Source organism: Arvicanthis niloticus, chromosome 6 (genome assembly GCF_011762505.2).
Source record: "Arvicanthis niloticus isolate mArvNil1 chromosome 6, mArvNil1.pat.X, whole genome shotgun sequence".
In the NCBI taxonomy this organism is placed as follows: domain Eukaryota; kingdom Metazoa; phylum Chordata; class Mammalia; order Rodentia; family Muridae; genus Arvicanthis; species Arvicanthis niloticus.
The window spans coordinates 25,112,498-25,255,575 of NC_047663.1; the positions used below are offsets into that span (position 1 = coordinate 25,112,498).

The 143,078-nt window shown below is 42.4% G+C and overlaps 3 protein-coding genes and 1 pseudogene across 8 annotated transcripts in view; all 4 read left to right on the plus strand.

The window, feature by feature from the left end:
• Nucleotides 1-3,352: 3,352 nt before the first annotated feature.
• Npepps (aminopeptidase puromycin sensitive) lies at nucleotides 3,353-81,921 on the plus strand. Of its 2 annotated transcripts, XM_034505236.2 has the most exons (23): nucleotides 3,353-3,737; nucleotides 15,418-15,502; nucleotides 31,249-31,326; nucleotides 40,476-40,597; nucleotides 44,215-44,322; nucleotides 46,351-46,551; nucleotides 47,076-47,172; nucleotides 47,284-47,317; nucleotides 48,085-48,199; nucleotides 51,619-51,783; nucleotides 53,372-53,476; nucleotides 55,268-55,328; nucleotides 58,470-58,579; nucleotides 60,738-60,801; nucleotides 62,811-62,950; nucleotides 65,144-65,278; nucleotides 66,757-66,976; nucleotides 70,120-70,262; nucleotides 70,927-70,983; nucleotides 74,578-74,685; nucleotides 75,274-75,429; nucleotides 76,112-76,159; nucleotides 80,561-81,921. In XM_034505236.2, exons 1-23 carry the CDS (start codon nucleotides 3,486-3,488, stop codon nucleotides 80,711-80,713), a joined length of 2,757 nt encoding a protein of 918 aa, XP_034361127.1. In that variant the 5' UTR covers nucleotides 3,353-3,485; the 3' UTR covers nucleotides 80,714-81,921. The 2 variants fall into 2 exon arrangements, with proteins under 2 accessions (XP_034361127.1, XP_076792000.1); XM_076935885.1 differs by lacking the exons at nucleotides 3,353-3,737; nucleotides 15,418-15,502; nucleotides 31,249-31,326 and adding an exon at nucleotides 38,423-38,511.
• On the plus strand, nucleotides 67,684-68,300 carry LOC117711784 (phosphatidylinositol N-acetylglucosaminyltransferase subunit P pseudogene; annotated as a pseudogene).
• Nucleotides 81,922-100,986: 19,065 nt separating the features above from the next.
• Kpnb1 (karyopherin subunit beta 1) lies at nucleotides 100,987-130,962 on the plus strand. The gene is made up of 22 exons (XM_034504417.2): nucleotides 100,987-101,418; nucleotides 101,512-101,570; nucleotides 103,938-104,120; nucleotides 107,773-107,973; nucleotides 108,861-109,013; nucleotides 110,735-110,794; nucleotides 111,288-111,377; nucleotides 112,248-112,358; nucleotides 113,489-113,590; nucleotides 116,015-116,239; nucleotides 117,687-117,878; nucleotides 119,891-120,021; nucleotides 120,651-120,798; nucleotides 121,055-121,126; nucleotides 122,196-122,340; nucleotides 124,163-124,245; nucleotides 124,805-124,912; nucleotides 125,204-125,347; nucleotides 125,469-125,574; nucleotides 126,281-126,395; nucleotides 127,146-127,307; nucleotides 127,987-130,962. Coding segments are annotated over exons 1-22 (2,631 nt in total). The 5' UTR covers nucleotides 100,987-101,378; the 3' UTR covers nucleotides 127,988-130,962.
• Nucleotides 130,963-137,471: 6,509 nt separating this feature from the next.
• The window catches only part of Tbkbp1 (TBK1 binding protein 1), a 14,949-nt gene continuing 9,342 nt past the window's right edge, over nucleotides 137,472-143,078 (plus strand). The window contains exons 1-7 of one of the 5 annotated variants that reach the window (XM_034507192.2): nucleotides 137,472-137,582; nucleotides 139,367-139,620; nucleotides 139,933-140,055; nucleotides 140,238-140,342; nucleotides 141,292-141,472; nucleotides 142,191-142,369; nucleotides 142,459-142,520. In XM_034507192.2, the coding sequence (XP_034363083.1) occupies nucleotides 139,396-139,620; nucleotides 139,933-140,055; nucleotides 140,238-140,342; nucleotides 141,292-141,472; nucleotides 142,191-142,369; nucleotides 142,459-142,520 (875 nt within the window). In that variant the 5' untranslated portion in view covers nucleotides 137,472-137,582; nucleotides 139,367-139,395. Of the gene's footprint in view, nucleotides 137,583-137,691; nucleotides 137,996-138,114; nucleotides 139,621-139,932; nucleotides 140,056-140,237; nucleotides 140,343-141,291; nucleotides 141,473-142,190; nucleotides 142,370-142,458; nucleotides 142,521-143,078 lie in introns of those variants that run through there. The other 4 variants (XM_034507193.2, XM_034507195.2, XM_076935887.1 and 1 more) reach the window with 4 other exon arrangements.

Genomic DNA, 143,078 nt, shown 5'->3' on the forward strand with positions numbered 1-143,078 from the left:
TTTATTGATGCTTATAGCCTAGAAGAGGATTTTTTTTAAATTTGCACATTTTCTTTCTTTCTTTCTTCTTTTTTTTTGTTTTTGTTTTTTTTGTTTTTGTTTTTTTTTCAAGACAGTTTCTCTGTGTAGCCCTGGCTGTCCTGGAACTCACTCTGTAGACCAGGCTGGCCTGGAACTCAGAAATCCACCTGCCTCTGCCTCCCAAGTGCTGGGATTAAAGGCGTGTGCCACCACTGCTGGGCTTAATTTGCACATTTTCAAGGGCTTAGTAAACAGATGCCTAGAAACCTAGTAAAGACTGATGATCTTGTGACATCACTGTGTTTTCTATCTTGTCAGAAGCACCATGGAGAATTTCTGGAGTTCTTCATTTCAGCTGTTTTAGAGAAACTGTGATAGACTATATGTGAGGGAGTATCCAGTCCCAGGTAGGAAATGCCTTGATAGACTGAAATCTCCTCTGTTATGGGATCAGGGGTGGGGCTGAATACAGTTAGTCTCTTCCTTTTCAGAAAGTTCAAAATTACTGATTGAAGTTGTTTTAAAGCATGGCAGGAAAGCCCTCTACTACTAAGCCTAGACCCCAGCCCTTGTGCATTGCCATTTTTAATCCTGTGATTTAATAAAAGAAGATTGTCTATAGTGTTAGGTTCACAGTTTCTCTGTGGGACACAGATCCTGTACAGGAAAGACAACACAGACTGAAGACATTCTCTCTTTGCCCATTGCTCAATAGCAACGGAGATGTACTTTGTTCAGGGCCTGGTACTGAAAGCAATAAAAGAACTAGAGAGTGAGCTCTGAAAAGTAAATGAATCAGAAAGAAAATGAAGAGACCAGAGACCAAGGTGTGGTGGCTCAAGTCTGTAATCCCAGCACGTTGGAGGATGAGGCCTCAGTATGAGAGAGACCCTGTCTTCAAGAGAAGAAACAACAGGAGAAGGTGGTTTATGACTTTAATTCTAGCACTTGGGAAGCACAGATAGGCAGAGCTTTGAGAGTTGAGAGCCAACCAGTTTTCAGAGTTAATTCCATGCTAGATAGGGCTACATAGTGAGCCCCTGTCTTAAAAAGATAGAAAAGAGGCGGCGACGAAAAGGAAAATAAAATAGGAAAACTAACCAACTGGTGGTGGTGCATGCCTGTGAGGTTTAGGCAGGAAAACTGCTGAAGGGTTCATGCCAGGCTGGTCTATACAGTGAGTAAAGCCAGCCAGCTCTGGCTAGTGTTCATCCTGCAAAGATCTACGGACAAAACAAAACCCCTAATATTCAATTGCAAAACATAAGCACAAGTTCACATTAATCAGCAGAGCTCTGGAGCTAATGGGAAACAGCAAGTGCTGGGTGGAGCCCTCAATAAGGCCTCTTCCTGGCAAGGTGAGGAGGGAGGGGCATACATTTCACAAAGAAGGATGAGGAGGCCACTGAAGCACTAATTCCTGAGCAAATTAGCAATCTGTGAGGGTTAGACAGTAAGCGAGTTAGACTGGAGAATTTATGTTACAGGGTAAACAGCTCATGGACAGCCTTAGATGGTTATGAAGCAATTTTGCTTTGACACAAGGAAGCCTTTTGGTTTTTTTTCATAATGCAAACATTCTGAGGAGCTGATACATAGTTGGGTTAGAATAAACCAAACTGGCAGAATTATGAAGAAGGAAGCTGTTGTAATGTTCTCGAGGAGAAAAACAGAAACCATTGGGTCCCAACTCCAGCTCCACCAGTTATCAGCTGCACACAGGTCTTGGGCAAGTCGTGAACTTTCTATGTGCCTGTTTTTGCATACATAAAACAGGTTGGGGTCCACCTCACAGAGCGTCTGAGAGATTAAATGGATGTGTAAAGGGTTAGCAAGCATTCCAGACATATTATAGGCCCATTTCTTTCAGGATTGCATCTGTGTTTCTAAAAAGCATGTGTAGGATTTTTGGAAGAAAACAGGGCAGGTTGAATACCCACAACTGTGCTGCCCAATACAATAGGCATTAGTCGTGTGTGTGTGTGTGTGTGTGTGTGTGTGTGTCTGTGAAGCATTTGAAATGGGGCTAGTGAAAATTTGACCGTAAATATACAATACATACTGAATCAGTCTATTAAGCATCTCATTAACACTTTCTTCTTTTTCTTCTTTCTTCCTTTTTTTTTGGACAGGGTTTCTCTGTGTTGCCCTGGCTGTCCTAGAACTCACTCTGTAGAGAACTCACTCTCTCTCTGCCTGTGTCTGCCTCCAGAGGCTTATATCACCACAGCCAGGCCCCTCATTAACACTTTTAAAATTCATTACATGATGAAATTATAATCTTCTGGGTATATTAGGTTAAAGAGATGAGATGTAATAATTTTTTTTTTTGTTTTAATTCTACCTAGTGGCTCACAATGTAATGTCTATGGGACAGTGCTTGTTTAGCTTAAACTTCTTCACTGAGTTTTGAAAATTAAATTTTGACTCTACCTTACAAGTTTCTGTAAATATATATGCTTTTAGGAATTTTTTTTTTTTTGCCTTGATTTAAACATAGGTCTTAATTAGAGAGATAACTACAGACTGGAGAGAGTCACAGGACAATTTTACAAAAGTCACAATTGGTAAAGGGTCTTTTCATTTTTTTTAAAAAAGCAGAAACAAACAAATGAAAGGAGCTTGGGTGTGGCTCAGTGGCCAAGCGCTCGCCTAGCCAGTCTTGAAGTGATGAGTTCAATGCTTAGCACCACAAGAAGTTAAGAATCCGGAAACATGTATTTGATTATTATTGTCATCTGTGTTTTTTGAATCAAAATCTTACTCTGTGTCCCCACTATCCTGGAACAACTCACTCTGGAGTCCAGGCTGACCCATGATGATCCTCCTGCCTCAGTCTCCATGCCCAGAAATGAAGCATCTTGTTTTAAACATTAAATTGTGGGATCCAGTCTTTCTAATGTTTGAAATCATTCTCCTAAGGGTCTAGATTTCACTGGTTGGAGCGACTTGGATAACTAAACGTTCTCTGGTAAAACTATTTTCAGGTCATCCCTTCAACTGGCTATATAATGGAAAAGAGCCTCAGGTCAGGATCACACTGCTGAGGTAGAATGGCTGTTTCCACACGTCACCCCGGCTGACTTGACCGCTGCGTAGGCTTCCATTTTCCACAGCACCTCAGGAGCTCCTCCACGCCCTTCACGGCTCTTTCCTGCCACAGACCGACAGGTGCAGCCTCAAGAGCCGCCTTGCGCTTTCCCGTCCGCTGGCCGCGCCCTCGCCGTCCTGCCCCGCCCTCGGCGCGCGCCCTCGGTGGGGGGCGCGCCCGCCCCGCGGGGCCGAGCACGCAGCCGCCGCCGCCTCCCTCCCCGCCCTCCTCCCCTGCCCTCCCCTCCGCCCCCTTCTCCGTAGGCAGCCAGCCCGCCCGCACCGCCGCCCGCCCGGCCCAGGCGCCCGCTGGGTCTGTCCCCCGCCCCAGCCTCCCCGGCGGCTCTCGGCAGGCGGTCGCCCGCGCCCGGTGGATGTGGCTGGCAGCCGCCGTCCCCTCCCTCGCTCGCCGCCTGCTCCTCCTCGGCCCTCCGCCTCCTCCCCTCCTTCTCCTCAGCCGCTCCTCTCGCCGCCGCCGCCTCCACAGCCTGGGCCTCGTCGCGATGCCGGAGAAGCGGCCCTTCGAGCGGCTGCCCGCCGAGGTGTCGCCCATCAACTACAGCCTCTGCCTCAAGCCCGATTTGCTGGACTTCACCTTCGAGGGCAAGCTGGAGGCCGCCGCCCAGGTACGGCGACCCTCGGACGCCGGGGGCGAGCAGCGGGCGGGCGAGCAGTTAGGCCGCGCCCGCGGGCTGGGCTGGAGGCCGGGGCGGGCTGGGCGCGTGGGCCGCGGGACGGAGCGGGAGGCGGGTGCGGCGCGCCCCTCGGGGCTGGCGCGCTGGGCCCCGGCCGGGCACCGCGCTGCGGGAGCCTGCGGGCGGCGGGCGGCGGGCGGTGCGCCCCTCAGGGGCCAGCACACCTGTGTGCAGCACCCCTGGTCCCCGCCTTCCGGGGGCCCGAGCTCCGGGAGAGGCTGGGTGGGGGGTGGGGAACTAAAAGGGGCTAGGACTGCATGCTCGGCGGCAGCCCTGCGTACTGCGTTCTTTCCTGGTCGCCCCTTCACTCCGCGGGGGATAGATTGTTAGGGGCGGTCATCAGGCACTTGAGAGCGAGGAGGGGAGAGTCTAGAAGGTTGGGGGTGGGGGGAGTGGAACGAGAATGTTAATCCCAGGCAGCCTCACCGAATTCTCCCGGCCTGATCCTACCCAGGGGCCGGGTTTCCAGGATGATCCGCCCCCTCCCCCTTCCCCTCAAATGACAGTGCAGCAGTGACTTTGTTCTCCCCTAACCTCCAGAGAAGCTGCGGAGGACCCCAGCTCCTCTTCTGCCTGCCTTGCTCGGGAAACCTGTGAAGCTGGTGGGTTTATTGCTTCAGTGGTGGTTGTTTAGCAGTCCCCTCTTCTGAAAGAACGCTCTCAGTCTTAGCCTGCCACTGGTGGAAATATTCCATTACTCTTTGCAGTTTTTTTGGTGAATCATACGCTCCTCCCTCCTCCCCGAAGCATTATCTGGCAGTATTGTTTGACTTTGGAGACCATCCTTATAGATGGCTCACAAAGGTCCTAAACAGTTAGGATAAATAACCATGGTGTATGATGTGTTACATGAAATCGGAAATGAAAATTGGGAGCTGTTTGATAGCTATCTGTGACAGGAATGGTGTAAATATAATTGGTTCCGTTTCTTTTCCTACCCCAACTAGGGGTTGGGGAACAGGAGTGATGGAGGAAGCCAGGCCAGTAGGCCTCAACCTAAAAGATGAGGGTGTGTGTTGCAATGAAAGGAGAGAAACGTAGGCTAGTACTTGTGTGATATGAAAACCAAGAAAGTATGATACTCAAGTTTGAAAATCGGTGTAAAAGCACAGAATTTAAAAGTATGCTGTTAGATTTGGAACATTGGCTTTGCTGGCCTTAGATGCTGTCAGCATCACTGTCAACAGTAGAGTGCCCTGTGACCTTTGGAAGAAGGACCTAGACTTGGATGAATTTGAATTACGAGAAAAGACTAATGTTAAAAAAAACCTGACCCGGCCAGGGGCAGTGTTGGCGCACGCCTTTAATCCCTGTGCTTGGGAGGCAGAGGCAGGCGGATTTCTGAGTTCCAGGCCAGCCTGGTCTACAGAGTGAGTTCCAGGACAGCCCAGGCTATACAGAGAAACCCTGTCTTGGAAAAACAAAAAACAAACAAACAAAAAACCCTGACCCGAGTTCATAAATCTGGAAGGTGTTGCACACTGAAGACTTCGAGGGAAAAGTAGTACAGATTTGTTTACTGGTTATTGAGGTTTATGGAAGTGTTAGAACAACAAGCAGCAACAGCAACGTGCTGCCTCCCCAAACTGTGTTGGTGTGTGTGTGTGTGTATGTGCACGTGGGTGGGGGTGCGTGGGAGCTATGGCATGTATGGTCAGAGGACAACTCTGTCTCAGACCCTTTCACTGTGGGATCTCAGGTTCTAACTCAGACTGCTTGGTTTCCATAGTAATCACTTTTCCCTCTCCCTACTGAAGCATGCGGGCACACCTTTAATTCCAGCACTCAGCCTGCAGAGGCAGGCAGCTCTCTTGAGTTCAAGGCTAGCCTAGTCAATAGAGTGAGTTCCAGATCAGCCAGGGCTACCTACACAGAGAAGCCTGGCTTGAAAAACAAAACAAAATGGAGATGAAAACATGTGGAAGATTGGTTTCTGCCATTGAGGAAGCACAAAGCCGCCTGCCACCTAGTAGCAGGACTTAGTGTCTTTGAACTCACTGTCTCACACCTCAGCCTCCAGAGCAGCTTGGCTGATTTGTGAATCTGATACAAGGAAATAACTGGCTCTTTTTCTTATAGGATAGACTTTACAAAGAATTAACAAAAGATTTTTCTCCTTTATTTTGTGTGTTCAGCTGTGAGTGCCTATGTCTATGTGGTTGTGCATGCATGCATGAGTGCTGTGGCATGCATGTCCATAGAGGCCACTGGACAGTTTTGGGGAGTAGGTTCTATGCTTCCACCATGTTGGCTCTGGGATTGAATTTAAGAGTATTGGCAGCAAACGCCTTTGCCCACTGAACTATCTTTCTGACCTTCAAAAACGGGGAAAAAACATTTTTTTTTTACCCAGAAATTCTTTTCAGGCTAGGTGGCAACACAAAGATCGGTAATAGCGAATCTAACAAGTTGATTAAGGGATAATTAGACTTTTTAGTTGTCCCTTTGGAAGTGTAAAAGAATTAACAGTAGTTAAAGCAACTGGATCTACGAATTGATGCTGTAGGAATTGTGGCATTAGGTGCTATCATTATGGAAATTAAAAATATTCTAAATTTTAGATTGGTTAGTGATAGTCAGCAATTGATATCATATTAAATGGAGTATTGAAAGTTGAATGGTTGTTTTAGTTGCAGAATTTTATGGCAGAGTATTTGTACAGGTTATATGTTAGAAACTTGGTGAATTTTTAACCTGGCCTCAGGTGTCAGACTCCTGAAAGGTGAATGTAAAAAGTGTCTTTTTATATAGATGATTTTTCTTTCTTCCTTTTTTTTTTTTTTTTCCCTGAGACAGCATTTCTTCTCTGTGTAGCCCTGGCTGTCCTAGCACTCACTCACTAGATCAGGCTGACCTTGAACTCAGAGATCCACCTGTCTCCTGAGTGCTGAGATTAAAGTCCTGTGCAACCATCGCTCAGCTCATAGATGACCATTCTAATTCAGCAGCTTTTTGAAATGGGGTCTTATCCTCTGGCTGACTTGGAACTCAGCTGTGTATTCCTGGCCGCCTTCAAAGGCTCATCGGTCCTTCTGCCTTTGGAGTGCAGAAATTGTAAACATGAGCCACTGTGCTCTGTCTCTGCAATCTCTGAAAATGTCTTACGGGCCTGGAGAGATTTTTAGGCTTATAGTTCATTTTGTTTTCACTTTTATATTTGATGTTTTGGATCAGTAGATGCTTGAGAGATTTCAAAATCTGATCTGCCATTATTGATGATGAAGTAAATTGTGTTCTAGGCTTTTATGCCTGTGACTACAGCCTTTGCTGGAGTAGCTAGGACAGGAGTTGGACACTCCTGTGGAAACACTCTGTCTCAGAGAAATTAATTCATCCACGAGGCCCAGAAATTGGGTTATACTAGCCAGTTTCTGGGCTCTACCAACAAAATAGTCCATGTTGCAGAGAACTGCACTGGCAGTAGAGGAGAGGAGAGTAACACAGGGTGGTTTGGCAGCTATAAGCTTACCATCTAAGAGATTGTTTTTGTTAACCCTGTGTTAAGAAAATTTATGCCCGTATTTTTCATATTTTCTCAATAATCATGGTTGACAGTTTTTAATTATTTAAAAAACAACAAAATTAATAATATGCTACAAATTGCATTATGTTAGCTTGTTATTTGATCTTAATTTTGAGGTGTTAAAGGTATAGCTTAATGGTAAGAATGTGTGTTTCTGAGACCTGTGGTCAATGCCTAGCAAATAAATTTTAGAAGATGAGTAATAAGTAATTTGCTCACATTTTTATGTTCAGCTTTTAAAAAATATATCTATATAAAATAAGAACTATTAGGCACAAAACTGTGCCTGGTTGCTTATGCTTGTAACTTTAGCCCTAAGAGGGCAGGAGGATTAATTACCACAAGTTCAAGGCCAGTTCCAAATCATCCAGTGCTGCATAGTGAGACCTTGTCTTGAAATACAGAGACAGACGGACAGATTGACACAGAAAAGAAAGATAAAGAGAGAGTTAAAGAGCGAAAGCAAGCAAACCACAGCTAAGTGGTAGAGTTCATGCTTAGCATTTAGGCTGTGCAGGAACTTAGTGTAGAGACCCAGCATCACCACTCCCTCAAAATAGAATTTTTATTAAGCTTTTGTCTGAGGCCACTTGACATTGAATTCTGTAGTGAATTTTCCATATAAATCAACTTACTGTTGAAACATTTAAACATTTGGGTGGAAATGTTTAAGCTTTATAATTCATTCTCTAGATTTCTTTTTTGAAGCACTGGATCATTCTGAATGTCTGTCATTGATGCTAGAATACTTAAAGAAGTTATGTCAAACTACACTATATAATTCAATAACTTAGTACCTGTCCTTTAAAGTTGGTTTGTGTGTTACTTGCTCTCAGGAATATTGCTTTTTGTTGTGGATTTTGTCTTGTCACACTGCCTATTTTGCACTGTCTTCTCTTCTGTTTTACTGATCCTTGGTCTGGAGAGGTTTATGTAATAAGTCAAGGAAAACAATTTCTAAGTGAGTTTGGTAGATTTGCTTCTAAATAAACAGTATCAGCTTTATTGTATGGACTTTGTATTATCTATTCTGGTGTTGTGTTCAAGTCTTTTTTTTTTTCTTTTTGTTTAACTTCCTGGTTGTAGATTATCAATGTTTAATACAGCTGGGATAAATGCAGTCTTGAGTGAGTTATCTATGAAGTTTCTTTGAACTTTGCTACACAAATGAGCCTGTTTTTATTGTAAAGTAACTCTATTCTAATCTGTATGTGAGTCAGTGGCAAGAATCGAGCCTTCTGATAGTTGTTTTGTTGTTGAGTTTAGCACCCCAGATTTTAGAGATTACTTTTGAACACCTTTTTTTTTTTTTTTTTTTTTTAAAGATTTATTTATTTTTATGTATGTGAGTACACTGTTGCTCTCTTCAGACACACCAGAAGAGGGCATCATTACAGATGGTTGTGAGCTGCCATGTGGTTGCTGGGAATTGAACTCAGGACCTCTGGAAGAGCAGTCAGTGCTCTCAACCGCTGAGCCATCTCACCAGCCCCTTGAACACCTTTTAAGCCGTAGTTTTTGGTTTATTTGGTAATTTGTAATCTGTTTTTATTTTTATTTTGAATCTGGAAATGTTTTAGAAATACAGAAAATTACTTACCTAGATTTAATATTTTGCCTCATTGCTTTAGACTGTTGATACTAGTTATTGGAAAAAGTCACAAATAGGGGCTGAGGCTGCAACTCAGTTGATGAGTGCCTTTCTAGCTTACAAAGTCCTAGTTTGTTCCCTAGCACCCGGGGTAATGAGTGCCGTCTTCCTGTAACCTCTGCTTGGAAGATAAAGGAGGAGGATCAGAAGTTTAAGGTTGTCTTTGTCGGCACAGTGAATTCAACACCTTTCTAGTCTACATGAAACCTGCCCCCCCAACACCTACACCCACAGAAAAAAAAAATACAGGCTGGGTATTGGTACACACCTTTAATCCCAGCATTTGGTAGGCAGAGGCAGGTAGATCTCTGAACTTGCTGTTATCCTGGTCCATTTGGAAAAGTTCCAGGATAGCTGGAGCTACGTAGAGAGACCCTTTCTCAAAATGAGGGAAAGGGGAGAATAATAATGAATACCACTGAAATTCATTTTCATGTTTGACCATGCTCAAAGGTTAACTCCTGTTATCCACCTAGAGATAGGTGCATAGTACAACATAATACAAGTTTTAACTTTATGGTATTTATAAGTAGTCACAAAACATAAGTGTCAGGTCTATGTATTTAAACTTTTTATGTATTTATTTTGGTTTTTTGAGGTGCCTGTCTCTGCCTCTCATGTGTTGGGAGTAAAGGTATGTTGCCATGCCCAGCAAAACTATATATATATATATATATATATATATATATATATGTGTGTGTGTGTGTGTGTGTGTGTGTGTGTGTGTGTGCGCGCCACATGCCTTCCATCCCAGCACTGAGGAGGCAGAGGCAGTCAAATCTCTGCTGAGTCCAAGGCCAGCCTAGTATGGGGGGGGGGCATGTAACAACAAATGAAATGCAATATATATATATATGTATATGTATATACACATACATACATACACACATGTGTATATATACACACATATATACATACACATATATACACACACATATATATGTGTGTATATATATATTTATACATACACACATATACACACACATACACACACACACACACACACATATATATATGCATGTGCATACATATAATCTTAATCCTAACTCTTTGAAGGTAGAGTCAGGTGATTCTTAAGTTCCAGCCCCTAGGTCACCAAAGTAAGTTTGAGGCCAGCCTAAGCCTCCAAAAGCCACAAAACAAACTGTCTTTTTTTAAAAAAAAAAAAGATGCCAGCCAATGTTGGTGCATGCCTTTAATCTCAGTACTTGGGGGGACAGAGTTAGGCAGACCTCTGTGAGTTTGACACTAGCCTGATCTTTAGAGTAGGTTCCAGGACAGTCAAAGCTACACAGAGAAACTCTGTTTAAAAAAAAAAGGGCGGGGGGGGGGGAGACACGCACACAGAAGGAGAGGGAGAGAGAGAGAGAAAGTACACACTTGGTTTTTCCTTCAACTTGCTCTTTTCAGCATCTCTTGTAAAAAAATTTAGGTCAGTTCCAATTGAATGATTATTTGCTTCTCATTGACTTGAGAAATTATAGTTGTGTTCCACCAACGTAACAACCATTGCAAAGTTTTAACAGTGGAGCCACTTATTAGGGAAAGTATCTTAGGCTTCCAAATGATTGTGTATGTAGTTACAACACTGGACATTTTTAAAAAATTTATCTGGATTTGGAAATCGGGAAAAAACATCTATTGAGTCTTACTGTAATAAATTCAAGATGTATTTATTGTGCATGTGGTTACAACACAGTATGATGTCATCCTTCCAGCGCAGCATGCTGATGATGTAGCATGACTTCAGAGAAGGCTCACTGGGCTCCCTACCTCTGTAGTGCCTGCCAATCTTCCATTGTCAAATTGTTTCCAAGGTCCATGCTGTGACTTTAGTACAGCCATTTTTACGTGGCTGGTTTGAAGTACAGTCTGTGTAGAAGTCCAGAGACTTTCCTGGAGCTGAAACAAAGAAATGACGGTGTACTCCTCTATGGCATAGAAGAGTTGAAAATGAGTTTATAGGCCAACGTAAGCATCTCACTTGTTTCACTTGTTGTTGTGCCCTCCCCCCCCTCCCCCCCAACTACTTTGTGTAGTAGTTCTGGCTGTCCTGGAACATGCTCTGTAGACAAGGCTGGCCTTGGACTCAGCAGAGATTTGATTGCCTCTGCCTCCTCAGTGCTGGGATGGAAGGCATGTGGCATGTGCCACCACTACCTGGCACATTTCACTTTTTAAACTTAGAAATTGGCAGTTTTAATGGGAATTTATTTGAATACCTGTTTCTCGTTTTTTATTAATTTGAAGTATTTATTTTATGTGTCTGAGTATTTTTACTGCATGTGTATATGTGTACCACATGTATGCTGGTGCCCATGGAGGTCAAGAGAGGACATCAGATCCCCTGCAACTAGAGTTATAAATGGTGGTGGATACTGGGAACCCAGGCCAGATCCTCTGCAAGAACAGCAAATGCTTTTTTATCCATGTGGTTGCTGGGAATTGAACTCAGGACCTCTGGAAGAGCAGTCAGTGCTCTTAACCACTGAGCCATCTCTCCACTCCAACAAATGCTTTTTACCTCTGAGTCATTTCTCCAGCCCTCTTGGTTGTTCTTTGTTTCTTTCTTTTTTGTTTTCTTTAAGACAGAGTTTGTCTGTGTAGTGCTGACTGCCCTGGAATTCACACTGTATAGACCAGGGTGGATCCCTCTGTCTCTGCCTCCCAAGTGCTGGGAGTCAAGACATGTACCACCACTGCCCGGCATTGATATTGTGTGTCAGTAGAACACAGATGGTATTTACTAACAAGACGGTGTTAGTATGAGAAACATGGAAGGATGACTTTATATTTTCTTGTAATCAGCACATATGCTTATATTCATATGCCTTTTTTTTTTTTTTTTTTTTTGGTTTTTGGTTTTTGGTTTTTGGTTTTTGGAGACAGGGTTTCTCTATGTAGCCCTGGCTGTCCTGGAACTCACTCTGTAGACCAGGCTGGCCTCGAACTCAGAAATCCGCCTGCCTCTGCCTCCCAAGTGCTGGGATTAAAGGCATGCCCCACCACCGCCCAGCTCATATGCCTATTTTAAATGAACTTTCTTTGGTTGAACATTTGTGCAATACAGCAGAGTTCTTAAATTTTAAATCAGGTACTGATTAGTTACTTTATAAACTGTTAGGTAAATGCTGCTTTTTAAATCATGTGAGAATACAATTAATCTGGTATGCATGTCCGTGTGCGCATGTACATGTACATCATATCTTTTAAGTGATTACTACTTACCAGGCAGTAAATGCTAACTCAGTCACTTTCCATAGATTATCCTGTGTTTGGTTGCCTTTTAAAATGCATTTCTAATAAGGTGCAAAAAAAATATTGACTGACATTTAAAAGGTTTAATGGAGTTCTATTTTTAAGGTACATATTTTTGTTCTTCCGACTTCTTTTACTCTTCTAAAAATGTCAGTATCCTGAAAAGAGAAAGAAGCTGTTAAGTAACAAATAGCTTGATTTATTAGTATAAACATAGGTGGAATGAAAAAATACTGGTAATTTGATGTTAAATACAATGTTTTCCAAAGTAAATGTTTTAAGCACCTTCAAGGTGGTTATAGTAGTAATTGGCTAAATGTGATTTGTAAATGTTGTGTGGTTCAGGTATGTTGACATTGATAAATCAAATGGTTGCCTAGATGAGGATTAGATCAGCAACGAAACCAGTTGTTTCAAACTTTGAAAAATACTCATTTTTCTCTTTGGAGCAAACTCTAGTTAAGTGCTTCCTTTCCTCTCCATTTCTTTCTTTCTTTTTTTTTTTTTTTTCAAAAAATTGCATTCATTATTTGTTGGGGAGGATTTGGGGATGCCATGGTGTATATAAAGGTCCAGGGGATCAGATTGAGTTTGTCAGGATTGACAGCAGGAGTCTTTACCCACAGAGCCATCTTCTGCCACCATTTTTTTTTTTTTTTTTAAGGGAAGGTATTGTTATGTGACCCCTGTAGGTCTTGAACTCAAAGCCTCCTATCTGTCTTCTGAGTACTGGAATTACAGGCATGCCTCACTGTTCCTGGCTCCCACCCTCCTTTTCAAATTGAGTTTATGAGTAGGCAAAAGGTTTATTGTCCATGACCAGTTGGGTATAAAGGTTTTGGGAACTGATTGGTATGTTCTGATAAAATACAATGGGAAGGAATATTGCCACTTAAAAAAAATTAAGTTAGGTGACATTTTTGTTTTGAAACAGGAAGATTTATAAGAATTATTTTTTTAAAAAAAAGTGTGGTGTGTGTGTTTTGAATCTTGAACCAAGGACCTTGTATATTCTTAAGGGATAAGAGTTTAAACAGACTCTCAAGGGAAAACACAAGATGTTTAAAAATCAGTGTTAGTAACTCAGGAGATTATAATTAAAACCATAGAATGTTATTAATATTCACCAGATTGTTAAGACATTTTAAAGTGGTTTAGAAGGGACTGAATTTCTTTGTTCTTTGCACAGTGGAATGTCAGTTGGATCATTCTGGAGGGAATTTGTTAAGTATTGGTATTGTTGAGATATATCCTACAGTCTAGAAAAACTACCATTGGGGTTCTTTTTCTGAAGAAGGAAAAAAAAAGTACTTATGTAGAAGAAAACACTAGACCAAAATGTTTAATGTAGTACTATTTTATTTATATGAAATACAAATAAGCAACAAAACATATTTTTAACTTGGAAAGATAAACTTCTTTAGGCAGCATCTAGATAAATAACTGCTTTATTTGTAGGATGGAATACTAAAAGAGGAGTTCAAATTAATAAAATTATGCCAGGTGTGGTAGTGTATACTTTTAATCCCAATGGAGGCTGAAGCAGGTGAATTTCTGTGAGTTCCAGGATAGCAAGGACTATATAGTGACACCGACTTTAAAATAAACAAAGACATTTATGTAAATACACATTGATATAAGTTAGGTCTGTATCTATTATATTAACCCATTTCCAGAAAACATAATGTTAAATTAATAAAGTTAGTTGTATAAAATGTAAAAACAGTTTGTAGTTTCTTGTATGTTTGAACATATATAGGAAAGATAGACAGTTAAGTTAACTACCAACATTAAGTTGGTAGTTATCTTTAGAAAATGCAAAGAGTGGGAGGCAATTTCATTATATTCATTCTGTAGTCCCCTGTTGTCCCGAGATGAAATCCAAGACCCCTAGTGGATACCTGAAATATGAGGGCATATTTTGTCTCTTCTGTGTATCTTAAGTGTTGCCACACAGTAAAAGAACTAGTCTATTCTCCCCCTACCCCCTACCTGTACCTCATCCTTATTTATTTATTTGTTTTTTCCTTTGAGTCAAGGTTTCTCTGTGTAGCCTAGCTGTCCTGGAACTCATTCTGTAGACCAGGCTGGTCTTGAACTTCTTCTGCCTCCTGAGTGCTGGGATTGAAGGCATGTGCCATCATGCCCAGCTTGTTCTTCTGTCCTTAACGTTTTAATCCCTACTTTATATTATTTTTGTATCTTTGTGTCATTTGTGGAGGACATAAAATAACTATTACTTGTACATCTCTGTAGTCAATTTGATAACGTGGATTTCTAAGTGATTAGTTGTAAGTAGAGTATATAGTCTGTATATGCTGGACAAAGGAATCCCAGGTGGGACTGGAGAGTTTATGCTAAGTTGTGCAGTTTTAAAAAGCATTTTTTAAAAACAATTTATTTTATGAATGTGAGTACACTGTCACTGTCTTCAGACACACCAGAAGAGAGCATTGGATTCCATTACAGATGGTTGTGAGCCACCATGTGGTTGATGGACAACAGTCAGTGCATCTCTCCAGACCTTAAAAAGCATTCTTTTGCCGGGTGGTGACGCACGCCCTTAATCCCAGAACTTGGGAGGCAGAGGCAGGCGGATTTCTGAGTTCAAGGCCAGCCTGGTCTACAGAGTGAGTTCCAAGACAGCCAGGGCTACACAGAGAAACCCTGTCTCGACCCCCCCACCCCCCCCCCAAAAAAAAGTATTCTTTTTTATATTTTATTTTATTTAGATTTTTATTTTGTGTATGTGTTGTGCGTGTGCACGTGGGGGTGTGTACCCATAAATGCCCATAGAGGCCAGAGACAGATCCCCTGTCAATTGAGGTTATAGACAGTTGTGTGTTTCCTGTGTATGGATGGGATGTTGGGAACTGAACTCTACCCTTTTTCTTTTAGTGGCTGCGCTGTCTGTCCAATCCCCAATATAAAATGAAAAATTTTATATAAAGATTTAAGTAGAGAAGATTTTATATATTGATCAGATATTTAAATAGTATAAAAAATGTAAACATGCATTATTGCTTTTAATATAATTTAGAAAAAGTGAGTTGCTTTGAAGTATGAAAACTCATTTATTTTTACCATAAATAATCAATCTAGATTTTAAAAATTTGCATGAATCATTAGCTCAGGTTGAATGTGCTATTTCTGATAATAGCTGGTTTTTCTTTTCTTAGGTAAGGCAGGCAACCAATCAAATTGTGATGAATTGTGCTGATATTGACATTATTACAGCTTCATATGTGCCAGAAGGAGATGAAGGTAAGGAACTGTTTTGTGTTTTAACTTGGTATATGTGAGAGACAGAGCCTGACTGACTTAAGTCTTTCAGATTGAAACTCCAGTACTGCTTGCTTTAACATGTGCTGGGCACTGTGGTACATCACTGTAAGCCCAGGATTTGGGAGGCCAAGGCAAACAGACTGTTTCTGACCAACCTGGTGTACATGTGAGACTCTGTCTCAAAAAACTACAAAACAAAGCAAAGAAAGTTAGTTGTTTATGGGACTGTTTGAATAGTATTATCTAAGTGTACGCTGAGATAAAAGGAAAGTCAGAATTTAAATTCTCCTTGAAATAACTTATGTTAACTTATGTAGTTTTCCTGGGAAATCACATTTTATAAATGTCAAATTAGTATAATAACAAGCATAACAAAGCTGATGAGTTATTTTTTAAATTAAGTACTTTGAACATGAAAGTTTCATCAAAGAAGCTTAGTTTTATATGTATTTTTCTTTAAAAGACCTCACCGCCGGGCAGTGGTAGTGTATGCCTTTAATCCCAGCACTTGGGAGGCAGAGGCAGGTGGATTTCTGAGTTCGAGGCCAGCCTGGTCTACAGAGTTAGTTCCAGGACAGCCAGGGCTACACAGAGAAACCCTGTCTCGAGAAACAAAAACAAAAACAAAAACAAAAAGACCTCACCACCCTGAACCTGGGTATAAGAAGTCTTGCTTCTTATTGGAAAAATACTTGAGGCCAAGGTCAGGTTAGCAGTTGGATGATGTGTTTGTCATACAGATGTTAAAGAACCGTGGTGTGTTCATGTGGGAGCCCTCTTAGCATCTTGAAAATGAGAACTGTTATAGATGTGTGTAGTTTCAGTAAGGTTGGAATAGGATTGAGGTTACCTCAAATAAGCTGAATGGAGCCAAACTTCTTTTTACTTTTGTGTTTACCTTGCCATTCCTTGTCAGAATATTTTATTGGTTAATTGTAGAAAATCTCACTTGACATAGATTAAATTACCAATATTTTAAAAAATTAATTTATTTTATGTATATGAGTGCATTGAAGCTCTCTGTCTTCAGACACACCAGAAGAGGGCATCAGATCCAATTACAGATGGTTATAAGCCATCATTCGGTTGCTGGGAATTGAACTCAGGACCTCAGTGCTACTAACCACTGAGCCAGCTCTCCAGCCCAATTACCAATTTTTTTCTTTTTAGTTTCTATTTTTTACTCTGCTTTATATTATATTGAAATGAAACATACAGATTTATTTTAAGGTCTAGCATTTGTGCCATGACTTTTTCTTAAGATATCTTATAGTAGAAAGATGAGGTAATAGTTGTTGCCCATGCTGTTTTTACAGTTAACTTATGCTCAGTAGTTTGTGAAGTTGAACTGCTTGCTACATTTTAACTTTAGAAAAATGAATTCTTCAGTTAGACTTGAATGAGTGGGGACTGGCAAATGTCATTGCCTGGCAAATGACAGGATGATCAGTTTCTTCACTTGGAAGGAAAACTAGAAACACTTGAGATACTTCCATCAAGAGTAGCTTTCAGTTAATGAACATCTCAGTCAGTACTTGCGGGGCAGTGGTGGCGCACACCTTTAATCCCTGTACTTGGGAGGCAGATTTCTGATTTCGAGGCCAGCCTGGTCTACAAAGTGAGTTCCAGGACAGCCAGGACTACACAGAGAAACCCTGTCTTGGAAAAAACAAAAACAACAAAATTTTCCTTCAGAACTAGTTAAGGCACATCGCTGAGTCCTTTCTCCTGTAGTATCAAGAGAAACCTAGAATCATGCGCGAGCTCATTTGATATTAGAACATAATTTACAAAATGGTAATTTTATTGATTTGATATTTTAAGGTTTATATAAGTAACACTGATAGATTTAGCCTCTACACACACACACACACACACACACACACACACACACACACACACACACACACAGAGTTATAAATCTGATCCAGCTCTTTCCAGAGCTGTTTGCTGGTAATAGGGAACATTTTAACCTAACTACTCCCATCATGTACTCATTAATACTTATGATTGATTACTTTCTGAAAGATTGATTCAGCCAGGTGCAGTGGCCCATACTTTTAATCCTTGCTCTATAGAAGCAGAGGAAGTTGGATCTTGTATGAATTTTGGGACAAACTAGTTCTATGTAGTCAGTTCCAGTCCAGCCAGGAGTACACAGTGAGACCCTTGGAGAGAGGTGGGGGGAGAGATTGATTTAGATATTAGGAGCCACTGAAGTTTGATGCTTTAAAGTAAAACCAACCAGAAAATTATTTGAAGCCATGACGTTGTTGGAATGTAAGTTTTTAATAGGTGAAGAAAGGTCATCTTGTTATATGTGCATTAATCCTGAGAAATCGTTAGACGCTAAGGCACTGTCTCTTAAGCATGGTTAATTTAAAACAACTGAGGACTTACTCAGCAAAAATGGCTGAAAACTCTTTTTTTACTGTTCTGCACTTCAAGGGTTGGTGAAATACTAGCACTTAAGCCAGTGCAAGGAGTGTACCTCCCTACACAGGGCAGGGTTAGTGTTGTCCTCAACATCCGCAAGAAAAATACGAAACTTTTGAGTGCCTGAACTCAGGTCCTGACAGGTAACCAGTCTTTTAATTTATCATTAATAGACAGCTTGAGTAAAGCCATGCAGAAAAGGATCATTGGAAAGCTCTGTGCTGGCCTTTTCCTGAGTGTATCCTTCAGATAATCTGCTTGCAGCGTTAGTGTGTGGGAAAGGATTTCCCCTGTCCATTCAAAGCTCTAGTACATAGTTACAGATTTACCAGCATCACTCTGGCTTACTATATAAGCTTGACCTAAATTACATTGTTCTTGAAGTCCAGCTATGTATTTGAATATATGCTTATGGAAGTGTGCATATATTTAATGCAATAAAAGGATATTGCCAAATACATCATCAGAAAAAATTGTTAAACATGACAAAGAATGGTTCTTCACTTGATTGTAAGCCCTTGTCTAACTTGTAGTATTGTATATTGTATATATAATTATGTATATAGATAAATAACACTAGTCACTTTCTTTAAAAATCAACTTAATGTCATTATTTTGAAAATTCATGTGGCCCTTATAATGGGAAGACTGAGAAGGGGAAAAGGCACTCGGCACCTTCCCAGTCTCATGACCTATGGTGGAACTCCTGACCCCACATGGTGGAAGTTGACATAATGTGTTGTGGTGTGCACTCCCCCTACCCCCAAAATAATGCTTAAAAATAAAGCAAATATTTATGGCTGGTGTGTAGTTCAGTGGTAGAATACTTGTGTAACATGTGCAAGGCCCTGAATTTCATTCCTACTATTATAAATATTGAAATATTCAGAATATTCAGTCAGCTCCTTTTAGTAGGTTTTTAGACTGTTTTGTGTGGAGAAGTTAGGCACATGATGGACTACTAGGGGCAGACTCTTCATGCACTCTGCCACTGAATTATGTCTTATCTGGTTTACTTTTAGAGAGTTTTTGTTTTGTTTCATTTTGTTCTTTGAGAAGGGGATGCACTATATAGTCAAGACTGGCCTTTAACACTTAACATTTAATAACCTCCTCCTTCATCTTTTATTTATTTATTTATTTATTTATTTATTTATTTATTTATTTATTTGAGACAGGGTTTCTCTGTGTAGCCCAGGCTGGCCTCAAACTCAGAGATCCACCTATCTCTGCCTCCAGAGTGCTGGGATTAAAGGTATGCACCACCCTTGCCTGTCTCCTTCTTTTATTTTGTTTTATTATTGTTGTTGTTGTTATTATTATTTTGGGTTTTTTTGAGACAGGGTTTCTCTGAGTAGCCCTGGCTGTCCTGGAACTCACTCTGTAGACCAGGCTGGCCTCAAACTCAGAAATCCGCCTGCCTTTGCCTCCCAAGTGCTGGGATTAAAGGCATGCGCCACCTCTGCCCGGCTTTTTTTTCAATTTACTTTTTTCTCTGGTTTATTATTTCTGAATGTGGTGAGTTTGGAGAATGGGAACATAATGTCTATTTGTTCTGTTCTTTTGAGGAATGGGTAAAGTTATGTGCAACCTGACTACTCCGGACTACATTGAGGAACCAAATCCTGTTTTCTAAATTAGATGGCCACCTTATTTCACTTATAACATAGTTTTACTTTCAGAGCTATTTTAGGTTAACAGCAGAACTGAGAAGAAAATACAGAGTGCCTATATAATCCCTGTTTCTATGCACTCAACAGCTTCTTCTAATGTCAGCATGCTGTACCAGAGTGCAATAAGTAGTTCCAGTTGATGGATTTCCTCTGAAACATTTTCATCTAATGTCTGTTTATGCTTCAATCTTGGTGTACTATGTGTGGGTTTTGACAAATGAATGATGACAAGCATCCACCATTGTAGAACCACGTGGAACTGATTTTCTACCCTAGAAACCATCTCTATTCTGCCTGTCCATTTTCCCCCCATCTATCTCGTGACAGCCACTAATCTTACTGCTACTGTGCCTATAGGTTGTTTTGTTACTAGTATTTTTAAATATACATGTGTGTTTCTTTCTTTGTTCAAATGATTTTAAGTGCCCACAGTGGCCAAGGGGTGTGGAATATCCTTAGATATCCTTAGTTACAAGCGGTTGTGAGCTGCATGATGGGGTGTTGGGAATTGTTCTCTGAAGGAGCAGTATGTGTACCTAACTGGTGAGCCATCTCTGGAGCCCTGTGCCCATAGTGTTGTCTTTTCTAGAGTGCCACAATTGGGATAATACAGTATGCAGTTTGCCCCAGTTGGCTCTTTTTGTTTTCTATGCCTTTTTGTGGTTTAATAATTTGTTTTCTTTTAGCACTGAATAATATTCCAGCTGGGTGTAGTGGTACAGGCTTTTGATCCCAGCACTTGGAAGGCACAGGTGGGTGGATTTCTGTGAGTTGTGCCAGTCTGTTTTACACAGCAAGGTCCAGCCAGGGCTGCATACCGAGACCCTGTCTCAAACAAAAAAATGTCTGCTTTTTGCATAGGCTGCAGTCTATTCATGTACCAGGATGTTTTGCTTGCTTCCAAACTTTGGCAGTTCTGAGTCAAGCTGCTATAAACATCCATATTTAGGGGTTGTTTGGACTTAAGTCCTTAAGTCCTTTTTTGTATAAATACCAAGGAGTATTTCTTTGTAGCTCTCTGTCTCTGTCTGTCTGTCTTTCTCTCTCTTTTCATTTTCTTTTTTCAGATGTTCTCACTACATAATTAAGACTGGCCTTAAAATGAAGGTATTCTTGCTCCAGACTCTCTAGCCCTCAGAATATTTCTTAGTAGTTATAACCAACACTATGTTAAGCAGTTTATATTAAGTATAGTATACATTTAATTTTCTGGTGTTTTTGTTTATTTTTGTTTTGTTTATTTTTTTGAGCTAGGGTCTCACTATGTAGCTCTGGCTTTCCTACAAGTTGCTTTGTTTATCAGGGTGGACTCAACACATAGGAATCCGCCTGCCTCTGCCTCCCAAGTGTTGGGATTAAAAATGTGCGCTGCCATGCCCAGCCATATCGTACATTTACTTTTAACTTTAATTTTATTTTTTGAAAGATTTATAATACACACACACACACACACACACACACACACACACACTCACTCTGTAACTGTCTTCAGACACACCAGAAGAGGGCATCAGATCCTATTATAGATGGTTGTGAACCACCGTGTGGTTGCTGGAAATTGAACTCAGGACCTCTGGAAGAGCAGTCAGTGCTCTTAACCACTGAGCCATCTCCAGCCCCCTAGGCTAGCTTCTAACTCAGCTTTTTTTTTAGCCTCTAGAGTGCTGGGTGTGTAAGCATGTATCATGCCTAACTGACCTTTAAAACACTTAGTAAAGTTTAAAATAAGTTTGTAGCCGGGCAGTGGTGGCGCATGCCTTTAATCCCAGCACTTGGGAGGCAGGGGCAGGCAGATTTCTGAGTTCGAGGCCAGCCTGGTCTACAGAATGAGTTCCAGGACAGCCAGGGCTACACAGAGAAACCCTGTCTTGAAAAACCAAAAAAAAAAAAAAAAAAACCAGAAAAAAGTTTGTAAGGCAAACATTGTGGCCATGTGTAATTCTGACACTCTCAGGTTGCTGAAGCAAGAGGATTGAGAATTTGAAGCCACTCAGGGCAACATGTAAGTAGTATGATCTTGTCTCAGAGAAGGGAGGAAATAATATAAACTGTGTTTATACTTGTGTATAGTTGTATTTACTTAGAAGATCTACTTTAAAGACTTATTTCTGGGACTGGAGAGATGGTTCATGCTTGAGAGTCAGTGGTTGAGAACACTTGTTCTTGCAGAGAGCAGCTAATGCTGGCTCACAGCTGTCTATAGCTCCAGGTCCGCAGGATCCAGTGTCCTCTTTTTTACTTCTGTTGGCACTAAGCACACATTCAGGCAAAATAGTCATACACATAAATATGTGTATGTTTGTATGAATGTATGTATTTATGTACATACATGTGTATTTTTGTATACTACATGTGTTAAAGAGATGACTCAGCTGTTAGTAGCACTTAAATCTCAGCAAACATGCTGAAGCTCACACCTGGCGCTAACACTAGTTAGTTGTAGGGGATCCAGTGCTCTCTTCTGGATTCTTCAGGCACCAAGCATATATGTAGTACAGGTGAAATACCCATACACATAAAATAAAAATAAATTTTGTTTCACTTTGTTTTTGAGACAGTTTCTCTGTGTAGCCCTGACTGTCCTAGACCTTGCTGTGTCTGGCCTTGAATTTGCAGAAATCTCCCTCAGCCTCTGAATGCTGGGATTAAAGGTATGAGCCACCATGCCCGGCTCAAACAGACAGGAAAAAGGGAGAGAGGGAAGAGAAGAAAAAGAAAAAATATTCTGAGCCAGACTTGGTAACATACTTTTAATCCCAGTATTTGGGAGGAAGAACCACAGATAAGTCACCTTTAACTTCATAACAAATTTGAGGCCAACCTAGGTAGGCTACATTAAGTTTAGTCTCCAAAAACTTAAGAAATTCTCAAACTGAAGACCTAGCTCACCAGCAGTGCACCTGCCTAATGTGTAAAGTCTTATGTTTAATCTCTATACCACAAAAAAAAAAGAGGAAAAAATCTCTTCTGGCTTGGAGTATATCTCAGTGGTAGGGTGATTTCAAAGCATTCATGGGGCTCTGGGTTTATCAGTACGACATATGCATGTGGGTATTTGCACACACACGAGAGTGTATGTAAAAATCAAAGGACAAGTGTCTGCACTTGGCTCTTGCCTGTGTGAATGTATGTACGCATGTATTTTTGTATACCATATGCGTGTCTGATCCCCACAGAGGCCAGAAAAGGACATTGTGTCACCTAGCACTGGAGTTGTTATAGGTTCTGAATAACTAGCATGTGGGTGCTGAGGACTTAGTGAACCTGGGCCCTGGTTAAACAGCAAGTGCTCCTAACTACTGAAATATTTCTTAGGACCCCACAAGGCTTAATTTATATGCGTGTGTTTAAAATGGGAATATAGGAGCTGGAGAGATGGCTCAGCAGTTAAGAGCACTGACTGCTCTTCCAGAGGTCCTGAGTTCAAATCACAGCAACTGAATGTGGCTCACAACCATCTGTAATGGGGGATCTGACGCCCTCATTTGGTGTGTCTAAAGAGAGCCACAGTGTGTTCACATACATAAAATAAATAATTAAAAAAAACAAAATGGGACTATAAGATGTATTTAGTGGGCAGCACATACATATCATAAAATGTAAATGTAAACTGTAATGTTTGTTATAATTTACTGTTATATAATCTTTAGTATTAATGTAAAAGTAACTGAGCTTCTTCAGTTTGTTTTTACTTGATTATGCATATTATTTAGTCTTTTTGTTTTTATTTCTAGAAACAGGCATGCACCACCAGACCTGCCTCTTACTAGGCTTCTTGTATTTATTTTTTAGTATTAATAGCTTTCTAATCTTTGTACAATCAAACACAGCAAATACTATCTGTTAAAGTGTTTGAAGCACAACAATACACTAGACTGCAGCTTGAACTTTTTTATGTTCATTCATAAAATATTAATGTTGCCAGACGTAGGGGTCATATAGCCTGTGCTCCAACAAGCCATGTTGGCCTCCTGTCCTTTCTAAGCCAATTAAAAGAGCCAAATTAATAGTGTAAAGCAGAAAAAGACTTACTTAGTTTGACCAATGAGAAGGACAAAGAGAACCAGTAGGTTCTGCACTTCATCTTTATGATTTTAGCTTGTGGGTAAAGTTTAAATAGAAGGCAAGAAATATACCTAAGTCTGGCTAAGGTGTGGTTGGATGCCCATGTCTCCTGCAAAGTTCCATCTCTTGAATGATTATCTGCCAAGTTGATAATCTTTCTCCTTGACACAGTTCCTCCTAATGTCTTAAGACTTTTCTCAACAGGAGATAGCTAGGGAAATTCTGATTTCTTGGAGTCCATTTTTCCAATGTCTAATAGGCAAACAGGAGCATACAAATATCCCTTTAGAATACATGAACACATGCTTTCCTTCCAGCAATCCAGTTGAATCAGTAAGGTTAGTTTTTATCAGTACAATTTAGGTGATGAACTCCATGGCATAATCTCCCCCCCCCCCCCCCCCCCCCAGGGTTTCTCTGTGTAGCACTGGCTGTCCTGGAACTCACTCTGTAGACCACCAGGCTGGCCTTGAACTCAGAAATCCGCCTGCCTCTGCCTCCCAAGTGCTGGGATTAAAGACGTGTGCCACCACCGCCCGGCGGCATGATCATTTATTACTTTATGAGCTCATTCCTTCTGTAAGTATTTGCCACTATGTCCAGAAATTGCCTAGCTATCATGCAAAAGAGAAAACAGTTTCTCTTAGCATTCATGAGATCCTGGGTGTGATCCCTAGCACTGAAAAAACAAACAAACAAATAAAACAATCAAAAAAATCAAACCAGCCAACCCCAAGGAAGTCTTTTCAATTTTTTATATATACCACATATATATATGCATATATATGCATATATATGTGTGTGTGTGTGTATATATATAAATATATATCATATGAGTACATACTCATATATATATGAGTACACCATTGCTCTTTTCAGACACAAGAGGGCATCAGAATTGAAATCAGGAACTCTGGAAGAGCAGTCAGTGCTTTTAACCACTGAGCCATCTCTCCAGCACCCCTCACCCCCTACCTCCTGCTCAGGAAGTCTTAACATTCATTCTTTTTATTTTTTCATTTGAACCAGGGTTTCACTGTGCAGCCTTGGAACTGGCTGTGTAGATCAGGCTGGCATTGAGTATAAAGATCTGTCTATCTCTGTGTTCCAAGTGATGGGATCAGATTTGTGGACCAAGTGCTAGACTGTGGCACATGCCTTTAATTCAAGCACTCAGGAGCCAGAGGGTGGCAGATCTGTGAGTTCAGGACAGCCAGCCTCTGTAGAGAGACCCCATTTTAACTCCTGCCTCCTTACAAAAACATGGGCCGACACACTCACCCAGCTAATCTCAAAAAAAAAATTTTTTTTTTGACACCGGGTTTCTTGTGTAATAGCCCTGGTTGTCCTGGAACTTACTTTGTAGACCACGGTGGCCTCTGCCCCCTGAGTGCTGGGATTGAAGGCATATGTTACCACTAGGCTTATGTCAACATTCTTTCTTGGTAGTCATATTTTATTTGGGAAGATAAATGGTTTATATCACACTGCAAGACAGGAAACTATAACCTCAAAAAGTGTAGGTCTCTCTTCCCCCAGTAAGCAAGCAAGGGAGCAAGCAGTTCAGCAAAAGGGATGACAGCTGGGTGTCATCTAATCCAATTTTGTTCTGACACCATCTACCGATAGAGAGTGTCAGGTCCCATAGGTGGAGAGTTCAGATAGATCCCAAGATATTTGCTGCCCCTCTCTTCAGATAGCAGTTGCAAAGCCTGGGTGATTTCTTTTACCTGTGCTTTTAATCTCCCAGTACTCCAGGTCCTCACAGCAACCTCTTCAGTTTTGATGACTGTGTTTTAGAAACTCACAGATCTCACGGAGTTGTTTACTGGCTTATTCCAAATGATATAGATGGCACCATATATACTAACATGGTGATACAAACCTGTAATCCCAGTACTTAGGAGGCAGAGGCAGGTAGATCTCTGGGAATTCAAAGCCAGTCTGGCTACCTAGTGAGATCCTTAAAATAAGCCAAAACAGAATATGGGGGAAAGGCTCACTCATCCTTCTCTAGGAATTTGTCTAGAAGTTCTCTGAACTCTCTGAACTTTATCCTTTTGAGTTTTTTTTTTTTTTTTTTTTAAATACTTGCTTATCTAATGCTAATGAAATTGGTGAGAAAACAAGGAAAGCCTAGCCAGATTCCTCTTGGCATCTCAGTATAGCATTCCTGCCTCCTGTGTATCTTGTGAAATGTTGGGGGCTGAGAAAGACAGGGAAGATTAAGTTATGCCTAATTAATTAAGACCTACTTTGGGGATGGAGTTATGAGCTAGGGCCATTGGGTAAAATCCCCAAATACCAATAGATTATTATATCCTAACAGGCAACAAGAAAACATGGGTGTTTCCTTCTACAAACTAACTTTACCTTCATTGTTTGTGATTAAAGAAAGGTGTGTAGTAAGAGAGTATTTTGTATTCCAGCTAGAGGTGTGTGCTAAGGGCTGAGCCATACCACGACTAGAAACAGGTTTTTTTTTTTTTTTTTTTTCCAGTAAATAACACAATCAAATAACAAATAATATTAAAGGAGAGAGAGCAAAAGACAGACAGACAGACAGACAGACAGACAAGGAAATGGATATCTACAATGAGGATTTTTTTTTTTTTTTATTTGAGTCTCATGTAGGCAAGGTTGGCTTTGAACTCACTATATAGTGTTGCAGGATATTTGTTCACACTGTGAACCCTGAGATTGTGTTATTTACTGAAGAAAAAAAAAAAAAAACTGAGGCCAAGCAGAGAAAAAAGTCAGAGGCAGTAAGAGAAGCCAGATTGTGTCAGTTGGCATGGAGAGGAGTTTGAGCTGAGTTGACCAGCCAGCCAGAGTTCAGAAAGAATTAGAAAACATTCTAGGCCTAGATAAGATTTATGGAGGCTAGAAGCTTCCAGGACTAGGCCTAGGTTAGCAGAGGCAGTAAGCCTTAATACAGGAGAATAAAAAGTTACTTTTATAATGTAGTTGTGATTGACATTGAAATTCTGAGTTGTACTTGCTTGCCTCCTGAGTCCTGGGACTTCAGTTACAACCACTTACCACCATGCCCCATGTCAGTGAGGGGGTAGGACCCAGGGCTTCGTGCTTGTTAGAACAAGCGCCAAATCTGCATTCCCAGTCCTGTGAAGATTGTTCTTAGAAGTGACAGGGCAGATCTTTATGGAGGGAGTTATATCTGAATGTTCTACAGCATAGAGCAGCTACATAGCTGGGGAGAGCTGTCCAGGCTAATGTGGGAACCCTAAAGTGAGTTGAAGAATGTTTGCACCAACAACATTAGTTTTAATTTTAGGTAATGTTTTGTTGCCACTCTAGTAAAGCTAACCATTCCAGTGTGTGTGTGTAGTGGTCAGTGGTGTTAGTTTGAGTTTGTATTTCCTTGATGACTATTAATATTGAGTACTTTTTCATTTTTGCTTTGGCCATGTACATTAGGGTTCCTGAACCTCAAAGTTTTAGATTTCAGTGCATCATAAGACTTTGATTTGGGGCAAAGGAATGCTCTACTTAACAATCATTAAACACAAAATGATTGAAATAGTTCCAGTAATTCAAGATATCCTAAAAGAATTCAAATACATGACTACTTTCTTTTCAGAGAAAATTTTAGAGGCAGTTTGGTTTCTTGGTAGTTATGTATTGGAAGTATGGAAGTTGGAAGTATGTGTTGTGGGAAGAAATGTAGCAATAGAGCAGTGGACTGTTCTGGTCTCATGCTGTTGTTCTTCAGTGTTTTATTAGCCTTTTGCAGTTTGATGTGTTTCTGTAGATTTGCAAGAACAAATTGGTTTTAGTAATCCTTGATCACCATAGCTTAGAGCTACTAGAATACCATTTTCTCTTAGAAAAGAACTTTGGCTGGGGAGGTGGCTTAGTTAGTAAAGTACTTGCCACACAGTTGTGCAGACGTGATTTCAGACCCACGGTGCTTACATAAAAGTGGCGTTGAAGGTCATTGGCCTGCCAGTCTAGCCAGACCATGAGCTACAGGTTCAATAAGAGACTGTCAGGAACATGAGGTGGAAACTGATCTAGGAAGATAGCTAATGCTGCCCTTGGTCTCCATATGCACAAACACTCACATGCACATGTGCACACACCCACATGAAGATGTGCACACCACACACAGACAAAAGAATACTGATTTTTGTTTGATTATTTGAGAAAGTATCTCATTCTAGGCTACCCTCAAACTCATCATGATCTTCCTGCCTTAGCCTCCTAAGTGCTGGCATTGCTGCTGTGTGCTACACGCCTGCTAGAGCGGACATTTTCAGTCATTAAGGTGGTAATTACCTTTCATTCAGGCTATTATAATTGTATCTTAGGGAAACATATTTTTAGTTTTTTGGTCTAGAAGAGAACAATTCTCTATATACCAAATTTCGGATATCTGTTTTAATTTAGAAGAATTTTTTTTTTTTTCAGAGCTAAGGACTGAACCCAGGGCCTTGTGCTTGCTAAGCAAGCGCTCTACCACTGAGCTAAATCCCCAACTGGAAGAAATTTTATGATAGCAAAAAGAATTTTAGAACAAGAATTTTAGGTACAAGAAAATTACTGAGTTCTAGTCTAACCATGCAGTCATTATCAAATCCTTAGTTCTGTATATTTCATTTTCTGTTTTCCTTATCTATAGTGAGGAAGCTTTACTCAGAGGATTGCTGAAAACTCCTTCATAGTCTGAACTGTTCTTATTGCCTTTGTAAAGGTTTTAGTTTTACAGACACATGTATGAACCATAGTGATAATATAAATATAAAAATGTTTGAAATTCTGCTAGCCAACTTAAAGCATATAAGGGTTGTGGATATGATAGTGCATGCCTGTAACCCCAGGGCCTGGGGTGAAGAGCTGGGAGGATCAGGTTACAGCCTAACCTGAAACTGAAGTGAGTGCTGCCTCATAAAGTCATTCATTTTAAGAATGAATAAGGTATATAGGTTTCAGCTTTTAGATTGTCCACAGGCTTTGTGTGGCCATCAGCAGACCTAGTCAACATTTCGAAGCTCCAAGAAGAAAGTACTCATTAGTGGTCATTGCCCATTTCCCCTCAATTCACCACTCATTTATTTAAAAAAATTTTTTTATTTTGTTTGAGACAGTTTTTTTATGTAGCTTAGGCTGGCCTCAAACCTACAATATATCCAGGTCTGGCCTTGAGCTTCTGATTCTACTCATCTAACTTGGTTTATTTGGGCAAGGTGATGGCACTCATCCCATAATGTATTTGTGGAGGTCTAAGACAGCTTTTAGGAATTGGTTCTCTCAGGTAGTCACCGTCCTGTGGCACAGCACTACACTCTTTATTGTTGAATAACAATTGATTTTGTGACTCTACCACATTTTATCTCTTCATTAGTTGATGGACATTCAATGACAGATTCCTACATTGGACCTATTATAAACAATACCATTATGATCATTTGTATACATGTATATATCTAAGTCTTTGTATAGACAGAGAGAGGGAAGAGAGGGGGGAGGGAGAAAGAGAAAACATATATGGAGTGGGATTGCTCCACCATAAATAAGGCAGCTGTATATTTAACCTTTTGATGAAGTGAGCTGTTTACTAGGTATCCACCCTTAGATCTTCTCCCAGCAGTATCTGTGCTCTAGTTCTCTGAAGCCTCCCTAGGTGTGGCTGTAAGTGTGACTGTAGTCATCACTGTGGGTTTGAATTGATATTTTTTTGTGTGTGTGTGATTTTGATGCTGAACATGTTTCACATGCCTATTAGGGCCAAATCTTTACCCATCATTTTTATTTGGGGTGAACTTGGGATGTGTTAGTTGGAACTAGCTTATGGCTTCTTAGTGTGTTAAGTAAGCTTCCTTAAGCAGTATTAAATTTAGTTTCTTCTCACTTACCGGTGGTGGAGAATAAATAAGTGGAGTCTTAATTTATCTGTACAGGTTCTTATTTTATTTATTTTTGTAAAATGTAAGAGCTCAGACTCCAGAAAAGGGTGTTTCATAGTTTCCATTATCTATTTTGGGGAGTGAGGTACAAGAGTTTCATGATGTTTTTAACAATGCTTGTTGACAGTGTACTAATCTTGTGAAGAAGATTTGTGCTGCATAGATGCAACTTAGGACAGAATATCACGTACAAACTAGAATGAAGCATTTCTGTAAATCTGGCAAAACTATCACAACTTTGGAAGCTGTGGCAGAAGAATTGCTAGTTGGAGGACAGTTTTGCTAAATAAATAGCAAGACCCATCTCACAAAAAACGAGCACAGTATCAATAAATAAATACAAAGGAAAGCAGTATCATTTGTAGTAACCATATTTTCTTTACATCACCAAAGATGACAAATTTATACAATTTTAAAAATTGTGTCTACATGTGTGTGTATGTATGTTGTGGAGTTGGTACATCTATATGGATTCTGATAATTTTAAACTAATATTACCAGACTTGTACAGCAAGTGCCTTTACCCATAGAACTATCTCACCAGCCCACATATAATTATTATTATTTCTTTAAACATTTGTTTATATTTTCTGTGCATTGGTGTTTTGTTTGTATGTATGGCTGTGTGAGGGTGTCAGATCCTCTGGAATTGGAGTTATAAACAGTTGTGAACTGCCATGCGGGTGCTAGGAATTGAACCAATGTCCTCTGAAAGAGCAGCTGGTGCTTTTAACCACTGAGTCATCGATCCAGCCCCACATGCAATTTTTTTCTTTTTAAGATTTATTTATATATTTTATATACAAGTACACTGAAGCTGTCTTCAGACACTGAGAAGAGGGCATCGGATCCCATCACAGATGGTTGTGAGCCACCATGTGGTTGCTGGGAATTGAGCTCAGGACCTCTGGAAGAGCAGTCAGAGCTCTTAACTGCTGAGCCATCTTTTCAGCCCCATGTGTTTTTTTTTTTTGGGGGTGGGGTGGGGTGGGGGTGGGGGTGGGGGGTGGGGGTGGGGGTTTCGAGACAGGGTTTCTCTGTGTAGCCCTGGCTGTCCTGGAACTCAGGCTGGCCTTGAACTCAGAAATCCACCTACCTCTGCCTCCCAAGTGCTGGGATTAAAGGTGTGCACCTCCACTGCCCGGCGTGTAATTATTTTTTAAGGAGCATGTTTTACTCATTATTGAAACTTGATTTACTACTCGAGAATGTTACATTTGCCCAGGCACACACCTTTAATGCTAGCACAGGATCTCTGATTTTCAGGCCTGGCAGAGCTATATATATATATATATATATATATATATATATATATATATATATATATATATATATATATATATATATATATATATATAGTAAGATGTCATCTCCAAAACACAAACGAAGGAAAGGGACATTTCATTTTAACACTTGGAGGGCTAAGGCTGGAGGATTGCTATGAGATCCAGATCAGCCTGGGCTACTACAGAGTGCCAGGGCTATATAGCCAGACCTGTCTCACAAATAAGAATAGCTCATTCATTTTAGTAGAAAATTTGTTAAAGTTCTTAACTGTGGCAGTTGGGATTTGTTCTTTTCAATGTACTCAGATTTGTGAAATAATTTCTTTTCTTCTTTCCAGAAATCCATGCAACAGGATTTAACTATCAGAACGAAGATGAAAAAGTCACCTTGTCTTTTCCTAGTACTCTCCAAACAGGTAAGAAATGTGTCTTTTGTGAAATCCTATGAGAGAAAATGCATCTTACTGTTCCAAAGAAATCTTCCCGTTTCTTCCACTGTTGTGGCTTACAGAGTAAAATATTAAGAGCTTTTCTTCCCCCTTAAAAATTTTGAATTGTGAAAATAAAAATTTTAAATTTCTTTGTCTTTGTGTTTTACTTAAAAAACTATGGAAAACTAAAGATTGTTTGCTATAGAATAAGATGTATAGCTTTCAGTTTCTGTTAGTTAAAAATACATTTAAGTAGCCCCTCCATCTGATGCTGATTAAGATCTCTGTTTCACATAGCATTTTACTGTACAACGAGAACAAGAGAAATTTTACTAGTGAGGGCACAAAAACGAAGATTTGTTGGTATGATTTTACTATTATTTGACATAAGAGCACAAAGAATATAGAAGACCTTTTGAGCTTAATATAGAAGAAATTATCTGCAAATCAATTAGGAAGGCTCTAGGAATTTGATTAATAAGTAGTTGAAAGGAAAGGAGAGATCGTATAGGAAAATGTAAATAACTATTAAATGTGTGAAAAGATATTTAGCTTCCTAGTAATCGGAGGTATCACAATAAGTTACTATAATACTAAACCTATTTTTTCTTGTCGTATAAACTGAAGTTTAAAAAAAATGCTTAATGCAGGCTGAGAGATGGCTCAGTGGTTAAAAGAGTGCTTGTCATTCTCCCACAGGACTAAGTTTGGTTTCTGACACCCAGCCCTGGGAGGTCTCACACCCTCCTCTGAACCCTCTCTCTCCCCCTCTCCTTCACCCTGCCCCCACCCCTCACAAATAGAAATAAATCTTAAATGAAAAAGATTCTTCATAATAAACAAATGTCTCTGCAATACTAGTTAAGAGATAAACCCATGTAAATACTTTAAGAAGAGGAAGAAGAAAAAACCAGCTGTTGCCACCTGTTCTGTTATATACATATATTCTAAGGAAAAGTCATAACAAAAGTATCTTATACCTAAAAGACTATTTATTGAGACATTTCATGTGTTAGTGAAGAATCAGAATTAGTATAGTTGTTCAATACTGAGATTCATTTTGACACATCAGTATAGTGAGGTATATATAATAGTAAGTTTATGAATTCTTTTTAACACAATAAAGTACTAATTATAACACAAATTTAAGAAAATATATATGCATGCACATATTCAAGTTGATAGATCACATGTTTAAAATAGTGCAGGGCCAGGTAATGGTAGTATACCTTTAATTCCAGCACTAAGGAGGCAGAGTCAGGTGGAGCTCTTAATTAAAGGCCAGCCTTTAATTATTGATTTATTTATTAATTTATTGAGTGAGTTACAGGACAGCCAGGGCTACACAGAGAAACCCTATCTCAAAACATAAAAATATTTTTAAAAAGGAATAAATTTTAAAAGCTCTTTGAATTAAACACAGGAACTTTCAGTTCACAAAATATTTCTTTGGAGAGAGATAATTTGAGAAAATATAAAAAATTGCATCTCAAAGCAGATTTTAGTGTCTTGGGAATAAAGTGAAACTTTAAGGGAATTTCTGTTGGGATGGGATGGAAGCTGGCATATACTTTCATAGTTTAGGAATCAGATTAGCACTAGACTTGTTTTATTTTTTTGAAACAAGGTGTCATGTAGTCCTGACTGGCCTCAAACACTATGACCAAAGGTGACCTTAAACTTCTGTTTCTCCTACCTCTATCTCAAGTGCTGGGATTACAGGCATATCTGATAGAGTGCTTGGAATCAAACTTAAGGTTTTTTACATGATTGACAAGCATTCTACCAACCGAGCTGCATCCCCACCTTAGACTTATGGAAACTATACTCTGATAAACGATTGCTTGTTTAAAATACTAGGTGAATCTGATTTTCATCTTAGAATTCTGTAGTTAAACCATGAATTTGTGTGAGAGTATTAAAAGTTCCCGATAGCTGTCTGTAATTCCAGTTCTAGGGGATCCTAGTCTTTTTCTGGCTTTTAGGGTTACCAGGCACACATGTAGTATGTCTACATATACACATGCAAGAGAAATACCCATATACATAAAAATGAATGCTTTTTAAAGTGAATACAGTTATATAAGCAGGTGTTTAGGTTTCTAAACACCTGCTTTAGTCAAGGGTACACTGGCTAGGACTCTGTAAGCCTGGGCCTACTATATCAGTTTAAAAATATGAACTGTTAGTTGATAAAACTAGAGTAATTCTAGGCTAGGCCTTGATGGCACAGGCCTTAAATCTTACCATCGGGGGTTGGGAGAGTGAGCAGCAAAGGTAGGAGGGCCTATTTGAGTTTGAGATCTTTGTGGCCTACATAGTAAGTTCCTGGATAGCCAGGACTACATAGAGAAATTTTGTTCAAAACAAGAATTTATGTGTATGATGAGTGTTGTGCCTACATGTATGTCTGCAACTAAATATGTGCCTAGTGCCAGTGGAAACCAGCAGAGATGGACAGATTCCCTGGAACTGGAGTTACAGGTGGTTGTGTGCCATGTGAGGGCTGGAAATCAAACCTGGGTCATTTGGAAGAGCTGCCAGTGATCTTAACCACTGAGCCATCACTCCAGCCTCCCAGCCCCAAAAGTGTGTCATTATGGACTATATTCTCTGTTGACACTGTGACGACATTAGAAATCAATAGCAGAGCTTAACATGGTGGTGCACACCTTTAATCCCAGCATTAAGGAGGCAGAGGTAGATGGATCTCTGGGAGTTGGAGGCCAACCTGGTTTACATAGTAAACTCCAGGACAGCCAGGAATACATAGAGAAACCATGTCTCAAAACAACATCTACAAAACTTACACACAAAACCAATAACAACAACCTCTCTCCCAAAAATAGCACAAAAATGTTCTTTTCCACATATTTAGAATAATTGAGTGAAAACTTGTTAGGAAAGTTAAATTGGCAGAGTCCTTGGTCAGGATGTGTCAGGCAGAGTCCAGCCCAGGACTGCAAACATCAACAGGGAAGAAGACAGTTGGAAAAGCTAGACATAATGGCATAGATTTGTAATCCTGGCTACTTAAGAGGTTGGAATCAGATAATTATTTGAGCCAAGGAGTTTAAGACCAGGTTGATTAATCTAGTAAGACTCTAAAATAAGAAACAAAAGTAAAGAACTAAGAAAACATTTAGAACTGAATAAGAAATTTGCCACATAGGAAAACATATGGGCTATAAGTAAAATACTGTACAAGCAGGATATTTAGTTAAAAAGACTGAAAGCTAACCACCTTACCATCGAGCTCAAGGAAACAAAGGATGTGGCTGTGTCCAGTGTTAAACTTACTGTCATGCCCAAGGACTTGGATCCAGTCCCCATTGCCACTAAGAAGGAGGAAGAAAAGAAATATAAGAAACAGTTGTGTGCTACATACAAGAAGCCTCACAACCTGAGTTTGCTTTCCAGGACCTACATGGTAGAAGGATTTCCTGTGTGCATGGTGCATGTACACACACACACACACACACACACACACACACACTCTCTCTCTCTCTCTCTCTCTCTCTCTCTCTCTCTCTCTCTCTCTCACACACACACACACACACACACACACACACACACACACACACACAAAGTTTAAGAGCAGGAGTTGAGTAAAAATGGAGGGACATGAATATTAAAAATAGAGGCTAAGGAGATGGTTAAGTCGATTCCTTCCACACAGGCCTAATGTCCCAAGTTGGAGCCATAGAACCCAGATAAGAAGACAGATGGAATTAGATGGGTTGTGGGGACGGGAGGATCTCTTTGAAGCTTGCCAGCCAGCTATACTGTAGTGCCATGAGCACCAACCCATCCTGGGCAGCATTATACAATACAACAGTTCAGAAATAAAGAGCAAACAAGGCCCGTGTCTTTGCTACACACACCATGCTTTTTGGTTTGCTTCTTTGTTCACTGTATTAGGGATTGAACCCAGGGCAACATACCTCATAAATTAGAGACTCCACCTCTAATTTATACCACCCGAGCCACTTTCTTGTTTTTTGAGATAGGTCTTGGCTATGTTCCTCTGGTTGATCTGGAACTTGATATGTAAACCAGGCAGGCTTTGAACTTGCCTCTGCCTTCAAAAGCTAGGGGTTCTAGCTGTATTATACTTTGTCCTGCTCAGGTTTCTTGTGTGTTTATTTTATTTTATTTTGTTTGAGACAGAGTCTGTGTAGCTCTGGCGGGGCTGGAACATGATAAGTAGTGCACCATGTTGGCCTCAAACCCAGAGATCCACCTGCCTTTCCCTCTTGATTCCTGGGATTTAATTCCTATCCCCAGCAACTTGGAATTGAACCTAAAGCTTACACATGTTAGGCAAATGCCTTCATCACTGAGCCACATTTTCACATCCCTAGCCCTGTTTTATTTTATTTGGACATAGTCTTGCTTAGCTTTAAAATTCATATGCTGTCTTTTTTTTTTTTTTTTTTTGGTTTTTTTTTTGAGACAGGGTTTCTCTGAGTAGTCCTGGCTGTCCTGGAACTCACTCTGTAGACCAGGCTGGCCTCAAACTCAGAAATCCGCCTGCCTCTGCCTCCCAAGTGCTGGGATTAAAGGCATGCGCCACCACCGCCCGGCCTTCATATGCTGTCTTGATGAAATTTTGTCTTGTCCTCCTCTCAATTTGCCCCTCAAAAGTGATGAGTTTCTTATGTATCGTTAGAAACTCTGTCATAGTTTTATAGTCATTTATATGAATGTTTTCTCTGTATGTTTGTTTGTGCCTGGTGCCTGAATAGGCCAGAAGAAGGCTCAGATCTCATGTAACTGGAGTTACACACAGTTGTGGGCTGCTGTGTGAGCGCTGGCAGTCACATCTGGGTCCTTCTGTAGAGGAGCCTGTGCTCTTAATGCTGAGCCATCTCTCCGGTCCTAGGCTACATCATTCTTTGTTTCCTGAGACAGGGCTTCTCTGTGTAGCCTGGCTGTCCTGGAACTCACTCTGTAAACTAAGCTGGCCTCGAACTCATGAAGACTTGCTTGCCTCTGCCTCCTGATCGATGGAATTAGAGGGCACACATTACCACCACTAGATTAGGCTGTATCATTTTTGATAAATTCCTAAAACATGATAAATGTTCAAAGCCATTTCAAATAATACCAGAGAAATTACATATGTGTACTATACTATAAATCAGAATAGTGTTTTTTATCTGCTTCATATTTTATTGGAAATTGTGTTTAAACCTTTAACACTTCATATATTTTTTCAGTTTTTTTAAGTTAATAGAACAATTCTTTTTTAAAAAAAATATGTTTGATGTTTGTGTGTGTCTCTGTATGTATGTGCAGAGCCTATAGAGATCAGAAAGCTGGTGCTAGACTGATAGGTGGTTGTGAGCCTTGTGTGGTTGCTGGGAATCAACCTTGGGTTCTCTGGATGAGCAGCCAGTGCTCTTAACTACTCATTCATCTTTTCAGCTGTAGCAAATTCTTTAGCTAATATAATGACTCATAAAAATGCCAGAAAGTCCTCCAAGTGTGAGTGTGTTATTGAATATTGGGCAACAAGTTGTCCCAGTGGGTAATGGCATTTGCCATAGAAGTCTGGTGACCTGAATCCAGTCCCTAGAACCTATGTAGAGGTAGAAGGAGAAAACTGATTCCATTTCAAAGAGAAAGGAAAAAACAAAACCTCTATTTAAAAAAAAACAAAAAAAAACTGCTCCTGTGACCTAATAATAACAGAATTTTAATTTTTAAATTATTGAATATCTGTGATAATGTTTACTGGAAAATCATTGACTGCCACATTACACTAAAGTTTTCAGAATCATTTAGTCATTTTTGCTTTAAATAAAGGTCTTGCCTCACAAATATTGGTGAATTTGGAAGAAATAAAAACAAACTAAATCTAAAGAAAAAGTTCTTTTATCTTCTCAGAGTTTTACCGGATTATAGTGATGATGGAGTAAATATTGAATGAACATAATCTTATGATATCTTCAGTAGCCTTTGCATTTGTCTCTTCAAACTTAACAATTGTACCAGTTACCAGAGAGCTAAAGCATCTCTGATATTGACATCATTCTGTAATAGAGGTTAATATCCCATAATCATTGTAAAGTCTGAAAGCTTAGGAAAAGTTTTTAAAATCTTCTAAAGTGGCATCAATATGCAGAAACACATTTTTGATAGCATTTTCTTTTTATAGAAACTGATTTTTAGGGCCTGGAGACATGGCTCAGTGGTTAAGAGCACTGACTTCTTCCAGAGATCCTGAGTTCAAATCCCAGCAATCACATGGTGTCTCACAGTCATCTGTAATGGGATCTGATGGCCTCTTCTGGTGTGTCTGAAGACAGCTACAGTGTACTTGTTTTATATATATATATATATATATATATATATATATATATATATATATGTGTGTGTGTGTGTGTGTGTGTGTGTGTGTGTGTGTGTGTGTGTGTGTGTGTATCTTTAAGAAACTGACTTTCAGTTTTATAGCATTTAGTAAGCTTATTAAATTACTTCAAGATATGTAGGTTTTACAGTTAAGTTTTCCTAAACTTTTAGCATTTATGTTTTTGATGGATTTGTGATTATCTTAGTTGTTTAATCATTATTTTATGGCTTGTTTCTTGTTGTTTTGGTTTTGGGTGTTGTTGTTGTTATTGTTGTTGTTTTTGGAGAGAAGGTCTTATTTACAGCTCTGGCTGATCTAGAAGTCTCAACCATGGAGACCAGGCTGGCCTCAAACTCAAGAGAGATCTGCCCAAGTGCTGGGATTAAAGGTGTGAGCCACTAAACTGGCTTTATGTTCTTAAAGGTTTACCATCCAAACATAAGTAGGTTGGACATTGAAATTAAGTATCTAATTTGAGGAAACAATGTAGTTCCTTATTAATAGGTATAAAATTAAAGATCAACTGGCTGTTGGTTCATTATGGTATTTGATAAATGAAATTTGTCAGAAGTCCTTTTTTCTAGTCACCTTAAAATTCTGTTAATAGTAATGTTTTATGATTAGTATTGTATAATGTGAAACTAATTTAATAATGATTAAAAAAAATCTTTAACTTGTGTTTTGTTTGAATTTCAGGTAATTATCCTTTCCAATACTTTGTATTTTGTTTAGTAAACCACTCTTTGGAAGTGGTCACTGTCAGTATCTTGTTATGGTTTGATGGCCTTGGAGATTTAAAACCAAGTAAAAGTGTAAGCAGCCTTTCTTATTTAGTTATGAGTTTTAAACCCACTTTTGTTCCAAATAGGAAAAATTGAAAGTAGATTTACTATGAATATGAGTTATACTAGAAAACATCTTGACAGTGAAAGCAGAGTGCCAATTTCATCTATGGAATTGTAACATAAGATTCCATCAGACAATTCCCACTAAGGGTAATGAATTTTAAAAATTATTGTATTTTCTTTGTAAAACCTTAATAATATAAATGTATCTGCTTTTTAAAAAAATAGTAAATTCCTATAGAAAATACAGAATAAAACACTTAGGTATTTTCTTACATTTTTGCATTAGTTAATATATTTTTGTATCCATTATTAATAATTCTTATAGTCTTGTTACTATGTTGATACTTATTGTCTTAGTAATCTGTCATTCTTGTTAAAAGAAAAAGTATTCCCTAGAGTTTGGGATATGGCTCAGTGGCAGAGAACCTCTTTAGCGTTATTCATGCTGCCCTAGGTTCATGCTAGCACACACACCAGAGAATGTTCATTGTCCCTTGAGATGTCACAGATCAACTGTCTGATTATTCAGATGTCTTTTCAGTTGAGCTGCAGTTAAGCCGTCAGTGTTGTTGGCAGCATGATGACTTTACTTATGTGACACTATTTTAGTACTTACTTTGCTATAGGAGTCTAAAATTCTGTCTTAAATAACTGTCAGAACCACTTAATGACACATGAGAAAATGAGTTTAGCCACATGGCAGACACACCTCTTTTTAAGTAGAAGCCATGCCTTTTGTCCTTTGCCTGTTGTTTAGATTTCCACTTGTGAGACTTTGAACTTTCCAAAGAGCAAATTCAGTTTCAGGCATGACATTTGACTTTAAGACTGTATAAAAAGTTAATGTCAAAGGAGAAAAAAAACCAGCAACATTGAATCAATGTGAGATATCATTACTTTTAGCATTTCAAAATGACACTTTGGAATATCAGAATATGATAGTCTGGTATGATTGGCTAATCATTTTCCTCATGTCTTTAGACTCACATACTCTAGATCTTGTTATAAATAAACACATGGAAAAGATCAAGTCCAAAGTAACATTTTCCAAATACTTTGTGTGCTGTGACTTGATTTATAGGATGTACAATGGATTATTGTTTTGCCATGCATCTGAGTTCAGCAGGTCAATACTAGTTATAATTATCTTCATTCTGTTATTAAAAATCATCCCTTTTTTTTTTAATAGCAGAAGTCACACATATAGACAAAGCTGGTTTTGCTCTTAAAACAATAGTGTGTGTGTTTTGGTTGCATTTGTGCTTAGCTTAGTAACTTTTCTCTCTAGTGCTCACACTCAGATGATTGAGTGAGCTTATGCCTTAGTTGATCAAATAATTGCTCTTTCCTATAATTCCTTACAAGAATATGTAGTCTGGATCAAAAAATATGTATCTGGATCAAACAAGTATTGTGTCTTTAGTGGTAGAGTAATTGGCTACATTTTGTATGTATTTTTAAAAGGCTAAAGACATGATATAATTGGCCAAGATCTTGTTTTAGGTGAAACGGTCTTGCTGCTTACTAGTTTCAGGACTTTTTAACATTTTAAGCCCTCGATACAAAAGGGGACAATGCTTCCAACTTTAAAATACTTATAAATATTTTTAGAAGTCCCATGCACAGGAACATGTCAGACAATTAATAATAAATGTTTTCTCTCTTATTTTTATGTTTATATATTGTGGTAATTTGAGACTTAGTGAAAATTTTTTTAAGCAGTCCCTGTAAATAAAACTTAAAGGATTAGTTTACTATTCATGTCAGTCAGTATTCTCTCCAGTGCCAAAAAGAGTATTTGAGAAAGGAAATAAATGCTTTGATCATTGTAATGGCCTATGGAATATAGTGTCTTGAGGGCATATTTTGGTACCTGTGTTTATTTTTAACATGTCAATAAAAAGATCTTTATTCATCTTCAATCACAGGTACAGGAACCTTAAAGATAGATTTTGTTGGAGAGCTGAATGACAAAATGAAAGGTTTCTACAGAAGTAGATACACCACCCCTGCCGGTGAGGTGCGCTATGCTGCTGTCACACAGTTTGAGGTATGTGTGGCTGTCATCACTAATGCTATTCTTTGTTTTTTATTTTATTTTATTTTTTTGTCTTTTCAACACAGGTCTCCCTATGTATCCCTATAACATGCTTTATAGACCGGGCTGGCCTCGAACTCCTAGATCTACTTGCCTCTGCCTCCTGAGTGCAGGGAGTGTGCCACCACACCTGGCCCTGGAATTTGTATTTTATATTTAGAACTATTTCTGTCTATATAAAGAAGATAAGTAGGGCTGTGGAGGTATGGGAATTGTTAACAGACTATTCTGCTTGTAGAGAGTTTGTAGCTACAGAGGATCTGACACTCTCTGGCCTTTCTCTGAGCGCACTTGCTCTTATCTGCATGCATGTACACATATACTTAAAAATAAATCTTAAAAATAGAAACCTTTCGAAAAGAACAAGAGGGAATGAGGGATATAGGTTGGATAATGATGGTATATTCATGTGTATGTACATACCCAGGTAATGAAATTTACTGTCAAATTTGGTTGTTTGGGGCTGTATAGTGAATTTGAGAGCTGCCAGGGTTACACAGTGCTACCCTACCAAAAGCAAACCAAAACAAAAATACACGTTTATGTATGCATGTTTCTTTGCAGTTATCCTACACTCTTTTTTGTTTTTTTTTTTTTTTTTTTTTTTTTTTGTTTTGTTTTGTTTTGTTTTGTTTTTGTTTTGTTTTTTTGGTTTTTCGAGACAGGGTTTCTCTGTGTAGTCCTGGCTGTCCTGGAACTCACTCTGTAGACCAGGCTGGCCTTGAATTCAGAAATCTGCCTGCCTCTGCCTCCCAAGTGCTGGGATTAAAGGCGTGCACCACCACTGTGGGGCATTATACTACAATTTTAGCTACAATATATCTCTATTTTTTTTTCTTTTTAAATTGACTTTTCAGTTTTTTTTTTTTAAATAGTCAAATGCACCAGTCTGGTTTATTTCAACTCCTTCACTACAAACCAGAGGGCAGGGCCTGTTCTGTTTTATCGTTGCTGCCTTCTACTTACCTATGATGACCAGGCTGTAAAGAAGGTACCTGCTGCAGCAAACCTTGAAGTTCACATAATCCTTGTTCTTGATCTTGGCAGATTTGGCATCCACCCACTGGGCTGTGAGCAGAAAGTCTTTGATCTTATTTTTCAAGGCATGGTACTAGGTGCTGGTGACTGCACTGGCTTCAGATTTTCTTTAATTTAGCTTTCTTCCTCACCTACCCAAAAACCTCATACCTTTGGGGTTTTTTGAGATATGATCTCTCTATGTAGCTTTGACTGTCCTGTAACTCATGATATAGACCAGGCTGAACTCAGACTCACAGAGAAACGCTTGCCTCTGCCTCCTAAGTGCTGGGATTATAGGTATGTGCCAGTGTGTCTGACTGGTTTTATATTATTTTTAAAATATTATTATGAAATTTGTTCTTTGACAGTTTTATACACATAGTGTATTTCTCCCACTTTTTATCTCCCTTCCACACATACACCCAGTTCTCTTTCTCACATTCTTGCCTTTTTGTTTTACTTGGTGACTCAGATTTTGTATACACATGATTTTAAACTTTCTTTTATGTGGGAGTGATTTTGTGTGTGCAGGTTCACACACCCACGGAGGAGAGGCGTCAGTTCCTCTGGAGTTACAGGGAGTTGTGACGCCTCCAGCATGGATGCTGGAAACTGAATCAGGTCTTCTCCAAGAGCAATACATGTGCTTAACCTCTGTGCCATTTCTATAGCACTGACTCTCCATTGTTAACCAGGACTGACTATGGCCGTGGAGTTGAAACTGTCTATTAGAGCCTGAGGAGTTTATCATTTGGCACACAGCTGAAAACAGAATATGGAGACAAAACAGTTGGGTTTTTGTTTGTTTGCTTAATTGATTTATTTTTTTAATGTGTATTAGTGTATTGCCTGCTGGTATTTCTGTGTGCCACATGCATATAGTGCCTGTGGAGGCCAGAACAGGGTATTGGATCCCCTGGGCTCAAGCTATATAAATGATTGTGGTCTTCCATGCGGGTGCTGGGTCCTCTGGAAGAGCAGCCAGTGCTTTTAACTGCTGAGCCATCTCTCTAGCCCCTACTTTTTCTTTTTCCTTCTCTCCTTCCTTCTCCCTTCCCTCCCTCCCTTCCTTCCTTCCTTCCTTTCCTCTGGAAGAGGAGCAGGTGCTCTTAACTGCTAAGCTATCTCACCAGCCTACCTTTTTATTTTTATTTTTTTAAATCGGGAAGATTAGACTGGGTGGTGGCACACAGAGAAATGGTGTCTCAAAAGACAACCAAGAAAAAGAGTTTTATTTTTGTTTTGTTTTGTTTTGTTTTTTCGAGACAGGGTTTCTCTGTGTAGTCCTGGCTGTCCTGGAGTTCACTCTGTAAACCAGGCTAGCCTAGAACTTAGAAATCTGCTTGCCTCTGCCTCTGCCTCCCAAGTGCTGGGGATTAAAGGCGTGTGCCACCATTGCCCAGCCTGAAAAAGAGTTTTAATTAGGCTAGACTAGCTGGCCAAGGAGCCCCAATATCTTCTTATCTCTGTTTCCCCAAGACTGCAATTACAAATACTACCACCATCATACTAAGGATCAAACTCATGCTACTTGCATAGTATACACTTTCTGACTAAACTAGCTCCCTTTTTTTTTTTTTTTTTTTTTTTTTTTTTTTTTTTTTAATTTTTATAGAATGCTGTCTCTAAGTAGGTTAGATAGTGAGTTTACTGTGTAACATACAGACAGGCCATTAAATAAACAGCCTGTTTTGAATTTATAGAGCATCTGTGTTTATTCTCATTCTAGATAAAGAACAGAGTGCATCAGAGGTTGGAAATATTTTTACTTACTTATTATATTACCCAACATGTTTTTATTACTGTATTGCTTATTGTTCATTTAAAATAAATCCCATAGGTACCTTCTCTCTTATTTTCCCTAGTTTGTATTTTTACAGCGTGGCATTAAATGGTCTGCTTTGGATTGTGTCTGCTGTATTAGTAAAGCTGTTCATGCTAAATCTGAAATGTTAAAATATTTTAATAAAAGCAAAAATATAATTACAAATAATTTAGTCATGATCTGCAGCAGAATAGTGACTTAATTGCTAATGTGACATTGGTAGCAGCACCGTTTACTTTGTAGTCAGCACTTAGCTCATTACCTGGCAGAGCAGAAGGTAAATAGTTGAAGCCTGGGGATAGAGATGAATAGGTGAGGCCTTGCCTGTTATACATGGGCCTGGGTTGTAATTCTCAATCCTGAAAAAAAAAAAATGAAAGGAAAAAAAAAAGGTGGAGAGAGAGCTCAGAGGTTAAAAACACAGGCTAATCTTCAAGAGAACTCAGGTTCAATTCCCAGCACTCACATGGCTACTCAAAACCATCTGTATTTCTAGGTCCATGGGATCTGATGCCCTATTCTGGTGTCCAAGAGCACCAGGCACAAACTTGGCATACAAATATACTTGCAGAGAAAACACTCATTAAACACAATTTTTACAAAAAGGAAAGAGAAAAGGGGAAGTAATTGACTAATGAACGAGAGCAAAATGGAGGTGATTTCATGAAACAATCTCTGAGGTTAATTCAATGGTATTTATATGAGTTTAAATTTTTTCCTTAAGGCCACTGATGCCCGAAGGGCTTTTCCTTGCTGGGATGAGCCGGCTATCAAAGCAACTTTTGATATCTCGCTGGTCGTGCCTAAAGACAGAGTGGCTTTATCAAATATGGTATGTATGTGCTAGTAAACCTTTAATAGTCTCTGGTATATTTGCTTTGTTGATTAAGTAGGAGATGTGAAACCACCTGCTGTAGTCCTTACAGCAAATAGAAGCATTATTCCTGGTTTCTTTTATTTTTAGTAGGTCCTGTTTTTCCTCAGTTGCGTTCTGAAGGTTTCTTCCTCAAGGAAGAACTTCCCGTAAGAGAGCCACAGTCAGGCAAGAGTCTTACTGTGTGGCTTTGTTCAGTCAGGGTGCACTGTATCCAAGGCTGTCCTGTTAGCCACTTTGTAGCTCAAACTGGCCTTGAACTCACACCTGTCTTCCTTCTTCCCCTTCTCAGGTGCTAGGATTGTGTCCATGAGCTGTCTTTTTAATCTACTTTTTAAAACTGAAGGACATAAATAAGGAACATTAATATGTGAAATAACCTGCAGTAAGAATATGTGGGCTTTCTCATTAAATCATAGAAGCGATAGCTATACTAAAAGGTATATTTAGATTTTTGACTGATTATATTTTCAAACATGCTCTTTACTATTGTTATTGATCTCATTCATAAGTAAGATAAGCTTTCATTCTTTATTGTCTAAGACTACCTTGCTTAAGATTAATAAATAGTAGCCAGAAGCTTAGATTCTGACTGGAGAAGTAAGAGCTTGCTATGCATGTTGATTCTTGCCTGTAATCCCAGCACTTGAAAGACTGAAGCTGAAAAAATTGATGAAAATTCAAGTCAGCCTGGGCAACAGACCAGCTGGGTTAAAGACCCTTTACCAAAGGCCAAAAAATAACAAAAACATCTAGCTCTTGCCTACTTACTAGTGGGTAGAATCCTGTAGAAATGCCATTTTCTTCTCATCCATTCCTAGGAGGAAGCCAATACACTACGTGGAACACTCATTTACATTTTAATGTAAATGAATTTGAGGTCTGTCTCTTAAATACAAATAGGGCTTCCTTGGAAGAAGGGCTAGTGTCTTAAGAAACTGAGAGATAGCAGAACTAACCACAGAGAAAAGGACACTGGGAGCCACTGGATTGTGGTGTCAGACTGTGGTGGTGGATCTCTGTGAATCTGAGGCCAGTCCAGTCTACAAAGTGAGTTCCAGGAAAGCCAGGGCTGTTATACAGAGAAACCTTCGGGAATTTCATAGGTAAAGGTGAAGTTTCACATCTTCCTAGAGCTTGGGACATGATATTTGTGATCTAGAACTCACTAATATCCTTTAAGATTCCATTTTTACTGTTAATTTACTTTATTCTGTCCTTATTTTTACTGAAAAGTATTGAGGTCTTTTAAAAAACAAAAACAAACAAACAAAAAAAAAACCCTAAAACCTCTTAATTCAGCACATGGGAGGCAGAGACAAGTAGATCTCTTGAGTTCAAGGCCAGGCAGAACTGCATACTGAGACCCTATCTCAAAAACCAAAACATCCCAATGTAAGCCTTGTAAACTATTCAAGAAAAGTTATCTTCTCTTTTTAAGTAAGTTCTTAGGTGTTTTAACACCTTTCATTCAATTTCTTAGTGTAAGAACTTTATCAACAACCAGACAAGGTAGTACATATCTTTGATCCCAGCACTATGGATCTCTGAGTTAGAGGCTAATCTATTTACACGGCAAGATCCAGGCCAACCAAGGACACATAGTTACCTAGACTTTGTCTCAGAAAGGAAAGAAAAAGAAAAGAACTTGTTTGGTTATTTTTGAGATCTGTGTAGCTCTGACTGTCCTGGAACTTGCTCTGTAGACCAGGCTCTTGACTCTTGAGCATCTCTGTCTCTGCCTTCCTAGTGCTGGGACTAAAGGCATGCACCGTCACCAACCCGCTGAAGGAAATTTTTCTTCTAAGAACAAAAACAAACCTTCATAATATAAAAACACTGAATTTAATTAAAATACCGTTCTAGGAAAGGGAAAGGGAGAAAATTTCTTAAGCCCATAAAGTTTTTGCCTAGTATTTACTCTAAAATACCAATATAAATCTCCTTAAATTTTTCTTGTTTTCTGTTTTTTTTGTTTCCCTTAAGAATGTAATTGACAGGAAACCATATCCTGATGATGAAAATTTAGTGGAAGTGAAGTTTGCTCGCACACCTGTTATGTCTACGTATCTGGTGGCATTTGTTGTGGGTGAATATGACTTTGTAGAAACAAGGTCAAAAGATGGTGTGTGTGTCCGTGTTTACACCCCTGTTGGCAAAGCAGAACAAGGAAAATTTGCGCTAGAGGTAAATGTCCTTGAGGAGGATTGTTCCAACAGTCTATAACTCCAGGTTGGGGAATTTACATTTCTGATCAGCTATTGGTACAGTTGTGATTTAGTGGAAAGTTGTTTTGATACTTTCATTTCTCCTTTACTAGAATTTTGGATATGTCATCCGTGATGCATTAACATTTTTTTCCCTAAGATAATGATCCAGAAAATATAAAAGTCAGCGCTGAGGGTAGTGGGAGAGTTTGTGTTTAACAGTGCATGAAGTCGTGAGGTCAAATCTCTTGCTCTGGAGAAGAGAGAGAGAGAGAATATAAAAACAGAATTTGTTTTCTTATAAATGGGCTAGAGTTAGATCAGTGACAATATTTATTTGTAGGGAACAGTCTTCAAAGAAAGCAAGGTTTCCTGGGGTCCGTTTCTAGAAGCTTAAGCTCGTTTGGCAGGTTAAGACGGCAGGTTTCCTTTGTGGATTTCTGTGTGACTTATAGTAAAGTATTCATAGGGTGTTTTTTGTTTGTTTGTTTTTGTGCTTCATAGGTTGCTGCTAAAACCTTGCCTTTTTATAAAGACTACTTCAATGTTCCCTATCCTCTACCCAAAATCGATCTCATTGCTATTGCTGACTTTGCAGCTGGTAAAGTAAATTTCATTTTATTGCTGAATTGTATGACTTTTTTTGAATTTTGTGATTTTTGAGGAAAAGTATGCATATATATCAATAAATGTTTATATTTATTTTATGAAGGTGCCATGGAGAACTGGGGCCTTGTTACTTATAGGTATGTTAATGACACATTACCCTGCTTTCTTTCAAATCACCGATTTCATAAGGGCTTCACTCTATTCACAGTTGAGTGGCTTTTGCTTTATGCTCTGGGAAAAATTTTCCTGCCTCTCCTGAGTTTCATGAATATTTGAAGCATGGAGATGGACTTCCCTTGCTGGTTCTACTATCTGAGGGAACAATATTTTTAAAGGGAGCATTTGGCACTTGTAGGGTTTTAGCTGTGTTTTTGGCTGAGTCATGTTCAGTGTGGTTTCTTCCTAAGAGTTACGTAGTTATTGCCCAATGTGAAGATCTCTCTGACTCTGTATTTTCTAGGCAGAGTTTTACATGACTGTCAGCACAGTACAAACATGTGGGTTGCATAAGTTCTGAAGTTGAGTCTGTAAACAATTTTTCCTTCCACTTTCAGTTGCCTTTGGATGAGCTGAGCTCTGTAGAGCCTGCTTAGTGTCCTTTTGTGGACTTTAGACTGTCTTCTGCTGCTTTTTTGTGTCTTCTCTGATTAGCAGTCTTCCTAGTCACCAGACAGCACATGATAAACTTGGATATCTTTAATATTCTCTTGTACATAGTCTATCAAAGTAGTCTATAGACTTCTTGGACCCTATTTATCTTACATTTGCTGAGAAAATGTTTACTTGATATTGCTAAAGCCTAATATAAAGACAATTGAGTTATTGCCTAAATCTCCTTCACTTCTTTATGCCTGCTTTTATTTAAATGCTTTTACCATTTTATTTTATTTTTTTTTAAACACAGGGAGACGGCATTGCTTATTGATCCAAAAAACTCCTGTTCTTCATCACGCCAGTGGGTTGCTCTGGTTGTGGGACATGAACTCGCCCATCAATGGTTTGGAAATCTTGTTACTATGGTATTTAATATTTTTAAGTGCTCAAATATATCCATCTGTGTCCTGCTGCACATTATTTTGGCCACACTCTTTCAAATTTGGCTATGTTGCTATGCCAAAAATTAAACATTTTCTTATATGCTCTGTGCTGGTGGTGCTTTAAGCCCAGCTCTTGGGAGGCAGAAGCAGGTGGATTTCTGGCCAGACTTGTATACAAAGTGAGTTAGTTCCAGGACATCCAGGGTGACACAGAGAAATCCTGTCTTGGAAAAAAACAAACAAAAAAAACCCATTTTCTTTTTAAAGGTCTGTTTTGAAAAGCATTTATCAGGGCCATGCGGCTAGCTCAGTGCCCAACATGCTTCAGGCCCTTAGGTTCCCTGGCATCTAGAAGGGGTAAGAGAACAAAGAGATTTATGAGAACAGAGATGAGTCCATGTTTATTTAACCAGAAATATTCTGTAACTACAGTTTGTTTGCAAATAGGAAATGTTAAGATACTAATTTAGGTGAGAGAAAAATTTGTCTTAGAAAAAAACGAGTGAGCTGTGCAGTGAGACCCCAGGCTGACTAGTTTCTTAAGTTACCTTTGTTGTATAGTTTGCAAGTTGAACTGTATAAACGCAAAAAGGTGTTATGTGAGTCATTATTGTAGTTGCCTAAAATAAGGTGAAGTTTGAAGTAAAATTTTAAAAAATCTGTAGAATAAAGTTGAATTAAAATTCTAACTATCTAATTGGAGTTTTCAGTAACTGCGTGTATTTTGTACCTGTTAATCCTGATGTTTCACCTTTACTATAAATAAAAGTCTATCTGTAGGAGCCAATTACATCAGTGTTTTGAAATGCAGAGTTTAGTAAATAAATTAGACTTATCTGTGCCCTGAAAGAACTGAAGACTGGACTTCGCCAGATTTCTTGACAGCACCATAGGCTGCCAAAGAGTTGAACCTGACTTGAGTATTGGTTAAGTCCATGTGTCTTAGAAATGAGCAAAAAAGTAAGATGTGTTTCAACTATGACCTAGCTAAGAACATGTTGAAGAAAGTCAGTCTCTGAAAATAAACCCCTCCACTTTCTCCTGATGCTTAAAACTTTTCTTAAAGGTTAGGTGACTTTTAAAAAATAACTTATTTTACTTTATGTGTATTGATGTTTTGCCTGGCTTTATGTCTGTATGTAGGTGTCAGATGTTGGAGCTGCTGTGAGGTTGCTGGGAATTGAACCCAAGTACTCTGGAAAAAGCAGTCAGTGCTCCTAACTGCTAAGCCACCTCTCCAACCCCAATGTTTTTTATTTTTAATACAATTTCATTAGAACTATATGAGTTAATGCCTGCACTCAAAAGTGTGTAAAAATTTTTATTCTTCCTCTAGTTTGGGGAGGGTTTTGTTGTTGGTTTGTATTTTTTATTTTTATTTTTTTAAGATTTTATTTATTTAAGTTATGTATATGACTCTACTGTCTCTGTCTTCGGACATACCAGAAGAGAGCATCAGATCCCTTTACAGATGGCTATAAGCCACCATGTGGGTGCTAGGAATTGAACTCAGGGCCTCTGGAAGAACAGTCAGTGCTCTTAACCACTGAGCCATCTCTCCAGCTCTATTTTTGATTTTTTTTGAAGGTTTTCTATGTAGCCTTGAACTGTCCTGGAGCTTGTTCTGTAGACCAGGCTGGCTTGAAACCCAGAGATTGCCCACCGGGATTAAAGGCATGTGCCACCACTGCACCTATTTTTGTTTTGTTTTGAGACGGTCTTTCTATGTAGGCTTGACTGTCCTAGGGCTCATTATATAGTCCCAACCAAGCTGGCCTTGAACTCACAGGCATCCTCCTGCCTCTGCTTCCAGGGTGCTAGGATTAGACTCATGTGTTACAATTCCTGGTTTGGTATTTTCTTGGTATATAGCAAGTCTGCTATTACCAATTTTTTGTGCTTAACCTTGAGAAAAATTGTTTGTTTGTTTGTTAGCAGTAGTAAATTTTATCTAAGGAAATACGCGCTTATTGTTTTGAAACAACTTTTTTTCTGGGCTTATGTAGCTATCTTTCTTATTTGCCAAGTGTTTCATAGACTGAAATTCCAAAGGGTTAGTGGTCAGTAGCTCTGAACTAGCTTGTCTCAGTGGGTCTTATTAATACCTAATTGACACTTAGAGGAACAGCTCTTATTACTTAACATTAAAAATATTTGATCTTTGAAAACTGTGTGCCTTTTTACTATTCAACAAAAAAATTCTCTGGCCTTTGTTTTGGATTCATATATTACTTTTACTAAGAGGTTTAATCAACATCAATGAAAATTAGACTGATATTTCCTAAAGATAATTCTTAATTTTTTTTCATGTCACTGCTTTTTTCTATTATACAGAAAATTCTTTATTAATTTCTATAATCAAATCTCACATATTTAATAGTGTTACCTCTGTACAAATGGAATCAAGAGATTTGATGTTTCTAGACCAGTCACTTTTGCCTCAAAAGTCTTTTTCTTGTGAAGGGGATAGCATTTGGGATATAAATACATAAATAAATTTAAAAAATAAACTTTTCTTGCTGGACAGTAAGGGAAAGAGATGAGACTCAACATTTCTTACCAAACTTTCTTCTTCCTCCTCTTCCTCCTCCTCCTCCTCTTCCTCTTCTTTTTGTAACTGTTATTGTTGTTGTCATGGTCTCACTGTGTAGCCCTGGATGACCTTGGAACTCGCTGTGTAGAACTGGTAGCCCAAAATTTGTAGAGCCCACCTGTCTCTGCTTCCTAAGTATTGGCACTAAGTTATGTGGTACCATGCCTGAACATTTTTCCCCCCTCTGGTAGCAGGGCCAGGTAACAAGGTTTTACTTTGTAACTTAAATGTGCCTCATCCTCCTAAGTTCTCAGATCACAAGAGTGTATATCCCTGTAGGGGCTGGGGAGATGAGATGGCTCAGCGGGTTAGACTGCTGCCTGATCTTTTAGAGGATCACATGGCAGCTCACAACTGTCTGTAACTCCAGTTCCAGGGGATCTGACATCCTCACAAGACATACATGTAGGTAAAATGCCGGTGCACATGAAATAAAAATATATAAATGGAAAAAATAAATAAAATTCTGAAAGGGAATTCCCGTAGTTGGTTCAGACTAAACTTTACACAGTGAGATTTTTTTTTTATAAATCTTTTTCTATGCTCGGATGCACTTAGGACGCCTTCCTCCTTTTTACATCTGGCAGCTAGATGTTACTTGATCAGAGTGTTACCAGTAGGCATTTCTCTTATTCTCTCTCTTTTTTTTTTTTTCTCAAATAGGAGTTCATTACTAACTGATTTCTGTTGAATTTCACTTCACAAAATTACAAATTTTCAAATACAATAGAAGGGAGACATGCTTTCCCAGTAGTGTAGTGACTGTTCCTATGTGTCCCTCACTCGTTTCTACCTTCTTCTTTTTTAGGAATGGTGGACTCATCTCTGGTTGAATGAAGGCTTTGCATCCTGGATTGAGTATCTTTGTGTAGACCACTGCTTTCCAGAGTATGATATCTGGACTCAGTTTGTTTCTGCAGATTATACCCGTGCCCAGGAGCTTGATGCCTTAGATAACAGCCATCCTATTGAAGTGAGCTATACTTTGCAACCATTTCAGTGAAATAAGTAATTTGTTATGTCTCAGGATGTTCAGGATTCTGAAATGCAAAAAAAAAAAGGCAAAACAAACTGCATGGGTGATTTCCTTTGGGTGATTTATTTATTTATTTTTAGCTCTTGCCTGAAACTTAGACTAAGTTCTAAGTAACATTTCTCTTTAAGGTAGGGAATATAAAGAATTTTTGTGTAAAGGCAGGAACTATGGGTATTTTTATTGACTAATAGGAAGCCAGTCTATTGAGCAACACTCTAACCTGTTCCAACAACAGTTGCAGACAAGTTCTTTGTCCCCATCGTGTCTCTGTGTACATAGGTCACTGTCCCCATCACTCCTCTGTGTCTGTCTGCTGTTTGTCTTTATCACTTTTTTGTTTGTTTTCTTTTTTAAACTTTGTTTTTCATTGACAGATAAGGCTTTTTAAACTTTCTGTTTTGCTTATTTCTGTATGTTGGGGGTTTTGAGACAGGGTTTCTCTATGTAGCCATGATTGTTGTTGCTCTGTAGACCAGGCTGGCCCCCAACCCAGCCACATGTTTCTGCACCCCAAGTGCCAAGATTATAGGTGTGCACCATCATTTCTGGCTTTGTTTTACTTATTTTATCTGTGAGTGAGAGCACTTGCCCGGTCTTTGTTGATACCAGAGAACTTTTAAGAATCGGTTCTTTCTCTCATTCCACTGTAAGTTTTGGGGATCAGACTTACATTGTCAGACTCTTGTGGCTAGCTCTTTTATCCATTAAGCCATTGCATGAGCTTTCTTTTGTTGTTTTGTTTGTTTTTTGAAATAGAATTTTGTTATGTTACTCTCTCTGGCTTGCCTAAAACATACTGCGTAGATTAGACTGGGATCAGAGTCATCGATGATGCTCCTCTTTTTGCTTCCTGGGAACTAGGAGTGAGCAGCCATTCCTGGGTTGCCTTGTAGTGTATAAATGTGCCCGAATGACAGCAGTTACAGTCCTGCTTTGTCCTTCACCATTGCTCTCACCCTTCCCACACTGCACCTTTAACACAGATTTTCCTGTTTGTGCTGACCCCAAAACTCTTAACATTTCAGTGCACTTTGTAACTGTAATTTTGCTACTGTTATTAATTGTAATTTAAATATCTGATATGCAGGATATCTGGTATTTGACACCTGTGAAAGGGTTATTCAACCTCCAAAGGGGTTGTGACTCATAGGTTGAGAACTACTGTTCTAAACTATTAATATATATATATAAATGTGTGTGTGTGTACATAAAATTATATTAGTGGAAGAAATCAAATTGTTTTTATCTTAATATTTTCCCAGACACATTTAAGAATAAATGGAACAGCTTGGATTTGATCAAAAGAGAGAATCTAGGCTGTGAACAATAACAGGGATTTGAAAGGCTATATATTGTTTTATTTAGGTTAGTTATTCTTATTTTTTTGAGGATTGTCATACTTTTATGAGTAAGTTAAAAGAAGAATATCATAAGTTAGAAGGGTTTTCCTAGAAGGCTTTTTATGTAATTCAGTGTTACAGGCTGTCTGCTTCCTGTCATAACCCTGAATCACACTGTCTGCCAGGTCAGTGTGGGCCATCCGTCTGAGGTTGATGAGATATTTGATGCTATATCATACAGCAAAGGTGCATCTGTAATCCGAATGCTACATGACTACATTGGTGATAAGGTAAATAATAATAATAATAATAATAATAATAATAATAATAATTCCAATCCTGTATTGTGAAATCACAGATTTAAAGTATGAGTAAAATTTTGATCTGATCTTCAGTTTATTGACATTTCTTTTTATATTGGTTATTAAAGGTTCCTAGGAGAATGATATACAAGTTAGTATGTTTGTGGTAAGAATGGGAAGCTAGCTGGGCACTGGTGGCTCATGCCTTTTATTCCAGAGCTTGGGAGGCAAAAGCAGACAGGTCTCTTTCTAGCCAGCCTGGCATATAGAGTGAGTTCCAGGACAGCCAAGGCTACACAGAGAAACCTGTCTAAAAAGAACAAAACAAAACAAAGAGTGGGAAGCTGCTATACAGCTTACAAGCAGTTGGACATGTAAGCCTAGCTGCTGGGAGGCAGCAGCCAGCATGGTCACACAGAGTTTTGCAACCAGTCAAGGCTACACAGTGATACCCAAGATCACATAGTGTCTGTATTGGTTAATTTTCTGTTGATGTGACAAAATACCATGAACAAGATAACTTCTAGAAAAAAGCTTTTAATGGGATTTACAGTTGCAGGGGGATAGGAATCCATCACTGTTATCGGGGAGCATGTGGTAAGCATACATGGCACTGGGGCAGTAGCTGAGAGCTCTCTCTTTTTTTGTTTTGAGACATGGATTCTCTCTGTAGCACTAGCTGTCCTGAAACTCACTTTGTAGACCAGGCTATCCTCAAACTCAGACCTTGGCCTGCCTCTGGAGTGCTGGGTGTATAAGTGATTGTTAATAAAAAGCATGCACAACCACTGCTAGCTAAGAACTATCTGAGACACAACCACCAGGCAGAGAGAGCCAAAGGGGAATTGCAAGAATCTTTTGAAAACTAAAAGGCTGAAGAGATGGGTTAAGAGCACCTATTGCTCTTCTAGAGGTCCTGAGTTCAACTCCCAGCACCCACATGGTGGCTCACAACCATCTGTAATGGAATCGGATGCTGTCTTCTGTTGTGTCTGAAGACAGCGACAGTGTACTCACATACATAAATCTTTTTTTTTTTTAATTATTAAAAAACAACAACAACAACTAAAGTCTGCTACTATTAACACACCTCCTCCAAGAACCACAACTCCTAATCCTTCCCAAGCAGTTCTACCTACTGGGAATCAAGATTTCAAACATAGGAGCCTATGGGAACCATTCTCTTTTTTTTTTTTTTTTTTTTTTTTTTTTTGGTTTTTCGAGACAGGGTTTCTCTGTGTAGCCCTGGCTGTCCTGGAACTCACTCTGTAGACCAGGCTGGCCTCGAACTCAGAGATCCGCCTGCCTCTGCCTCCCAAGTGCTGGGATTAAAGGCCCGGCTTGGGAACCATTCTCAAAACACCACACTGTTGGAGCTGGAGAGATGGCTCAGTGGTTAAGAGCACTGACTGCTCTTCCAGAGGCCCTGAGTTCAATTCCCAGCAACCACATGGTGGCTCACAACCATCTGTAATAGGATCTGATGCCCTCTTATGGTGTGTCTGAAGACAGTGACAGTGTACTCACATACATAAAATAAGTAAATCTTTAAAAAACAAAAAAAACCCACCACACTGTTAAGTAAATAAGGTACCACGTTGAAAAGCAAAAGTAGAAGGCAATTTTACTCTTAGATAAAACTTCGTGGGCTTCAAAAAGATGCATGCCTTTCAACATATCTGATGTTTTAGTAATTAAGTACATTTACTTTTGATTAATATGTGTATCTGCTATAAATTCTGAGATCTGACTCACTTATTTAAAATTGTATTTTTTCAGGACTTTAAGAAAGGAATGAATATGTATTTAACCAAGTTCCAACAAAAGAATGCTGCAACAGGTAATCTTTGCTTTTTTTAAAAGATTTATTTATATTATATATTTAATACACTGTCTTTGATTTAACACATACCAGAAGGGATCATCGAGTCCCATTACAGATGGCTGTGAGCCACCATGTGGTTGCTGGGAATTGAACTCAGGACCTCTGGCAGAGCAGTCAGTGCTCTTAACCACTGAGCCATCTCTCCAGCCCCTTGGTTTTTTTGTGTTTTTGTTTGTTTGTTTGTTTGTTTGTTTTTTATTTTTCAGTTTTTTGAGACAGGGTTTCTCTGTGTAGTCCTGGCTGTCCTGGAACCAGGGTGGCCTCGAACTCAGGAATCCACCTATCTCTGCATACTGGGATTAAAGGCGTGTGCCACCACTGCCTGGCTCCTTGTTTTAATTTTTATCTACAGCCTTGCTTTCCCTGTTTTGTCATGCTGGAGGTCACACTGAGGACTTCATGCATACAGTGCTCATGCTCTACCAGACTGAGCTGCACTCTGGCCTCAGAGGTCACATTCAGTAACTTGAAGTAGAAAGACACATAAAGGCCCTGAGCTTCAGTTCAGCACCAGACCATGGGCTGCTGGAGATAAAATGTCATTCCACACAGGAAGGTCGTTTATGATGACTCATTACAGATACAGCACATGAAGACACGGACTGAACTTTGAGCTGCAAAACCTACTAGTTATTGTTTTTATTCCAGCTATTTATGAGATTCCCATATGCTTAAGCTACCATGGATCTTTTTCATTGTCCTGTGGAAATTTACTGCCTGTCAGTGTTCTTCCTAAATCCATGACTTTATGATCTCTCTATTAGAACTTATTAATTTGCTTTCTAACCCAGAACTTATAGATTTGCTCTGTACCCTCTCTCTCCTGTCTGCCTGCCTGTTTTCCTTCCTTCCTTCCTTTTTTCCTTCCTCCTTCCCTCCCTCCCTTCCTTTCTTGTTCAAATTTTAAAAAATTTATTTGTTGTATGTATGTATGTATGTATGTATGTATAATGTGTGTGTATGTATGTATGTATGTATGTGTGTGTGTGTGTGTGTGTGTGTATGTATACACAGAGGGTTTCTCTGTGTAGCCCTGGCTTTCCAGAACTCACTCTGTAGACCAGGCTGGTCTAGAACCCAGAGATTGCCTGTCTCTGCCTCTCCATACCTCTTTGTAAGCTCTACTGCCCTGGGTACCTTAGTCCTTGCTTATGTTTTTAGTGTCATCTCTCTATTTTACTTTACTTTGCTGTTTTAGAACTTACTAAACATATTGCTGTTACTAATTTCCTTTTTGTTTTTGTTGTTTGTTTAAAATTGGGTTCCTTATGTAGTCCTGGCTATCCTATAATTTGCTATGTAGAGTGGGCTCTCCTTGTAGGTGCAGAGATCCTCCTGCTTTGCCTCCTAATTTCTGAGATTCAGGGCATGCTCCACCACACCCAGCAACAGCCTTTTGTGTGTGTGTGTGTGTGTGTGTGTGTGTGTGTGTGTGTGTGCGCGCACATACATGAGTGTAATGGTTAAAAGTCTATATTGGATGCCATTTCTAGGTTGCCTCCTAGTCTTGTGGGGGTTTTTGTTTTTTAATCATCAGTGTATGCATTCCATACATGTGGAAGTTAGGGGACATTTTTTGAGAGCTTATTCTCCCAAAGTCCAGAGGCATCAGCTCCTCCTACAGCTGGAATTATGGGTGTTAAAAACTTAATTTGTGATCTTTGCAAGAACTGTATGTGCTTAGCCATTGAGTCATCTCCAACCCAATCCCCAAATTTTACATACCATTTTTTTTTTACAATTTTATAGGTATTTATGATACTTAATACTTTTTATAGAGAGAATCAAAACTAGCAGAAAGAACGTACTAATGTACAACAATTCACCCATTTTCCAATACTCCTGGAGTTTTCACAAAGTCTGAAAATTTACCTTTTAAACATCTTACAATTGAATCTTTCTATGTGGCTTACTCTCTCTCCTGCCTTTGTACAATAATTAATTGTCATCTTATATGTTTTCATGGAATTTATTACTTATTTGTTGATTATTTCTTTAAAAATCATGGCTAAGACCTGGCTATATAGCCTGTTTACACACCATTTTTAAAGGCACTATTTTTAACTAGCCCAAGGTTCAAAAAGTAAGCTTGTATGGCTAGCCAGGAAACCCTGGGTTTCTGCCTCTCTCCACCTCCCTAGCGCTGGGATTGTACATTCATGCTACACCCTCCTTTTTTAAGTGGTTCTAGGATCAAACTCAGGGCCTCATGCTTGCATAGCAAGCACTTCATTTATGTACTTTCCTTCCAGGCACGGCATACATTTATGCTACCATTTTGCTTTCCCTCTATTAACCAGTGAAATTTAACCAAATTAGTTTTATTTCAGTTCCATTCACATTGAATATATTTAAACCTAGACTAATTGAATATCAGTAAGTTTGTCAGTGAATGTTTAATGAGCTTATACTTGTTCCTGTTTGTCTTATTTATGATCAGTTTTAATTTTCTTGTTTATCAGAATGATTGTTTGTTTCAGAATAAAAGTCTAGATGTTTTGTCTTTTTGTGTGTGTGGAGAAGCCAAGGCTCAGTGTTGAATGGTTTCCTCAGTTGCTCTCTGCCTTATTTTTCTTCAAGGAAGAGTGTCACTGAACCTGGACCTTAACCAATTAGGCCAGTCTCTGCCATCAGGAGCCCTCTTGTCCCTGCTTCCCTGGTACTAGGATTATAATGCTTCCCCTCCCACTCCCCAAATTTTGGTTTTGTTTTTGAGACAAGATCTCCCTACATAGTCTAGCTGTCCTGGAACTCACTACATAGATCAGGCTGGTCTCAAACTTAAATAAATCCTCATTCTTCTGCCTCCCTTTTGCTGGTATTAAATGCACTACCACACTTGACTCATGTTCCCATGGGTGCTGGGTAAAGGGGATCTGAACTCAAGATCTTGTGCTAGTATGGCAAGCACTTGACTGGATCCCCAGAAACAGTCTTTTTAGTAGAATTTACTTAGTTGTAGCATTGTGGATCGAGCATTTGTTTGAGTCTCTGTATGATGGACTAACAGTTGGTAGGCCACGCAATGTAAAAGGTATGTGGATATTTGATACAGGAAATAAACATTTCTGGTTACTGTTTTCATTTACCTTCTAGAGGATCTCTGGGAAAGTTTGGAAAGTGCCAGTGGCAAACCCATAGCAGCTGTGATGAATACCTGGACCAAACAAATGGGGTTCCCTCTCATTTATGTGGAAGCTGAACAGGTAAACCTATTAGAATCCTTGTTCTGCTAGGTGTATGTGTCATACATGTAACCTTCGTACTTGGATGGAGACAAGCAGACATGAGTTTGAGGCCACCTTGGCTAACTAGCCAGACAGTTTGAAAAACAAAGAGAATATTAATTAGCACACAAGAATGGTTGTTTCTTCTCTGAGGATTTCATTTCTCAGAACTGCTATGCTTATTAATGACTATACTTAATGAAGACTACTGGTTGCTACTTTTTTTTTTTTAAAAGGCTCGGCACCCTTTTAAACGTTAGTAGGCTGCTGGGCGTAGTGACACACACCTTTAAACTTAGGACTCAGGAGCCACAGCCAGAAAAGAGCTCTTGGGAATTTGAGGCCTGCCTGCTCTACATAGTGAGTTTCAGGACAGCCAATGGGCATGCATGTAGAAAAACTTTTTTCTTTCTGAGACCGAATATCACTGTGTAGTGCTAGCTTAAAAATTATTATTTCATGTGACTGGATGTTTGCCAGAATGCATGTCTCTGCACCATGTGTGGGCCTGGTAATCCTGAAGGCCATAAGAGGGCATTGATCCCTTGGAACTGGAGGTACAGACGGTTATGAGTCGCTGTGTGAACACTGGGGAATTAAACCAGGTTCTCTGGAATGAAGGACTGCCGGTGCTTTTTTGTAGCTGCTGAGTTATGTCTTCAGCTTGGACTTTTTTATTTTAATTTTTATTCATTCATTTGTGATGCTGTGTATTGAACCTAGAACCTTTTCTTTCTTACTTGTTTGCTTGCTTTTTTATTTTGTTTTTGTTTTTGTTTTTTTTTGTAAACTGGGTCTCTCTATTTAGCCCCAGCTGGCCTAGAACTTCTAGAGATCTGCCTGCCTTTCCTCCCCATCGATGGCTTGTGCTACTATGCCTGGACGTCAATTCTATTTAGTTTACTTTCTAAGGTCATTATTTGTTTAGTTTTACATTTGATTTAAGTAAATTCAAATCTATTAGTATGTGATCTTTGAAATAACCCAGAATACAGTTAGTGGTGAGCAGTGAGGCCAGTGACTGCCCGCTTGTTGAAGGCTTTTTTCCTTTGGTGTTGGTGGGTGTGGGTGAGTGCATAGTGTGTGTGTGAGCTTGTGAGTGTGAAGGACAGAAGAAGTCTTTGGGGTTTTTTTGTTTTTTGGTTTTTTTTTTGTTTTGTTTTGGTTTGGTTTGGTTTTTTTGTTTGTTTGTTTTTCGAGACAGAGTTTCTCTGTATAGCCTTGGCTGTCCTGGAACTCACTCTGTAGACCAGGCTGGCCTCGAACTCAGAAATCCGCCTGCCTCTGCCTCCCAAGTGCTGGGATTAAAGGCATGTACCACCACTGCCCAGCAGGACAGAAGTCAATGGGCTGTCCACTTTTATTTTTTGACAAGGGTCACTGGGACCTGGGATTTGTTAGTTTGGCTGGGTTGGCTGGACAGCAAGCTCCAGAGAACCTCTGTTTCTGCCTTGCAGACACTGGGATTATAGGTGTTTATTATCAAACCCAGTTTTTAAATGGGTACTAGGGACTAAACTTAGGTCCTGGAGCTTGCATGGCAGGTATATTGCATGGCAAGTGAGTTATCATCTTACTCAAAGTATTTTTTTAAATATTTAGATATTTTATGTATGTGAGTACACTGTTGCTCTCTTCAGATACACTGGAAGAGGGTATTGGATGGTTGTGAGCCACCATGTGGTTGCTGGGAATTTAACTTAGGACCTCTGGAAGAACAGTCAGTGCTTCTAACCACTGATCCATCTTTCCAGCCCTCAAAGTATTTTTTAAACACATAAGCTATTGCTTTTGATTCTGTAGACTTGCAATCACCCCTACCTTCATATTTTTTTCTTTTTAAGACATTTAAAAATAAATTTAAATACTTCATTACATGCACATGGGTACAGGGCCATCACTGGAACATGAACAACCTACCAGGGGCCACATCTCTGGAGAAAATTGAAAGCAGCTCCTTATCAGTAGGAATGTGGCTCATGATCCCCTTCCTCAAGAGTGACTTTCTTTTCCTATTCTTCAGCATTCTTATCTCATCACAGAAGATAATGTGTGCTGCTTCCCTGCCTATGTTGTCATAGAAACACTCCCACCCCAAATCACCATTGTCGTTACAGCCTGTGCTTTGCCTCTTTAGGTAGAAGATGACAGAGTGCTGAAGCTGTCTCAAAAGAAGTTCTGTGCCAGTGGACCATATGTCGGTGAGCAAATGTGCTCTCAGAGGAAACTGATTAGTAAATTTGGGTTCCATAATAGGTTTAGTTCTATTTACTTTATATATGTGTGTGTGTGTGTGCCTGTTTGTCTGAATGTGCATCAGTTATGTACAGGTACCTGAGGAGGCTAAAAGAGGTCATTAGATCCCCTAAAACTACACTTATAGGCTACAATGTAGGTGTTAGGAGTTGAACCCAGATCCTTTGGAAAAGCAGCCAATGCTCTTACCTGCTGAGCCATCACTCTAGGCCTAATCTTTAAAATTGTATGTCTAGCACCAGGCTGCAGTGGCACATGCCTTTAATCCCAGCATTTGGATGTTAGAGGCAGGCAGATCTCTTGAGTTTAAGGGCAGCCTGGTCTTGCCAGGGAGTTCCACAACACCTAGGGCTACACAGAGAAACCCTGTCTTGAAAATCAACAATAAAATGTATAGCTCTTTTATTGAAAGAATAAAAATAAAAATTGGAATACCCTAAGAAATGTAAGACAGTGATTCTCAACTTTCCTATTGTTGAAACCCTTCAATACAGTTCATATTGTTGTGGTGACCCCAACCATAACAATTATTTTTATTGCTACTTCATAACTAATTTTCTATTATGAATCATAATATCAATATGTGATATGCAGGGTATCTGATTTGTGACCCTTATGAAAGGGGTCGTTCAACCCCCAAGTGAATTGAGGCCCACAGGTTGAAAAGTGCTGCTCTGAGGACTTACTGTGTTAGTTTTTGTTTTGTTTTTTAACTGATTGGGCTTGATAAGTATTAATTCAGTGATGATTGTCTTTACTTACCATTATCCTAGGCACTGCAGTTTGTTCTTATTTTATTTTCTCAGCATAGAGTACAGCCTCTCTTTTACACATTTAAAAAAAAAAAAAAAACAAAAAAAACAAGCTGAGGTGTGGCTACAGTAGCTAAATGTTCAGTCAGGTTGGTGTGGTGATGCACACTATTAGTCGAAGCCCTGGGGAGGCAGAGGGAGGAAGATCTCTGTGATTTTAAGGCCAGCCTGATCTACAGAGTGAGTTCTAGGATAGTCAGGGCTATGCTTGCCCCAAGTCACCTATCTAATGGGTTTAGAAGAGTGGGAATTCAAATAGGATAGTTGATGTCCCCCAGTTGTCCTCCGAACTACTGCTGCCTTCTTGAATAGCTCTGCTTGTCATCAAGCCCTTTTTACCAATAAAATTTTAACCAGGCAATTGAATTTTAGTTTTATTTTCTTTAGAATAGTAGTCTCAGTACGGGGAGGTATATGTTCACCTCCCTCTCTGTCACCACTGTCCTGTCACGTTGTGTTCACAAGATGCAGTAAAGAAGAATGGCCTTCTGCCCTTCACTGTCTGACTTTGAATTACTCTTCTCGGTGGAGGCCATGGAAGTCCTTAGGTGCCACAATTGCTATTTTTCTCCCTCAGTTTTGTAATCTGTATTTTAATACTGACAGGTTTGCAGGTTTTTCTATCTCTAAGACCAGTGTAGGTGACATTAAAACCTTGGGTATCTCAGTGGTTTAACCTTTTAGAAAGACATTCAGTTTATTCAATGTTGACTCTGTGCTGTCCTTAATAGTTCTGTTAATATACTAAGACAAAGTCTGCTTTGCTGTTTGGTATCTGCAACACTGGCTCTCCCTTTCAATGGCTTTTAGATGTGACTCCTCAATGATAAAATAACTAGTTCCTGGGATTGGTTCTGCCCAGTGTTGCCGGAGTGGGAGCCCTTTAATGGAAGCATTTTAGAACACTGACTCCTCAGGTTAAACTGTGGAATTATTGCTGTCTTTATTGTTTAGCAAAGGGGAAAAATTATTCTCCTTTAGATGATTGTGGTTTTAGTAGTATCTTATCTTGTTCCTTGAGGTCACCTGAAAGCATAGTGAACGTTGAAAGTGCATCTTGGTTGCAGCTTGGTGGCTTACCACCTGCTTCTTTCAGTGTAACCTTGTATTCCAAGTGTTCTATTTGTTCTCTTCCTGCTTAGGGGAAGACTGTCCTCAATGGATGGTTCCTATCACAATTTCAACTAGTGAGGATCCCAACCAGGCTAAACTGAAAATACTAATGGATAAGCCAGAGATGAGTGTGGTTTTGAAAAATGTCAAACCAGACCAATGGGTAAAGGTGAGTTTAGAATGGCATAGCTATTTTTACTTTATCTGAGATGATTTATTTTTCTTCTATGTCTTTGTGGCTGACTCTGAATTGTAATTTTTTTCAATTTAGACTAGTATTTTCAAAGGAAAAACATTTTTAAATAGATAGAAGGAAAGAATGAAAAATAGAAGTTGACTGGGTTTGGTCTTGTACACCTGTAAGCCCAATCAATACACATTGGGCTGAGGCAGGATGTTAAAGTTTGAGGCTAGCCTAGACTCTGTTTCAAAAAAAAGGAAACAAAGGAAAGAGTAAATGGTACACTGGCTTAGAACATCTGTAGTCTTGTAGCTACAATTGCCTTCCTCTCTAAAAAGCCAGTCTTTGATGGATCTCTTTGAGTTCGAAGCCAGCTTGGTCTACAGAATGTGTTCAGGGACAGTTAGAGACACAGAGAGACTGTCTTGAAAACCAGCCAAGCTGCCCTACCTTTGTGAGCACCTGTTAGCCTCAGGTCTGGGTTGTCCTCATGTAACTTTCCTCAAATCAGAGCAGAAATAGATAAAAATTTGTTTGTTACTGGAATATGAAAACACCAATAGATAAGTTATTTTTACTTTATAAAAAAATTTTTTGCGCCAGGCAATGGTGGCGCACGCCTTTAATCCCAGCACTTGGGAGGCAGAGGCAGGCGGACTTCTGAGTTCAAGGCAAGCCTGGTCTACAGAGTGAGTTCCAGGACAGCCAGGGCTACACAGAGAAACCCTGTCTCCAAAAAAAAAAAAAAGCTGCAGTTTTTTCTTACAATTATAGGCTAATAATAACCATTTTTTGATTTTTTTTAAGATTTTTTTTTATATATATATATATGACTACATAGTCGCTGTCTTTAGACACACCAGAAGAGGGTATTGGACCCCATTACAGATGGTTGTGAGCCACCATGTGGTTGCTGGGAATTGAACTCAGGACCTCTGGAAGAGCAGTCAGTGCTCTTAACCACTGAGCCATCTCTCCAGCCCCACTATTTTTCTATTTTAATATTTAAAATATATTCTAGAATATATTAACATTTGAAATTATGATCTTGAAGATTAAGTAGCCACATGGAATTTTCTCATAAATTAGAAAAAGTTATGTACGCTGTGATTGTAATTAAGTATATAAAGATATAGTTCCTACAGTAAAAGATAAAAAAGAAATATTTTATGATTTATTCTTGTCTTATATGCATTGGTGTTGTGCTTGCATGTGTGTCTGTGAGGGACTGGATGCCCTGGAATTGGAGGTCAAGACAAATGGGTGCTAGCATGTGAACCCAGGTCCTCTAGAAGAGCAGCCAGTGCTCTTAACCACTGAGCCATCTCTCCACTTCCTATTATGTAGAGAACTTTATAATTTTATTTTATTTATTTATTTATTTATTTATTTATTTATTTATTTATTTATTTATTTGGTTTTTCGAGACAGGGTTTCTCTGTGTAGCCCGGGCTGTCCTGGAACTCACTCTGTAGACCAGGCTGGCCTCGAACTCAGAAATTCGCCTGCCTCTGCCTCCCAAGTGCTGGGATTAAAGGCGTGAGCCACCACCACCCGGCATAATTTTATTTTACCTGTGTTTGTTTGCTTGCTTTTCAAGACAAGACTTAGCTCAGTGGGTAAATACTTGAGAAGCATGTAGGAATCCATGAGTTTGATCCTCATCACTATCCCCAAATTTTTTTTTGCTTCTTTGTTTTGTGATGTTGTTGCTGCCCCTGTTACTGTTGCTGTTTTGGAGCAGGGCCTCACTATGTAGCTGTAGCTGTCCGGGAACTCAGTATATAGTGCAGGTTGACCACCATACCCACTCAAAAATACCGTTTTTCAATGCATTGGCTGGGGCTGGAAAGATGGCTCAGTGCTTAAGAGCACTGGCTGCTCTTCCAGAGGTTCTGAGTTCAATTCCCAGCGCCCATGCCACCATCTGCAACGGGATCTTCATCTTCTTGTCTATGTAATTACACAACACTCATATTAAATAAATAAATAATTTTATAAAATAAAAAAAGAAAATGAAGTGGCTAATCATGGTGTCAGAGGCAGGCAGATGTCTTCAATTTAAGGTTAGTTTGTTCTACATAGTGAGTTCCAGGACACTCAGGACTACATAAAGAGAACCTGTCTCACAAAAATTGAGAAGAAAGGAAGTGGTTAATAGTATTTATTGGCTCTTTTCAGCTAAATCTGGGAACAGTTGGGTTTTATCGAACCCAGTACAGCTCTGCCATGCTGGAAAGTTTATTACCAGGCATTCGTGACCTTTCTCTGCCTCCAGTGGATCGGCTTGGATTACAGAATGACCTCTTTTCTCTGGTGAGCATTTTCCCACTTAGGTCATGTGATGCATTTTGTTGGTTAAAGGGTATGATGGTTAAATGTATATAAAGAATATTAGAAGAATATGGTCCTTCCTGAAGGTTAGCTCATTTGGGACGACCTCAAATGGCTGATTATTAATTAACATGACAAAATTGTTACCTATATCATTTGTTTGAAGCAAATTTCATTTCACTAATCCAGTTTTGTTTTGTTAACTTATCTGTGCTTAAACTGTCCTTTGTAGGGACAAAAGTCCATTCTTTTAAAACAAATGGATATGAGTCATGAAGAGATTTCCCTGATTTTTTTTCCTTTCTTTTAAGATTTATTTATTTATGTTATATATGTGAGTACACTGTAGCTGTCTTCAGACACACCAGAAGAGGGCACTGGATCCCTTTACAGATTGTTGTGAGCCACCATGTGGTTGCTGGGAATTGAACTCAGGACCTCTGGAAGAGCAGCCAGTGCTCTTAACCTCTGAGCCACCATCTCTTCATCCCCATCCCTGTTGATTTTTTTTTTAAACACTAATTCAGAGTGATCTTATGTTGTTCTTAAGTGGTACTTGTACTGTGCTGAGAAAGCCAGAATGTTTTAACAGTATGTTATTACTCAAATTATAGCGTATCAGCCCAGAATTATAAACATATTTGGCTTTATTCCAGGAAAGATTTAAAGCAGCAAAATTCATATTGTTGTCTTTATGACTCTAGCAGGTTAGGTAATTTCAGGATGTCTTTGCCTGTGGTAAAATTATCATTCTTTCTAGTGTTCCTTTAAATTGGACCTGAAGTCTCCCTGCCCTCTGTGATTGCTGATTGGATTTCTTCTTTAAATAAACGCAGATTAGCATTGATGGACAAACCCTCCCATCTGCTGATCTCACTTCCAAGAAAGACCTGTCCCAGGAGAACGGGCTGTTTGTGCAGTTGGCTGCTAGAATAGAAGTTCTTTTTCCAACTCTTGTTAGTCAGTGCTGAAAGCACTCTGAATTCTCGAGCCTTCCCATTCATGTTCCTTTAGAAGTGAGTGAAGGAGAAGCTCAAGTTGCACAGTTTGCAGATTCAGCCCTGAAAGAGCCTTTGTCAAGAACCAGAGTCCCAACTTCTTTTTGCAACTTTTCTCAAAGTATAAGATATTTAAAACATCAAAGTGATGCCCTAGAAACTGAGTAGAAACAAGGAGTTAACTGATTTTTATTGGTCCCAAATTAGGAGGTTCAATGTAAGTTGTTTTTTTTTTTTTTTTAAGGAGTTTTTGTTTGTTTGTTTTTTTACAGTTAGCAGAGAAATTAACAAAAGATGTTGTCATGATAGGATTTTTATTCTAACAGTATTCTGAACTTACTTAGCCTCATTTTCTTAAACCAAGAAAATTGCTACCAGTAGATAATGCCAACATACATGTTTGTTTTATTTTGTCTTGTGTAGTTTGAAGGCTGAGCTAATTTGTGTTTTTTCCTATCCCAGGCTCGAGCTGGAATCATTAGCACTGTAGAGGTTCTAAAAGTCATGGAGGCTTTTGTGAATGAGCCCAATTATACTGTATGGAGCGACCTGAGCTGTAACCTGGGGATTCTTTCAACTCTCTTGTCCCACACAGACTTCTATGAGGAAATCCAGGAGTTTGTCAAAGATGTCTTCTCACCTATAGGAGAGAGACTGGGCTGGGACCCCAAACCTGGAGAAGGTAATGGACGGATGTGTGGGGACAGCATCTGAAGCTCGTGCTTTCTGTTCACGTGTGGCTGACAGTCTGCAGTGTCTCTACATGTATCCGACTTTTATAGTAGATTCAGTTGGCCAGAAATGCAGTGTTCTGAACCTGCTGGTGAGATTGTTAACACCAGCACAAAACAGCAGCTCAAGGAGCTTGGAACCATAGTGACTCTCCTGCCTCAGCATGAGTCCTCACACTTGGCAGGGAGGGGTCAGCTTTCCAAAATAAGGATTTTTTTTTTTTAAATTGTCATTTAAAGGTTGAGAGTAGTGATTTGGAGGCTTTAAATACAATTATTTGTTGCCATCTGCTTACTAAATGAGGTGTTTTCTCCTGAATAATCTTAACCTAGGGTTTGTTTTATTTTGTCTTCTTGCAGCGCTGGGTTTAAACCCAGGGGCCTAATCTGTGCTTTACTCCGCCGCCAGTGATCTACTCCCAGACCATTACATTAATCTGGGATATTTTTTTTAAAGATTTACTTATTTATTTTAAGTATATGAGTACATTGTAGCTATACTCAGACACACCAGAAGAGGGCATTGGATCCCATTACAGATGGTTGTGAGCCACCATGTGGTTTCTGGGAATTGTACTCAGGACCTCTGGAAGGGCAGTCAGTGCTTTTAACTGCTGAGTCATCTCTCCAACTCCATAATCTGGAATTTTAAAGAATAAGAACACTAGTCACACTAGTCACCCCGCAAAGCAGTTCAAGGATCGCTTTCACCAAGCAGTGGGGGCGCCTGCCAGCCCCTGCCTTTCCTCAGATTGTCTAAAGCCACAGGGAAGGTGGTGGAAAATTCACCATGCTATTGGGAGAAAGAGCAGTTTATGGCTTTGTTCTTTTCCTAAGCTCACAGTTGGGCTTCATACTTTTTGTGTGGGCTTTCATTCCCGAATCTTGGTTAAACTTCTTAGGCTTACCTTACTAGCCTCAGAAATACTGGGCGGTTGTCTTCTTGCAGCGCTGGGTTGTTACCTGACTGCTTCCTTATCACGGTTATAGTTGGCAATGTGCTCTTATTTGGAATCAACATGATGAGTACCTCTTCGATTGACTCCACTCATACAATCACAGAGAACCATGCTAAAAACAAGAGAGGAAAAACTACCAAGACGATGCCGTCCCAGCATTAAGAGACATCCCGTTAGTGAAGTATACAAAATGTTCTTCCTAGAAGTCAAAGAACTCAACACCTAAAACTGAGCAGTGTTTTAACACATCTTAAAACAAACAAAAAGGAACAGTAATAGCATCAAAGTCTTTCCCTCATGATTCAACTAATATTTATGTAACTAGTAATAGTAAAAGGCAGGTGCAATTTAAAAACTGGCAGTAGAGATAAGCAAAACATTGTCCTGTATAGCTTACATTCTAATAGGAGACATAGCAAACAAATTATATTAACGTGGTATATAGTATTACAAAAATAATTAGATAGTGTGAATAAGGAGTGGTAAGCCAGTGTTTTATAAAATAGTTAGAGAAAAATTATCACTAATAACTGATCTTTAAGCATAGTTGGAGAACTGAAAGAGATTCAGGAGCAGAGCAGACAGGGTCCAGACCACAGGGACTAGCAAGTAACACGAATGTAAAGCTAGAGCGTGCCCAGAGTGTTCAACGGAACCCAGAAAGCTGCTGAGCCAAGGCTGGGGAAGAGATGAGAGGCCCGTGGCAAGACAGTGACTCCCTTATGCGGAGGTGGACTGAAGCAAAGTTCCTTGTTTTACACATTTTGTAACACAAGATGCTTATTTTAAAAGTTTGATCAGATGAACATGATTTGATTCGTGTGACAATGAAACTGAAGGGAAACCATTTGGGGGGCTATTTGAGTATTCCACTTGAGGTGTTGGGTGCCCCAGCACAGACAAGTGATGCATTCTCTCTGGTTTTGGAGGGACTGAGTATGGTAAAAAGAAGACTCATCAGATTATGACTACTTAGCTGGCTGGCAATGGCACATACCTTTAATTCAAGCACTTGGAAGGCAAGTAGATGTCTGAGTTGAGGACAGTCTGGTATACAGAGCAAGTTCCATCTCTTCTGTCTCTGTGAGGTTGAGGCCAGCCTGTTCTTCAAAGATAGTTAGCCAGGGCTAAGGAGTAAGACCCTATGTAAAAAATAAAACACCCAGGGTTGGCCTGCCTGCCACATGTATGGACACACAAATATGTACCCATGTGTACACACAAACACACACACAACATATACACGTGAGCTAGAGAGATGGCTTAGCAGTTAAGAATCATCACAGTTTTTGCAGAGGACAAGGTTGAGTTCACAACCATCTGTGATTCTAGTTCCAGGGAATCTGACCTCCATTCTAGTCTAAGCTATATATACTCAAATAAAATTGTTTTTCAGTGCAAATACCTCTTCTATGCTCTACTACAAAACTGTATCCCTGGTCCTTTCATAGAGGTTTTTATTACAGTGACAATGATACTGAGTTGGAGGTATGGCTTTGGTAATTGTGCATGTCATTGGAGGATGAATCCATTTTAAAATCTAAGGCTTTAGTTTGTTAAACAAATAGCATTCTAGTTCTATGTGGGTCTTAAAACAACAAAACAAAAAACTTCGGGGACCCGGGGGATGGAGAAATGGCTCATTAGTTAAGGGCACTGACTGCTCTTAATTAACCAGAGGTCCTGAGTTCAATTCCCAGCAAACATGGTGGCTCACAACCATCTGTAAATGGGATCTGATGCACTCTTCTGGTGTGTCTGAAGAGAGCTACAGTGTACTCACATACATAAATAAATAATTCTTTAAAAAAAAAAAAAACTTTGAGTCAAACCTGCATGATGTAAGTCTTTTCCTTTACACATGTAGTCTTTTAACAGTATAACTAACTACATTAGTAGGCTCTGGTAGCTAGGACCTGTGAGTCTATACAAATTCAGCAAATTTGTTTGCTTGTCTAGTATGTTTATTCCTTTCCTCTTACAATTTGATAAATTAAATCAAGTAGTCTTACAAGTATTAGAGTGATGGATTGTATTTGTTCATAGACTTGGTATCACACAGTTACAAACTGTATAGGTCGAGAACTTACCAAAGCAGGCTTCTCAAGTCATCTGTGTCTTCACTTCTCCCTCAGGTCATCTAGATGCACTCCTGAGGGGCTTGGTGCTGGGCAAACTGGGGAAAGCAGGCCATAAGGCAACTCTGGAAGAAGCCCGTCGTCGGTTTAAGGAACACGTGGAAGGGAAACAGATTCTCTCTGCTGATTTAAGGAGTCCTGTAAGTTATCTTGATAAATTAATTCCCTTAAAAGCTGGGTGTGGTAGTATACTCCTTCAGTTCCAGCACTCAAGAGGCAGAGGCCAGCAAGCCACTCTGTCTGGAAAAAGAAAGATAATAATAAATTCCATTGAATTGTAGGTATCAGTTTTAGTTTGTGAAATTAAGAATTGGCCTAAGAATTGATACTCACACCCCTGTCTGACTGTTTTAACAAATACTACTTAGGTAGTTTGCAGCCAGGTTCTCCTTTGTTTCTCAAGTAGCACATCAGTGCTGCAAAGGGACTAACTTAATGCATTTCACTTAGAGAACTGCTTCAAGCTATTGTCTGGACATGTCAGCCCATTGTGATTATTCACCAGCCCTGTGTGATTGTCTATTAGGGATTGATAACCATGGTCTGTTTGTGCATTGATATGTAACTATAATTTTTAAACTGGCCTTGTAGCCTGTTTTGTTTTGTTTTACCCATAGAGTCTTAGTGTGTATCCCACAGAGGCCTTGAAGTTACTGTCCTTTTCCTTTCTCACCACCCCTAACCCCTGGTTCTACAACAGGCCTTTGCCAACATGCCCAGCTTCTTTTATCTTAGTATTAGGTTATTTATGACAAAATACTTGTAACTCAAATGACTTCTTTTTTTCCTGGTGTTCTTTTGTAGGTTTATCTGACTGTTTTAAAGCATGGTGATGGCACTACCTTAGATATTATGCTAAAGGTAAGTGTATTTGGAAAAGAACTCCAGATTTCTGCGTTTGAACTTGGATATACCCAGTACTACTTATAACGGCTTGGGGAGTGGAAGAAAGCCTGGGCAAAGAAATCTATGTACTGAATTTGGCTTACTCTCGGGTAGTAAAGAGGTTGAAGCAGGAAGACAGAGAGTTTAAGGTCTACCTGGACTACAGAATGAGTTCAAGGACAGACTGGGAAACTTTGTAAGATCTTACTCAGAATAAAAGGTAAATAAAGGAGCTCTGGGAGTAGAGCATGATGGGAAAGTTATTAGCCTAGCTGCCCAAGGCACAGGTCCCAGTACACAGACCCTGGGGTTAATGTTGATTTCTTGATTTTTTTTTCCCTTCACAACTTCAGTGTCTAGCTAAATCTTAACCCTGAAATGGTGATGGTTGGCCCCAGGTCCTCATGCATGCATGTTTTGAGACAGAGTCTCAGGTAGTCCAGGCTGACAATTGGCATTGAATTTCTGATCCTTGTGCTTCAAGTGCTGAGATTGCAGGTGTGCCACTGTGTCCAGTTTTTGTTTGTTTGTTTTGTTTTGTTGAAGCAGGGGTTCATTTTAGCCCAGGCTGTGCTCCGTCTCACTTTATACTTGAAGTTGACCTCGAACTCTTACCTTCTTTGCACTTTCCAACGATGCCAAGACAGGAGATCACAGGTGCACGTCACACCTGCCTCCACCATTTTATAAAGCAAGGTCTTACTAGGTTATTCAGGTTGCCCTTGAAATTCATTTACCCCTTGAACTAATTCTTCTGTAGCCTTCCAACTTTCTTAATGCTTTGACCCTTTAATATAGTGTCTTGTATTGTTGTGTCCTCCAACCATAAACTAATTTTTGCTACTGTTATGAATTGTAATGTAAATATATGTATCTAATAGTCTTAGGCATCCCGTATGAAATGGTCATCCAGTACCCCTGGGGTGAGTAGGTGAGTATTGGGACCCACAGATTGAGACCCACTGGTCTAGATGAATAATCCAGTTTCTTTAAAACTTCTATGTGAAAGCCAGGTATAGTGTCAGTTGCCTTTAATTCCAGCACTTCAGAGGAGACAGAGACAGGTGAATCAAGGCCAGCCTAATCTACAGAATGAGTTCCAGGGCAGGCAGGGCTATACACAGAAAAACAGAAATCTTGTCTCAAGGGGAAGGAGGAAAAAAAACCAAAACTTTATTATTTTGGAGGTAAAGTTGTCCTCTGATCTGTTCAAGTATGTGCATACAAACAAAGTTTGTTTTGTTTTGTTTTTTTAATCAACTTTTAAAAACTGGATAGCACTTTGCTTTGTTATATGCAAGGATCTGGGTTCCAGTCCAGCTTGGGAAGGAAGAGCCAGGAGAAAGATGGTGGGTGAGAGAATTGGATGTCAGAAGCATTATGAGTGAACAGGAAATAAGCTGGCCTGTTCTCAGTTTTCTTACCATTGTGGATATAAAATTAACCCTGGATCTACAATGGTACTGATCTGCTTTCCAGTTTGAATTAATAGTACTTGGGACAAGTCCCATTTCTAGTCCCTGTACAGTCATTTCCATGCTGTTAAGAAAAATCATGATGTCTATATTAGAGGTTGGAGGGTCAAAATAAGCTCACCTCTGTCATCAACTAATTATGTAAAATGTACCTAAATACCCAAACCACCCATCAGAACCGATTTACACGTAAGCTAGGCATGTCAGCACACACTAGTGAGTGGAGCACTTGAAAGGTAAAGCTAAGATCAGGCGTTCAAGGTCATCTTCAGCTACATAGCAAATTTAAAGCCAGCTGAATTATATGAGAACCCTGTCTCAACAGCAACAACAACAAAACGTCCTCACTGGGTCTAGAGGGATCCCTTAATGGTTAAGGGTGCTTGCTGCTCTTACATAGAACCCATATGGTGGCTGTTCATAACTCTAGTTCTATGGGATCTGGCACCACCTTCTGGCATTTGAGGGTGCCAGATGCACACACGGTGAACTTTCATATATGCAGTCAAGCCCACATGTACATAAAATAAAAATAAATATGCCTTTAAAAACAGATCCATGTGTCAAATAGGAATGGAATGTACTGGTTCATAGATTAAGAGTGCTTTTGTTTTCCCAGGTGGGTCACAAAGTGTAAAAGTAAACTATGGGAAAATTAAGGGGCTGAGGTGGGAGGGACAAGGAAAGGCAATAGTGAGGCATGATCAAAGTCTGTTGTATATGCTTATGAATATGTCACAGTTTGCACACATCTTTAATCCCAGCATTCAGGTGGCAGAAGAGGTAGGTTGATTTGAATTCAAGGCCAACCTGATCAACAGAGCAAATTCAAGGTCAGCCAGGGCTATACAGAGAAACCTTGTCTTGAAACAAACACACACACATACATACATACATACATACATACTCACTCTAATTAATTAATTCCTATTACTTTGAACTATGATATTAAAGTGCTATCTTGTGAATGTGTGTTACATATTCTCTGGGAGAAAAATGTTTCCTGAAAGTTAAAGTTTAATCCTTGAGTACATTGCACCTTCAAAAAACTCAGAAAACAAGGGGTACTGGGGTTGTTGCAAATTTGAGGCCGATCTGATCTACATAAGGAGTTCTAGACTGTCCAGAGCTGCATAGTGAGACCCTGTCTCAAAACAAATATTCTGTGTTTCATTTTTTCTTTCTTTTCTTTAAATGTGTATGAACGTCTTGTCTGCATGCATGTCTTTGTACCACATGTGTACCTGGTGTCCTGCATAGCTCAGAAGAGGACTTTTGATTCCTCCTAAAGCTAGAATTAACAAGCAGTTATGATTCACCATGTGTGTGCTGAGAACCAAACCCAGGCCCTCTGCAAGAGCAGCCAGTTCTCTTCAGAGCTATCTGTCTATCTCTCTTAACTCCAGATAATCTTACGTGACTTCCAGGGGCTGACAAGATGGGTTTGTGGGCAAAAGGCTTGCTGCACAGCAAGAGGACCTTAGTTTGGAGTTCATGTGTAAGAGCCAGGTGCAGTGGTGCGCCTCTCTGTAACCCAGCATAGTGGGCAGAGGTGGTCAGGAGCTTACGGGCCAACTAGTCTAGGTGAACCCACAAGTTCCAGGTTCATTGACAGATCCTGACTCTAAGGAACAAGGTGGACAGCAATACAAGAAGACTTTTGACAGCGACCTCTTCCCCTCCACAGGTACACACACAAGGGAGCCAGCTGCAAACATAAGCATCTGTACACAGACACAAATTTTAAGCAACATTCTACAATATATCTTTTTGTTTTGTCTTTTTATCTAGTACATTAGTCAGGTGTCAGTGATGTCAAGAATCTGACCATGGTAGACTTACTCTTCAGATCTTGATATTAGATTCTAGAACTGAGGCATTCTATTTGACTACTCCATACCTACGTCTAGTGGTTCACTGCTGTGCCAGATGTTGGGTTTAGTGCCCAACCACGGGAGCAAAGTACTAAGTGTCCCACCAGTCTTGCCCAGTAAGAAGGTAGAGCAGGAGTTCACCTCATTGGAAGAGAAGCTCGTATAAATGTGCATAGAATTCAGGAAAGAGCTGACTGTTCCTCTTTATTTTTTTCCTGTAGCTTCACAAACAAGCTGATATGCAAGAAGAGAAAAACAGAATTGAAAGAGTTCTTGGGGCTGCTCTTTCACCTGAACTGATTCAAAAAGTCCTCACTTTCGCACTTTCAGTAAGTTATGAGTTACATTTCAAGGGAACTGCTGCGGAGCCATGAGGTAGTGGCAGACACCTTTAATCCCAGCACTCATGAGGCAGGGATAGGAGAATCTCTGAGTTTGAGGCCATTCTGGTCTACAGAGTGACAACTACATAGAGATACTCTGTCTGGAAAAACAAAAACCAAAAGAGAACTGGTGTTTGATGGTGTCTGTTGAGTGTCTGATTCAGCACCCTCCTGATGTTCGGGAAAGCTGGTTGGAGCTTCTGGTTTTGTTTGGTTTTCATTTTTTTATGGCTTTATTTTTTTATGGCAGGGTCAGGGTGGGGATGAGAGGAGGTGAGTGGGTTTTCCTTCTATCTTGTGGTCTCCAGAGATTGCGTCAGGTGGTGAGGCTTGGTTGCAGTGATGATCTGTCCTCTCCTATTAGTAGTGAGAATTAGGACAGGTTGAAGAGAAAGTGGGGGCCTTTGGATCCCTTTCCCGCCCTAGGAGTAGGCGCTTTCCTTGCGGTTGCTTCGGTTTTCAAGTCTGTTGCATTCTCGGGACCAGGAGACACTCTAGGTAGCCGGACTTCTTGTTCTCTTTTTCCCTGCTTAGGAAGAGGTACGTCCACAGGACACTGTGTCAGTGATTGGTGGAGTTGCTGGAGGCAGCAAGCATGGGAGGAAAGCTGCTTGGAAATTCATAAAGGACAACTGGGAAGAGCTTTACAATCGATACCAGGGAGGGTTCTTAATATCCAGACTAATAAAGGTATGTAGGAGTCTTGAGTAGCTTGCTAATCTTGAATGTTATTGAATGATTATCCATGATCTATTAGACCCTTGGTTCTCAACCTTCCCATCACTTTAATACAGTTCATCATGTTGTGATAACCCCATCCATACAATTTTTTAATTGCTACTTTATAATTTTGCTACTGTTATAAATTATAATGTAAATGTCTGGTATACACAATGTTTGATATCTGACTCCATAATTATGGAGTCATGAACCACGGGTTGGGAACCTCTGTATTAGACCCAAAAGCTTGGATCTTTGCTCTTTACAAGGTTCTTCAGCCAGGTGTGTTGGATTATGCTTGTAGCCTCAGCACTACAGAAGCTGAGACAGAAGGATTGCTTTGAATTTGAAAGCAGTCATCGCTATATAGTAAGACCCAAACTCCCACTCCTACCTTCAAATCAAGGGCTGTGGTTGTATCTCATTCTTAGGCCTGTTCTGCACTGGCCCTGAATTCAAACCCCAGGGGGAAAAAATTCTCAACTAGTCACTGGAGTTTGTTTTATAAGCATGTACACTCCCATCTTATCTTCTCTGTAACAAACCAAAGTGGGAGAGAACAGAATTGTTTGTCTTTGGGGTAAGTGGAAGTTTGTGTCTAGTTAGTCCCTTTGTTTCTCTAAACTATTTAAAATCTCTGGTTTGTTTTCAGCTGTCAGTTGAGGGGTTTGCAGTTGATAAAATGGCTGGAGAAGTTAAGGTAAGGACAGTACTGTTCACTTCTCAGTTTTCAGTCCAGAGCATAAGTGAACCTGCCTCTCTTACTCTTTTCTTTTCCCTCCCTCTCCCTCTCCCTCTCCCTCTCCCTCTCCCCTTCCCTTCCCTCCCTCCCTCCCTCCCTCCCTCCCTCCCTCCCTTCCTTCCTTCCTTCCTTCCTTCCTTCCTTCCTTCCTTCCTTTATTTTGTGTGTGTGAGTGTTCTGCCTGCATATATATGTGTACTCCATGCTTGCTTGATAGCCATGGATATTAGAAGAGGGCATGGGATGCCCTGGATCTAGACTTCTGTGAAGTTGTGAGCCACCACATGGATGCTAAGAACCCAGGTCCTCTGGAGCAGTAAGTGCTCTTCACCTGAGCTGTCTCTCCAGCCCCATGATCCTTACTCTAATGTTCTAAAGAGTGTTAGGGTGGTGTGCTTTTCTGGGTCCTTGTGTCTTAGATTCGACTTTGTCTTTAATATCTGAAGAGTCTACAGTAGAGAAATAATCAGTTTTGTGTAGACTCTGGACCTGGTGAATAACAGCATTTGGGGACAGATTTATTCTGAGTGGGAAAATGTGAAACTTCATTGTACCATAAACGTCATACTGCCATCTGTACTGCCAGCTCTACCTGTGTCTTCTTGGAGGCAGTCCTGGGGCCTGTGGTCTGGTTCACTGTAGGAACCATGGTCAGAGACAAGCTTATGGCCAGGCAGAGTGGCTCAGGCCTAAACGCAGAGACAAGTCCATTCCTGATTGTGAGAACAGCCAGGGCTATACCTGTTTGGAAAAAAAAAAAAAAAAATCAAAGGGGAAAAAAAACAAGGAATATGTTTTACTATTTTTAGGTCTTGAGAAAACAGTGAAGTACTTGATTTCAGCTGTCATTTAGTTTACATTGTATATTGTATTATGTGAACAATTTCATTGTAGTGGGACTGCAAAGGAGAGACACCTAAACAGGTTTAGGAGGCACGTATTGGCAAAGTGAAGCTGTTAAGGCAGACTTAAGACTTCAGATGGGAATGCTGTCTTACACTGGTCAGGCTAAGGCAAGGGGATCACTGAGCTTCAAGGCCAGTCATGCTGCAGTGTGGTAGATAGTTGGAGAAGGTTGAAACACTCATTCTCTGAGTAAGATACACTACAGCTCAGAGAAGAGTATTGGAGTCATGGTGGCTTTTCCCAGTATGCACTGGAGTGTATGGGATGAGATAGAGCCATACTCTGTAGCCATGCTGGCTTAAAACTCACTGTGAACCCCAAGTTGGCCCTGAGTTCATAATGATCCTCCTACTTCAGCCTCAAAAGTACAGGAATTATATAATGATTTATGAGCCGCCACACCTGGCTTTTGTTAATCTTTAATTCAACAGTATTTCTGTGTGTTCTGACCATCTAAGACAGCATTTCTCAACCTGTGGGAGGAGACTCCTGAGGGGGGGTCAAATGACAAGTGACCCTTTCACAGGGGCCACCTATGAAAAGAGACCATCAGGAAATAACAGTTACAAAGTAGCCATGAAAATAATTGATTGCAGGTTACAGCAAGAGGGGAACTGTATTAAAGAGTTACAGTGTTAGGAAGGTTGAGACCCTAAGAGAAGAAAAAGCCAAGGATACTTTCCTTGTAGAGCCTGCCTTTCAGCCCTGCACTTGGGAGGCTGGGACAGGCAGGTCTCTAGGGCTAGCCTGGTTGATTTCAGTAAATTTCAGGACAGCAAGGCTATGGAGAGACTGGGGTGTGGACAGTGACAATGCTGGTGCTGTTTGCTGAGATGGAAAGGGAGGAGCACTGCTGTGTTCTCCAACCCTCAGAAGCCTCCAGAGCCATTGTCTTCTCTGTAAATCAGGCTATTGATATCTGAACTTTACACTTCATCTGATGAGTTATTTTCCTTTCACCAGGACAGGCCTGTGGCCATATGGTTGGTATTTTCAGATAGTTTGTTTGCTGTGAAACCAGATGAACTAGTTAGAAAATAGCTTAGTAATTTTTAATAATAAAATCAAGAGGCATATTATTCTATGAAAAATGTAAAACACTGGAGTAGAATGGATTAGTAGCAGCATTTTAAACTCAGTAGTTTTGTTTCCCATGTGCGCTCATTGTGAGGCAGCATTGGGTCCTAAAGGTTTGCTAAGTGCTTCTTTATTTCTTCATCCATTAACATTTCTCGGGGATGAGAGATTGACGCCTAGAGCAGAACTTACACAGTGACAAGCCATCCCCTTGACCAAGCCTAGCCTTAGGTTCCATATAAGTCACATCCTAATCATGGGAGACCTTCTAACATTGGGACATGGCACTGTCATCTATGAAATTCATGTGTAGAGCCATGAACTCAGAAACAATTTCTTTTCAATGGCCTCACTTCCCAAATCCCATTAACATACTATATACAAGAGAGCTCAGTAAAGAATCTGCCCCAGAAGCAGACAGGATGTGTCCAAGGCTGTCTGCTGCTAGAGAGTATAGCAGTAGAGCAGGGTGGGGCAGGGTGGGAGGATAGTTGAGATAACAAGAGTGGTGGGGTCTGGAAACTTGTCATTATACAGAAACAAAGGGTATCTGGGAGGTGGAAGCCTAGAGGAGTGAGAAGGGCTAGGATTCCAGCATAGCTGTGAAACCTGTAACTGGACTTGTGAGTGGGAACTAGGAATCCTGGAGACCTGCCTGAGCTTTTATGTGCAGTTTTAGTCACAGTTCTGTTGCCGTGAAGAGACACCATGACCAAGGTTACTTAATAAAAGAAAGCATTTAACTGGGGACTTGCTTATTGTGTCCCAGGTTTGGGCTGCTATTATGATGGAGAACATGGAACAGTAGCTGAGAGAGAGAACAACCCTGGCTTAGGCTTTTGAACCTCAAAACTCTCCCCCAGTGATACACTTTCTCCAACAAAGACACCCTTAATCCTCCTAATCCTATCAGACAGTTGTATTCCCTGCTGATTGAGGGAATAGTCATCAGACTCAGTCACACCACAGGACCCATGTACCTTCTGCCAGAAGCAAGGAAACGCTCCATTTTGGGGACAGAAAGCCCAGTTGACAACTTCCCAAGGAAAGCGACTTGTATCACCAGCAACCCTTCTGTAGGCCGGCTTGACTGCTTGACTGCTTAAGCTCATTTCTAGACATGTGGAGAGCCTGAGACCTAACACATAGAACTCTTGGAAATAAGTTACCAGAACATGAAGTGTAAGCATAGGGGACATTTCCAAATGCTAGCAGAAGAATGTTCAAAAGGACAGAGCCATGGCTTTTTTCAAGTCTAGGTTAGGACCAGAGAGATTGCTCAGCAAGGAAAAGTGCTTCCTGCCAAACCTGATGACCTAAGTTGTTCTCCAGGATCCATTTGGTGGAAGGTGAGAGCACAAGGGCTGTCCGTCTGACCTCCACATTTCACAGGGGCCCACTCAAACCCATCAATGTGTTAGAGGCAGTGCAAACTCTGGGTTTAAGAGTGCTTGCCGTTCTTATAAAGGACCTGAGTTAAGTTTCCTGAACCCTTGTCAGCTGGGTCACAACCACCTACGCCTCCAACTCTAGGACATCTGATGTGCTCTTGGCCTCACGGGCACACATGCTTATACTTAAATAGGTCTTCAAAGCCAGGAATGGAATTGGTAGTACGCACAAACAAACAAACAAAACTAGGTTAGATTCCCAAATGAAGTGAGAGAAAAGACAGTTAAATAGTCTTCAGGAGAGTAGAGGGGCCTGAACATGCCATGCTCTGGAGGGTCCTGCCTTACTCTTTTCTGTGTAAAGAAAAGCCTTGGGTGCCACAGGTGGCAGCTGAGAACTGGTAATAATGTAGCTGGTCTGTAAGTATAAAATAGCCCAGATTTTGGAGGCTAGTTGAGAAACAATATAAAAATCCAAATTTTTAAATATATGTGTTATATTTGGAGTAATGTTTTTGATCTACTTAAGATATGTTATCAAGAAAAAAGAGCTGCACAATCGAGTTATTAAGTAAATCAGATGATCGTAGTAGGTTTATGATTGTAAACAGGCTCTGTTCATGTCTGCAGGCATGGCTGCATGTAGCTTTCCCTGGGCCATGAATTGGACACACTGGTAGATAATTCGCATTTTTAAAAGCAGCGAGTTTGCCAGGCATTGGTGGCGCACGCCTTTTATCCCAGCACTTGGGAGGCAGAGGCAGGCAGATTTCTGAGTTCCAGGCCAGCCTGGTCTACAGAGTGAGTTCCAGGATAGCCAGGGCTATCTCAGAGAGCTGCTCATTTAGCCTGTGGTGGCCATGGTCAGTTCTCGTGATTGAGACTGGTGAATCAGTTAGGCCAGTTGATGCTCTTACATAGTCCCAACATTAACGTCTTACTGTTGCTAACAGCAGCTCTGCATTCTGGATTGTTTTTATACCAGGCTTTCTTCGAGAGTCACCCAGCTCCTTCAGCTGAGCGCACCATCCAGCAGTGCTGTGAGAATATCCTGCTGAATGCTGCGTGGCTGAAGCGAGACGCTGAGAGCATCCACCAGTACCTCCTTCAGCGGAAAGCTTCCCCGCCCTCCGTGTGAGGCCTCTGCACCATGGTCTCACTGCCTCTGCAGGGATGAGGTGGAGCTACCAAACAGCTGATTCACATGCCAAGAATTTGGAGTCTTACACCAGTGGGGGTTGGACAATGAATGTAGTTAACTGGTTCCTGCTCACACTCCAGAATTAAATTCTATTGAAAAAGGAAAATCAGCAATTCAGCAAAAAACAAATAAAATAAAAAATAAAATAAAATAAAAATGTAAATATGATAGTAATAAAACTAGAGCATAACGAAGCTGTGAAACTTCCTGAGGCCTGTCGTGGTCAGTGTGGAACACGCTCCTGTAGTGATGGATGTTGTTTTATAGCCTGCGGAAGGAAAGAGGCTTTGGGGGAAGAGGGTTCTGTGAAGTGGGTTCTGTATGCAGCCTGACAAGCCAGGTGTGTCCATCGCTGGATGCTAACCAACAGGCTGATGCTGGCTCACACAGTGGAGCCTGTGTGTAATTATAAGTGGGTTTCTTTTCCTTTTTGGCATGGGAACCGACCAGGAAGGTATCTTCTCCTGTATAACTCAGTCTGAACCAAGGATTGTAGTTCCCTCCTTGCCTCCCTTCTGTGTGATCCCCACCCCAAAAAAGTAATGCAAAGCTTTAAAAAACAAAACAAAAAAACTATCCTTCCTCCCTTCCCTGGTTCTTCTCCCTTTAGTTCTGCCCAGCCCTGACCTGTCCTCAGATAACAGAAACATCTTTGATGGCCACATTAAATAAGGGGAGCTGAAACGCTTTTATTTTCTAAGTAACCTTTAAGGAACCCTGAGATGCATACGAGGTGAAAGAGTATCAGCTAGGCCTCTGCTCAGAACTGCCCCAGTTGCCTGACAGGCCAGTGCTGCACCTCTTCCGAACAGTATCAGTGAGCTCTGCTCACCACGTGCACATGAGGGGCCAGTGGGGACCGCTGTGTCGCCGGTGTGCCCACTACGGAGCCTCGCCACCTAACCCAGTGTGTTTTTACTGAGTCTCAGCCCCTTACCCCCAGCCCTTTTCTTCTCTTTGTTTTTCTTTTATTATTTTTTCTGAATCCCTTATTTTGTGTTAACAGAAATTCATATTTGGTGTGGCTTAATGTATTTTGGAAGGTCAACAGATTGTGAGACTGCTTCCTTGAGACATTTTTGTGCTATTGTTTTAAAAAATAATAATTAAAAAACAGTTGGCGTTAATAAAAATGTCAATGTGAAGTTGATGGCCTGGTTCTTTCACCCTCCTTGAAAGGAAACTAAAGTTTCCCTGTGCCTCAGTAGAATTGCAGGAAGTCAGACAACCATAGGAGTTTTGAAAAATTGTATTTACATTTTATGTGTATGGATATATACATACCACAGTATGTGTGTGGAGGTCTGACAGCTGTGGACACTGATTTGCCCCTTCCTCCTGTGGTAACTGGAGATTTGAACTCAGATCCTCTAGCTTTATAGCAAGAACCCTTAAGTCCAGCCATCTTGCCAAATCCCATTTATGTTTCTGAAACAACCTCACTCTGAAGCCTGGCTAGACTAGAACTTGCTATGGCAGCCCAGGTTGGGCTCAAACTCAAAATGATCCTCTTGCCTCAGTCTCCACAGTGTTGGGATTATGGGCATAAGCCAACAGGCACAGCTTTACCACAGGAATTTTTTTTTTTTTTTTTTTTTTTTTTTTTTTTTTTGAGTTTTAAGAAAATTCAAAGCCAGCCGGGCAGTGGTGACGCACGCCTTTGATCCCAGCACTTGGGAGGCAGAGACAGGCGGATTTCTGAGTTCAAGGCCAGCCTGGTCTACAGAGTGAGTTCCAGGATAGCTGGGACTACACAGAGAAACCCTGTCTCAAAAAACAAAACAAAAAGAAAATTCAAAGCCAGGTGGTGGTGGCGCACATCTTTAATCCCCAGCACTTGGGAGGCAGAGGCAGATGGATTTCTGAGTTCGAGGCCAGCCTGGTCTACAGAGTAAGTTCCAGGACAGCCAGGGCTACACAGAGAAACCCTGTCTCGGAAAAAAAAAAAAAAAAGCAGAGGCAGGAAGATCTCTTGAGTTTCTGGCCAGCCTGATTAACATCGAGTCCCAGGACAGTCAGAGTTATACAGAGAAACCCTGTCTCAAGAAGCGTGCCCCCCCACCCCAAAAAAAAGGTAAAAGAAAATCCAAAGTAGGTATGGTTTGTACCTATAAGGTCAGCATACTGGAGGTTGAGGCAGGAGGATTAAGAGTTTCAGGGTTGCATGGGCTGCATAGCAAGTACCTGTCTTAAAAAATATATAAAGGGCTGGGGTATACCTTATCAAGAGTGTTTGTGTTGCATGCACAAAGCCTGAGTTTAGTTCCTGGCCAGAGCAAAACGGTGTAGCCATGCAGCTTCTGGGTGAACTGTTCTGTGAACCTGAGTGCCTGAGTTCAGATCCCTAGTGCCACGTTGAGCAGGCAGGTCGAGGTTGTAGTGTGCTCATCTTTAATCTCCCAGGAGACAAAGGCAGGCGGATCTTTGAAAGCTGTAATTCCAGTACCAGGAAGAAGTAAAATGTCTCCACATGTGAAAGCATCTGCCACAAAACCTGACAACCTGACTTCAACCCCCAGGTCCCGTTTGGAAAGGAGAGAACCTACTCCAAGAGTTATCCTTTGATCTCCACGTTTTTGTTTTGATTTGTTTGTTGTGTAAGACAGGGTTTCTCTGTGTAGCTCTGCCTGTCCTGGAACTCTCTCTGTAGACCAGGCTGGCCTCAAATTCAGAGATCCATCTGCCTCTACCTCTGAGTGCTGGGATCATCACACTGCTGACCTCTGCATTTTCTTAAACGTTTAAAAGGCAAGAAAATGCAGCAAAATATTATTCCCTGGCTTTTCATTGTCCTGGGTTCCAGGAGCCCTTGGTGTCTGTCAGACCACAACATCTGTCAAGCAGCCATGCACAAGCAGGCAGGACATCTCTCACCTGCCCAGTCTGGATTCCTCTCTTATTCCTTGTTAGCTCCTGTGAACTCTGCCCTTGTTTTTGTAAAGAGACCTTACATCATATTCTCCTGAATGTGAGTGTGTTCTGTGTCCTGATAACACTTTGACTGAGTACTGTAATTCCAATGCATTCTGGACTGGCCTCCTACTTCAGCCTTCACTCCCATCTTCAACAACCTTGTTCTCCATCCTCAGTTTTGCAAATTTTGCAGTTTAAGTCCATTTCTTATTGTATCACAGCGCTGGTCAGCTGGCTTTGCTCGTACTAATCTGCACTGTCCTGCACTGTGGGCTCCCTTGTGGGCTTGGGCTTTTGGTTTTTATTTGGGTCTTTACTTGGTCCTTTACTTTTTATTTTTTATTTTCATGTATGGCTGTTTACCACATGTATGCCTGGCATCCAAGGAGGTCAGAAGAGAGCATCAAATCCCCTGCAGCTGGAATTTACAGACATAGTTGTAGGCAACCATGTGGGAATTGAACCCTGGCCCTCTCAAGACCAGCTTGTGTTTGTAACCTCTAAGACATTACTCCAGCCCTAAATACTTTCTTGTGTTGTTTCCTGGCCCTCTGTTCTTTCCTGATGTGAATTCATTTGCACTTCTGAGAAAAGCTGAAGCAGGCTCAAGGCTCAACAGATAAAAACACCTACTTTTATACCCAACTCTCTGAGTACCCCAGGACCCCAAGGTGGAAGAAGAAACTTGCAGTTGACCTCTGACTTCCACGCATACACCATGGCATGTGCACACACACAAAATGAATAAATGGACCAAGCCAGCTCAGTCAGTCAACCAGGTCTCAAGGGAGGGAGCAAGGATTGAAAAAAAGACAAGACAACTTTATAACATAACTCCAGCCAGTGCTGAGGCTGAAGCAGGTTTATTTTTCTCCGGTTGCTTTTATAACATTCTAAGTACATGCAAAGAATAAGGTCCTTCCTAAGGTATAAACAGTAGTTAAGGTACAAAGCATAAACAAAGGTCCTGTGATTACTGTATTCAGAGTCTTAACAAGACCCATCAAGATACAAAACACATGATGCCTCAACTGCATTCGTTTTGAGCCTACTCCTTGTCCTAGTCCAAGGTCAAATTCCTGCCACATTCTTAGAAAGCAACCCCAAAAGCTCTCCACAACAAATACACATGTAATTTTATAAATAAAGCAGATGTGTTATATACATGTTATCCCAGCTATTGGGAAGCTGAGGCAAGAGGATTGTCACAAACTGGAACAGCCTGGTTTACAGTAGTGAATTACCAGACTATCCAGAGCTAGAGTGAGACCCTGTCTCAAAAAACAAATTTCAAGTCATGATTCACACCTGAAGTCCTCACTGGGTAGATGGGATCCCAAGGTCAAGCTAAAATTAAAAGTGGATGGCTGTCCCTCCTTAGGCAGTGGTAGCACACGCCTTTAATCCCAGCACTTGGGAGGCAGAGGCAGGTGGATTTCTGAGTTCGAGGCCAGCCTGGTCTACAGAGTGAGTTCCAGGACAGCCAGGGCTACACAGAGAAACCCTGTCTCGAAAAACCAAAAAAAAAAAAGAAAACTGGACATGATGGTGGATATCTTTAATCCCAGCACTCAGGACGTGGAGGTCTGATCAGAAATTTGCATTGCACTGGCGTAGCCCTCACCTGTAATCCTAGCACTTGGAAGACATACAGAGCTCTAAGTTCAAGATCAGCCAGGTTTATATATCAAGTTCCTCCGGCAGCCAGATCTATGCAGTGAGACTCTGTTTCAAAATGGTTTCCTTCTGCTTCCTGACTGGATACTGAGACCAGCTGTAGCTCACTTTTCCTTTCGCTGTCATTGTGAACTGTTTCCCTTCAAACTGATAAACCCATCCTCTCCTTGAAGAAGGAGGAAGATGAGGAGTTTGGTCTAGTAAGTGTTAGCCAGTGGAAAAGGTCTCAGGAATTCAGCTTGCAAACCACTAGGAGACAAACACAATTCAATCACTTTTATCACTATATGTCACTATATGTACTTGGAACTTGTCACTATATGTACATGTTCCTGGAAAAGCGGGGGGGCTGGGGAGGTTATGGGTCTGAGGCTGATTTTGGCTCTCCTCCATTGTTTTCTCCACTTTATTTATTTATTTATTTATTTATTGAGACAGGGTCTCACTGGGTGGCCTGGAGCTGGCTAAGTGAATCAGATATCCTCAGACTCACAGAGATCCACCTGCCTCAGCTTCCTAAATGCTAGGATTAAAGACAGGCACCACCATGCCCTGATCCCCTTTATCTGTTTGAGACTATCTCTTACTGAGAGCTCACTGGTTTGATAAACTGCACTAAGCCCCAGAGATGTTTGTTTGTTTGTTTGTTTGTTTGTTTTCTCTGTATAGCCTTGGCTGTCCTGGAACTCACTCTGTAGACCAGGCTGGCCTCAAACTCAGAAATCCCTTTGCCTCTCCCTCCTGAATACAGGGATTAAAGTCCTGTACCACTATTGCCTGGTTCCCAGGGATTTCTTGTCTCTGCTTTTCTGAAAAAGCACTGAAATTACAGCTACAAACTACCATGCCTGCCCCTCCCCCCACATGGGTGTCTTGGATCTGAACTGTGCAGACTCTTTACTGAAAACCAACCATCTTCCTAATACAGGTCTTTGTTTTTAGACATGGTAGCTGAGATTGGCCTTAAACTCATGGCAAGCCTCTTGATTCAGCCCCCTAGACTGGGAGATCATAGGCACGTTTCACCACAGCTGGCTGACAGAAACAAGCGTACCAAGATTTGAGGCCAACTTGTGTTGCAAGATGAGATGCCGGTCTCAAAAACAAGAAAAGAAAAAATTAAAAAGAAACAGCATGCATGCCCAATCTGAAGAACGTTCTAAAAGGTCACCCTTTTCTCTGCCTGATATCTCTAAGTGTATTTTTGATGTATGACAGGAAGTTGTTCCGTAACTGTTTTTTTTTTTTTTTTTTTTTTCCCTAGTGCCTTTAACAGTTTCGTATGGGAACACTGTATTAGACTAATGGCTGCCCTTTCAAAACCATTTTCTGTTTGAACTGTGAGACAGGGCTTGGTGGTAGAGAATTGACTTAGCATGGCAAAGTTCTCGGTTCAATCTGCTCTATAAATAATAATGATATATATTTATTTTCCCAATTTTGGGGGTGGAAGGAAACCAGGTGTGACATCATACAATGGAGGCTTCAGCAGGAGAATTACTTGACCCAAGAGTTTTACACCAGCCTGGGCTATAGAATGCATCTTACACAAACAACAGGCTGGGGAGTAGGGCTAGGGGCCAATGGAGAGTGGGGGGCATGGAAGGGTTGGGGGATGTGTGGCTCTGTTGGGAGCGGGCTTGCCTATCTTGCATAAAGTCTTGAGTTTAATCCCTAATACTCCATAAAGGGTGTGTTGGCACATGCTTAAATCCCAGCACCCTGAAGGGCAGTGGCGAAGATTAAAACTTCAGCTTCATCCTTGTGGGACCCAAGACTCAGCCTCCAAAAACGGGTTGGGGGGACACTGAGTGTGGCAGTGTGGCCAGTAATCTCTAGACTTGGAATATAGACGCAGACCAACGAGACTGTTTCAGGCTAGACTGAACTATATACTTTTTCCTTAAGGAGAGGGAATGAGAGTGAAGATTCAGCTCAGTGATCAAGTACTTGCCTAGCATGTATAAGGACTGGGGTGCAATTGCAAGTATGGGGGGCAGGGAGGAGACAGAGGGGATGACAGAGGGAGAATTTATTTTTCTTTTTAAAGATTTATTTATTTTGTGTGTATAGGAGCACACTATGGCTGTCTTCAGACATACCCAAAGAGGGCATCAGATCCCATTACAGATGGCTGTGAGCCACCATGTGGTTGCTGGGAATTGAACTCAGGACCTCTGGAAGAGCAGTCAGTGTTCTTAATTGCTGAGCCATCTCCCCAGCCTGAGGGAGAATTTCTTAATAAGCCCATCTCTCAGGAATAGTTTTGGTTTGTTTGGGATTTTTTCCCCTTTGAGACATGTTTTCTCTGTGTAGCCCTGGCTATCCTGGAACCAGATCTGCCTGTATCTGCTTCCCAAGGAATAGCCTTGTTTAACAAGTAAAGTTAAAAGTCTTTCAGCCCCCTTTCTTTCTTTTTCTCTCTCTTTTTCTCTATCTCCCTCTCTCCTTCCCTCCTTCCCTTCTTCCCTCTCCCCCTCCCTTTCTCTCTTCCCTCCCCCTCTCTCTTTCCCTCCCTTTCTCCCTCCCTTCTTCCCTCCCTCTCTCTCTTTCTCCCTCTCTCCCTCCTTCCCTCCCTCTCTCTCTCTCCCTCCTTCCCTCCCTCTCTCTCTCTCCCTCCTTCCCTCCCTCCTCCCCTCCTTCTTAGGACAGGTACTCATATAGCCAAGACCAGCCAGACTAGCCTAGAACTCCTCATTCTCTTGTGTCTTCCTCCCAAGCCCAGGATTATGGGTGGGCAACACACCCATCCGCCCTATGCTTATCTGCGCTAGTTTAAAACTGTCAAGTATCTGTAGGGATAGAGCTAGGCTGTGCCCTCTTTTCCTGTCCCCTGTGGAGTCCAGTATGCCACACCCTTCCTTTCAATCTCTGATGTTCCCAGCTCCTCACTTGCTGCCCTTAGCGGTGTGCTTGGCAGACACAGCTGGAGAAGTGCAGTGCCTCCAGGAGAGTCTCTGGTCCTGTGTTGCAGCCTGCCATCCTGGTGTTAGGTGTCAGTTTGGTGCAATTTCCATCCACCTGTGAGAAATGAGGTGTAACGATGGTTCTGTTTCCTGTCAGTGTCCTTGTCATTGGAGATGTCAGCTGTATCATAACTGAGACCTGCTCTTCTCACACTTCCTGAGTGTGCGGTTCCATTTTTATTAAAGTTGGTTTTTAAACAGTTTCACAGAGTGCAGGCTGACTACTCCCATTCTTACCTCCCCCCTTCCCCCACTGTCAACAGCATCCTCAATTACAATTTATGGCTCATAGCACCATTAACTGGATTAGAAAGCTATGTAGGAATGCGGTTTACAAAGATTTTGCAGGGAGAGATACAGCCAGCTAAGAAAATTACTACAACCTGTTTTCAGAACCCCAAGCTGCAGAGACTGCAGCTCCCCAAAGCTGTTGAGGAGGCTGAGAGTACCTGTCAGTGTGCGTGCTCACTTGCCGAATGTGGGACACCCCAGCCTGAGCATCCCTTATGCTTGCTTCATTAATCCAGTGACTGCCTTCTCCCAGCAATTCAGAAAACCAACGTGCCAGGGCTAGGGTATAGCTCTCCTGTAGGCATGAGTTCAGTTTCAGCATGAGAGATGGGGGTGAGGGGAACACGCACAAGAAGGACCTCAGATAGATATAGTGTGGGAAGGGTTTGTTTTTGACTGTTTGAGACAAGGTCTCACTATGTAGTTCTGACTAGCCTAGTGTAGACAGGCTGGCCTTGACCTCATGGATATCTGCCTGCCTCTGCCTTCTGAGTGCTGGGATTAAGAGGACATACCACTACTCCTGGCCACGTGGGTAGTTCCTAACCACGTGGGTAGTTGCCATTTGTGGTCCATCCTCCACCATGCCTTACGTGGGGTGTTGGGGACAGTTTTTTTTTTTTTTTTTTTTTTTTTGGTTTTTTGGTTTTTTCGAGACAGGGTTTCTCTGTGTAGTCCTAGCTATCCTGGAACTCACTCTGTAGAACAGGCTGGCCTCGAACTCAGAAATCCGCCTGTCTCTGCCTCCCAAGTGCTGGGATCAAAGGCGTGCGCCACCGCCGCCCGGCTTGGGGACAGTTTCTTGTTGACATTGTGAGCATTGCAGAAGGAGGGACCCAGTGCAAATGACACTGGCCCTTCCGGCTCCTCTGACAGGATGGCGTCGTGCAATCTCACACAGCACACCGTTCGCAGTGGTGGATGTACCTTTTAGTCACTGATTAAAAGACCTCGGTTAATCCTAGCACTTGGAGCTGGAGGCAAGTGGATCTCTGTGAGTTTAGGGCCAGTGTGGTCTATACAGGAAGTACTGGTTATTGACGGAAAGGCTGAAGAAAGAGTTCAGCAGCTAACAGCAACACATAATGTGCTTGGAGAAGGCCCTCCGAGCTTCCGATTCCAGTACACACCCATAAGAATGAACTACCAGCAACTCCATTTCCAGGGGTTCCAATCGCCTTTTCTGGCCTCTGAGGGCACCTGCATGCATATGGCACACATTAAATACACAGATGTGCATATGCACACATGCATGCACACACTTGAATGCACATGTGAGCCACACATGCATAAATTAAAAAAAAAACATTTAAACATCATGGCCATTGAAATGGTTTCTTTAAAACCCCCACCAAATTGACCTTGAAGACCATGTTCAAAGCACAGCCTGGAACGTCTTAGTTCCTAGCTCTGGGGTGTAGACAGGAGACAGCGGCTACTGGAAGTTTCACTCATTAAAGAAGAATGTCAAACATGGCAGACATGGCCTCTGTCTGCCTGAGGCTGAGGAGTTAGCATGGACAAAGGGCAGCCAATGAGTGCTCTTCTCCTGCAGTGTTGGGGCTTTCAGGTAAATAACTCCACCACGGATCCACACCACTAACCATTTGGAATGGGAAGTACGAGACACCATACAATTGTGTGCATCACCTGGGATTCTAAGTGCTCAGGAAAAGTCCTCTTGAAGATGTGACATTAAATGGAGACCTGAAAGATTTGCCAAACAGGTTGGAGAGGTGGCTTAGCAATTAAAAACAGTTTGATTCCCAGCACCCAATTGAGGCTCCCAAGCAGGCAAAACTCCAGTTCAGGGAATTCAGTGCCCTCTTCTGGCGGTTAGGGGTACTGCATGTTCATGGCACAGACTAAATGCAGGCAAAACACCCATACAAGTAAAATAATAAAATAATTTTTCTTTTTTTTCTTTTTTTTTTTTTTTTTTGAGACAGGGTTTTTCTGTGTAGTCCTGGCTGTCCTGGAACTCACTCTGTAGACCAGGCTGGCCTCGAACTCAGAAATCCATCTGCCTCTGCCTCCCAAGTGCTGGGATTAAAGGCGTGCGCCACCACTGCCCGGCTAAAATAATTTTTCATTGAAAAGTAAAGTGCTCTCGCAACACTACTACTATAATCACGAGTAGTGACGTTGCTATCTAAAGGAGCAGTGCCCAGGAGTTCACATCTCCTTCTAACAGGAAAGACCTGCTGCTCCTCCAGGGATCTGATAGAAAGGCCGAAACACACTTCACTTGAAACTTCCAGTGAGGTCCGGAAGCCCAGGGGGTGAGCTCTGCTGCTTTGAGCAGGATCCGACCATTTATGGCAATGTGCGTTTCTCAAGTGTGGTTCTGCAACACGGCTTCCAGAAAAGATCAGCTTTCCTTCTCCTCTGTAACCCTGTGGGGCAGACCCAACAGAGCACGCCGTCTTCATGGTTTCTTCCAGTCAAGGCTTGTTCCCAACACCTACCAGCTTAAACATGCTGCCATCATCAGCAAATGTTTCAGTTCGCCAAACTGTCTCGTCCGCTGTCCATGCAGCCTCTGGAAAAGCATCATCCCCATTAGCACTTGTGTGACATCTTAAGGGGAAAGACAATGTTTTCTGAGTCGATACTCAAAATGGCTCAAAAAGTACATGTAACTAGTCAAGCCTGAGAGCTCTGGGACTTAGCTCACCTTTAAGGCCAGAGTCTCTATTCTACTGTGTAGGGTGTAGTGTTCATTCTGGGCCATTCCGATGCTCATCTATAGATGTTGACATTTGACTGAGGCCCTGTCTCTACAGCTTCTTCCCAGCTCTGAGTAAAGAGAAGCAGACCCAGGTGCCACTCGCCCCTGGCCACTGACTGTGGAAAAGGCCTACACGGCATAGTTGTAGAGGCCGCAAACCTGTATCCCCGACCCCCCTTTTCTCTATATGGCACTTTTTTGTACTATTGGGGGTTAACCTGGGGTCTTGCTATCCTAGGCAAGCGTGCTACCACCGAGCCGCATGGCCAGGCCTTACAAAATGCTCTTGGTTTCAAATCCTGGCTTTTTAAAAGTGTCTTTTTATTTTTATTTATGTATGTACACGAGAGCTCAGGTGCCTGAGGAGACCAGAAGATGGAGTTACCTCTTGGAGCAGGAATTACAAGGGTCTGATGTGGGGGCAGAGACCCAAACTCATCACCAAGGGCAGGAAGTACTCCTAACCACGGAGCGATCTCCACAGCCCATGTTTTCCCTTTTTTTTTTTTTTTTTTTTGAGACAGGGTCTCACTGTGTAGCTTGGTTGGCCTTGTGCTTTGCTTCCTGTGTAGAACATTGGGCTGGCCTCACACTCAGTATTTCTCTCCTGCCTCAGCTTCCTGAGGGTCGGGGTAATAAGCATAAGCTACTACATTTAGCCTTTTTTTTTTTTTTTTTTTTATGTTTGTTTGTTTGTTTTTCGAGACAGGGTTTCTCTGTGTAGTCCTGGCTGTCCTGGAACTCACTCTGTAGACCAGGCTGGCCTCGAACTCAGAAATCCGCCTGCTGTGCTGTGCCACCACTGCCCGGCCTTATTATCAGTTCTTGACTTGTTTGGTTCAAGTGATCCTCTCGCCTCCCAGAGTAGCTGAGATTACAGGCATGTGCCACCACACTAGACTTAGTGACAATTTAGTCTAAGTATTTAATGTATTAATTTACTAAATGAGTTTCGTTCTTAGCCAGTGAAAGAAACCAGGATACATGAGACAAAGACAGAACTGCTGGCTGAACAGTCAGGACAACCGGAAGGGAAGCAGACATTGGGGCTGCAGGGGACTAGAGCATTCACGTCAGGAGCGGGAGTCAGCAGACTGTTTTCACGGTTGTCTCTGAACATGTTACACATGGCTAGACAGCTTAGTCTCTGATTGTGTTGTTTCTTTGTTAGGTTTTTGTCTGTTTGTTTGAGATAAGGTCTCACTATGAAGTCTTGGTTAGCCAGGAACTTGCTATGTAAACCAGGCTGGCCTTGAATTCACAGAAATCCTCCTGTGTCTGCCTCCCTAGTGCTGAGATTAAAAGTTCTTGGAGCTGGAGAGATGGCTTTGTGGTTAAGAGCACTGACTGCTCTTCCAGAGGACCTGGGTTCAATTCCTAGCAACCACATGGTGGTTCACAACAATCTGTAATGGGATCAAATTCCCTCTTTTGGTGTGTCTGAAGACAGTGACAGTGTACTCACATACATTAAATAAGTTTTCTTTAAAAAAATAAAAAGTTCTTACTACTCTTTGTCATTTTTTTTTTTTAGAGTATAACTTCTGTTTTATTTTTCCTTCTGCTCTTCTGAAGCCACCTCTTTACACGGGCTTTGGTGGAGGTGACGGGGCAGTGCCAGCAGATCTAAATAGTGATGGGACTGTTCGGTCCTTCTGGGCTTCACAAGATCGATTCCTGACGACCTCACTATGAATGGCAGCACTCACACAGTGTGACACAGGGCTTGGGATGTGCATAAGCGTGGAAGCCACTTGCTTCGGATATGGCTGAGAGCAGCGGCTTCTACAACATTCTTAATAATGAACTTACTGGCTCTATCCTTGGGTCTGCACCAGGTGGAATTCCTGCAGTGAACTGGCTGCACATGGCTGCAGCCCTTTTTGGCATGATTGACCATTGTTTCTTCATTTTTGGTCATCCCGGTGCCAAGACCCAAAAGCTCTCTGTCATTTTTTAATATACAGGAGTCATAAAGAAACTCAGGACTTGCAGTGCTCTGTGCTCTCACTCACGGTCAAGTGTGTTCTTCTAATAGCCATGTTATCTTCTTTGTGTTATTAAATATATTTACTTGTGTGTTTGTGGGCATCAGGGAACAAACTGAGAAAACTGGTTCTTTCTTTCCTTTCTACGGGTTCCAGGGATTGAACCCAGATTATTGGACCAGGCAGCGGGAGCCTTTCCCACTGAGCCATCTTGGCTTGGGTACATTGCTTCTGTCCTGACTTGCTCTCTAGATCTTTTGCTTGGCAAGTTATTACCCTGCGGATTTTCCTTCATTGTTATCTTAGAGCCCTGTATTCTGACCCACAAATCCTACTTCCTAGACCACATGTCTTTTTCTTCTTTTAAATCACGGTTTTGCCTTTGTTCAAAAGGGTCTCACTTTGTAACCCAAGCTGCTATGTAGCCCACGCCGGTTCACACCGATAATCCTATCTCTGCCTCCCTAATACTGCTGTGAGTGGATGAGGCACCAAGTCTGGCTGCCTTTCTGTTTTGTTTTCTCTGGTGTCATGTCTCCCAGCTGGCTCCTGAGAAACAATGCTTAGATAGGGTGGACGAGGTTTTGTGTTTTTTTTTTTTTTTTTTAAAGACTTATTTAATTTATTTGTATGAATACACTGTAGCTGTCTTCAGACACACCAGAAGAGGGCATCCAATCCCATTAGATGGTTATGAGCCACCATGTGGTTGCTGGGAATTGAACTCAGGACCTCTGGCAGAGCAGTCGGTGCCCTTAACCACTGAGCCATCTCTCCAGCCCGAGGTTTTGTGTTTTAATGTCATAAGTCTCTAAATGTGCTTACCCAACTGAATTGCTATTTAACTACTATATACAATGACAGGTCATGATCGTCAAGACAGCTGGCCAGGAGAGACTGTCAAGAAAGAGTCTCTCCATGATCTCCCAGCTGGAAAGCAGGAAGCGGGGTGCCTTTGCTGAGGCTGTTCCTCTGACCTGCTTCTTCTTCCCGCCACACTTTGGGATCCTTGTGGTTCAGAAATGCCATGATGTTGCTTACTGCTTATGGATCTTTTTCATCCCCTGGAAATCTGTGATCCTGGGTGGTTTCTCCAGCTGTTCTGTCAAGGACTGCTTTGCTTCCTTCACTCTTCTCTGTCAGTCTCTGAGTACTGGACCTACTATGCTACCTTTCCCCCTTGGTGTTTGGACAGGATCTCCCTGAGTTTCCCTTTTTAGATTCACTATGAAGCCAAGGTAGGCCCTGAACACTCAGTGAACCTCCTTGTCTCAGCTCCTGAGTGCTGGGGTTAACCGTGTGCCACCGCGTCTGGCTTATGGCTACCCTTGTGTGTGGGTGTGCGCTCGCGTGTGTGTGGTGCCAATGAAGGTGTGCTTACCCATGAGTGCATGAGTGGAGGCCAGGGCTCTATGTCAAGATGTCTTCCTTAATTTTGTCTCCACCTTATTTTTTGAGACAGGTTCTCTAGTGAGAGATCTGAACCAAAGCTTTCTGCTTCAGCTAGACTGGCTGGCTGGAAACCCTCAGAGATCTCCCTGCAATTCTGCTCTGCCATGCTCAGCTTTTACATGGGTGCTGGGGGTCTGAACACAGACCCTCATGCTGGCACAGCCAGCAGTTACCCGCTGACCTATTTCCTTAGTCTTTTACTGGTACATTTAAAATGATTTATTTATTGTTATTCAAGTCAAGGTCTCTCCAAGTAAAACTGTCTTCAGTTCCTCAATTTTATCTTTCAGCTTTTTAAAGTTACTTTTTCTTTTTTTTTTCTTTTTCTTTCTTTTTTTTTTTTTTTTTATGTATATGAGTACACTGTAGCTTCAGACACACCAGAAGAGGGCATCAGGTCCCATTGCAGATGGTTGTGAGCCACTATGTGGTTGCTGGGAATTGAACTCGGGACTTCTGGAAGAGCAGACAGTGCTCTTAACCACTGAGCCATCTCTCCAGCCTTACTTTTTCTTTTATTGCATATATTTATGAAGGGTGCCATCTTTATTGTATTTTAATTTATGTGTTTGAGTGTTTTGCCCGCATGTATGTGTATGTATCACATGAGTTTCTGGTGCTTATGGAGATCAGAAGAGGGTATCAGATCCCTTGAAACTGGATTTACAGATAGTTGTGAACCATCATGTGGGTGCTGGGAATCGAACCTAGGTCCTCTGCAAGATCAACAAGTGCTGCTCTTAACTGCTGAGCCGTCTCTCCAGTGCACACCTCCATTATATTCTGTAAAAAAATTTTTTTTTAGAATAATTGGTTTTTCGAGACAGGGTTTCTCTGTGTAGCCCTGGCTGTCCTGGAACTCACTCTGGAGACCAGGCTGGCCTCGAACTCAGAAATCCTCCTGCCTCTGCCTCCCAAGTGCTGGGATTAAAGGTGTGTGCCATCACCACCAGGCGGTTGTCTTTCTCTATTGGTCGCCACCTTAAAGTTTTTAAAATGTATGTATGTGAGTGAGTACCATTTGTGTGTGACGGCCTGAAGAGATCATCAGGTTCCCTGGAGTTAGAGATAGAGGCAGTTGAGAGATCCCCAACATGGGTGCTGGAATTCCAACTCTGGCCCTCTGCAAGAGCAGCAGCACCCTGAAACACCAAGGTATCTCTCCAGCATCCCAGCCCTGCCTTTTCAACTTTTTGTTGTTTTTTTTTTTGATACAGTATTTGTTATTGAAGTTGGGCTCCTAGAAATCCCCTGCCTCCGGGTCCTCATGCTGGGATTATGGGTTCCCTGATGCTCCTGGCCGTTTGACATGGGTGTTGAGACTGACTACAAAGTATTGGTTTTACAGCAAGCACTCTACCAACCAAGTCATCACCTCAGCCTCTCTCTCTCTCTCTCTCTCTCTCTCTCTCTCTCTCTCTCTCTCTCTCTCTCTCTCTGTGTGTGTGTGTGTGTAAAGGACCTCATTCTACAGCCCAGGCTGACCTCAAACACACTGTGTAGTCCAGATTGGGCTTGGATTTATAATAATCCTTCTGTATTCAGCTACCAAGTTCTGGGATCACCCTCGTGCACCAGATGGCTATGGGCTTCCAATTCCAATGTCCTGCCTCTGCCTCCTGAGCAGGCTCCTTATTTGCAATGCTCTGCAATATTCAGTTTACCACGGACCCCCTGGATTCTAAGTCACCTCGTGACTGAGCCAGTGGAGGAAGTGCTTTCTAAGTGACAAGTTCTACAAGGCCAAGGTCATGTGCCTCACTGCTTAAAGCCATACATGGCACATAGTAGGTTTTCAATGTGCTAAATGGATAAAACAAACATGATTCAACATGCAGCACATTCATGGGACTCACAGGAAGAGAATGATCTGTCAAAGATGCCTTATAACTTGTCTTTGCCCTCCTTTCCATCACGCATCTTAACTCACAGGAATGGGTATCAAGGTTACTCCTACACTTCTGAGCCTACCCTTGCCTAGAATTTTCTCCCCATCCCTCTCTCTCCCTCAATACTATATCCTTAATTGGTACATTCAACTACATTAATAGATTTGATGACTCCGCCAGTCTCCAGGCTGTATTTGGGAGGACTGGGTTGTAAAAATCTTTGTAGCATTGGCATGAAGATCTGAGCTCAGATCTCCAGAACCCAGTCGGATAGCACGATTGCTTGTAATCCTAGGACTCCCGTGGGAAGATGGGAAGTAGAGACGAGGGGGCCAGCTAGTCCGGCATATGGACTGACATCTGGAGCACGGAGTGACAGGAAGGAACCCACCAGGTGCTAATTAAAGGGATGCAGAGAGTCAAGGTTCTGGGGCTACAAACCAAGGATCACTCAAGGAGCAGCCTAGTGAGCAAAGGTCGGCTGGAGAAATGCTTAGGATTCATAAGTTTCTATTTCATGTGGATGGGTATTTTGCCTGCATGTATGGTGCTGGGAATCAAACTCAAATCCTCTGGAAGAGGCAGTGCTCTTAACTGCTAAGTCACCTCTCCAGTTCCTGGAGAAGTGCTTTGTTTTTAAAGTCAGGTTTCTGCTTCTGAGAGCTGAAGACGGAAGAGCATCCTTGTCCTGCTTCTCTCCGAATGCTCTCAAGGGCCTACATTTCTTGGGAGAGGCGCTGTGTGTAGAGAACCTCTAGACAGGCAGGCAGGCCTTGGATGTCCTTTTGTAGCACTGAGAGACTGAGTGTGAACCCTCCTGCTCAGTCACTTTGCTGTGGGCTCCTGGAGGACTAGATGGGAGAGCAGTGAGTGCTTTCTTTCACAAAAGAATCCAGTGTTTAGCCCCAGTACTGCTACACCCACTCCGTGCAGAGGTGTTTTCGGTGGGGGGGTGGGGGGGGGAGAGGACGACTTTCCAGAGGAACAGATTTCTCCCATTTCACAGATACTAAGGGTTGGGCAGTATTCATCCCAATCAACTGGAGCTGCAGAGAGAGACTAAGAATCACGGGCTGTAGAGATGGCGTAGTTAAGCTCACTTGCTGTTCTTTTTAGAGGACACAGGCTCAATCCCCAGAGCCCACATGGTGGCTCACAACCATCTATAACTCCATTTCCAAGCGACCTAACACTCTCTATGCTGAGACAAGAGCTGCTTGCTAAGGTACATCTCAGAGGCTGTGGAGTACTGGGAACACGAACTCAAACAGGCATGCTCAACACTTAAGGCTGTGGTAAATGTGGTGTCATGGGAATGCCTTTAATAGGAACTCCACAGCACCACCAGTAACTTTAGCTTAACAACAGAAATACAATCCATTTTGGTTTCACTGAGGATCTGACGGTAGGTAGGAATTTTAATGCCACACTAGTATTGTTTCGCCATCTCATGCCCTCCGACTGGTCCTACAAAGGCTGATGCTGTGGCAGAGGTGGGCTCAGCAAACTGCAGGAAAGCAGTTTGTTTCCTGGAACCAAATTATAGGTCATCCTGTGTGGGCAATCTGGAAGAATGACAGGACTCTCAGGGGATGTCATGTCAGTAAGTCTTATTTTTAAATGGCCAGGAGACGGCATTGGATCCCCTGGAACTGGGGTTACAGAGGGCTGTAAACTGCCATGTGTGTGCTGGCAATTGAACTCAGGTCCTCTGGAAAAGCATTCGGTGCTCTTAACCACTGAGACATCTTTCCAGTCCCTATTTTCCGAGACGTGGTCTAACATAGCCCAGATCAGCCAAACGAGACCTTGAACTTTTCTCCTGATCTTTGTATACCTACCTCTCCAAGGCACCCAGCCCTGTGGACTGATAAAACTACCGAGGGAAGCTAGCTAATGCACTGAGCAAACCCTCTGATCTACATCCCCAACTTCCCCATCATTGAGTTAAAGCCATACATACAGGACAGCCCTCCTAGTGCATAGAGCAGCTAGGGAGCTGTTAAGCCAGAGGAAATCAACTAGATAAAATAGTGTATGAGGAACCATGGGCCTGATTTCTTGTTGCAAAACTTCAAATTTCTATAGCATTAAGATTGCCTTTTGTCAAGAAAGGAAGAGAAAGACAGGGGAGGCAAGACAGAAGTCACTGTCCTGTCTCTAGCTGTCTCAATAAGTTATTCTTATCAAGGTTAGATAATTGGAATAACAATTCTAATTGTGTGGGCATTTTGTGGATTTGCTAATATATAAATCCACTGATTAATCTTTAAAAAAAAAAAAAGACTGCTTTTTGTCTTAAGAATCAAAGTTATGGAGGCACAGGACCAGCATGCATCTGTGTGTGTAGGTGTGTGCACATGCTTACACAGTGAAGAGAGGACAGCATGGGTAACTCCAGTACTCAGGACTCTGAGGAAGGAAGGTTACAGAAATATTGAAGCCAGTCTGAGATACATAGTGAGTTCTAGACTAGGTACAAAAAGAGATCCTGTCTCAAAGAGGCAAAACAGAATAAATGCACGCAAAAAAAAAAAAAAAAAAAAAAAGAATCTAATTAAATTCCAATAAAAACATTACAATAAAACTCATTTCCTGGACAATCTTGGCGGCATATACCTTTAATCCTAGCACTCTGGAGGCAGAAGCAGGTGGATCTCTGAGTTCAAGGCCATCATGGTCAACTTAGTGTGTTCCAGGCCAGTCAGAGCTGCAAGAGATGCCCTTTTTTTTTGAGGCAGGGTTTCTTTGAGTTGTCCTGGAACTCACTCTGTAGACCAGAGTGGACTCCACAGATTTACCTATTTCTGATTCCCAACTGAGTCCCCATCTTTAAAAAAAAAAAAAAAAAAAAAAAAAAAGGCCAGTACTGGGGAGGCAGAGGCCAGCCTGATCTAGAGTTCCTTCTTCCAGGACAGCTGGGACTACACAGAGAACCCGCCATCGACCGGGAGAAAAAAACCCCGAACCCAACTAACAAACCATACCCAAACCAAAATCATGCTTGCAAACTAAACAAAAATTTTTTCTTAAAATCAGTTAGGCTAAGAGGTGAAACTATGCAGGACATATTATGTTTATTTAAGAAGCCATTGGAAAAATACATTACATGCAAAAAATACAAGAACCCTGCACAAAGTAGATGGCTAAGACTGTAAGTGGAGAGAACACTAAATTCTCCAAAGTGTGGCTAGTGTAGGGCAATTTCTTTATTCGTTAAAAACAACACAATTTACATGCTACCTGGACCCATATGCTCCTAAACCCCGTGACTTGCAGCCCAGGTACCCAAAGGAGGGGAAGGTAATATCAAGCAACTATATGCACCAGATTTTTATTTTGTTTTTCTTGAAACAAGATCTCAGACTGTAGCTCAGGCTTCGGGATACTGAGATGGCACGTGTTCTTTATATAATTCCATACGCGTCTTGGAAGTTAAGTCTGAACACCAAAGGTTTATGGTAACTGTTAAGTGGTCTAAGGATGCACCTCCGCGAAACTTTGTTAACCGCACAGGGATTTCATGGGGGGCTCAGAGAGCAATTAGGCACGCCGGAACCCAGCTCTGACCGAGTCTGTAATCGGCTGTGTGACCTTGGACACGCTCCGTGCTCTCTCTGGGCTTCAGTTTCCAAATCCGCACGTTGGGAGGTGAACCACGTGGTCCTCACGGTCCAGCTCCTCACAGAGCCCAGCAGCAAGCGGTCCTCGCCATCACAGCAGCTTCCTGTGGGCGCGGCGCAGGGCTTTAACGGTCCCCTTCCCCGCCCCCTCCGAGGCCCGCGAAACCCTGACTTCACGCAGGCCACTGAGAGTGACCGCTCTCCGGAGAGCGAAGTCCGAGCCACTCGCGCGCAGCTCCGCCCCACCCCGGAGGCGTCCCGTCGTGCTCTGCGCTAGACTCTTAAGAGCCCGGGCGCCTCCCGCCTTTAGGCGCCGCGACCCCGAACTCCCTTCCTCAGGTCTCCCGGCGCCCCGTCCTATCAACGTCCAGTATGCCAGCCAATCCGGCGCCCTCGGAGGCTTACCTTCCGCCCACCCTCCTCCCCGCGCACAGCCGGTCTGAGCCCGAAGGCTTTTACCAGGCCAGCCCAATCAGCGGCGGGCTCTTACCTGCCCCACCCCAGGGCCCCTCCCCCCGTCCAATAAGCACTCCCCATTCTGTTGCCCGCCCAGCAAACCGGGCCATGGAGCATGTAAGCCAATGGGCGCGCGGCGGCCCTTCAACGCTAGCCTTCTGGCCAATTGGGGATTCCGCGTGGCCCCGGCAGTAGCCAATCGCTGTGCAGCGCGGTGCCGCCGCGGAGAGGTCCGGCAAGAATATCCCTCCGCCTCCCTCCCTCAATCTCTCTCCCTCCCTGCGATCCGCCTCTCACTTACTGCCGCCCTTCCTTTCTCCCTCCGCCGCCTGAGCACCAGCCGCGCTCTGAGCTGCCCCCGGGGTCCCTCCCCCGCCGCCAGAGGAGCAGCTGCTGCCGCCTAGCACATTAGGAGGGCGGAAGGAAGAAGAGTGGGGAGGAAGGGGAGCCGGAGCGCCTGCCCAGAGGCAGCCGGTGAATGGGCTTGTGGTGACCCCCACCCCCCACCCCACCCTCCCTTCCCACCCGACCCCCAACCCCCATCCCCAGTTGGAGCCGCCGCCCGAGAGGCCGGGCCGTCGTCTTGGGAGGAGTCCCCGCCGCCGTCACCTCCGCCATGGAGCTCATAACCATCCTCGAGAAGACCGTGTCTCCGGGTAGGACTCGGGGCCGGGGGTCGGGCTGAGGTGACTGGGGTGGGGGAGGGGGTGGCCCCTCTGACCCCAGTGCCCCCCCATTTCTCCCGGCAGATCGGCTGGAGCTGGAAGCGGCGCAGAAGTTCCTTGAGCGTGCCGCTGTGGAGAATCTGGTGCGTGCTGCCCCGCCGCGCCCCATCCCGCCGCGTCCCCATCCTGCGTGCGGGCCTTCCCGCCCTCCTGGAGGCCCAGGCCTCAGGAACCCACCCCGCCCCATCTCGTCCCCCTTCCCCCCGCCCGGCCCAACCTAACCCCGCCATCGGGAAGCCGGTGGGTGTGTCCCGCCCCGGACCCTGCGTCTGGCGAATGGCGAGGCGCGCCGGGGTGATCGCTGTCCAATCGCCACGCGGCCTGAGGGCGGCGGTGCAGCGGGAGGGAGAAAGAGGGAGGGAAGGGAAGTTAGGTTGCATGGCGCTGCGTGTTCAGCAAGGGTGGGGGTTGGGGAGCCGGGCCTAGGGGCCATGTGGAAGCTCTGCGCCCTGCCGCCTGCCTCGTACTGGCTGCGGCCGGCTTCTCCTTCCTGTCCCATGGCTCTGTGGCTGTCTGCAACTATTTCCCAGCGCCCTACCCTTTCCTAGCTCCCTGGTCTGTGCTCATGGCCACGCCTGGCACCCGACCACCTCTGAACCCATTGCTACAATTTTTTTCTCTTTCTTGCACTGTTATCCCATTCCTGGCCTAAGTGCACATATATTCTGTTTGGATTCGGATTATCAGAGACCTCATCTTTAGGGATCTCAGGCTGTGAGGCTCATTTCTGAGATTGAGCCTATTCCCTGATGAAATCACAGAAGTAACCCCGTTTTTCATATTTTCGCATTTAAGAAGTACATTTTTAAAAAGAAAAAAAAATGACTGACTTTTGCATAGGAAAATGTGGTCTTATTGAAGCAGCCTATTGCCAGAATGTTTCTTCTCTCCTTTCAGGGGGAAGGGGAATAGAAGGTAGGGGTGGAAGGTATTGAAAGTCTCTTAAAGGTAGTAAGTTTTAAAAAGTCAAAAACACATTGTAACCAGATGTAGTCCTTTGTCATATCTTGGCAAAATAGTAACATTCCTAAAGCGACAAATCAAATCTTACTTGTACAGACTGCTTTTCTTTTTGGTAGAGGGGTAATCGACTTTGTATTACCGTTTTTTACCTTCAAACTCACAGCTTTCCAAGCATTTCCTTGTTAGTGTAGACTGAGAATTCCGCTCATAGTATATTCTTGCTTTTGCTAGTTTGCAAGAAGCCTTTTTACATGCTCCTAATATTCTCCATAGTAAAACTTGGAGAATTATCTTCTGAGTTTGTACAGTTTGCTTACATTGAGAATTCTCTCCTGTTTTTGAAGAGTTTGCGAACACTAAAAAAAAAAATGTGTCTACTTTGGGCTTCTATAACTTGCCTGTTTGGGCAGATTTTCCCACCCAACTCCCCACCGTGTGTGTGTGTGTGTGTGTGTGTGTGTGTGTGTGTGTGTGTGTCCGTCCCTCCCTCCCTGTATGTATGCTCTGGAAGAGGAAGGAGTGTGCTAAAAGTTTTAGATGAGTAGCTATTGGACCTGAATTTAAAACATAGGTTCTTAGAGGAGTCATTGTTAGTTGACAGTAGGTCCAAAACATGATAGGCTCCCTGGTGTCCTGCTATTAAATGAAGATGATTTTTCTTTTTTTCTTTTTTTTCGGTTTTTTTTTTTTCCGAGACAGGGTTTCTCTGTGTAGCCCTGGCTGTCCTGGAACTCACTCTGTAGACCAGGATGGCCTCGAACTCAGAAATCCACCTGCCTCTGCCTCCCAAGTGCTGGGATTAAAGGCGTGCGCCACCACCTCCCGGCGAAAACGATTTTTCTTGACAACTCATCATTCACATTGTCATGTTCTTTCAATTTCTGAATACTAGTTAACACTGTGACTTACAAATCCCTTTTTCTGAACATTCAAAACTAAAACGCAGAGGACTTAGTCTTACATCTGTGTTACACTTACATATGTGTGTGTGTGTAAATACGTATATTAGAAAAGATGACTTATGGGATCAGAGGGCTGTCCCGATGTTATTTTTGGGCAACATTTTTTTTCTGAAGTATACTTTTTTAGTATTTTCATTCAGTCTTGCAGTACTGGACGTTTCTTGTACATGCTTGGAGAAACTTGTCACTAGGATAACACATTACCGGGTGTCAATTTGGCTTTAATTCTGGGGAGCTATTTATAAGACTTGTGCTCAAAACATGTTCTTGATAGGGAGAATCTGTCTCTTCATATAGCACTGAGGTTTTTATAGGACTTGTCCTAGAAGTGGCTTACCTTGCCTAGTCAGGCCTGAGCTTTTTGAACCCAAGGAAACCTCTTCAGTTTTGAGTCTAAGCATCTTCAAAGAGATATTTCCCAATTTTCTGAGATATTTTGATTTGATCTAAATTTTGTGTGCTTCTCTAGTGCTGTACAAGCAAGTGGAAATTGCTGATAGACTTACAAATGCATCTTCCCAACAGCCCACGTTCCTTGTGGAACTGTCCAGAGTGCTGGCAAATCCAGGAAACAGTCAGGTTGCCAGAGTTGCAGCTGGTCTACAGATCAAGAACTCTTTGACGTCGAAAGATCCAGATATCAAGGCGCAGCACCAGCAGAGGTGGCTTGCTATTGACGCCAATGCCCGACGGGAAGTCAAGAACTATGTGAGTGACAGTCGAGTTGTGGGGTCTAAGGAGCCACGTTGTCAGGCGCAGTCATTTGCATGGCATAGAGCTTGACAGTGATCCGATAGGTCTGAGACCTAACCTTTACCTGAATGTGAACTTTTGATTAAAGTCTTGGTGTGGCAGTAGATGTTTGGTGTGATAGATTGAGTTCAGCTAAGACGACCTGCAGCAGCGTGGAAAACTAGTTGAATCTCTTGATGGAATTAGAGAAATACAGGTTTTGGTGCTGTATATCACAGCCACTTAAGAAATTTCATTGGTTCTATTTAGCTCAGTGGTTGAGACTTCCAGTAGCTACAAAGCCTCAAGTTCTCTCCTTAGTGCCACGTGAAAGAAAGTGTATTTGGGATATTTAGAATGAAGCAGAGGAGTTTAACACTCAGTCTCATGTAGCCCAGACTAGCATCAAAATTCGGGTCTTCCTGTTTTACTTCTGAAGTACTGAGATTATAGGTGTGTGCCATCACACTGCACTCTGATTTATTTTTGAGTGTGTGACAAGGTGTTAAGTATTAAGTAGCCCAGCCCATCCTTGATTTTATTAAAGGGTAGCTATGAACTTTTTTTACCTTTCTGCATTTACTCTAAATGGTGGGGTTAGGTGTTTGCCACCATGCCTAGATTTTCAGAGATATCTTAAAAATACTTCCTACTTTTTAAAATGTGTGCTTATGTTATGTTTTAGCAACTTTGGAAGCCAGGTGAGGGTGTTGGTTCCTCTGGAGCTGGAGTTACCTGCCATTGTAAGCAGCATACAGGGTGCTGGGAACTGAACTCTTAGGTCCTTTGGGAGAGCAGGGAGTGTTGTGCTGTCAAGCTCTCATCCAACCCAGTCAAATAGCTCCTTTTTGCTTCCGTGGTGGCAAGTCCTGTTGTTTGCTGGTTTTTACATGATAATGTGTAAAGTCAGGGATAATTAAGTAATTTTGAGTCAAACAAAGAGCTTTTTTTCTTTTCCTTTTTTTTTTTTTTTTTTTTTTTTTTTTTTTTTTTTTTTTTTTTTTTTTTTTTTTTTTTTTTTTTTTTTTGGTGTGTGTGTGTGTGTCTGTGTGTCTGTGTCTCACTATGTAGTTCAGGCTGGCCCCAAACTCACAATCCAACTGCCTCTGCCTCCTGAGTCCAGGATATGTGCCACCATACCTTGTCTTTTTACGTACTTAAAACCAAATTGTGGAAACCTTTCTTGAGATCTCAGCATTGTGAGTACTTGCAGGTTTTGCATTGTGGCATTTTTGTGATTTTGTTGTTGTTATTTTTGAATTAGAAAGCACAAAAGTCAAATGCAGATAGGCTTTTTTTTAAAGTAATAAGGTTACTTAGTGGTCTTTATGGATAGGGGCCAAAGGAAGCTGGGTAAATTAAATAGTTGCAGTCATAATTTGTTTGGGGTATTAAGGTGCAAATAAGAGGAATTTCTATGTTTGTATTTAGGCAGGTCAAGATTATGGGCATCGTAATTACTGGGTTTAGATTCTACTTTTAGGCAAATTAGTGTCCTTTGAGGCAGGTGCTTCCCTAGCAGTGGCCCTCCTCCCTTTTCCAGTCCTGCTGTCTGCTGCCTATCAGTTGACACACAAGTTAGGAAAACTTATTGTTAGGACTTATTTTCACTCTTCGTGGAAAATATATAAAGCTGTTTTTGTCGAAATTGTATCTTGTTAGAAATGACATTTTTCTGAAGTGTTATTTTAGACAGGGTCTCATTATAGCTAAACTCCTCACACTCTGTTGACCAGGCTGGCGTCAAACCCACAGAGATTAACCTGCTTCTGTTTCTCTAGTGCTGGATTAAAGGTGTGCCTATGTGTCTAGCTGTTGAGTTATTTTTAATTACTTGTGTGTGCACGTGTGTGCATGTGCCTATGGAGGACAAAGGTGTGGGCTCCATCCCCCTGGAGTTACAAGTAGTTGTGAGCTGCCTGATGTAGGAGCTAAGCTCAAGTTGTCTGCAAATGATGTGTGCACTTTTAGTGGCTGACCTATCTTTCCAGCCAAGTATAATAATATTTTAATTCCCACCTCCTCTTAGTTGTTAGACATAAATACAATATTTTCTCTCTCCCCCCCATGAGACTCGGGCAGAGTCACACGGGAGAAGTGGGATTTGAACCGGGAGACACACAGAGAGAGAGAGAGAGAGAGAGAGAGAGAGAGAGAGAGAGAGAGAGAGAGAGAGGGCTCGCCCTCTAATATTTTTTCTCTTTTTTGTTGGTTTTAATCTTTTGGAGCTGGAGATCTCACACTGTTCCCAGGCTGGCTTCTACCACACACAGTAGTTCTCTTACCTTTCCCTCCCTGGTGCTAGGTGTCTGCACATTGGGTTGAGACTTGTCAGATTGGGTTGCTCCCACTCACCTCCCGAAGTTTTAGAGAGCTTACCTCATTTTTCCTTTGTGGTTTTCAGAGAAGAGCTCACTGTGCAGCCCAGGCTGGTCTTGGACTCCATATTTTTTATTTATTTATTTTTTTCTTCCTGCCTCAGCCTTCTGAGTGCTGAGCTTCTTAGATGGATTCAGGGTGTCTACCACTGTATGCTTTTGACATAGTGTTTATTGACAACCATTCTTTTAGCTCTACTGTTCCTAGAGAGCAAAACTTTTATAAAGATTGAAATTGTTGTTATTGGGTGGAGGCTGGCAAATATGATATGCCACATAAGAGAGCATATTCATATTAGCTAATAGCTATACCACAGAAGGCACTAAGTCACCTGACCTAGTCAGCAGAACTGTCCTGAACATCTGGCAGCCTTTTTTTTTTTTTTTTTTTTTTTTTTTGGTCCTATGTTTATGCCAGGAACTGTTTGCCTTTGAGTGAACTCATGATTCTTAGTGAGTTCATGGTCTGAATTAGCTGATCATGGTAATGGTTAACCCTGTGCATGCAGTGGCTTCCTCCTTTATCCAAATCTGTGCGATTTATACCCTGTATAAATGCTGCATTTCCAATGAGACATACTTAGTGGCAGATTTCCATTTGGCATCACTGACTACTTCTTGGTGATGGCTAAGAACACTATTTTGGTTCCTAGGCGTACAGAAGTAGTCCTCTGAGAGTTCGGTTATATAATGGTTGAGTCTTAGATTTTGGTGTCATGATGGTGTCACTTAACCCCAAACTCTTTTCATAAGTCAGTACTAGGTTGTAATGAACTGGAAGGAAGGAAGGATGTTTGTGTCCTTGGCAAGAGAATCCCTTCCTTGAGTCAGATTAGATTACTGTACTAGGGATTGCATTCACCTGGGTGCTACACAGCTGCACCTTCCACAGCCCTGCCTTCCTGTCCACAAAAGGCAGTAAGGGAGCTCTTACTACAAACACGTCTAGAAAATGTATTTTGCCCTCATCTTTCCTGCCTTGCTCTTCAGGATTACTTCTTTCTGACATGTGTTGAGTTTTGATGTGAGATGAATTGGGAAGAATTCTATTTTCGCTGCAAGTAAGGGATGGTTTTGCTCAGAGGTTCTGGGGACTGGTGTTGATAGTTGAGTAGTCCTTTTGTGGGGTGAGGGGAACAAAAATCAGACACATGTTAAAGAAGTAGTTGGTGGTGGGTGAAATATGCTCAAAGAACGTTGCAAAATGATCTTCTGTGTCATTTCCCATCTCCTCCAAACCCCGCCTCCAGGTTTTGCAGACTTTGGGCACAGAAACTTACCGGCCTAGTTCAGCCTCACAGTGTGTGGCTGGTATTGCTTGTGCAGAGATCCCAGTAAGCCAGTGGCCTGAACTAATTCCTCAGCTGGTGGCCAATGTCACAAACCCCAACAGCACAGAGCATATGAAGGAGTCCACATTGGAAGCTATCGGTTACATTTGCCAAGATATAGTGAGTACTTGCCCACTGTTTCTCATTGATACGCCTTGATTCCTGTAGCTGTCGCATATGCAGTACTGGGGTTCTCTATCAAAAGATGGAAGCACCAAGCTGCTGTAGTACTTTAAAGACAGGAATACTTACTTTGGATTTTTACTCTTAAATTACTAATCATGTTCTGGAGTAAGGAACTTGAGGGCTGAGTTGGGGTACCTAGTATTCACGAGACCTTTTCATATGGTCTCCAGCACAAAAGAAAAAGAACAAACTCGGTGGAAATCAGAGATATTTTGGTTTTTTGTTGTTGAGACAGTCGTTTTGTATTCCAGGCTGACCTTGAACTCCTGAGCTTTCTCTTTCCGTTTCTCAAGTGCTAGCTCAGGGTTCTTAAGGAGTGTGGGGTAGTGTGCCATGAATGTTCTCATGCCTTTTTATTTACTGTCTGGAGGCTAGGTCTTTCACCTCCAGTGCTAGTCAAGAATAACTACAGTGTTAGTCACTGGAACCACACAAGTCTTGGGTACGGCCCTCCTTGGACTATTGCTGGTGAGGGCTACTCTTGTTCTTTGGTCAGCACTGACTTACTACACAGCCCATAACATTTGACCTGAACTTAGATGTCCTTAGTCATTCAATGCGGGTCCTTGGTTCTAAAACTTTATTTTTGGCACAGGTGGGAAAACCCACCGGACTGCTGCTTCTCTGTGTCCAGAGATACGGGCTGATGAATTTGGTTTAGTTTTGTACTATTCTGGGGGGTATTTTGCAGGTGCTTTACAGAACTATCCCAAATGAAACTGTAAGAAAAGGTTGTAGACTCCATTAGATGTTATCATTGGAAGGACAGCTGTTGGTCAGCAGCATGTTGCTGGGCTGTTACTTTCCTCTGCTTGTTTTAGGACCCAGAGCAGCTACAGGATAAATCCAATGAGATCCTGACTGCCATAATACAGGGGATGAGGAAGGAAGAGCCTAGTAACAATGTGAAGCTGGCTGCCACCAATGCACTCCTGAACTCGCTGGAGTTCACCAAAGCAAACTTTGACAAAGAGGTAGGTCTCTCTGACATAATAACCTGTTTATTGTATGAGAAATGAAAGACTTTGAGCATTGGGTTTTGTCCTTAAGATCAGAATGCATTCATCTCCAATATAGTGAGGTTTCTTCATGTCCATGACTTGATAAAATAGCAGATTAGCCATGGTGGCCTTTTTTACTGTGTTAGGTTGGTTATTCAGTTTACTATTGAGGCATTCACCAGTGTTTCGTTATACCTAGTGGCTAACTTCCCATTTCTCTAATCTCTAGCTGCTAACCCCTCCTGTTCTGTTTCTGTGAATTTGATTACTCTGGATACCTCATATAAATACAGAAATGGAATCAGGCCTCATTTGCTCTTTTAAACTTTTGAGTTATAATGTTTTGTGTATGTTCATGACATGTGGGCAGTGGTGCACATAGCTAGCAGTCAGGACAATCTGTTCTCTTCTCTTTACATGGCTTCCAGGGTTGAGCTCTGGTTGTCAGGCGTGTACACTAAGTACCTCTATCTACTGAGCAACCCTACCAGTCTGTACTTGAATTTTCTCAGCTAGGCTTGTTTTTTTGTTTTGTTTTTTACTTGGCATGGTATCTTCAAAAGTTATTCATGCATGATAATTTTCTTTGTAAAGCTAGATGATGATGGTAAATGTTTTACATGTATGTACTACATTTTGTATATCAAGCCATTCATTTTCGGCTGCTTCCACCTTTCAGGTACGATGAACAGTACTATTGTGAAAATGAGTGTGTGGTTGTGTTTGAAAGCTGATTTCAGTTCATTTTAGCCTATACTCAGAAGTAGAATTACTGAGCCATATGGTCTGAAAATATTTTTGGATTTATGTTTGTTGACACCTTGGCTCAGTTTTTGTCATTTTTTGGCCTTTGGGTTGTGAGATCTAGGATATCACAGCAAATTGTTTTGTGTATAAAATAATTTGTGTATGTGAGGTTTATTACCCTTTTTCCCCACCTTTGTTTTGTACAAGACAGGCTCTCAATGCTGGGATTAAAGGTGTATGCCACCATGCCCAGATTCAGAGCAAATTAATTATAATTGGTTCAGAAGTGGAATTTTCCTTTGAGACCACAGATGATTTGGGAAGGCTGACAGTGAAGTTCAGTATTCTGTTAGCCCTTTACCACGTTTGATGTGAATTTGTCATTTCATAGAAAAAATTTGTCTGAAATCAAATGTGAATATTTTCAAAGTTTTTATTTTGAAGGACAGAGTTCACTCTGTAATCCCAGCTGACCTAGAACTCATTTTTTTTTTTTAATTTTTATTTATTTATTTATTTTAGTTTTTTCAAGACAGGGTTTCTCTGTGTAGCCCTGGCTGTCCTGGAACTCACTCTGTAGACCAGGCTGGCCTCGAACTCAGAAATCCACCTGCCTCTGCCTCCCAAGTGCTGGGATTAAAAGGCGTGCGCCACCACCGCCCGACCTAGAACTCATTCTAGAACATGCTAGCCCAAAACTCAGACACACACACACACACACCCACACCCACACACCCATGTCCTGCCAATCTTAACATTTACATATAAGGAAAGTGGTTTTTCTATATTAGATGTAGTGGTTTTATTTTTTCTTCTTTTCACTGGCTGTTGTTTAAACCTTGTGACAACCTAAGTCTTCCTGTCTTCTCTGCTACCTTTGTTGTAGAGTCTTAAAACCTTCCTGCATGGAGTTAATGTGTTCTTAATGTTCTTTACCTCTTCTGCAGTCTGAACGGCACTTTATCATGCAAGTGGTCTGTGAAGCCACACAGTGTCCAGATACAAGGGTAAGTTTGTTGCTATCTGAAAATTATCTCTGTCTTCCTAGGAAACACTCTTATCACCCAGTTGGAAATTAAGGGAATCATTGAATTAAACAAAGTTTGAGTTCTCTTGTTAATGAAAGTTTCTACAACATATGTAATTAGAGACTATTATTCTCTTTAAAGGTTGAGAAGGTTTTGAGTGCCTTTGCTAATTTAGTACCATGAGTTGTTCCAGTGATTCTCTCCATTGTAGACATTGAAAGGAGGCATTACTACTGCTGTGACCTAAACTAACCCTGGAAATTAGTGAAAGGAAGTCCAGGTAGCACCAGTAGGTTTAACCCTCCTGTGGGTGTTTCTTACTGGAACATGGAGGGGGAACAGACTGTATACAAGAAGAGATAGTGAAAATGGTGGGGTCAGGTGACAATATTACTCAGAGGTGCCTTTAGTCATTAAGTCTACTTTTGCAGACTGCTTATTTCTTAGTAATTGTTTAATCTGTTCTTTAAAGGTAAGAGTGGCTGCTTTACAGAATCTAGTGAAGATAATGTCCTTGTATTACCAGTACATGGAGACATATATGGGTCCCGCCCTTTTTGCAGTAAGTATTTTAATGTAATTTGAACTTGTAGTTAGTTGCTGGGCTCATTATTTTTAATTGGTATTTTGTAATTCTGTGGGTTTTAAAAAAACTTAATATTATGAAGTCAAGAAAATTACTTGAGTATGGATGTTAAGGCACGTTGTTTATTTTTGTGAAACAGTGTTCACACCATAGTTCTAGTTGGTCTAAAGCTCACTATGTAGTCCAGAATGGCCTCAAACTCAGCAATTCTTTTTAGGGCTGGAGTTACAGGTGTGAGCCCCGTCATAAATGGTAATTTAAGCTTATGCCAAGAAAATGTATGCCATCTTTGGTGTTACGTGTATAACCACCACCACCACCCCAAACACGGCCTCTGTAGCCCTGGAACTCTCTCTGTAGACTAGGCTAGCCTTGTACTCAGAGATCCATCTGCCTCTACCTCCTGAGTACCTAGTAGAGCTAGGATTGATGTAATTAGAGGTGTACAGTCACCTCTAATACTTTAATTGATATTTTGCAAGGCTTTTTGTTTTTTATTTTTTCTAGTTTTTGTTTTTTGTACCCAACTATACTTCACAAATTGCTTTATTTTGATTTTTTTTTTTTTTTTTTTTTTTTTTTTTTTTTTTTTTTTTAGAATTACTTATTTTATGTATAGGAGTACACTGTCACTCTTCAGACACACATGAAGCGGGCATCGGACCCCGTTACATATGGTTTGAGCCACCATGTGGTTGCTGGGAATTGAACTCAGGACCTCTGGAAGTGCTCTTAACCACTGAGCCCACAAATTATAATTTTTTAAATCTTGAATGTCTGGTTAAAAGGATATCTGACTTGAGTTTGTATTTACTTGGTGTCTATGGTACCTTGTTTTCCTTTCAGATCACAATCGAAGCAATGAAAAGTGACATTGATGAAGTGGCCCTCCAAGGGATAGAGTTCTGGTCCAATGTCTGTGATGAGGAGATGGATTTGGCCATTGAGGCTTCAGAGGTGAGCCTGGAGCGAGCCTCTGAGAAAAGCTGCTATTATGTCAGGACTTTACATGTTTCCTTTGTGGGAATCACTCTTCTGGAGGGGTTCTCTTCTGGGCGACTGTAGGGATGGATACTGGTTTTTCTGCTAACCAGCTACCTTCAGTAAGGAGACAATTCATGTTTTTGCCTGTTGCAGGTATTCATACTGTGAACACAAGGGGGCAGCAGGTTGTCAGTTTATTGAAGTGGCAACAGGGAATTGTTTCCTATTTGAAACTTAGTACAGGACCATGTGTAATTGACAACTTACTACCTCTGAAGATGTGGTCAAATATGGGGAAAGGGTATCTTTGACTTGGAACCTTGAGTAGACTCATCTTGTGAGCCAAAAGAACACTATATATCAGACTTGGTGATTTTAAATACTCATTTCCTGTGTGTTTAGAAATTATAGAACAACCTCAGGTGCTCTTATCCACCTTGGTTTTTTGAGAAGTTATTTCATAGGACTTGAGGCTTGCTGATGATGCTGGTATCCAGTGAGCCTAGGAATCTACTTGCCTCTGCTGTCATGCTAGGATTATGAACTTGCAAACCACAGCTAGTTGATTTTTGTTTTGTTTTTGAAACAGGGTCTGATGACATACGTAGCTCTGCTTGTCCTAGAACTGCCTGCCCAGTGCTGTTTACAGGCGTGCACTGCTGTGGGGCAGCACGGTTTTATGTGGGATCTGGAGAGGAAACTTTGCAAACGTTTTACTAAACTGGGTTATTTTTCTAGCACTAGATGTAAGCTATTCATATTTTTTAATGTATTCAGGGATGCCCGCCCATCTCCCAAGTGTGGATCATCTCCCACTGATTTATGCAGTGTTGGGATTAAACCCCAGCCTTTGCACATTCAAGATAAGTACTGTACAGGTCAAGGATGTCATTCTAAAAGTACACATAGTCCTTTAATATACATGGATATAATGCATAGTTCTGCATATATATGCTACTTAATACTCACTGAAGTTGACTCAAGTATAGACACCAGCTCCAAAATACTACAGTGACCATTCCCATTTCCTTCTGTACTGTTAAAGCTCTTATTTTAGGTCTGCAGCACTCACTGCAGCTGATTTACTCTGTGTTTCTCCTTAGGCGGCAGAACAAGGACGGCCCCCGGAGCACACCAGCAAATTTTACGCTAAGGGGGCACTACAGTACTTGGTGCCCATCCTCACACAGACGCTAACTAAACAGGTGAGCTTCTTGACTGGTTGGTTCTGTGTGGAACAGCCTCCGTGAATGACATTGGCAGCCGCCTGATGTTGTGGATGCCTGGGGAATAGCTCAGCTTGAGCCACTGAGTTGTGACTGAGCATCAAACCTCACACTACTCTGATTTCCCGGATGCTCCAGCATTTATACTACTCATGGGACATGTGTTTTGTATAAGTTCCAGTAAAGATAGATTGTGGGTAGTAGTAGGAAGCTTGCCTGCCATGTACATGGCCCTGTTACCCTCTGCTTCAAAGAAGAGAAAGGAAAAGAGTAGAATTGATGTGCTACCTATAGGGCCCTTAAATATCTGCAGTGGTTTCATGAAGTCATTGGATTTATGTATTTCTAAAAACAGATGAAGTTGGACATGATCATTTACACCTAAAGAAAGGACTCTTAATCCATGAAAAATAATGTTAGGGCTGGGGATTTCAGCTCAGTGGTAGGTAGAGTGCTTGCCCATCATGTATGAAGCCCTGGGGTTAGGTCTTCAGTGCCACATACCTAAAATAAGGTTTGTATTGTATGTGTCTGTGATCCTAACACAGAAGTTAGGTAGTAGGATCAAAAATTCAAATTCACTTGGCTACCTAGTGAGATCTTCTACCAAAAGAACCCCTGAACCTAATCCAAAGTCTTTAGTGTCAGTTATTACTCATTACAATGGCTGAGTGTGATGGCTCAGGGGTTAAGTAAGTGAGTACTGGTCTTGGCAAGGACCCATTTTTACTTCCAAGTAGCTACAACTGTTAGCTCCAAGAAGACCCGTGCTGCTGGCCTGCCTCCACAGGCATATGCATGCACCCGTGTATCTGCATACATACTTAATACATTCATATTATTGTAAACAAGTGTAAGTTGGTTTTTTGGTCTGTGTTTTTAAAGACAGAATTTCTCTAAGGAGCCTTTGCTTTCCTGGAACTCACTCTGTAGACCAGACTGGTCTTGAACTCACAGAAATCTCTGCCTCCTGAGTTCTGGGATTAAAGGAGCACACTACCATTGCCTAAGAACAATACATTTTAAAAGTTCATTACAAAATCAAAACCACGCTGTCTTGAAGAGCTAAGTGATGAGTACATGCAATATTCTCAGGGTTTTAAGTTTTTCAAGGCAGTGTTTCTCTGTGTAGCCCTGGCTGTCCTGGAACTCTACTCTGTAGACCAGGCTCTCCTGGAACACAGAAATCCACCTGCCTCTGCTTCCTGAGTGCTGGGATTAAAGGCCAGCCAGAAGAGAAGGTCTGATATGAGCACTGTCTTTTACCACTGCCCTTTTCACTGCACTGTTTCCTGTCATCGTGTTTATGAACTGTCCTGCGGGAACACTGCTAGGACTCTGAGCTGATGTTTCTTTCTGCATATCAGTCTCAGAGTTTGTTAGGTATATGCAAAGTTTGATAGCTTTAATTCTTTTCTTACTTTAAATGTCTATTTATCTGCTACTTCTGTATGTATGTATACCATTTATGTGCCTGTTACTCTTGGAGGCCTGGAGAGGGCATCCAATGAAGACTAGCCAGTGTTCTTGAACTCTGTGCATCTCTCCAGCAGCTGCAATGCTTACCTTTAATGTCTTTTTTTTTTTTTAATATTAAATAATATTTAATGTATGTGAGTACACTGCTACTCTCTTCAGACACATCAGAAGAGGTCATCAGATTCCATTACAGATGGTTATAAACCACCAAGTGTTTGCTAGAAATTAGAACTCAGGCCCTCTGAAAGAGCAGTCAATGCCATTTCTCTAGCCCCACCTTATTGTCTTTATTTGTGAACATATTAGCCATATTTTTTTTTCCTTTTGAACAGGTTTCTTTCTTCTTCTTTTTTTTTTTTTTTTTTTTTTTGGAGACAAGGTTGCATGCACCATAGGCTTCTCTCTTAAACTTGGTATATACAGCAGGATGACCTTGAACTTTTGGTCCTTTTTTTGCCTGCCAGTGCTGGGATTGTAGGGATGTTGAAACATGCATGTTTGTTTTATGTATTGTTGATGACTAGTTCCAGGGCTTTGCAAGCGTTCTACCAACAGCTGCATTCCCAACTCCTGTTGACTTGAGACAGGATCTTTGTACACCTGGTTAGTCTCAAACTAAGATAGTCCTCTTTTCTCAGGCCCCTAGGTATCACTATTACAGGTGTGCTCCACTAGTCTGGGCATTCTCATAGGTAGCTGGAGCTTCTTCATTCTCAGTGTACATGATGAATGAGTTGACTCTTTTTCCATCTACTTCTTGGGTGACACAGGTTATGCTGTGATGAACTGGGAAAAAATTTTTTTTAATTTGTGTTTTATATTTTATTTTATTCCCTGAACATTAAACTCTTGGGAGTATATAGCGAGCCTTCTAAGTGAATTCATTACAAGAGAAGCTTACTTTGTGCCATATTCTCTCACCAGGATGAAAACGATGACGACGATGACTGGAACCCTTGCAAAGCTGCTGGGGTATGCCTCATGCTCCTGTCCACCTGCTGTGAGGATGACATTGTGCCACATGTCCTTCCCTTTATTAAAGAACACATCAAGAATCCTGACTGGCGATATAGGGATGCAGCAGTGATGGCTTTTGGCAGTATCTTGGAAGGACCAGAGCCTAATCAGCTTAAACCGTTAGTTATACAGGTAAAGCCTGGGGAAGGTTTAGAGTTGAAATCGATTAAGAGTGTGTGTCCGCATGTGATATGCACACAACTCTAAATAACCACAAAAGTTATTTCCAATTAATTGAATGGTACATAGCACAGACCTAAAAACCAAAATCACACAGTCTTGTGGAGATTAGCAGGTCAGTTGCTCAAGGCTGCCACCCTTAGCTGGATAATAATGAGACCATCCTGTGCTATGTGATGCATTTCCTGTCTCTGTATCATTACTCATCACTAAGGGTGAAATATATAACTTTACAATTTAGTCATGACTGAGAAACCCGAAAAAAAAAAGAAGAAAAGGCTATACCTAATAACATTCCTTTTGTTTTGTTTTGTTTTTTGTTTTGTTTTTCGGGACAGGGTTTCTCTGTATAGCCTTGGCTGTTCTGGAATTCACTCTGTAGACCTGGCTGGCCTCGAACTTAGAAATCCGCCTGCCTCTGCCTCCCAAGTGCTGGGATTCAAGGTGTGCGCCACCACTGCCCAGCTCTAATAACATTCTTAACTCGGCACTTGCTTTCTGTAATTTTTGGACAAGATACGGAGTTCTTACTATGAAGATTGTCTTACCAGGGTTTCTTTGTTTTTTTTGTTTTTTTTTTTTTTTTTTTTGTTTTTTGTTTTTTTTTTTAAATATATATATAAATGCTACGTTGTAAGCATTTTCCTGTTAATTTTGGACTGGACAATCTCAGCATATATCCCGCAGGGTAGTCTTGAACTGGTGCCACTGCCTCAGTCTGTGAGTGATGGAGTTATAAATATAAGCTGCCACATCCACTAGCACTGAACTCCAGGGTTCACAACATCGTTGGACTTTACTGGGCCTTCCAAGCAAACGGGAATTGCACTGTGCAATACTCAGCCATTTATCCCGTGACTGATTGATGTTTGTTTGTTCTGGGTCTTGTATATCTGGCCTTAAATTAGCTACGTGAGCTCCAGATCATTTTGCTTCCACTGCCCAAGTGTTGGATATATAGGCTTACCCACTACCCCCCATTTCTGTAATCTTTTTAATGGCATTATTCTAGTCTTTGAACAGAACAGACATTATATAATGATAAAGTCTTCTTGTGGAAAAGTTTATTTTGCTGGTATAAATGACAGAAGAGCTCATTGTAATTTGACTTTGTGGATAAAGAATTAAGTCTGTCAAGATAGAAGCCAGTGCCGCTGATTACTTCTCTTGTCTTTACCTGAATAAAAATAGTTCCATATAGACTGCTTGAAAGTATCCACCAAAATCTTAATAATTGAATCCTATATTGGGATTTGGTGAAGGGAAAGAACATTTTACACTTTGTTTTGTTTACTGTTATTATTTTATTTTGCAAATACCTATTTTCAAAATATTTTGGCCATATTCTGAGTTAAAATCCTTCTATGAGTTTTTTTGTTTTGCTTTCTTGTATTTACAGGCTATGCCCACCCTAATAGAATTAATGAAAGACCCCAGTGTAGTTGTTCGAGACACAACAGCATGGACTGTGGGCAGGATCTGTGAGCTTCTGCCTGAGGCTGCCATCAACGATGTCTACTTGGCACCCCTTTTACAGTGTCTGATTGAAGGCCTCAGTGCTGAACCCAGAGTGGCTTCAAATGTTTGCTGGGTAAGGGATTTTCTTCCTGATGAAGACAGGCCTCTTGTCCTGAGCCATTAGGTGTGGGAGAGAAAGCTTACCTATCTCATTGAAAGACTTGCTCTGAATTCAGCCTCCTAATGTCTTGAGATTAGGGAGTGTCAACTTGAGAAGCCAGAAAGGGATGTTGACTTACTCTGGGTTCCCAGAGCACTCAGGGCACACTGGAAGCATTGGGACCACACTTGTTTTTCTCCTTTGCTTCCTTTTAGACAAAGAGCTTTGGTTATATGAAGGTGTTTTGTTGTTGTTGCTATTATTATTGTTGTTGTTGTTGTTATTATTATTACAACAAGTAAAAAGACAGGGATGAAAGCCAAAGGAGGTAGGCAGCCTCTGTGCTGAGTCTCTGTAGGCTGTAATTTGCTGGGGATCTAATGTGGGAAAGGAGGTGTGGGACTAAAATCCTGTCGCCTGTGTCTGTTTGATTGAGACAGTTTCTCTGTATGTAGCCCTTGGCACCCCTTTCTATCCTAGAAATCACTCTGTAGACTAGGCTGGTCTTGAACTCACAGAGATCTGCCTGCCTCTGCCCCTACAACCCAGCTGAAATCCTTTTTTAAGAGTAGAAAGAAAGGAAATGATTGGTTAAAGAATTCTGTCACTTAAGAGAGCTGGGCAGATTACTAGGCATCTATAGTATACTTATATTATAGACATATAAATATTTATTATATTTATTATATATATAACTTATATGTAAATATAAATAAGTTTCTTTTCAAAAATAACTTTTTAGATTCTTTTCCTTCCTTCCTTCCTTTCTTCCTTCCTTTCTTTCTTTCTTTCTTTCTTTCTTTCTTTCTTTCTTTCTTTCTTTCTTTCTTTCTTTCTTTCTTTCTTTTGGTTTTTCAGGACAGGGTTTCTCTGTGTAGCCCTGGCTGTCCTGGAACTCACTCTGTAGACCAGCCTGCCCTTGAACTCAGAAATCCACCTGCCTCTGTCTCCCAAGTGAGATTATCTTATTTATCTAAAAAATACTTAGATTATTTGTGTATGGATGTTTTATCTGTATGCATTTTTATATACCTTGTATCTGGATGGTGCCTGCAGTGGTTCAACTCCCTGGAACTGGAATTATGTGTAGTTGTCAGCCAGCTGTGGGTGCTGGGGACTAAACCTGGGTCCTCTGCAGGACAGCAAGTGCTCTCCCTTATTGAAATTTTATCATTGTCATTATTATTTTCTTTTGAGACAGGGTCTCACTATGTAGCCCAGAAATTATGAGTGTATGCTTATGTACATGTTTTAAAAGTTTATTAACACAGCTACATCCATATAGAATTATAATACTCCTAGTCAAATAAATACATGACCAGTTCCTAGTGGATTCCCAAGGCATGGAGTCTCTAGTGGTTTCCCTTGTATGCCGAATTGCATTAGGAGTTGTCACAAGAACCTGCTAAGAGGGGTGAGGATTCTCTTTGCTCCCTCCAGAAGAAAGTATCAGATATCCTGAAGCTAGAGTTAGAACCCGCTGTGAACTAGCTCATGTAGGTGCTGAGAAATGAACGACTTTTCTCCATGATCTTGATGGGTATAATTGGAGCTTTAATTGAATAGGGAAGTTAGTCTTTCTTTTTTCTTTTTCTTTCTTTCTTTTTTTTTTTTTTTTAAACAGAGCTAGCTCTGTCGACCAGGCTACCCCTAAAAAACTCAGAGATCCACCTGCCTCCCAAGTGCTGGAATTAAAGGCAAGCACCACCACTGGTTGCTCCCTCAAAGTATCAAGGGGCTGGGGGATGAGAAATCCTACAGTAGAGTTCTCTTAGGACTAATCTTTTTTTTTTTTTTTTTTTTTTTTTTGGTTTTTCGAGACAGGGTTTCTCTGTGTAGTCCTGGCTGTCTGGAACTCACTCTGTAGACCAGGCTGGCCTCGAACTCAGAAATCCACCTGCCTCTGCCTCCCAAGTGCTGGGATTAAAGGTGTGCGCCACCACCGCCCGGCTCTTAGGACTGATCTTAAGTCTCTTTGTATACAGGCTTTTTCTAGTCTGGCTGAAGCTGCTTATGAAGCTGCAGATGTAGCTGATGATCAAGAAGAACCAGCCACCTATTGTCTGTCTTCTTCCTTTGAACTTATAGTTCAGAAGCTACTGGAGACCACCGACAGGTAACGGATAATCCATTGAAGCCAGTGATACACACTTCACTCCTGTTGCCTGAAGAGGAAAGACAGTGGGACCAAAGGAATGAAGACTGTGCTCTTTTTAGAACTGATGAGAGGTTTTGGTTATCAGGGGGCAGGGGGAAGGGAAATACACATGTGTATCATGGTACAGACATGAAGGTGGGGGACACAGTTTGTGGAATTGCTTCTGTTTTGTCACCTATAGGTCACCACGCCTGCATAATAAACACCTCTAAACTAAACTAGTTCCCATTTTAAGTACAGCCAAATATGGATACTGTAAGCATAGTATTAACTCAATAGACTTTTTTTTGTTTGTTTGGTTTTTGGTTTTTTGAGCCAGGGTTCCTCTATGTAGCTTTGGCTATACTGGAAATTATTCTGTAGAATAGGCTGGCCCCAAGCGGATTGAAGGAAGGTGTGTGCCACCACACCCACCTACTAACCATTTTTGCATCCTATTTTACAGTCATGTGTGATAGGCAATGAGTTACATCTGAATTACATCCCCAACCTCTGGTTTTGTTTATAGGAGAATACTGTCTGCTTTACTGAACTCCTCTATCTTTTCTTGGTTGAGGCCTTAAGATTTTTGTATTGTATCCTTGCAGACCTGATGGACACCAGAACAACCTGAGAAGTTCTGCATATGAATCTCTGATGGAAATTGTAAAAAACAGTGCCAAGGATTGTTACCCTGCGGTGCAGAAGACCACTCTGGTCATTATGGAACGGCTGCAGCAGGTGCTTCAGATGGAGGTGAGACTGCAGAGTGTTTTGTCTTGGGCAAGGTGGCAAAGCTTCTGATGTGTATAAAGTGTTTTGCCCTTGGCCATGGCTGTAGGTTCAACCACTAGCACCCAAAACCAAAAAGCTTGGAGCTTAGTGCCTGTTCTGCTCACCTCTGCTTTCTGGTTGGACTATTCACTGTTGGGATTGCAAAGGCTTAGTTGCTGTCCTTGGGAGTTGCAGTGATGGACGTTTCATTAGAGCACTGTTTCTTCTTTTTCTTCAGTCCCATATCCAGAGCACATCAGACAGAATCCAATTCAATGACCTCCAGTCTCTACTCTGCGCAACTCTTCAGGTATGATGGCACCATCTCTCTCCCTTTTCTCTTTTTATATGTATGCGTGTTTTGCCTACACGTATGTCTGAGCCACATGTCTATGTCTCATGTCCGTGGAGTGCCCAAGAAGGTCAGAAAAGGATACTGAGTTTCTTTGCGCTGGAATTAGAAATGGTTGTAAGCTATCTTGTAGGTGCTGGGAATTGAAGCCAGGTCCTCTGGAAGATCAGGCGGTGCTCCTCAAAACTGAGCCTCTCTAATCCTTAACCTCCTCAGAACCATAAAGGAAGAAAATCATTTTATTATTACAGATTCCTGGGCACACAGAGCTCTAAAATAGTGAGATAATTTTCTAACTAGGGGCTGTTCTCTCTGTGACTGAAGGGAAATTACTTTTTTGTTTATCCTGAAAGATCTAATTTGTTGTTTGTGTAATGGAAAAGCCCCAGAATATTCTCTTCTAGCTGTACATCTTTCATGTGTGGGCAGCTTTTACTCATGGTTTTTGTTTGGGTGTAGCTGGGTCTCATATGGCTTATTTAGTTAAGTCTGGCACTGGGGCCTACGGTTGTAACACAGGTCAGGAGGCATTAAGTATTCTTGCATACATAAAAAGGCTTAAACTTGGTCATCTTCTGAGACATTCCCTGATGTGTCATTTATAGTGCCTTTTATTCAGGACAGTCTTTCAAATAGTGACTGGGAAAACTGAAATAAAATGTCACTTTCTACTTTTTCCTTTTCTATCGCAAAAGGAGAATGTGGGGACTTGTGAGACATAAGTAGATTCTGGGTGTTAGTATTCAGTAACGCTCAGCTGTTGACTTAGCTATGAATTCCTTTTCCTGAGTGCTGGGATTAAGGGCATGCACCACCACTGCCTGGCTCAGATTGTAAAGCATGATGTTAACAGCTTTCTCATCCAGCTAAAGATAGAGATGATCCTATTACTTCAGATATGCAAACTCAAGAAAGAAAGAAAAATAGTGAGGGACTTAATTTTTTATTTTATTTTTTAGAGAAATTATGTAGTGTTTTGATTTGAGGATTTTCAATTAACAGATCCCAATTCTTATTCATTTCACAGAATGTTCTCCGGAAAGTGCAGCATCAAGATGCTTTGCAGATCTCTGATGTGGTCATGGCCTCCCTGCTAAGGATGTTCCAAAGCACAGCTGGGTCTGGGGGGGTGCAAGAAGACGCCTTGATGGCAGTTAGCACACTGGTGGAAGGTCAGTGAGCAGCGAAGAACAGGGCTGTGTCTTCTCAGTGCAGGACAGAGGTGATAGTCAGATTGACACATGTAAATTATTGCCTTCCTTGGCAGCCTCCCAGGGCATTTAGTACCCATCAGAGGTTCTATCAGGTTTCTTTTTCCCTTGAATAGTAGCTTGCTTTTTTTATTAAAGTTTTCTCTTGTTGAGGGCTGAGGAAACAGAAGACAGATTCTGGTTTCATTCCTGCCGTTGATACCTTTGGGTGTGGACTATAATGGGTGTGGACTACAATGCTTTACATTTGGACTGACAGATTGTAGGGCTTGGTGTGGTGTGGATGAACCTGAATTTTAGTGATTAATTCATATCATCATTGTCATTATTACTATTTATTTTATTTTATGTATATGAATACACTGTAGCTGTCTTCAGACACACCAGAAGAGGGCATTGGATTCCATTACAGATGGTTGTGAGCCACCATGTGGTTGCTGGGAATAGAACTCGGGACCTCAGGAAGAAGAGTCAGCGCTCTTAACCACTGAGCCATTTCTCCAGCCCCATTGTCATTATTATTATTATACTAACTTGTCTGACCATACAGAATTGCTTAAGGGCATCTGAAACATTAAAAGAACACATTATAACTCTGGAATGCTTCATCAGAGGTAACTAACTAGTACGAAGGCCATTATATTATTTAAGGACCATTTTTCTGTTTCTGGAATAAAGAGCCTGTGTCCAACACAACTAGGAGTAACTACATGCCTGTAGTTTTACACTCTAGAAGCAGTCAGCGGAATTGTGAGTTTGATGCATTTGATACACAGTGAGTCCCTTCTGAGGAAAGTTAAAAAGAGAACAAAGACATGGTGAGGTTGTTGTTTAGTTGGCAGAGTGTTTAATGAGCAGGAAGCCCTGGGGTTGGTACACACTTCCCAGCTCTCAGGTTGTGGTAACAGGAACTCAAGATCACCCTCTGTCACACTAGGCTATCCAGTAAATTCAAGGCCAGCCTGGAATACATGAATCTTGTTGGAAGGAAAGAACCAGCAGACACCTGTAATGCTAGTGCTTGGGAAGCCAAGACAAGATTTTGAGTTCTGATAACACCCTTACCTATGGAATGATTCCTCAAAATAGCAGCATGTCTGGAAACATGTCTGAATGGTTAAAAGTGCTTACTGCTCTTGTAGAGAACCAGAGTTTGCGTCCTGGCACCCATATGCGGTGCCTTACAGATACCTGTAACTTCCTCTTCTGGCCTCTATGGGCTCCTGCACATGTGTTTATACACACAAAACACGTTTTTTGCTGGGTTGGTTGAGTGAGGCCCACTCCTGCTGCTGTGGACTATGCTCTGTCTTCCTTTCTTCATTCTCTGTGTGCTATGGATTGAACATAGGGCCTTGCCTATACCACGGAGTTATACCCCTGCCTTTCTGCTACTTTCCTGGCTGTGGCTTGTTCTGTCCTTACTGCAGTTGAGTAGAAGACCTTGTTTTGAGGCTGCCTTCCAGTGAAGGGGGGGGGACATGAAGCAGTGTCGCTGGCTCTGTCAGATGTCCTTTCCTTGACATCCATGCTACTTTGGTCTTTTAGCTACAATAAAATCTCATTCTGAGGAACATTGGCATTTTCTCTTAAGGCACATGAATTTGTCCCTTCCAGCAATTACGAAACTTGGCTCACATGAGGCAACTTGAATGCCTTCGCTACGGCTTAAATGCCTTTGCTATGGAAATACTAATCAACACATACTCTGCTAAATTTTTGAGCAATGGCTCTGTTTGGGTTCTTTGACTCATGTTATATCCTGTGTTTGTTTCATTGACAGTGTTGGGTGGTGAGTTCCTCAAGTATATGGAGGCCTTTAAACCATTCCTGGGCATTGGATTGAAAAATTATGCTGAATACCAGGTAGGAAGGATACGTTCACAATAATATCTGTGGGTTTTGTTTGTTTTCATATTGTTGAGATTCAGTCTTGGAGCCTGGTGCACATGCTGAAACACTGAGCTGTAGACCACACCTCAAAATCATGTACTCTTTAATACAGAGTAGAGTAGTAGTACAGACAGTAGTCAGGCTTCTGAAGCCAAGTGGTTTCTCCCTTTGCATTATTGGTAGCCTTACTGTCTGTACTGGAGGTAGTCTGTGAAAGCAGGATATTGGATCTGCCAGATAGAGATGACAAGGTGACTGCCTGAATGGTCCTAATTAAAGGGCAGCTGCCAAGTTATATGATCACTGCCCTAAAGAGCAGCACTGATGTTCTGCACCATCATCCTTTCCTGTGGTCCTCACAGTGCTACTGTTCTTGCTGAGTCTGGTTAAAGCTATATAATCTCCACGTGGGAAGGATGTTCTTTTCTTTGATTCTGGTTCACATAATTGTGAGAGATGCTGACTAAATAAAAATGATGCTGTCTTGCTGCAGCCTCTTCTATCGGATGACCACTTCCTTGGTTCTTTGCAGGTATGTTTGGCAGCCGTTGGCTTAGTTGGAGACTTGTGCCGAGCCCTGCAGTCTAACATCTTACCTTTTTGTGATGAGGTGATGCAGCTGCTCCTGGAGAACTTGGGGGTAAGCATTTTGCAGTCTAATTAGGAGTTATTCCGTTGGAAGAAATGTAAGGTCTGTGGCAAGGATCTGTAGGTTCCTAGAACACTTTTTGCCAGCTCATGAAGAATAGAATCTTTTATTTTCATAGACAGATTAATTAAAGGAATGAGTTCTACTTGGAGGAAATGGTAAAGTAAATACATGATTTCTTTATCCAACAGTAACTCATTTAAGTTTTTGATCTCCAATTTCTTGTATCACCAGACAAGATTTGGTGTTTCTGAGTTTCCTTTTTCTTTTTTTCCTTGTTAGAATGAGAATGTCCACAGGTCTGTGAAGCCACAGATTCTGTCTGTGTTTGGTGATATTGCTCTTGCCATTGGTGGAGAGTTTAAAAAATACTTAGAGGTTGTATTGAATACTCTGCAGCAGGCCTCCCAAGCCCAGGTGGACAAGGTAAGCTTTGAACTGTCCTGGGGATCTTTAAAGACCAGCTAGAGTAGAAGTCTGATAAGACTTAGAGGTGTACCTCTTAAAATGGTCAATATGATGGAGGTTTTGTTCTTTTCTCTTCCAGTCAGACTTTGACATGGTGGATTATCTGAATGAGCTAAGAGAAAGCTGCTTGGAAGCTTATACAGGAATCGTCCAGGGATTGAAGGGAGATCAGGAAAACGTACACCGTTGAGTATATAGCCCAGCCCCAAATCCACTGACAGGGATGCACAGGGCCAGTGAGCTGTATCTTACCTTTGTAGTTCACTGGTGTACTAGTACCTGCTACATGTGGGGAGAGAGAAGAGACACCCTGATGAAGAAGAGAGTGGTTTGGGGGGAGGTGATACATAGACATTGGTATTTCTGCACCCCTCTACTGTTCTGTGATTTTTTTCTTATGGGGCTGGGGTTGCAGGGGATCAAACCCAGGGCTACGTGGTATGGTTAACAAAGCCCTACCTGAACTACACTTCTAGCTTGCTTTCTTTGGGATCTAATGAGTCCACTGGGGAAAGGGCAGAAGTGCAGTACTCTGCTGATTGCAGGTAGCAGGTGTTGAGTAGCCGAAGCCCACAGTTCGTTCTGTGTTCCACTTGTGGGATACAACTCAGTAGTGTGGGGATACTTCTCCACTGTATGTAAGGTCTATGTCTATTCTATTCTTTGTTATCACAAAACAGTCTTGTGTTCTATGTGATTACAGAAGGGATATTTATCTCTGCATTTGAAGGAAATCCTTCTAAACTGAAGAATAACTTTTGTTATCAGGATGTTTAGCTGGTTATCCAGCTGGAACTGTCCTATTGGGGTAGAGTGGCAGGGCCATATTGAAAAGAGGCAGAGTCCTGTCTGATGTGGACAGTTTACTGAGACCTCCTCTCTCCTTTATAGCGGACGTAATGCTGGTGCAGCCCAGAGTAGAGTTTATTTTGTCTTTTATTGATCACATTGCTGGAGATGAGGATCACACAGATGGAGTGGTAGCGTGTGCTGCTGGACTGATAGGGTAAGCCATTCCTTTCTCCACAGAGCAGGTGTGTGTGCAAAGGCAACATCCTACTTCCTTGGCACAGGAGTTTTTGGTTTGCAGTGTTGGTGATGAAACTCAGGGCTTCACACTATGGCTCTCTTATCAGGAAGCAGTATCAGGGCCCTCAGAATCCTCACACAGTCTGTTGATTTCTCACATATGGTTTGTTTCAGATCCTAGAACAAACTTTGAAATGCATGATTTTTGTTGGAGTATCTTCTAAGGCCTTTAAACAACTTTTAAAAATTATTTATCTCTTGTGCATATGTGTGTGGTAGTCAGAGGACAGCTTGAGGGATTCACTTCTTTTCTATTCATGTGGATCCTAGGGATTTGATAGCAGACAGCTTTGCACACTGAGCCTGAGCCACCATATAGCTCTTCTGAGACCCTGAGGTGATACTGGGACATAGCTTCACAGCTCAAAGGCCTAGTGCTATTTCTTTCTTTCTTTTTTTTTTTTTTTTCTTCCCCCTTCTTTCTTTGAGAGGGTCTTGTTATGTGGCCTGTGTTGACATGGAACTCGGGATCCTTGTCAACTTCTTCCTGGGTTACTGACAGTCTTGTGCCATCACACTCAGTGAGCTATTAACCTTGAGCGAGTCTTAACTCAATTGATTCTAGAAATCTCTTAGAATTTTAAGAAGTGAGTGAATGCTAAGAAAGACATAGTTGCCTCAGCCTGCTGTGGCCAGGAAGTCAATCTTGGGTGTTTGTTTTGCACAGGGACTTGTGTACAGCATTTGGGAAGGATGTACTGAAATTAGTAGAAGCTAGGCCAATGATCCATGAACTATTAACTGAAGGGCGGAGATCGAAGACTAACAAAGCAAAGACCCTTGCTACGTGGGCAACAAAGGAACTGAGAAAACTGAAGAACCAAGCTTGGTAAGCTCTTGTCTTCTCTCTCAGACCTCGTGAGTGTTCGTGTTCTATAGGATTTCTGGTAGTATCTGCCTACTGGTATTTTGGCTGCACACTTTTCTGTACCTGTGTCTGAGCAGGCAGCCTTAGCCTTTTCTAAGTCAAATATTTGAGTCCTTGTGTTAAATGACAACAGAATTCACTGACCAAAATACTGAAAATGCTTTGGAACCTAATAAAACGTTCCTGTGCTTTTCTGTTCTGCTCACTTGTCCATGTCCTTTTGTTTGTGCTGGGAATCAAACCAATGGCAGGGGTGGAGGGTCTTTGTGTAGTCTTTGCTAGTCTAGATACTGCTTTGTAGACTAGGCTGGCCTTAAACTCAGAGACCCACCTGCTTTTGTCTCTCCCTGAGTGCTGGCTTTAAAGGTGTGCACCTCCATGTTTGTATTCCCTTGAGTGACCATTTATTTGCTTGGTTTGCTTTGAATTGAACTCAGGACATCATAAATTCAAGTAAGCATTTTTACCACTGAGCTGGAGTATATGCTCACGTGTGGCAGCAGGTATATGGAGCAAAGAAAGACAAAAATTGTCAGTCTTTAAAAGTTGGTAGATCCCATTCTAACTTGGGGCTACTTGGTTGTAGCAGTTGGGGATGCACATGACCTCAGAATTGACCTCTTCATCTGTTTGTTTTTAGATCTGGTACCATTGGGATGATGACCTGAGACCCCCACTGGAAATCTCCAATCTTTTGAAAAAACCCGGAAGTGAGGAGTGTGCACGGATGCTGAATGTTTGGGAATGAGAGGATGAGTGAGTGAGGCTTGAAAACACCACACTGAAAATCCTGCCACAGCCGACAGCAGCAGCAGCAGCAGCGCTGTTAGTGAGTTAAGTAAGCACTGACTTTGTAGAAAACATAACATCAGCCATCTTGGAACAGAAACAATGGATTTACTTACTTATTAAAAACAAAAAAGCTGTCTCTTCCCAGGGAAGGCTAGAACTAGCTTTCCTGTCTTGGCCGGTGCCGAATGGGTAACTGATTTGGGAGAGGAGGACCTGGGTTCACCTGTAGGCCTGTGCTGTGAAAGGCAGCCTGGCCCCTGCTACTGAGGAGAAAGATGGAGCCCGGGTCTTGAGCCCACCTTCACTGTACCGTTGCACTTGGTACTGTCTTTGTGCCCTTGAGAAGGCGCGTGGGGGATTTCATAGTCTGAGAATGAGTGTGTGTGAGTGAGGCGGTACCCACATTCTCAACTTCAAGTCATTGCAGTTTCTTTTTCCCAGAAAACAAAGGGGTTTGATGTTGCATTTCATAAACTAACTGAAGTTCTGGCTACTGATGCAGCACAAGAGACGTGTTTTAAAAAGATGAGGAAAGACGCTGTTTAGGTTTGGTTTGGTTTCATTTTAATTATTCTAGGGAAAACACTGACGAATGGTCAGAGCTCCTGTCCTGATCTTTTCATCAAGGCGCCTTTCCTGATACAATGGTTCAGCTGTGAATGTAGCTATGGGGGGAGGGGGGAGAAAAGAAAACTCTGGAGTTAGAGGATATAGAAAAATTAAAGTACAGTTGTTACAAATAAAATGCAGACTTCAAAGACAGAAAAAGCCACAACCCAAACCAAAATTTAAATGCTTGAAATTGGCATCACAAACAAGCTCTCTCCTGACTTGTATTGTGGCAGTCGGAATGCCCCCAGAAAACTGTGCCAAAGAGTTTAGAAAACAAATGTACAATAAAAGTAAATACACTCAAAACCGCAAACTTCAGGTAACTATTTTGAATTGCAAATGACGAAAATTTAATGTTGAACGATCTGATAAAATAACCATTTGGAAACTGCTTGGCCTTCTGTTCTTTTCTTTGATTGACTGCAATACGGTATTGGTCTCTTGCTGCACTTCAAAACCAACCAACCAACCAACCACTAAGACAATGTGTGTGTGTATATGCGTATACACACACACTCAATACAACTGTTGTGATGAAAGTGGCACCAGGAAAAAGGTTCTATTTTTCCACTGAAGTTGAAGATTAATAAAATGGTGTCAAACATTCCCCTGCTCGCACGCTTTAGTATTTTTTTAAAGTGTGGTGTGCTGTGATTATAATAAATCAGAATTATTTTCCCTTTTACAAGGGAACAAGGCACCCTGGATTTTAGAATCTTTCAGCAATAAGAAAGCCTTTCAGTAAGCTGGCCCTCTTGGCTTGTGCAGACATTAGGAGATTTGCTGGTGTTTTGAATATGCTGCTTTAAAACAAATACTAGACACCAAGGAAGTTTTTATTGCTTCCTGGTAGTGTGGAAGAAACACAAGACCCTCATTCCCGCTTCCATTTCCATTGTAGTAAAAGTATTGGCTTAGGTTTTCTCCCATGTTCCTTTCATCTTCCCTCCCTGTCTGAGCCGGTTCCTAAGTAGGACTGGCTCCGTTTGCCTGTCCGTACGCAGCATCTGTAGTAGCTCTTTACAGGGTATCAGATATTGTGCCTTTTGGTGCCAGGTTCAGAGTCAAAGTGCCGATCTGATCTGTGAACCAGTGTACAAAAAAAAGTATTTGAAGGAGAAATGCTCCATCATGAGCAAGAGCAAACACTAGGAGTCGAAGCCCTAGTAAGAAGAGAGGCCCAGGCCTCTGAATGCCTTGTTTCCATCTTAGCTGTTTTTTCAGATTTACTAACCATTCCTGATACTAGATAGGGTTGGAGCAGGGCTTAGGGAAGGGGCAGAAATATTGGGGGAAAGGAAAAAAACAATCTGATCATTCCTCAGTGCTACCCATTTCTGTCCTGTGTGGGCTGCTTAGCGAGACAGCAGGGGAATAAAGTACACCGAGAACCATGATGAAAACAAGACCTTGCCTGTGTTTTGTTCCAGGGAAGCAGTTGACAAGTGCTGTTACTAATGCTTTCTCCCAGATGCATTCAGTGCTGGAGAGGAGGAAATGGGCTGAGTGGATTGTGGTCTTGGTGCCTTGCTGTTCTATTCTGCGCTGGTTATGCATTTTAATCCTCTTTTAGTTACCTTCAGCTACTGTTTTCTATGGTTTGGGTGTCTGTCCTTAATCAGTTGGTACCACTTAAGGCAACTGAATGCGAAATGCATTCTGTCCACTCACTGTCTGGGCCTTCCCCACTCTGAGGCTTGGCACATTCCTTCAAGAATGTAGTTACCGTCTGCTCGGGAAGATGTCAGTGCAAATGTGAAGAAAATGGGCATCGGATGGACTTGGGTTTGCCACAAGTGGCAGCTGCCTGCACCAATTACATTGGTTAATTTTGCTTTTCATTTTTCTCAGTTATCCCCAGTCCTCCCTCTCTGTTGAAATGTTGAAGATTTAGCTGTCAGAGGCAACTGTAATCCTGCCTTAGGGTATGGAGAAGTGGAGGGACTTGCTCAGTATGGTGTTCTAATGTTCAGAACCAAGCAGTCTCCTTACTCTCACTATTTTAAGATGTGTGTAGTCTGACTTTAGATGAAGTCCAAATTCCATCAGCTTTGATAGCATCAATCTGTAATTGGCATTCAGAATGCCGTTGGCATGCCAGTCTGTGAAGGCATTAAAGACCTGTTAAAACACTTGAGCCCAACTTTATTAACCAAAACTGATACCACCACCTTTATCTTCTGAATAAAGTCCGCTTTATTTTTATTTTCAACATTTTGCTGCTTCATTCTTTGTTTCAGATGCCACTGCTGTGTCAGTGAAGTGAGTGATTTAGAAGAAGCTGGAGAGAGAGAGAGAGAGAGAGAGAGAGAGAGAGAGAGAGAGAGAGAGAGAGAGAGAGAGAGGTGTGTGTGTGTGTGTGTGTGTGTGTGTGTGTGTGTGTGTGTGTGTAGGTATATGAAGGGACTCAGTGGCATTAGTGATACAGATGAAGAACTACCCTCAGTGAGGCAAAGACAAGGTGGCTCCCAAATCCCACCCAGGAGGCCTGCTGGGAAATAGAATGTGTGGAGGTTATCATGTCTCCTGCAGACTTCCCAGGGTCTAAGACATCAGTGTCAGTAGCCAAACTTCCTGTTTACTTAGCCTGCAACAATGACCAGTTTCTTTCCCTTGCTTGCCTGAGTGTTGGGTTTAAACTGGATCTTTTCCTCATTTCTTTTGACTTGCACAGCTGACTTTACTGTCCTCTTTAAAAGTAACTTGCATGTGGCCCTCCATACTACACACTCCATAAGGAAGCTCTGACACCTACCCTGTATACTTAGAAGTTTTATGCTACTGTCTCCATATGTCATACTCAAAAGTAGAAATAGGAATGATTGTGTGCAGGAGGAACAGTTGTGTCTTATGATTGTGAAGATTACTGTATGAGAGCAACTTGTCACGAGCCACAGCCATTGGCCAAAAACTGGGTGTGTCAGACTGCTCTTCAGGAAGTTCTTGACTACAATGTGACAGTCACTTGAATGTCCTCGCTCAATCTGTTTAATCAACCTGAAGTGAAAAACAGCATCACAACTGTCACAGTAACCTTCCTGTCTTAACCTTTAGTGTAAGGAGGAGACTAAGGCGGCAGGGAGCCAGTGGGGACTACCTGAAGACTCCGCCTGTGTCGCCACAGCTGCTTTGTGGTAGCCAATTCTTCCCAAGCACCATCTAAATGTATCTTAACTTGTTTAACCCATTGGTTGTTGTCTTTGCCCACTATCATGTAGGCTTGCTAATGTTTATTTTATATTTTCCTAGTCTCTAGTCTGGAACTCACATTGTTGACCAGTCTGGCCTTGAACTCAAAGATCCACCTGACTCTGTCTCCCAAGTGCTGAGATCAGAGGTGTGTACTAATGTGCCCACCCCTCTAACTAGGTTCTTTTTTTAATTAAATAATATTTCATGACTCACCAGAAGAGGGCATCAGATCTCATTACAGATGGTTGTGAGCCACCATGTAATTGCTGGAAATTGAACTCGGTTCCTCTGGAGGAGCAGTCAGTGCTCTTAACCACTGAGCCATCTCTCCAGCCCCTGACTAGCCTCTTAACCTTAAGTAAAATGAAACAATGACAACAGGATTGGTCAGTATATAGGCATTATCAGTATAGCTAATTGTTGCACTCATTTTGCATTTTATGCACTCCTAAATCAAAAGACTAAACTGTTCCTTCCACATATAACCCTTCCAATTTCAGCTTTTGATTATACATGTCATAAGATGTCAGGCCTGAAACAGGCGCCTGCCAGACACTACATGTCATTCATGTTATAATGAAGGTAGCATTTTAACCCCATTTTACAGCTGTGAACACAGGAACTAAACCTTGTCAACTTCCAAGTTGCCCCCCAGGATCTGTGTGTACTGAATATGGGTATTTTTGAAATCCAATCCCAAGGCCAATCTTAATTCTGCAAGATAATTTTACACCTATTGACAACTGCTTTTTCTGTTAGGGCAACAAGATGTCTCGGTGAGGTAAAGGCACTTGCTACATTAAACAGGACAGCCTGAGTTCAGCTAGATGCCGAGGCGGAAGGGTAGAGTGCATTCCTCTGACCTGCACATACACTCCAGGAGTGTGCCCACAGTAACACACCATACATAATAAGATTAAAGAAAAATGCGTTAGTGATGTGATACAGGACCTTCCTACTGCATTGCTAGGTTGATCTCGAACTTGAGATTTTGGCATCTGGAGTGCTATGGTTACAGATGTGTGTTACCATCATGAGCTAAAAACTACAAATTAGTTGTTTTATGAAGACTGGGGACTGGAGAGATGGCTGTTTTTTCCAGAGGACCTGGGTTGAAATCCCAGCACTGGAATGGTGGCTCCCAATCGTCTGTAACTTAATTCTCAGGCTCGGATGCTCTCTGGGCACCAGGTGCACATGGAGTGCATAGACATACTTGCAGGCCAAACACTCATATACATATACAAATTTTAAATGTTCTCTTGCTGCATATGGTAAGTGCATACCTTTAATCCCTGAACTCAGGAGGCAGAGACAGACAAATCTGAGTTCAACTCCAGCCTGATCTATATAGTTCTAAGGCAGCCAGGGTGACATACTGAGATGCTGTCTTCTAAAAGCAAAAAGCTTATCTGTGTGTGCGTGTGTGTGAGGCTGCATATAACTGTGTGCAGCACATGCATGGAGATACGCATTCAGATATCTGTAGGAAGCTAGAGAACATCAGATCTCCAGTAAGGGCAGTTTCAGAGGATTGTGAGTGGCAAATATTGTGTTGGGAGTTGGCTATGATCCTGCCTCAACCCAAATGTTGGGGTCAGGGCAGTGAGCTACTGTACACAGTATAACTGCCAAACAATTCACTAGGGATGAGGAGAGGGCTTAGTTGCCTCTGTGTATGCCATTCTTTCTTACCCAAGGTCAAACTTTCTTCCTATTTGAAGTTTGAACTAAACCATTTCTACTTCTGCTCCATTTCCCCTCTGAAATAGGGGAAAATTTCCCTTCTTGAAATAGTCTATGGTGCCTGGTAGGCAAAAGGCCAGAGGGCTCCTGATTAAGCAGGACTTCTTAACTACCCCAGCCCTACCTGCTGATTCTGCACAATGCAGCCCAGATGGAGAACCTGTGAAGCTTGGGCTACCTCTCTTTTCCAAGTGCTCCTTGGCTACATGTACCCCAAAAGCTGAGCTGTCTTCATGGATTTCGGCTTTCCCTGCAGACCTGAGGTCTGGATGCAGACAGGCGGATAGCCTGTCACAATCCCAAGGATGAGAGACTTGTGGACTCTCTGAGTAACTTCTCCATAGCAATGGCAGTCCATGTTCTTTCTGAGTACCACCTCCTAATGAGACACTCAATTAGCTCTTTTTTTTTTTTTTTTTTTTTTTTTTTTTTTTTTTTTTAAGATGTATATGAGTACAGGCACACCAGAAGAGGGCATCAGATCACATTACAGATGGTTGTGAGCCACCATGTGGTTGCTGGGAATTGACTCAGGACCTCTGGAAGAGCAACAGTGCTTTTAATGGCTGAGCCATCTCTCTAAGTCCTCCTGCCAGGCAGGTTTTAAACTTTTCTTGGCTTAGCCTCCTGAGTGTTGGATTATAAACAGTGCAAGAACTGCTTTCCCCCACTGACTTGATCTCTGTCCACAGGGGCCCAGCAGCTACCCATGGTGGCCCATAATGGTTCCACAGTGTCCCTAACTTCCTGAGACCTGGAAGTGAGGCATCAAAGGTGGCACTGTCACATACATCTAATCAGTTTTGCCCACCAGCTATTTGAGTCATCTGGTTTTGATTCAGCCTAATGCAGCTTCCTCTTCCTTTTCAGGAAAGAATGGGACAAGAAAGACCAGAGTCTTTCTCTAGAGCAAGAGTCTTGGGAGTGGGCGACACTCCCTGATGGTTTCCAGGAGGGTTGCTTGCCAGGGCTCTGTTTCAGCACTGTTTCCCTCTCTTGCCATACCTGAGAAGGCCAGTTAGGAAGGTTTCACAGACTGACTGGTGCCCAACACAGCTCCCTTTTCTATCTTAGCTGCACCTCCCCGCCCTTTCCACTCCCCAGGTGTTCCTTCTGTCCCCTTCATAAGATGAGCCCAGATGGTTTCAGGGTTCTTAGAAGGACTTAAAGCAAACCCAGCTTTCTCAGAGAAGTCTCATTCCTCTAGTCACTCACTAATTCAGAACATGCCTTCTAATTCTTCGGGATTTACCTCAAAGGCCATGTCATCTGCAGCTCTTCTAGACAACCCTGAAGCCACGCCTTCCTTACTGCTCCCCTGCCCCAGCACCTTACATCCGATACACAGGAAGAGCCCTATCACTGATTACTCTCTCAGCCCTTGCTTTTTGAGACTTTACCACATAGCCCACCAACTCCTATGTATTGAATTTACAGATGGAGGTCACCACGCTCAACTTTCTTTAATCTGACTGCTTCTGCTTCCCAAGTGCTGGGATCAAAAGCAAGTGTTACCATACCCAGCCTCCAGCTTCTTTTATTTTTCAAGACAGGGTTTCTCTGTGTCGCCCAGGCCATCCTGGAACTCACTCTGTGAACCAGGCTGGCCTTGCACTCAGAGACCTGCTTCTGTCTCCCAAATGCTGGAATTAAAGGCTTGTACCTGGCCAACTTGTTTTAATTACCAATTCCTTTTTTTTTCTTTTTTTTTTTTCTAATTGTTCTACCAGATTTTAAGTTCCATGAGAGCAAAAATGGGCACATTTCTTACTGTAACTTCAGTATCCAGTATGTCATGGGTGTTTGAGAGATTTTTGTTAAAAGTCAGACAATCCTCTCCCTGAAGAAGTAAGCTGAAACAGGAAGATTGCTTTGCATTTGATGCCACAGAGTGAGACTATGTCTCAAGACACACCGCAGATAATTTTATGTTTTTATTGAACAATGTAGTAACCATGGGCTGGGATGAGCTCTTGTCTTCTGAACTGTCTGACATGAACAAGAACTGGAAATAGAATATGCTGGAATCAAGGCCAGACTTAGGGGGAGACTTTCAGTCATCTAATTCTTTTGGGCTTTTGCCACCAGCCACGGAGCACAGGATAGAACCACCTGGCTCTAGGGCACCAGGTGACTCACTTAGGCCCGCACTGTGAGCAGCCAGCAGCTGCAGGCAGGGGCTGACCCATCCTGGAGAGTACTCAGAGCGTACCTCGACCTACTGTCTTTTCTAGCAAGGGAGGGCTTGCTATGGCCCAGTCTATGTTCACAGGAATTGTGGAGACAACTCCACACCTGGCCTGGCCTCCAGTCTTGCATGGTTCCTACTTCACAAAAGAAATTCTGGAGCCTGAAGGAAAAGGACACCTACCTTGCCCTTGGGTCTACTGAGTGGGATGACCTATGTTCCAGTCAGCTTGCCTTCATATCTACAGGATAGATGGGTCATCCTATGCGGTATAAGAAAGTTGGTGCTTGCTTAGCCAGCAACTAGCTGACCCGCCTTTGTGTTCTGGACTATAAACGGGAGCAGGCTAGCAGGAGGCCAAGCCAGTGAGAATCCCCTCCTTTGAAGAGTGTCCAAGACTGGGGCTGGTCGTCCTGGGAGGAAGAGCTTACCCCTAGCTTCTTTCTCTACAGCAGAGAGGATGACAACTGCCCTTATTTCTCAAAGCTTACACAGAACAAGAGACCTTTCCTTTCATCCTTCCCTTTTCAGAAGCACTCCGCTAGAAGCCAGAAAGGTGGACTCGGGTCCCGTGGAGTCTTCCTAGCTAAATACGGACCCCACCAGAGCCCCTTTGGCCGATGCCGGGCCTGCGGAGTTTGCATCCACCTCCCTTACAAGGCAAGGGCCCTTAGTTTTCTCTCCTCTGGCGATCTCCCAGCAGCAGTCAGGCTGGCTTTGCCTCTGTCCACGGTTCTTAATCCACCGGGGAACGAAAATGACTCATTAACATCTACCAGGCACTCTCAGGGCACCTTGGCGTCTGATCCCTATTCTTTCCCCATTGGGGTGGCCTGTCGGGAATGATCTCCTGTCTAAGTCAGAGGTGAAGTAACTTGCCCAAGGTCACACAGTGGGAACGTGGCAAAAAGACTTATCTTCTGCCTGGCAGTTTGGCAGGTGCTCAAATCTTTGTGTAAAGGGCGAGGTTTGATGTTTCTTCATCTTTCTGGCCTCTGGGAGCGTCTATAAAGGGCTTGGAAGGGCTGTCCGTCTTCCCAAATGAACATTTTATCTCCTTAGCTCACTCTCACTTTCAAAGTTAGATTTAACTCTAATGTCTCTGTGTTCAAATGGATAGATAGATCGATGTCCCTTCCTCTGAGAGCAGAGAGTAGATAGTCTGGTGATATTTCTTCTCCAAAGACCAATACAAAAATAAAAATATTTTCCCTCAAGTAAACAGCTCCGCTTCTTCCCAAAATGTGCAACCCCAAGTCCTGCCCCGAGGCGCCCCAGCACACAGTCCGCAGACACTGCGCCGGTCGGCGGGGAGGGGAGGCCGCGCGGCGGGGAGCTGGTGGGCGCCAGGCGCGCCGCCAGCCTCAGCCCGGCCGCACCGCGGGGGCCGCCGCCCCTCGCCACGTGGTGGTGGCCACCGCGGGGTCCCGGGCGCCGGCCCAGCTGGAGAGACCCGGAGCAGCCGGGGAGGAGGAGGCGGAGGAGACGGCGGCGGCGGCGGCGGAGGAGGAGCGGGGCGGGCGGGCGGGCGAGCGGGAGGGAGGGAGGGGGCCGGGAGGGGAGGGGAGGGGGTGGGGAGAGACCCGGCGGCGGCGGCAGGGCGCGGAGCGGCGCGCGGTGCCAGGGGGTGGGGGCGCCGGGGCCGGTCAGGGGAGGGAGCCGGCGGAGGGGTGCGCTGCGCCTGCGAGCAGGAGCCCGCGGCAGCCGTGAGTGCGGGCCGGGGCCGGGGGAGGGGGAGGGGCGCGGCGGGCCGGGGCGGCTTGGGGTGCGGGAGGCCGGGGCCCGGGCGGAGGTGGGCGGGCGCTTCGCCCGGGAGCAGAGTGGGGAAGGGTCCTGCGCCCCTGCTGCCCGCAGCCCACGGCCGGCCGGGCCGTCACCGCTCAGGAGCCCGCCCCGGGGCCCGGCCGCGGTGGGGGAGGGGGCTGCGCGGTCTCTGCCCCACAGAGGGGAGGGGCGACAATTTCTGTCGGCCGAGCCCGAGGGGGTTTAAAGAGCCGCTCTTAAAGGGACCGCCGGAGGGGCCTGGCCCGGACGGGCGCCCCCTCCCCAGTCGCCTGCGCGGGCGCTCCGAGCGCGGCCCCAGGATGCGGAGGAAGGCAGCTTGGGTCGCACGGCCGGGGTGTGTGGGGACACGGAGTCCTCGAGTGGGGGGAGGTGGCCCGAGGTCGTGGGCAGGGGTGGGGGTGGGGTGTGTGTAGTGAGCGTTGGCCGGCGGAGTAGGGGGGAGGGGGGCGGCGTGGGCAAGAGAGGGTTAAAGGTGGGGCCAGCCCTACAAACACGCGCACACGCTCCTTACTCAGACCTGTCACACGCGCCCGTCTCTCCGGCACTTAGCCGAGGCTGGGGGAAGGGGGGCCGAGGCCTGCACTGTCGGAACTCGCGCCTTTCGGACCGAGCCCCCTCGCCGAAGCGCACACACGCTCCAGCGCGCGCACACACACCTCGGACATTCCCATAGTGCCTCACGTGACACTCGGCCCGAGCGTGCCCACCCTACCCACACGCTCACGCACGCGTGCTCACACGCGCGCGCACACACACACACACAACCACAACCACAACCTCCGGTCGCTCCCGAACTCCGCGCTGACCCCGGGTCCTCCGCCCCGCAAAAAGCTCTCATTGACGGCGGCACACCTACACTCATTCACAGACACACACTCCCCCCACATGCCAGCCACAGCCGCACATTCATAAACAGGGCCGGGAGAAGTACACACGCACCCCCTCGCTGCCTACTCGTTTTGGGGAGCCCTGAGTCATTCCTGCCCCCCTTCCAGAGCTCCCCCATTTCCCTGAGTGCAGGCACAATAGGACAAGCTGGAGTCTCCCTTAATGGTCTCGGTTCCCCTAGGCCCCCTTTGCCCAGTTTGGTGCCTCTGACACTCAGCCAAGGACTTCCTGTAGGTCTGCGCCTGGACGGTTGCCACAGCCCCGGTGCACTTGGGGAGGCACTTCCTTTTCCTGAACTCTGGGATCCTGCGGGAGGAAGTTGGGCGGGGGCCGCAAAGGCCAGGCTGACTGGCGGGACTGGCCGTCCAGCAGCACTGGCCTTCCTTAGGAGGAGGCGACAGAGGCCTGGGATGGGAATCTTGGCGGCTGTCGAGGTACTTGGGAAAAAGGGAGGTCTGGGGAGGAGACCAAGCCGAGCAGTCCAGGCAGGTTCTGGGCTGTGCCAATGCTGGGACAGCAGCCCCGGTGTCTACAGGTCTCCCTGGGTTCTAGAAAGAAGAGCCCTTCCCTGCCGCGGATCCTTGGCCCTGTTTATCAGTTGTCCCCTGACTCCACTCATGACGTCTATTTGGTTCATCTCCTTCCCGTATAAGCAGAAGCAGTCACAGCTGAGGATAGGGCAGAAACTTGAGAGAGTTGGTTGTGAGATCTGCCTCCCAGCTGAATCTTTACAGCTACCACAGGCACCTCAGACCAGCATGGAAGAGTTGGGAACAAACAGCAGGTGGTCCTCTTTACTCTGTTCCTGCTCTCTCAGGAGGCCCAGAGTGGGCTGAAGCCCTTACCATGGAGTCTATGTTTGAAGATGACATCAGTATCCTGACCCAAGAGGCCTTGGGGCCCAGTGAGGTGTGGCTGGATGGTCCTGGAGACCCGTCCTTGGGAGAGGACATGTGTTCTGCCTCCCACTTTGCTCTCATCACAGCCTACGGAGATATCAAGGAGCGGCTAGGAGGTCTGGAGAGAGAGAATGCCACCCTCCGCCGTCGCCTCAAAGTCTATGAGATCAAGGTCAGAACCTACATATTATGGAGGGTTATTTAGTTGTGCTGCAAGGGTGGGAGGGTGCTGAAGAGGTCCCAAGGGTCCAAGGAGGTGGCCAGGCCTGGAGGCTGCCTGGTCCCTGAGGAAGTGGCTGCCCTGGGTATGAGGAACTGCTTCTGCAGCTGATCTCCTCAAGGGTGGAGGAAGAGCCCAGCTTTGGAGTGGTGGGTCCCATTGGAGAGGGCAGGGATCGGAGTCTCTGAAGCAGATAGTGGGGTTCGGGCACAGAGTGGTCATGGGATGGGAAGCCAGGCTTCTCTGAGGACTGTCCTCCTACAGTATCCACTGATCACTGATTTTGGAGAGGAGCATGGCTTCCCTCTGTATGAAATCAAGGATGGCTCCCTGCTGGAGGTGGAGAAGGTCAGTCTGCAGCAAAGGCTCAACCAGTTCCAACACGAGGTAAGCCCTTGCTTAGCTTCCCAGCCAACCCAGCTCCTATCACCTCGCCCTCAACCCCATCGCGGCCTCTGCCCTCCCTAAGTCAGCTTCAGCTCTTCCTATTTCTGTTGGGAATAGGGTGGGGGAGGTTTGGGGAGTCCCCCTGCCCCCTGCCCCTGGCACACCTCTCTGGGCCTACCCAGTTGCAGAAGAATAAAGAGCAAGAAGAACAGCTCGGAGAGATGATCCAGGCTTACGAGAAACTGTGCGTGGAGAAAAGCGACTTGGAGACAGAGCTGGGGGAGATGGTGAGGCCCAGAGAGTCGGGGTGAGGTACCCAGTGTGGTGTGATTCTGTATGAGTGTGTGCTGCCCCGTGTGGCACGCCCACCCTGCTTGTGTACACACTCCCTGTATCCATTCATCTCTATCTGTGAATGCCTGCTTTGCCGTGTGAATGAGACAGTATCACCCGGGTCGTGGGTGACTCTGTACTATGCAGTGCTAGGATGCTGTGTGTGTATTTGGCTCTCAAATGCATCAGCCCTGTACCACAGGGTCTGGGAGAGGGTGCGAGTGACAGGAGAGATAGTTCCCAGCACAAGCGTGAGGAGAGTCGCCATGTGGCCATTTGTGTGTGGGCAGGTGGCAGCATCAGGAGACAAGGTCTCTGTCAACTCCTCGCTGTGACCTTGGCCAAATTATTTAGCTTTCATCCCTCATCTGAAAAGCAGGATAAATGGTGACCATCTAATGGGACATGTGTGTAAAATGGTTTTCCTTTTATAGTCAAGTGAGGTACTTGCCACATGCCAGGCACTGTTCTTATCCCTATGAACACTTACTCATTTTGGCTCTCACAATAAAGAGGTGGGTGTGGTACTGCTGTCCCCATTTTATGCAGGAAGTAGATAAAGCCTGGAGTGCTGAAGTCTTGTATGCAAATGCAAGTTACATTCCTGAGGTCTTGGGGTGGCTAGACCTGGAGCCCAGTGTTTGCATAGATGTCCCTGTGCGATAAGACCTAGAGGAGGTTCTGACCTTGCCGGCAATAGTAGCCAGAAACATCTGCATTGCAGGTGCTGGGAGAGGAGGCCTCACACCTGTGGCCACTTGGAGTGTGAGTGTGAGACACTCCAGCTGTCTGTACTCTAGTCTGGAGAGTGATGATTACCCAGCCTGAGGGACTCTTAGGTTTGGGAGCCCATAGGGCTCCCTGGCCCTGTATAGACCCTTGGCCCTCTGTCGTTCCCTGCAGCGGGCCCTGGTGGAGACCCACCTACGGCAGATCTGTGGTTTGGAGAAACAGCTACAGCAACAGCAAAGCCTCCGGGATGCAGCCTTCTCTAGCCTGAGCCCCCCAGCTGTCCCTGCCACAGCCTGTCCTGACCTGGACATGCACTATCTGGCTCTGAGAGGTGGACCTGCCTTGGGTCATGGTGAGATCTCAATGACCCCTACTGTCCTCTCCATATCTCCAACTGTAACTCCCATTTCAGTGTGACTGATCACCTCTGGCTTGCCTAAAGCCTCAATGCCATATGTTTCTTTTTGTTTGTTTCTTTTCTTTCTGTTTTTTCCTTTCTTTTCCCCTACTTGTTTGTTTGTTTTTGTAAAGATAGCATCTCACTACACAGCACTAGTTGGTCTGGTATTTACTGTGTACACTAGGCTATCCCTGAACTTGGAGTAATCCTCCTTATTCTGTCTCCCCAGTGCTGAGATTACAATCATGTAACACCACACCAGGCTCATGTCTTCAGTATCTTAAATTTACTCATAATTATTCCATTCTCCTCTCCAACTGTTCCTCCACCCCAGCTGCACTTTTCACAAGTTCTCCCACTGACATCCCTTGGCCATCTAAATCATGCAATTCTCGGGTGTGCCAGCAGAGGGCGTCCCGACTCAGAGTCCCCCTAGGCTGTGATTTGTAGAGGCCCCTGAGGGTGCTCTTGACTGCTGATTCTAAAGTGCGACACCTTCCAGAGCCTATCCTTATTTCCCTTGTAATAGTATCTGGTCCTTGGGTGTTTGTCTTTCTGGCTCCTCTCAGTACCTTGAGCTGAGGCCCTGCCCTACCAGTTTCATTTGTGTGGATCTGGGAGTCAGTGGGGGCAGCCAGAGCCTACCTGACATCATCTTGTCTCCTGACAGCAGGTTGGCCTGGCCCTACGAGTGTAAGTGTGGGTGAGCTGGAGCGGAGACGCCTGGAAGAGGCCCTGGAGGCCGCGCAGGGGGAGGCTCGGGGTGCTCAGCTGAGGGAGGAGCAGCTCCAGGCTGAGTGTGAGCGACTTCAGGGAGAGCTGAAGCAGCTGCAGGAGACCCGGGCCCAGGTAAAGGGGACTTTGGAGCTGCACAGAACAGCCAGGAAGGGGTCTGGACAGAGGTGAGGCTGGCTCTGACCTCTTACTTTTCTCCTCAGGATCTGGCCTCCAACCAGTCGGAATGTGACATGGCTTGGGTAAAGAGAGTTGGGGATGATCAGTAAGTCATATCCAGCCCTTGCCCTCTCAACCCCACACGCTAGGGGGCCATCCCAGCTCTCTTTCGTTTGCTTTCCGTCTGTCCACGTAATTTCAGTGACCTCTCTTCCTAGGTCTTGGGGTGTGGTACCTGGGTTGCTTACCACTCTGCCCCTGTTACAGGAAATGGGGAGGGGCCCTGAAGTATTCTGGTTCTGGACCAGGCCCATCTCTTCTCAACATGTGGGGCGGGAGATGTATTCAGCGGCATTGCCACCCTGTTCTGTGTTCTCTATACTGAGCTTTCTATACTAGAAACAAAAGTTCGTGGGTCGGGTTACCCACTCTGACTTGTGAGGAGAGAGGTGGACTCCCTCATTTAGGATCTGACCTGCCTTATCTGTTTGTTTAAAGGGAGGAGTCCTTGAGATAGGTAGAGAATAGAATGTGACAGTGGGGCCTTGGGAACAGCAAGGGAGCCTGGTGACTTTCACAGCCGCCCGGTGCTTATCCTCACCCACTCTGAGAAAATGCTTAAACTTCCTTGTGCTAAGTTCCTCTCTGGGAGATGAGGCAAGAG

Excerpts from the sequence above, each read along its gene's own strand:
- Kpnb1 (XM_034504417.2), top strand. The coding sequence starts at position 101,379 with ATGGAGCTCATAACCATCCTCGAGAAGACCGTGTCTCCGG. Across the intron at positions 112,359-113,488 it reads TGGCCATTGAGGCTTCAGAG|GCGGCAGAACAAGGACGGCC; the intron begins GTGAGCCTGGAG and ends GTTTCTCCTTAG. Across the intron at positions 120,799-121,054 it reads AGCAGGTGCTTCAGATGGAG|TCCCATATCCAGAGCACATC; the intron begins GTGAGACTGCAG and ends CTTTTTCTTCAG.
- Npepps (XM_034505236.2), top strand. The coding sequence starts at position 3,486 with ATGTGGCTGGCAGCCGCCGTCCCCTCCCTCGCTCGCCGCCTGCTCCTC. Across the intron at positions 47,173-47,283 it reads TATTGCTGACTTTGCAGCTG|GTGCCATGGAGAACTGGGGC; the intron begins GTAAAGTAAATT and ends TATTTTATGAAG. Across the intron at positions 74,686-75,273 it reads TCCTCACTTTCGCACTTTCA|GAAGAGGTACGTCCACAGGA; the intron begins GTAAGTTATGAG and ends TTCCCTGCTTAG.